This window comes from Pocillopora damicornis, chromosome 2 (genome assembly GCF_964200805.1).
Source record: "Pocillopora damicornis chromosome 2, jaPocDami1.2, whole genome shotgun sequence".
Classification (NCBI taxonomy): Eukaryota; Metazoa; Cnidaria; class Anthozoa; order Scleractinia; family Pocilloporidae; genus Pocillopora; species Pocillopora damicornis.
In genome coordinates, this window is record NC_142671.1 from 25,356,522 (window position 1) to 25,459,672 (window position 103,151).

A 103,151-nucleotide genomic window follows, 5' to 3' on the forward strand; every position below is an offset into this window, starting at 1 on the left:
ACATCCCATCAGCGTCACGTTTATCCCCTATCAAGAATCTTTAACATGGACGAGACACCGATGCGGTTCGAACTATCATCCAGTTGCACTCTCGAATTCGAATTCGAATTAAAAAATTAACAATAAATGATTGCATATTGTGTTTCTTTACTTTAGCTCGGCTTATAAGTAAATACATCCCGATTTAGTAGGGTTTCCATGCACCAGAAAAAGATGTTTTCAAAAACTTTCGGCTATAAGCCGAGACCCACACTAGAGCCCAAGCTTTGATTCACTTCAGTTTTAATTTGTGTGAAATCGCTTGGCTTATGGTCGACTAAATATGTGGACAGCAGACTTCTACTGTGGACTAAGAATTACTGTGGTATAACTCTCGGAATTCGTCCGACAGAACCGATTTATAACACAGCAATCGTGTACTGATCGATCTAAAGGACGCATATAGCAATTCAGCGAAGTGTCTTGCCCTTTTGCAAACTTTATCTCCCATTTCCTTGTGGAATATTGCGTGTTTCGTGCTCCCGACGAATTGAAATCAAGAAGCTTCCTTAGAAATATTCCCAGTGTAGATTTTAGGGTGGAATTCTAAAATTCTTGTTTCTTTCTTGGAATCTAAAAAATCATAAACGAGAGTTTACTTGAAGACCTTGAAGTATCTTTTCTTGAAGTACCTTGATCGATCTAAAGGACGCCTATAGAAATTTAGAGCGAAGTGTCTTGCCTTTTTGCAAACTTTATCTCCCATTTCCTTGTGGAATATTGCGTGTTTCGTACTCCCGACGAATTGAAATCAAGAAGCTTCTTCAGAAATATTCTTAGTGTAGATTTTAGGGTGGGATTCTAAAATTCTTGTTTCTTTCAGTTGGGATCTAAAAAATTATAAACGAAAGTTTACTTGGAAACCTTGAAGTATCTGGCGGAAATTGTGGCGATCTTCAGCTACAGTTGTCGCCGTGTTATCCGGCGTGATTTACCTGGTATTCTGAACGCCTTTGATAATAATAATAATAATAATAATAATAATAATGATAATAATAATAACAACAATAATAATAATGATAATAATAATAATAATAATAATGATGATGATGATGATAATAATTATAATTTCAATTTCGTCATTTCTATCAATCAACCAATAGTGCAATATGTAAAAATTACATCATAAGTTTAATATTTGTTAAAGTTGAGACAAATCTGAGGTGAGAAAAATCTTAAAGGAACAACTAAATATAATGGTTTTGACTTAACTCTTAGAGTTAACACGCTGTAGTTCTTATTTGATCTGGTAAATGTTATCAGAGTGAGGACTTAAGATAATGCTTAGGGACTACTAACAATTCCTTTTTGGCAGAGCGGGGTGTTCTCTTAAGCATATGTTTGATTAGAGAGTCTGTTAGATGTTTAGGTCCAATTTCATAATTTGCTATAAAAGTTAAAATTAAAATCTTGAACTCAATCCTGTACTTGTCAGACAACCAATGTGGTTCTTTTAAAAACAGGGAAAAGTGGTCGTATTTCTTTTGAAGAGAAGGAACGAAACATATTTTACATATTGGAGTATTAAGGGAGAACAGTTACTTAAGAAGAGTTGTAGTAGCTACAGTAGTTAGAGACCAGTATGAATGCGTGGAAATCAAAGAATTGAATGCTCTTTTTAAAGATTCTTCTAGTTAAATCACTTGGGTTGTCGTTACTTTTGTACTCACTGTCAAAACTTACTGCACTGTTGGATCTTACGCCGGGAAAAATTTTCAGTTTTCTTCGTAATATAAGAGAATGTCTACGTGCGTCAGAATTAAAAAAACGGGAGCTATCCGTATACCTAGGGTAGATTTTGAGATGAAATCTTTCATCATGGTTGGCTGGCACAACTTTTTAATTTAGCGAAGAAAATTGGGAATCGTTATCTTTCTATTTTTTTTTCACAGAGGCATAACAGCCTAAACTTTCTTTAAGGATGTTAATACGATTTAAAGAATCGTATCAAAACTTCCAGTTTTTCCATGGAAATACACTGCCTTTCTTCAGCCAGATTAAATGCCAATTCTGAAAATATGCAGATGAAAAGGCCATTGTTCTGTTCAGCAAAAAAGAAATCTCAGTCATTCGACAACCATTCTCTGACAGGGGATGGTCCTAACACGAACGTTCTCAATACGCCATTACTGGAAAGTTTCCTAACTAGTTTGTTAAATGCTAGACCTTTCTCAAAGCTAGGTGTTTAGGCGACATTTCAACTGCTTTCAAATACTTTCTTTTTAATACAGACATAAACACGTTATGATACAAAACCGATTAACTTTAATTCATAACGAACCTTCACATAATTACAAATAAGCAACCCGAAGTTTCTCTCAATGGAAAACACCACAAAAATTCCCAATTTACGAATTGTCTGGAGCCACACCTGGATAGAACATTAGCGCCGGAGTTTTTTGGGTCTTAAAGACTGAAAAAAACCGTTATCCTTGAGGACTGAGCCAAACCCTTCAAGATCATGTAGATGGAGAGATCTTCGTCATGGAAATTAGTGAAAGGAAAGCCTTCTTTAAACCAGCGAACGAAATCTCCAAACACAGACTAAGTTAAAAATTGAAGTTTAATTACTTTAGATGGTTCAACTCATAAACAACTTACAACGTATAAATTTTCAAAGGTTTCAGTATCTCATCATTCCACCTCCCGATATTAGATGTATGAAAAATGCAAATATCTGCAACTCAAAAAATCAATAAAATTATATGATCAACTTAAAAGTTCTTGCTAAACATTGCACATGAGTGGCCATGGTAGGGAAGAAGAGTGTATGGAGAATATATATTTTCGAACCTTTTTTAATAAGGAATTAGATTCTTATCTAGAAGTTTTCTTCAGTGGCTAATGAACTTGGCCTTGATCTGCTGTAAAATTTTTCTAATTTCGAGTGCTCGGAGTTTTTTTCAGGTAAAGCACTGGTTCCTCAGGCACTTAGATGGCATCCCATATAATGGTCGTGTTTATTAATCATCATTTACTGGAGTAGTAACTAGAACTTGTTTCACCAGGGTTGTAATCAAGTTGTTGTCTTCTCTTACTTCGGCCTCATAAGACTTATACGATTTGAAGGAAAGCCTCGTGACCTCTTTTTCGACCAACAAACAATATTATAATAGACGGTGGCATTTTTAAGACGAAATCATGCATAATTTATTCACAAAACGAGTTTTAGAAGTCTTCTTGTAAAGGAAATACCAACCATATAGCTGGAACTTCCAGCAGGCGACCACCTCTCACTTTTAATGAGTTGTGGTTGGATTATGTCACTAATTAAGTTGAGATGTGATTGACTTCTTATAAAACTCTTTATTGGAAGTAAGGTGATGGCATCTTACACATCAACTCACGTGAATAACCGCCAATTAAGACTGATTTTGGCCGTGGAGATTAATTATGACACTTTCAAAGGCCAATGAGGAGGAATGAAGACAAGATAAGAAAGTTTAATGCATTCCGTTATTATATAATTATTTGGATCGAAATCTTACTTGCACATGAGATTCTCATTTGTCCAAAATTATTTTTTACTCCATTACAAATAATTCATATGCCATTGGTATGGTAATAAGTCGAATAACACGTGGCAGAGGAACGCGCGTCCGGCAAAGCTAATAATGTCAATAATCAGGGCCTGCTCGAAGGCAAATCCACCATGTTTCATATCTATTATAGGGGTATTCAAACTCTTGTGACTCTTTGTTTACTCTGTGTATTAAGACGTTGTCAAATTAAAGTCTAAGCAGTCGAAGTCACACCAGACAGGTCTGCCCGAAAAACAAACAAACTGACAAACGAGATCAAACAAAAAATAGCGGGGTACGAACCGTTTTGTCGATCGTTATTGCCAACAAACCATTGGGCTGCAAGCCAACCGAGGCACAAGCAGCGAATTAAACCCGTGAGATTCTAGCCGGCGAGAGGACTTTGAGTGGTTTGTGTGTCAAAACCCCTGCGAAACTCGAGCTTTCACGTCGCTCGCCGGCTCAAAACGCGTGGGTGTCTCCCGTGTCATAGCATCAAAGAGAGTGTGCTCGTAAGCTGAGAAACCATCGAGTTTTTTTAAGATTAAAATCTTGAGGTCAATTTGAGAAACAAACCAAAAAGCAAAATGATTTCAAGCTTTTTAAGAACTTAAGATCGAGACTAATCTTTCGAGTTGCGAGTTGACAGTTGTTTTTTCAAACATGATGAATAGAGGAGTTTTAAAGGTGTGAAAGTGACAACATGGTGTAATTTGAGTCTTTAAAAGGACAAATCCAATACTGTTTTAATTCTTTTGTGTATGATAGCATTAACTTCACTACTTTTTTTCTGTACCGAAACCTAGGCCGAGAAAAGAGTCATCACGCGAAAAACGCGCGTGGAAGGTTATAGATGTATCATTAACTATTGTGACGTCAGACCAATTTACTTAGATGAGTGCATCATTTAGAAAGACACTTTGGCGGAAATATTGACATGGATTGGACTAAAAAACCATTCAGCTCTGAAAACCAATAACTAATGTCAAGCAATGAAGCTGTTGGCGCATTAAAATGAGAGCAGGTGCAAGTCATCGACAAAAGAAAATTCGTTATGGCGAGCGACAAACCGTTGAGCAATGAACTTGTTGAGAAATATCTGGATGATCATCAAGATTTTGCTAAGAGCTACTTTGAGCGAAAGGCAACTTCCTCTATGGTCGATCACTGGATGAGCAGTAGATCGCACAGACCTGGCTCACGGGCTATGCAAGTGAACCATCTTCAGAGAGACAGCATCAAACCTCAGCTAATTCTCAAAACAGATGGCGAATTCGAGAATGACAAGCTGAACTCAATATTTAGATCGGCTCGCGATGAACGGAAACGTTCTTCACCTCGACGTAAATCCAACCTCGGAGATTTGGATGAAAGAGAATTGTTTATGGAACTGATAAGAGACATCGCAAACGAGTTAGACATAAATATGCTGAGCCACAAAATCCTTGTTAACGTTAGTATATTAACAAACGCTGATCGCTGCTCGCTTTTTCTCGTACGAGGTTCGCGTGGAAATAAAGTTCTGGTATCTAAGCTTTTCGACGTGACATCTGAATCCACGGTCGATGAGTCATTACGATTGGAGAAGGACGAAATTTGCGTTCCCTTAGGAGTTGGTATTGCGGGACATACGGCTGCTACGGGCGAAACTATCAACATTAATGACGCATATTCGGTAAGTTCACGAAAGCTTTATTTTTAAAATTGTTTTAATCGCAATAAATTTGGTGGAGAAATAGAATATTGAAATAAAACGATTGCTTGTTTCCCCCCATGGTTCACCAGGGAAACACTTTTACAACAACTTGTACTTGTTATCAATTTCTAGAAGAGCTCTGACTAACTTTTATGGAAATACTGTTTTTCGAATGAGTAAACAAAGCTAGTTAAAATCAACAAACGCCACTTCTTGCACTGCTGTGACGAAAAGTATACTTATTGTTTCAGAAACAGTTTTTGAAGTAATGAAATTTGATACGTAAATGTTCCTACACAGCGATACTGTTGATGAAACCATACATTCGTAAAACTCCAGCTATAGTGAGCATTTTGCTTTGGAGCAGTACTACTTATATACCTCTCAGATGTCGCAGAGAAAAAACAGATTTATTCATTGTTATTATCCTTTTAGGCTGCTCTCCCAAGCAGCATCGTGAGAGATAATTTCAGAATAACCAGTGGTGTCCAACGGCACATAATTGGCACAATGAAGCGCTAAAGTCTTAATTAAAACTCTTTGTTGGATGTGAGGTGATAACACCCCCAAGAGTTAGACTTGGTCTTACACATCAACTCACGTGAATAACCGCCAATTAAGACTGATTTTGGCCGTGATGATATTACTTAAGACACTTTCAAAGGTCAATGAGGAGGAATGAAGACAAGATAAGAAAGTTTAATGCATTCCGTTATTGTATAATTATGTGGATCGAAATCTTACTTGCACATGAGATTCTCATTTGTTCAAATTATTTTTTACTCCATTACAAATATTTCATATGTCATTGGTATGATAATTGTGATCTCCTAATAAAGTCTTTATTTTAAATAATTTTACATAAATGATTTATTCGCTGTAGAAACTATTGTTCTATCACCGTTACCGCATCATACCGCCTAAGGGAAAAATGATAAACTTTTATCAAATTCCTAAATAGCCTTCCCCAAAAATTTCCTACCGATTGGTTCACGGTCTCGCCCATTCACGGTGTTGACTTGCAACGATCGCTAACGAGAACAAACGATTATTTTTCCCATACACATACACATACACATTTCGACTTATTCATTTTGTCGGCAATTAACTCTAGTCTGTCAGAATATTCACGGCAACTGATTCCGACATCGACAAGGCGCAAGTGGCAGTGAAAGCTCCCTTCATACATTCATCACAACTAAATAGGCAGAGAAGGCCACACCCGGTGGAACAAGGAAATATAACATAATGATGTTCAAAATATTTGATTCTTATAATTAATCTCCGCACTGGCTGACAAATCTCACTTTTTGTTTCGTATGAACCTATTAGCTGTGACACTTGTTTCTATCTCGCTCTGATCGTTTTGCTTAACCTTCGCATTATTTTAAAGGATTCTAAAACATGTCGATAATTCTAGTAACGAATAAAATACTGTAATTCCAGTTTAAGGAAATCCATTTGTCTCTTAATAGGAGCTGATAAGTAGGATTAACTTATCTCTCAGACCTTTCACGAGAACTCTTCATAGATAAATACCGTATAAAGAATGTGAAACCTGTTATTTGAACCAACGTTAAATGATTTGTACACGAAATCGCCGCTTTCATTCGTTAAGTAAGAGAGTTTGATGTGTTCTTGAAGAAAACCTTTTCTTGGTATGGCACCATCCCAAGAAAATGCGTTTGTATGCATTTTGCTTTTGAATAAGAGACTGATCCCGGTTACTGCTCTTGTTACGAAAACCAAAGCAGTAAGAGGTAATATTTTTTTTTCAATACAAGGATGACGAAAAGTTAGATTTCCGAGAAGACGCCGTTACTACATATCCATGAATATTGCACAGTACTGCTCAGTCGTGGACTGAAAAGGTTATTTAAGTTACCTTGCAACTACCTCAAAATGAACACCTAGACTATTTCTTATTTGAGACAAGGATGCTGTCAGTTTTTAAGGTGAATTTTTTGTAGCACTCACACACAAGTAGTTTCTTGTAGATTCTCGCGCGCGCAATGTAAAGCTTGTCTATTAAGTCAAAACACTATTAATGTGACATCTCTAGCGAAAACGTTCGATCAAAGGCATTGACCTTTTTTGAACGTCCACCAGTGTAAATGTCTGCATAATGTGCCCTCTGAGTAAACAGTCACATATCGGAGAGACAAAGAGGAGACCATGGCCAAACGATGGCTCTGGCCAACACACGAGGGACAAAAGAAGCAGGGAAGAAGATGCCTCATAGCGGCCATTTTTAAGTCTAATCTTCACGTCGTTCCTTCGAGAACATGGTGGTTTACAGAATTTTTTCACAAAGCAACAGCACAATTGGCAGTACTTCTTTGTGCTCCACACCGTGGCTCTCCTTGGGATCAACAAACGCTTCTCATTTAATTTTTTTTTCAAGTTTCCTCTTTACTGGCAAACTTATCTACTTCAATTCGACATAGAGCTAAAGCTTGAAACGTCTCGTCTACCTCAATCAACTTTTTTTTTTTTTTTTTTACAATTAAAGGGCATGTAAACCCAAAAAACGTTCATTTTCTTTTCACATAGATGTTTTGTAAATATATCAAGTACACCAAAGGTACCATTCGTTTATTCTCAAAAGTCCATTTTCACTTTGTAAAAGCTCTTCCAAATTCGAAACATTCGCCATCTTGAATGGCGCCATCTTTCCTGTGACGTCACGGGTGGACTCTCCAAAGTCTCGTTTTATAATCGCGTGAGGCACGAAGGAGTCTTTCGTTGTTTGCTGGTCTCGTCATGATTTTTTTACTTACAGTTTGCTTCAATATATTCAATTTTTTCGTAATGGTGAAGCGTTGTGTCGTCCAGTTTTGTACTGATTCAAACAAAACTGGGCATACAATGCAGATATTTCCAAATGACGCAAATTTGAAGCGACAATTTGTGAAATTTGTTCAAGTGAAAATAGCCGATTTCGTCGAGCCGTTCGAACGTTCTGTTGTTTGTAGCAGTCATTTTTCTTCCTGGTGCTGTACCGACGATTCAGGCCTCACCAGAAACAAATTATTCGGAAGTATAAAAACGACCCATACAGTCGGTAGACGACGAGGATTCGGAAGTGGCCGACCGAACTGAGAAAGAAGTTGAGCTCTTCAAAAGTTAGAGGTCAACAGAGAAAGTACAAAATCGATTTACATGAAAACGTTTTGTTAATTAAACAACAATAGCTTTATTGATCCTCTAAAAACATCTTTTTTCTCATCTAATGAAATATTATGGGGAAGCCAGTTGTTCGGGAGCCAGCGCTGAGCCCGTAAAAGACACTGACATGTCTGAGAGAAAAGAGAACTCGTTGATATCAGTGTGTAATAACGTGATCTGGAATTTTGTCGGTTCGATAAAAAGAATTCTATACAGGATCCCATAATCAACCCTTATGTTCTATAAGAAAATCCAAGCCAGCCCCACTTGGTGCTTCCTTTGAGAAACCCTGCAGAGAAACAGCAGAAGAATTTGTGTCACGGTTTTTACAGCAGTGAAAATGCATTCAAAGGTCATTAGGACAATATTCATCATTTTGAGTACAACTTAAAAGATCCTGATTTCAGCTTGCAAAACTATCTTTTCAATATTTCAAATCGAAGCAAACACAAACAGGGTTGGATAATTATGATCGATGGAAATGCTTCTGAGATGAAGGATATTGTTTACCGCACAAGATAGCACAGCGACCCTAAAGTGTTTGCCGAGATATCCCCAACACCAACGAACAAGCTATCTGTAGGCAATTTAGCGAAATTTCCTGCCAGGAAAGAAGCGAAAAACAACTAGCTCTAGTACTGTATTATTAAATCAATGGCAGAAACAACTCAAGTAAATCGATCTCAAAATGTAACAAAACAGATGAAACAGAAAATATTTAGCTTAGTCGTTTCCGGTGTGATTATCTGTGCTTTGCTGCTGCCTGTACGCGTACTTGGCCGTCTTCAGCACCTAGAAATCGAGGCAAATTGACTGAAAACCTGGATGCTCAGTGATACAACTTATCTGGGTTTCAGGCCATTTTGCCACAATTGCCCGATTTCCGTACAACAAACACTTTCATGAGTTGTCGGCATTGGTTGACAAGTTCCACACTCGCACCTTTGATAATTTTATATAAAACACTTTCAGAAGCTCAAGTTAAAAAAAATTCTGTTGCATTCCTTTAGATTGTACCCTCGCCTTATTGCATTTTCATGTTAAATACAAATAAGTCACAAAGTAAATTAAATACCAGTCTGAGTTTCCGAGACGGTCGCATCGCTGTCGACATGTTCTGTACTGTCTTCGTGCGGATCGCTTCGGTGAACCCTACGCGGCTCATATTGTTAAGGACGTGGCCCAGACTCTCCTGAAGATTCTGGATTATCCCCAGCGCTGTCATGTTCTAAGCTTAAGGCATTCGAGTCGCTATCCTCCTACACGAACTCCCACACCAGTTCTACTGGGGAATATGTGTTGCGCAATATTTTGGTTCCACCGCTTACGTCACGACTTCTCGCTATTGTTTTTACCGGAAATGGAATTTCAGTGGAAAATGCCGATTTTCTCCTAAAATAAGTCGAATTGGACAAAACTAATTTCAAATTCGTTTTCTACGCCACTTTTTACATAGTATAAGAAAAACATGTATTTTTGGGTTTACATGCCCTTTAATTAATGCAATTTGTTTTTTAGGATCCTCGATTTAACTCAGAAGTCGACAAGACCACTGGTTACCGAACACAGTGTATTCTATGTATGCCGATCAAAAGTCATGATGGCGAGGTAAAAAAACATTTAGTTATTTTTTCCATCCTTTAATCTAATGACCAGACTTGATGGAGATCAATTGAACAACGTCAAGAAAAAAGAAAAAAAAAGGGAAACAGAGGGAAGCCACATCGACAATATGAGAGGGTCTCCAATAAGTTTTTCGGGATCCGGGATTGGGTTTATTTAAAGGCCGGGATCTGGGAATTTAAAGTAAGAAGGGAGCGAGTTGCGGGATTGCTATTATGAATGGAACACGGGAATCGGCGATTCTGAGGAGCAGAATTCGGGAAATAATCACTTAAACGAACCGAGAACCGGGATGTCCGTTGACGAAAATTTATGGAGAAATTGATCTTCTCAGTCATGAAAAGCACCAGGCGCAGAGGCTCTCTAGCTCTCTAAGATGCCAATTTATCAAAAATCCTAAATAGCCCACAGGGTTACGTGGCATCTAAGACTACTGTGTCAATTGAAATACTTAACGGCCTTGAAAAACCTCTGGCAAGTCTAAGAATTATACTGATATGACCTGTTGAGTAAAATGACACTAGATGTGAAGAATAGTTACTCGGTTGTGCGTCACAAAGATAAACTATTCACGGTGTTAGATTACCCAAGAAACCTTGGAAATGTAGCCAAAGAAGGCTCAATGAGGACAACCCATTGAGCGGCGTACTATATCCTGTACCCGAACGTGCCAGGATCCTCTCGGCCATACTATCCATTTCAACCATTATCACCTGTGCCGATGGCACCACAGAGCGTACAGAAGATTAGGGACTGGGCGTAAACATTTGTTGCAGCAGTGCGTCAGCTCTCTGTCAGACAGGAAACAACGATGGCTCTGACTTCGAGGAGCAGCAAGAAAACAGCAGGAAACAAGGCGAAGAGGAAGATGGAATATTGGAGTACGATTCCTCGAGTGATGATGATGACATTCCACCTTTGGAACGAGAGGCTGATTTTTACCTCGGAAGAGGTTTCTACTTCGAAAGAAGTATTCGCTTTAACAGCAGAATTGTGTTCAGTTAATTTTTCTTTATCTCCTTTATTATGGATATATGGGATTGCCGTGACCTTTTGTATTTTATGCACTTGTAGAAATTGTTATTCGTTTCTTTGATACTGACTGCCTGTACCTTTACGTTTGTCCGTGATCGAAGTTTGATGAAAGGAAGTCGTTACCGTGACTAGCGTACGTTATTCCTGCAAGACGTTGCAAACTTCTAATATGAACGATATCATCATTTTGGTGAAAATAGTTACAGAGAAAACAGAAAACAAGAAAACAAGAGGAAACACTTATGCCTGATAGTGACCATAGACTTCAACGGATCAATGCTGGTTAAGAAAATCATCACTGACTGGAAAGGTCCTTCTAGGTTTAGGAAATGGGCTGAGACAAAATTGTATGATCGGGATCGTGATTGGCCGGTATCAACCATCGGGATTACGGGATTGAGAGAAAATTTTAGTCGGGATCGCGGGATTGAAGAATCATATTGGGGACTGGGGACCCTTATATGAATGAGAGTTCTTTACTCAAAATAAATCCGGATTACCATCAAAAAATGAAGATGATGAAAACAGGCCCATGGTGAAAAATGCTGAAAACGCCTTTTTCTTTCGAGTGCATTTCTCCTCAATTCATCGCCAACCTCATCTTTTTTTTTCGTCATTACAATACAGGTAATCGGAGTAGCGCAGATCATAAACAAGAAGTCAGGTAAACACCAGTTTACTCAAAAGGACGAAGAGGTAAGTCTTTGAGCCGCGAAAAATGGTTAGTAATACAGTAATATATCAACATAGCGGATGAATTAGCGCTGTTCTTTTCAAAAATGAAAATATCTTTCTTTGTCGCTTTCTGATAATTTTTCGAGGTTTTTTTGTTTGACAGCACCACTTCATGGTGCCCCACTTGCACCCATAGCACGTTGTAAATCCGCAATTATCACTATAAGACTTAAACACAAACTGAACACTCTTTTTTCGCTCAATTTTAGGTTTTCAAGAATTATCTAACTTTTTGTGGAATTGGGATTACAAATGCTCAGCTTTTCGAAATTTCCGTACAGGAGTACAACAGAAATCAGGTATTACGAAGGAACAGGTGCCGTTCAGGATAGGTCAGATGTGTAGTAAAGTTGACAGCTATGTGAGCTGATGTACGTAAGTTTACTGAAGGTGTGAAAAGTTGGAATTGTTCGGATTTGGTGTTTTGCTGGGCGGGGACATGTTGGGTGCTTACAATACCGTCTTATGAGAGGCCTTGGATTGTTTTCAATCAGGTGGATGGTTTGTTTTCTTCTCAGCGTAGAGTGGAATGGTCTGGTGAAAAGCGTGTGTATTCACCTTTACACCGTTGACGTTGAGATTGTAAATAGGGTAATGAAGAAAAGTAATAACAACTGGCTAACTCTACGGGGCCATTACAGAGCTCTTCAGAGCTCGTATGGTGCTTAAGTGCTTAGGGCGAAATCCGTGATGTTTGTTCTTTGCTATCGCAAAGAACAACAACTTTCCTTTAAACCTTTTTGGTGGACTAAAATTAGTCATTTTTTTTGAAAAGCCCTGAATTGACAGATATTGCCGATTTTCACTCACATTACTTTAATTGCACAATACTGTTATATAACCAAATTGTGATCTGGGTTTGCCATGTGGTGTACCGACTGAATTGTAGATCCTTCTTCAACTTGCACGTGGAATATTTGAAGAGCAGAGTAACCTAGATACATGTGTCCATAACATTATGGTTGAGGTACAACAATTACTTGATGTTGAAAGATGTATGGTTTTCCTCAGGGATGAGTCTTGCGAAACTGTAAGTGAATATGAGGCAGATATTATTTCCTCTTGTTTGTTTTATGTAAAAGTTAATCTTGTTTCGCTTACTTTACCTCGTTACTGAGGGTGAAAAGCACCATCACAGAAGATAAATAGTCAGTCAGGTAATTGGTGGATGCCAGATATGAAAAATCTCTTCTCACTGATAGAGTAACCTCAGGACTAGATGGGGATTCAGTTGTACTATGCTACTGGAGACAGCAAGTGAGTTAGGAATATCCCAAGCTCACACACTAACACAAAAACAAATGAACCTTATTTCAGTGATATTCTAAATCAACCTTGGTTATACTTCAATGAAATTATCATTTTTGATTTGAAAAGTATTTATTCAAATATTTTTGTCTGCTATTCTGTGGAACCAGTTTAAAGTGGGCACCACTTTTGGTAGAGGTTCTATGGTGACCTCATGTTCAGTGTTATCTGTCTTATATGTCAAAATTTGTCTTATTTGTCTTATGTGGCAGAAAGTCTGAGTCCTCCCTCTCCTGAGTTTATTTTGCTCTGTATTGCTCTACCACTGATTCATATGTGCATGTGTCCTGCACACAGTCATGTACATGACATGTACATTATTCTTTCAACATTTGTGATCCTGAAGATCAATAACATTGTTTGTGTAAAGTAATTGATTGTAAAACTATTTACCTGTTTAATAGCAAGCGATCATATTTTCCAAGGCCTTTGATCTTCACCCAGGAGCTGTTGATGATACAGGACCAAAGTAAGTTCAGTGAAGCTTTTATGTTGTTATTTCCTTTCAATTTTATTTTTTAGACTGAATAGTTTTAAATGAAATGGTAGGATACTGAATTACACATCGCTATGAGTTTGCTGGTTTTCCTTTACTAAATAAGGCATAGAAATAGACATGTTTCCTTGACATGCTAATTGTCATGTCTGAAAACCAAACATAAGATAAGTTGGTTCAGATCTATATTTTCTCAAAAACAGTTCTTTCTGATCCTTGGGAAATGTCTCACAAATGAAAGTAGTGCACTCTTTCAGAGCTTATCTCTTTCTTGCAATATAGGTTAAAGTGACAGGGTATATGAAGCTTTTGTCTTCAAAGTTGCCCCCCCCCCCCCCACCATCTGTAGAATGTCATTATCGCAAAAAGTTTGCCCCATTTAACAGAACAAGTTAGCCATCAGAATTTTTAACTTGTTTCCTTAAGCAAAAGAGGTTTCTTTGGAAAATAAAGATTGTCATATGTGGACTACTTCTTAAGCACTTGAAAGTCATTTACTTCTTGAATGTGAACTTGTCACACATTGATTTGTGCTCACTTCAGATCTGTTATTTGATCATTGTGGTAAGTTGTAACAACCTGTTTACTTTCCAGAAAGGACTGGCTTGCTATATGTTTGTGGGTATTTTTTTCAGTTGTCATCTTTTCATTAACCACGTTAGCAGTATTACCCTACATGTACATTGCATAAAGCATAACACAGTTATTCACAGTTATATATTACACCATGAAACTGATTGGAAAATCCACACAAAATTCTGTATGTTAGCCTTTGTTTTGATCATCAAATTCATTGTATGTGAATATCTGAAAGAAAGTTAAGACACCCTTGACATGCCATACCACAGCAGGTGTGCCCATGTATTTACTTAATTTCAGTGTCAAGGATCACTTATACTTGTGTTTGGTTTTTATTGCAGGACAAGTAAAACTCATTTGTCAATGAACACTGGTATTGCTTTATTGGTGGGAAGTTCTGGCAAGGTATTGATCTCCTTTTAACAAGTATGGAGTTGACAAGAAGTAAAGATTTTAGCATCATTGTAATTAAGTGATTTCATAATTCTGTGTATAACACAATATACAAAATGTGTTTTACTCAACTTCAAGAACTTGAATTCAAGCAAATTGTATCATAGTGAGTTGTTACTTGCACTATTGGAATTGCAAAAAAATAATGAAATTAACAATTACTAAATCATGTTGTTAGGCTTTGAATATCCCTGATGCCTATGCTGACAGTCGGTTTAATCCAGAGGTATGTATAATAAATTGTAATGACCCTAGTCACTCAATAACTGCTGCTTTCATCTTCTCTCTTTTGAATGCCTGGTTGTCTACAATTGCCTAGCCTTGTTTGCGTATATTTTCCTTCCTTCATTCCATTCTTTCACTCTTTCTTTTTTCCTCTCTCTCTCTCCTCCCTTTCTTTATTTAATTATTTATTTACTAGTTATTAATTCAAGAGTCATTTTTGCACACATTTTTGTACAGTATTTGGGAAATTTCAATTTAGTTAGGGCTGGTTTATGATAATCATTAATAGTAAATCTAAACATGCTAAAATGTTTGCATTCAACTTTAAGCCTACCACCAAATTAAAAATTGTCATACAATTGACACAATCTGTTCTCTGATTCAACCAAAATTCACATATTATAAATAATTTATGTCAAATAAAAACAAGATTAAATTTTTTTTTCTAAAAAAGGGATGTGTTTCTTTGTTGTTGTCATTGTTTTTAAAAATTATATACTATTTGTTTTTGGTAATGCTGCCTTTGATTTCTTTCATAGGGAGATATTGAAAGTGGATTCAAGACAAAGTCTATTCTTTGTATGCCAATTTTTGACAGACAGCAGAAAATTGTAGGCAAGTACATGCATTTGTTGTTAAATTAAGACACCTCAGTTTGAGGAACTGCTGGAATTTAGTACATCTTTCCTTACACAAGATCAATCACACATTTTCTCAGATTTCCCTTAAATCTGGAGGTCAAAGAATTGTGATCTGGAAACTACCCACAGTACCTTCTGGGGTTGTCATATGCACTTCTGCACTTTTTTTTCCCCATCAGACTTTATCAAAACAGCTGTAGTGTTCTTTTTATTTCCATCTTAACTCAAATTTTGTCCCAAGTTAATAAAAAACAATATTTTTTAATTCATCATGATCTAGCTTATAATAATATTTTCATGAATACGTGGTCAGTCATTATGATTGATTTGGTTCGTATTTCTTGTTAAGGGAGACATAGTACTAATTCCACTGAACCATTATTATTTATGTAGGTGTTGCACAGTTGCTCAATAAGAACAGTGGTAAACCTTTTACTGAAGGTGATGAGAAGCTTTTTGAGGTAAAAAGAGTTTTTTTTAACTGACAATATTCTGAAGAGGTCAACTCCTTTAATTTTAGTGTCATGTTACATTTAATTGAGTAATCTTTACCTTCCAACAGGCATTTGCAATCTTCTGTGGCCTTGGAATTCACAATGCCTTGATGTATGAGCAGGCTTGTAAGCTGCTTGCTAAGCAGTCTGTTGCTATGGAGGTACAGTATATAGTTGTCATCATCTTAAACCTTTTTTCAACCTTCTTTAAATTAAAGGTTGGAACAACTTGTGAAGTCAGGGTCTAAATTAAATGCATATGCAGCTGAAGTATTAAATGGAAATTCTTTAAGATCTAAATTTACAATATAGGGTATATCTTTTCCTGTACACTTGAAAAATGCATGAAGGAGTGATAAAATCAAATATTGCCCTATCTCTATCTTGAAAACTATACAAAAGCCTTTGTGGAGCCTTGCAGCCTTAATTTTTAAACATTCATTTTTCCAGGTGTTGTCATACCATGCTTCAGCTCAGCAATCAGAAGTTAATAAAATAATGGTAACTACACAATTTGTTTAAAAAAAAAACACTTCTTACAATTCTGTTGTTGTTGTTTTTTTTTACATGGATAAATTAATTTTACTCTCTTAAGTTACAGTATCTCCTTTCTGACATACACTGTATATGCACAATGTATATATGGCACCAGGATGTAATGGAAGAATTTTTTATTATACTTCTCTTATGTTAGTTCTGTCTTTGCAAAATGACTCAAATGAATGTGAAAAAATTGATGTGGATATGTGTAGTGACTGTTGAAGGAGGAGTTTATTTGATCAGTACCTATCAAGTTTCTAATATTGTTTAAGGCAAAAATCTGTTGTGTTTTTCTGGTCTCCAATACTACTGAAAGATTTTGATTCTTTTTCAGAGTCAGGAAATTCCTTCTGCTAATGATTTCAAGCTGTACACTTTTGACTTCAGTGACTTTGAATTGACAGATGATGACACTATCCTTGCATCAATACAATTAATGCAGGAGCTTGATTTCATGAATGCTGTGCACACAAAGCAACTGGTAACTTTTGTTGTAAACAATTCATATAATTATATATATATATATATTATATGTGTGTGTGTGCATGTGTGTGTGTGTAATATATAAATGAATGAGGGGATAGGGTCTACCTTGGCATAAAGTGCTCAATGCTGTGGTAGCAGAGCTAAGTACACATAAGTTAAAGAATTAAAGAGGACCCATTGATTCTCTATGACTCTGAGTTTCGTGCCTAAGTGCTTGTCAGACAGTGCATACATACATGTACATACAGTACATACATACATGCATATATATGCATACATATATGTATGTGTACAAGTTGTCTTTGATAATATTCAGATGTTAATTTGTGCCTAATAAGAAATAAATTATTATTAAATAATTATTATAATAAATTGTTACTGTCTGGTGTGGAATTTGGATCATATTTTATATTATGATTGTATTAAATGTTAAGTCAGTTAATGAATGTATTCCAATATGAGGAATCAAAGCTGACTTGATCTCTCTATTCTGTACTGTCTCAGACACTCTGTAGATGGTTACTGAGTGTAAAGAAAAACTATCGACCTGTCATTTATCACAACTGGAGACACGCCTTTAATGTGGCACAGAGCATGTTTACAATGATTACAGTGAGTTGATAGTTGTTTACTGCAACTTCTAAGGAAGTTTGGTCTTCAACCTTTGTTATGAGGGTGTGATCCATCCATTGGTGCTATTGTCAGATTTTCCCCTTGAAGGATTGGATAGAATATGATAGAGATGACTGCAGTATAAGCTATGGGTAAATTAGAGGTGTGAAGTTTGTTCTTATACAATGTAGAGAATAAATTTAAGTATTTGGAAGTGAGAATTATTTCTGATATTTAAGGCTTCCATGGAAATGAATAGAGACATGAATTAGAATGAGCATTTGGCTTAATTTCTTAGAGGTCTTTCAATTTAAAAGTTTTCAGAACTAATTTGATTATCCTCATCAACAAAGCTGATAAAAACATGCATGACTTCATAATTATTATTATTAATTTTTTGTTCAACAGACCGGTAACATGAGAAGGTTTTTCACTGATTTGGAGGTGTTTGCTTTGGTCATTGCATGTTATTGTCATGATCTTGATCATCGTGGTACCAATAATGCATTTCAAACAAAGTAAGTGAACAGAGATGTATGTGAAAGCATGGAAGGAAGAAAACCCTTACAATAGTATACAAAAATAAGGAGCATACCTATATACTTCGCTAGAGACAGCATGGTGGAGTGGTTAAGGCACTGTAATTGCAATCTGTTTGGTTCTGGTCTCATGTATGCAAGTATGCAAAGTTGCTCTTGTAGGAACATTTTTTAAATCAGGTAATGCACTCTAAATGTATATTACAGTACACTGTGTATTTGCTGATTAAACCAGAAAAGACGTCTGAAGCAATAATAAAGACGAAAAGCATTAATTGTTCTTGGAGTTTTTAACTCGTGATGCGCGATAGCGTAGCAACGAGTTGATATGGGCATTTTGGGATATGCAAATTGGAGTGGACTCTTCGTTATTAGTCGTAATTAGTCGGCTCCGAACTCGAGATCTATCCTTCCGAAGAAGTCCGAAGTCCAAGCGCCATTGTGATTGCATCGATCGTTGCGATGTTTGTTGCTTTACACGACTGTTTCGACATTTACTAAATTGAAATGGACTTCGAATGTTTCAGATTAGTGTTATGATCAACTTAAAGACCAAATTTGAAGGGACTTCGAATCGTCCATGCGCTAAACATAACGAGGAGCAGCGAGAATCACCAAGAGTTTGTGAGTGACAGAGCAAGCTGTTGACGTGGAAATTCCCACGGAAACATGTACCCATGACCTAAAAAAAATGTTAATTTACGGCACTATTTCTTTCGTTTCAGGGTTTTTTTTTACGTTTCGGCAGCTATGCCAATTTCGAACTATTCGCAATGGTCGTTTCGTTTTGTTGTTTTTCTATGCAAACGTGACTTTCTAAATGGTAAGAATGAAATATGACCGGTTTCTACAAGTCGTTGCCAAGCACGTGACCATAATCTGGCCGGTGATGTTTTGATCACTTAACGATCTTTTCGCTCAAAACACACGACGACTTCCCATTTCAAGGAATGTTTTTCCAATAAATTTCTATCACATCCGTGTTAAAATATACAAGCATAGACGTGTACTGAAAAACAAAAGGGAAATTCAAAACTACGAGAAATTGCGAGTAATCAACCTCTTCTGCAACTCGCGGGTTTAATTCTTGGACACGTATGTATTTATTCATGAAAGCGTCACGCGTTGTGTTACGCGGTGTTAGGTTACGCGAGGAACCATTGACTTAATACATTATACGAAATAGTTTGAAACATGGTCGATTTACAACGCTAAATATTCCGAATGTGAACATTTTATACTCCTTGTGTGTCCTTTGTGGTTTCTGGTGATTTCTGCCATGAGACGGCTGGGAAATGTAAAAAGTTTAAAAACATACGTGTTTCGCTTTGGAGCTTTTTGCCATGAACGTGACCCCGAGTAGGCGGGTTACCCCACCTTGAGACGTCTACATGGCAAATTGTCACCGGGCAACCCGCCAAGACGGGTCAGCCGTCTTATCATGTGAACATGATCAAGAAAAAATAAGAAAGTATATGGACAGGCGGGTTACCTCACCTACCTGGGGTTCCCAACTCCATGTGTAAGGGCCTGTTTACATATGTGTCCGAGAATTACATACTCAATTTCTTTACTTGCAATGGTTCTAATTTCTATCTTCTTTTGTAACGCCTTAGTTTATTGTTGATAAAATAAGTTTGCCACCGTAAAGAGTTTCCAAGCTGACGTTTCAAGCGTCAGCTCTTCGTCATTCGCTTTGACTAAGGGCTAACGCTCGAAACGTTAGCTTTGAAAATTCATGGTGGCCTATTTACGTTATCAACTCAGTTGATAAAACCAAATTACCTTGTTGTACTCTCCCACCAATGCAGCACCACAGTTTCTTTATAAACTTAACCCCTATATACTGGTTGCTTACGAGATTGCCCGTTTAGAGAGAGTTGATTGTTTTCTATAAGTTATCATGTCATTTCCATGATAGGACAGAATCTCCACTGGCCCAGTTGTACGGCACTTCCACCATGGAACACCATCATTTTGATCACTGCATTATGATCTTAAATTCAGAGGTAAGTGCACTGTTTCTGTGGCTGAAAAGGTTTGTGAGAGCTGGTATTCAGCAGTATGGAGATTAACTGCAGTGAAGTCAATATTTGAGGAATTTGTAATGGTTATTATCATCATCATCATCAGCATCATCATCATCATTATTATGATTGTTGTCATTGTTATTATTCTTATTATCATCATTATGATGGATTGTCAACTCCTAAGCCAATATGTGTTTACTGTGACCCTTAAGGCAGCCGACTTCCGTTCAACTGCCGGCCGACGCTTTGATAGGATATAATTGTTTATCATAACAATGCGTCATTTTAGATCACACTTTTTCACTGCTTTAAGGTAGTTTATTTAATCGTTTTGAAGGGAAACAATATATTCGAGGAGTTGTCACCAGATGATTATCGAGCAACAATCAAGATTTTGGAGCACGCCATCTTGTCCACAGACCTTGCGCTGTATTTCCAGTAAGTAAACTTTATTAAGCTACGTTTGTTTCATCGTTTTCATCATCTTAGGGCTGGACATGAAATGCTGTCGAGCAGCATGATGAATACTTCACAATTAATTTGTTTTGGTTGTTAACTGACCATCTGTTTTGGGTGATTTGTTATAAACATAAAGATAAAGAATAGTACTCAATTTGCAAAACAACTCAATCTACTTCGACGGACACTGTAAAAGCTGCAATGAATCCCTGGTTCGGCCAATGGTTATCACACAAAATAATTAATGGCTTTGTTTGACATGGGAACTGTCACAGGAACGTGCTACACCATTTCTGGTTCTAAGTCGAGTTACATCTATTGTGATATTACTGGTTGCCATGAGTTAGATGAAATCTCGAAATTCGGTTTACCCACGAACTCTAGTGTAGCCCTGTTTCTTTCACTCGTCGGAATCTACAACGGTTTGCTGAGCATGTCACAAGTACTGATTTAAAGTCGGATATCTTGCAGGAAGAGAGGCAATTTTGAGCAGATTGTACATTCAGACTCAACTGACTGGACTACACAATCCAACCTTGAAATTTTAAGAGCAATGATGATGACAGCTTGTGATGTGGCAGCCATCACTAAGCCGTGGAACGTCCAACAGCAGGTCTGAATTATCCTTCTAAGATGTGTTCAATGAGAGAGACAAAGGCAGAGGTTCACACCGTACTTATGTTTGTCGCATAGGATCGAAAAAGCGTGTTGGTTATTTCACCAACAGTTTCATTGCTCTCTGCCTTTTTTTCGCGAGTCTTGCTGTGATACGTGGGCTCTCGAGAAAAAATAACTGTTAGAGCTGGCTTGAGACTTTTCTTTCGCGCGGGATCCACACCAAAACATGGTTCGAGAGTAGCCGCTGACCTGATCCTCGAATTCGAATACAATTCTGGGTTTTAAAATGGGTCGCCTTTGAATAGAATTTGTGAAGGCTTTTTAAAATCGTAAATCTTTAAACAGGTAGCTGAGCTAGTTGCAAGCGAGTTTTTCGAACAAGGTGACCTGGAGAGATTACAACTCAATTCTGAACCTATTGTAAGTATCATGTAACCTATTAATTTTTAAGGAAGATGCGATCTTCACGATGTGAACCGTCGATCTGTCTGTAGATGACCATCACAAAATTATGCTTTGAGGTGTAAACAGTAAATCTGTCTGTAGATTACCATCACAAAATTATGCTTTCAGGTGTGAACGGTAGATCTGTTTTTATATGACCATCACAAAATTATGCTTTGAAGTGTCGTACAATTCAATTAAATTGTATGGCAAGGTAGTCCTGAGGTAAAGCGTTTTGATTGGTTCTCATTTGGTCGGACCCTTTCCACGGAGACGGACATGAGGCGTGTATTTCGTTCGCGAAAGCCGGGAAATTCAAAGCAAGTTTTTTCCGAGTGCCGTATAATGAACTACTCACAAACCTCGTTTGCTCGAGTCGCACAAGGGAATATTGGCCCTCGGTATTTTTTGGACGGACCTCTCTACGCTCGCTCGTACTGCCTCGACTTCAAGTCAATATTCCTCAGTACGGCTCTCACGCTCGTTTAGTAAGAACTTAATATTTCTTGAATCAGGTATTTTCTCCGCAGACAAGTGATCTATTTTATCATTTTTAAAGTTAAATAAAATTGTTTTCTGTGGCCCTTTGAGGTTCTGAACTAGGTATGAAATTTATTTTCTCAGCAATCATATGAACCACATTCTGTACAGTTTCATATAAAATTACTTACCTGCATTTATGGTGTCGTTATAGCCAATGATGGATAGGAAAAAGAAAGATGAGCTCCCAAAGATGCAAGTTGGTTTTATCGACTTCATCTGTATGCCGGTGTATCAGGTAGGGTTCACTGGTTTTTTTTGTAAAGGGTAAACTGTTAAGTTGATCTGCCTTGAACTTAACTTAATGTCGTGATGTCATCTGGCCTAGCTTTATAATGCGCTCTTTTCCCGCAGTTATTTTATGACTTGGAACCTTGTCTGAAACCTCTTTATGATGGATGTGTTAACAACAAAAACAACTGGCTGGCCTTGGCGGATAAGAACACTCAGGAAGGTTGGAACCCTATCAATACTATTGTCATTTGTTGGAGTGCTTGGCTAGTAGACGATAGACGGGGGGGGGGGGGAGGACGGGGGCTAAATGTTGGCTTTTTTGATTGCTTACTCCATCCTGCAGCTGTCTAGTTTGCCCACTACTTCGTCATCGTCTATTTGCACATAATTCTTCACTGGATGTCGTGACAGAAAAAGCGTCTTGTGGCGCGCAATATACCTCATGCTCGAGCAAACACACACGAGTTTGAAGTGAAGAAGTTGATTTTGACATATTCACAGTCATTTATTCATCACTTAAAGGGTGTATATGGAACCAATATAACGCCTAGCTCTCAGTTGGCTTGTTTGCTCAGTTGGTAGAGCACTGCACCGGTATCACAAAAGTCACGGGTTCGAATCCTGCACAGGCCTGAATTATTTTCAGGCCTTATTTTCACTACTGCTCAAGTAGCGTTCATTACTGCGAAGATCGCGTTCATATTCACATTTTTATCCGCATTTCACATATATGATTTTGATATATTCACTGTCATTTATTCATCACTTAACGGGTTTTTATGGAACCAACATAACAACCAGCTCCCAGTTGGCTTGTTAGCTCAGTTGGTAGAGAATTGCATTGGTATCGCAGAGGTCATGGGTTCAAATCTGCACGGTCCTGAATTTTTTTCAGGCCTTATTTTTACTACTGCTCAAGTAGCGTTCATTACTGCGAAGATCGCGTTCATATTCGCGTTTTTATCCGCATTTCACATAGCTCAGTTGGTAGCATTGCATTGGTATCGCAGAGGTCATGGGGTCAAATCCTGCACAGTCCTGAATTTTTTAGTAGTGTTCATTACTGCAAAGATCGTTTCATATTCAATACGTGTGAAGGTGTAATTGTACCCAAGCGAAGCCCCGATCAGTCTCTTATTGGCGTGATAATAACACATTTTATCGAAAAAATCGTAAGGAATATCATAGAGAATATTACTTTGTTGATAATAACCTTTAATCAGAATGCCAACCTTCGTTGTATGGAGGATTGGTGACTAAACCATTAATCAAAATAGTTAGAGAATGAGTTCATTCTATTTTGGCCACGCACTCCTATGATCTGATGGATCTTTTGTGTCTATATGTCAATGGACCTGTTGCCAAGGGCTCACAAGCTGTGTACCTCAGACCCTTTTTACAGAGTATGGATGTTTTTCAGACAAGTGAAAATGTTCTAGTGATTTAGCCTCCATCTCCCAATGTAATCATTGCACCGTATGATCACTGTTACTCTTCGGGTCGAAGCATTACTGTGCTATTTGTTGTCAATAGCATTCCTGCTACTTCAGTTATGCATACTCTTTTATTACTGGAGGTAACTAGAATTGTATTGTAGATAGATTACAAATTTTCTTTCTTTATTTTTTAGCAATGATGGACTCAAAGGAAGACAACAGCGATGCAAATAACGATAACAAGGACTTAGCTGCCGAGAAAAACGATAAACTAATAACACCAGAGCGTAAGGTTTCTCAAACAAAAGATTCAACTAGTGAGGGAAAAGTAAGAAACAAAGACAAGAAATCGAAAACATGCAGTATCTTGTAAGATAGTTGTTTCCATGGCACTAATTGAAATTTTAATTATTTACATAGTGCTCGTTTGCTTTGTCTCATTTAAGAGGCTACGAGTACTTTCTTTATATTCATGGAACATAATTTTTGGGTCTACTCCCAATCCCTTAAATGTTTAAGACTCTAAATTTCTAAATTGTTGGCTTTTTCACTTCGTTTGCCAGTGCAATTTATTTAAGTAACGTAACTACTACAAATTTATTTATGAAGACTTGATTGTTTCTCCTGTTAATAAGAATGTGATACTAAGCATTATGGACTTACTCTGTACAAAGAAATAACAATATGACGCAACTACAATAAAGTTTTACTCACTTTTACAGAACGTTTTTTCTCTCTTTTTATATTTCTTGTCCATCTTTTTCATATTTTGTTTTGTTTATTGACTGGCATTAAGAATAACTGAATGAACTCACTATGAGTATTAATTTCTAACAATTGATTGACATTTTCAGATAAAATCAGTGAAATCAAGTTGACTGTTACACGATAGCAATTACCTCGGGTTTTGTGGTTTGCTTTCTTGTTTGTGGTTCTTTCGTTCGTTCGCTTTTTGTTTTGTTTTGTTTCGTCGTTTTTTTTTCTTGAATCAAAATGACAATTGACGTTATTTTGTCTTTTTGTACAATATTCTATCTCTACCCAGCGTGCAATATGTTACAGGATACAAACAAGAAAGCTGCCTTTCAGTCTTTCGAAGAGGAAGAATGAAAGGGAAGTTCGACTCATAAAAAGATCTTCTCGTGAACACTTCGTTCGTGTATGAAATGTCAAAGAAGGCAAACTCCGTCCGTGTATGGGTGAGATGATATGTAGTGAGTTTTTAATGCGTTCTTTTGGTAAAAAGCTTTTTCACAAAACTCACATTTGAATGGCTTAGTTGGCGCATGGGTACGTTTGTGAGTGTTAAGTGTAGAAGTGAGAGTAAATCCCTTTCCACAAATGTCGCATTTGTAGGGTCTGTTTCCGGTATGTCCATAGATATGTGCCTGGAGGTTTCCTTTCTGATTGAAGCCTTTGCCGCAGTATTCGCATTTGTACATTCGAACAGCGGAATGAGTTCTCATGTGGTACTTCAGGTGAGTGAGCTGTTTGAAGCCGCGGCCGCACTTGCTACACCTGTGTGGCTTCTCACCAGTGTGAGTGTAGCGATGTATTTTCATGTCGACTTTCTGATGGAATCCCTTTCCGCAAAAATCGCACGAAAATGGTTTGTAATTTGTGTGTGTTCGCATATGGGTGTTTAAGTTGGATGTGCGGCTGAAACACTTGTTGCACTGTGGACAGGCGTGAGGTTTGATAGAAGCGTGAGTCAGTTTATGACGAGTTAGGTTTCCAAGTTGACGGAATGCCCTACCACACAAATCACAAGGAAAAGGCCTATCACCAGTGTGAATGCGCTTGTGGGTGATTAAAGTGTTACTTCGACTGAACGCCCGTCCACACACCTCGCATTGATATTTTCGTTCCCCAATTGGCACCTCTTTTGTTGGATTTCCAGCGGCAGATGTCTGTGTGTAAGTGGAGTTCACATCATGATGCAAGATTCCTTTCCAAGTTTCTGAACGTGATAGGCCTTCCTTTTCTCCTGTGAAATCATTTGCTTTGGAACTCCCCAGTTGCGGTAAAATGTCCATTTTTTTCGACGAACTACTTTTTGGTTGGTTCGTTGTTTGTTGGTTTTGCGAACTACTAGAAGGAAATCCACATTCTGTGGACTCCAATCTGTCCTTTCTTTCACACGTGGCGCTACTTACACGTTTTGCGATCATATCATGAAATTGGAAGAACTCTCTTGATCGTTGAAAAGGAGACCTAACAGCTACCATTGATTTCAAAGAGTTTTCAGCCCCATAAGAAATGCTTACACCCTCGATTGTTCTGCTCGGTCTCTCTTGGGGTAGTTTCAGAATAGGATATGTTGGTTGGTATTGATTTCGGCTGGTAAGCCCTGGACAGTTACTCATTAAGGTTGGTGGCGGACATGAAACGCTGGTTAAAGAGCTTTGGTTCACGAAGGCAGACTTTGGTCTTTCGTCTTTGAATGAACAAAATTGAAAGCTTCTGACCGAAGATGGGTTTTTATTTAGAATCAGAGCACCTTGGCCTTTTGTGAAATGTTTGTATACATCTAGGGTTCTTGTTCCCTTATTGTTTATTTTGCATGGCGCAGAATTCTCCAAAGTTGTCACCTCCCTGTATTCTTTGTTGCATTTGACCTCACTGAGTGCTGGTTTTGTTGGTTTGCTTGGAAGTTTTTGAAAGGGTAGACAACTCTGTTGGGATGGCTGAACATTCAAATCCTGAGGGACTGAAAAAATGTTTTCTCTTAAGGGATTTACAAGCTCGAGTTTCGGATTATGATATGCTCTTTTCTCTTGGGTGACATCAAAGAAGTAGTTTGGTATCTTAACCACCGGTTCCTTGTCATTTTCCAAAGCCAGCTGCATCTCCAGGTTCTGGAATGGTTCAGGTGCTGGCGTGATGTAAAACCGTGCCTTTCCATATTTCCGTTTGGATCTCCGTGAATTGCGGGGATTTCTCTTCAAACCTTGTCTTGCTCCACAACTTACCTCGAAGGAACCATTTTCATATGTGAATACCCACGGGTAGCCACTTTGTGCATCATCTTGTTGTAGTCTCTCCTTTTTTGTTGTATCTAATTTATGGAAAGATTCTACGGACAGGGTTTGATGTCTCCAAGGTAACAATTGTTCTCCAGTTAATACCCCAATTGGTCTTTGTGCATCGTTAAGCCATGTTTTATCGTCGTTGTCATTGGTATCCGTTACTACTAGCAAATCATGTTCACCGGTGGCGAAGCACGGCGACAATTGTGTTTCATTGGTTTTCAGATCCATAGCAACCGATTCATCTTGAGTTCCTGTTTCTTCAGCTATTGTGATAGGCAGTGAATTAGACCAAGAATTGTCTTGCTGATTATTCGTTCCTACTGGAAGCATTTTGTTTTCGCTGCCTCCTTTCAGTAAGAACTGACCTTTCGGATAATCCCAGATGCAAAAGCACTGTTCTAGATGTTTTTCACGTGCCCCTCTCTTTCCCTCACATTTATTTTGCCTTGTATTATGTGCATATCTGTAGCACTCCAGAGGTATTGATGGGTATGACCTAACATCCGCGTTAAAAATGTGGCGATGAATCGGAGGCGCTGAAGAGGAACGATCCTTCAAAAGATGCTTATCATCCTCGTCTGCAAAGTGAGTTTTGTTCCAAACTTCCTTTAATACTTCTCCGTCAGTCATTCTACTTGGCTCAGTTGTTGTGTATATTTCATATGCGTGGTTGAGTTTGTCATCGGGCACCGTTGAATCAACTGAGTCTTTTCCAAAATAACTAAATGTAATCGCAAGGGAATCTTTTTGGAGATGAGCTAGTATCGGTGTCTTAGTTTCCGTTGTTGTGTGCCGCTGACCCAAAATGGGACGAGTCGAGTAGTGAGAGAAACAAGATGGACTTTGAGTGGATTGGGAGTAATTGCCTTGACTGGAGTTAGACGACATGTTTGGATTGAGTGAGAAAGTAGAGGTGATCTGGATCTGTAGAGGAGAATCTTCGTCTCTAGAAGCGCCATTTTGCTCTTTATTATGAGTTCTCTTCTCTATTTCAGTGGCCAATTGCCGGTAGCCTTCTGAAGGAACTCTTGAATTTCCACTACTTCTATCAACGTGTGACTGTTTTCCTTGACTGAAATATCTGTCATGACTGATGGAGGAAATTTTCGGTATTTTCATCTCGTTATTGCATTCCGTTCCGTTCACATTTGCCATCGAGGTTTCCGCCAGCAGATTTGCCGTAAATCCATATTTCAATTCATATTTTCCCCCTGTCGCAGTTCTGGAAGGGTAACTGTCCATTTCCTCTTGACTACGGGGAGATTTCCTTAACATACTTGAGAGGAAAAAATAAAAGACTTCAGAGTGACTGATACTAACGATGACCCTCCCGACAAACGACAGCAGTTAGAAATGCTCATATTTTTTAACATGGTTTTATGGCCCCTAGAAAAATTCAGCGAACTAATCTAGATCAATAGTCACCAAACGGATGTGAACAACGCTATGGGTTGCCAATGGGGCCGACAAACCAGCTAAATAACTGTTATGATAATCAGTCAGAATTAATGATCTAACGGAGAATATAATCCACTTTCGTCCATCAACAATCAATCATGCGGATTTTTCCATGTTCAGTTTCAAATGGGAACTTAATTCAATGTAATTATGTAAATTCAAAAGAGTTTTTGAAGTGGTTAGAGTTTGTGGTTTGTTTGGGGTATAACGCGTATAAATCTTTTTACCTTCCCAACAAAAAACTGGACATGTTGAATGTGACACTAATCTGAGACAGTAAGGGACTAAATGCGGCTTGTACTCGATGAATTTCTTCGGTTTCTGCTGTGCAATTTGCGGTAGTAAAGTTTGATTTAAATCGACTCGCAAATACTTAACGAAAGTGTAGATTGGGATGATAAGCATTGAAATAGACCCAGCAAATCTCTTTAGAAAGGAGCCCCATTTGTCTAAAAGGGTTGGTAGATCTGGAGTTCGGTACAAGAGATGGTAGAGTGCTGGATCAGGACCCTCGTTGCTGTCATTGGATTGCGTCATTGTTGACTGACGCTACCGTTGCTATGGGATGATTGAATGTCGAACAATTAGCGGTCGATTTGAAAATATGACGAGCAAAATTGTGCTACGGTGAGTTCAAATTTGTTATGTATAAAAAAATCCAAAGTGTTTTGACAACTTTACTGATAAGCAAAACTTTTAAAACAAGGAAGCCGATCATATTTTATCGAGTAACTATGGCCCCACGGAGCTGGCTACAATGAAACAAATCAGCATTACTCAATTGGGAAATCAGTTCGACCTTGAGCAAAAACTAGTGTTTTTTTGTTTTTTAAGCACGAAACATTGCAACGGCTTAAGTTCTCTCGTAGTTTTTTAATCAACCAACGCTGATGTTAACACATGCTGTGTTTCTATTGCTGACTTATGACAAGACTCCCCTAGTGAAATTTGAATCGATTCATTAAAATATGAAACTTAACTTTTAGCAACACAAAGTATATGCACCCATTATTTCTCAACTTTGACTTTAGCTTCAGAGGTCTCTTTCATTTTATGCAAGATTTTTAAGTAAAAGTTTTTCTTTTACTCGCAATTGTTCTTTTATTATTGCGAACTAAAAGTTTGTCAATAAGTATGCAGGAAATAACAAACAAACCTGACTTTCGCTTGTTCTCAGTAACGCCCGTTGTGGTGCTGGGAGTCGACTACTGGGCTAGGGCACTGTCAAAACAAAACAAATAAGATAATTGTCGTAAGATTTAGACTCGATATCTTATATCCGTTACCAGGAGTTGGTTGGCACGGTAAAATATTTCCAAATTGATTTACCATAACTCGTTGAGTATGTAAAAAAATGTTGTAGACCATTCAAAGCACCTAATTACAGACTGCTAATGTATAAAAACGACATACGAAAATCAAAAGAAATTTTCAAAAAGCATACACGTGCTCTAAGTAAACCGAAAGTGCTTTGTGCTTTGCATCATAGACAATTCCAGATGACTTGAATAGAATGTTAGGTTTGTTAAACATTTTGGGAAACAATGATTTTTTAAGTTCTAAACAAATGTTTCAGAGCTACTGCAGTTTTTCCTTTTATTGGTGGTGCCGCCAGCTTATGGGAGCTTTTATTCTAATGTTTAATCCAACTTCTCACCTTTATTTTCTTAATTGTCCCATAATGTGTAATTGGTTTCAATAGTGAAAAGGCTTGGTGTCTGAAGACTTTTTTTTTTGTGAAGAAGCAGAAGCACAAATTATGCACGCGGACTTGAAGTTAACTCGTGTCACTTCTGGAGACTCTAATATAGGCTAATGTGAAAATCGAATCTCAACGTCTTTCTTCTTTCTCTACTGAGGAGATGATCTCATTGAAACTCTGCTTTATGTGTGCACGAGATAGGACGCTCCACACTTTTCAAATGTCAGCTCCACCCTTTATCCTCCCCACCTGCTCTGAGCCTAAGGTCGCTTAAGCTTTGCCAAGAAATTCATTTGGGGAAAAATATGGTCAAATCCATATCAGATTCCACTCTCAACTTCATAACAGGCTTCTTCAACCGCGACAAGAAAGCATTTAAATAACCTTTTGTTTGAATATGTATTCATTTTGGACCATTTAAAACTAAAGCAAACCACCCACTGGACAATAAAGACATTTTCTAAAATTCGTTTGAAATCATATTCGCTTGATACCCAGGTTTTGTAAAAGAACTATTAATTTCTTTGAGTGATTTCATCGCTATTCGGGTGTCATTCAACCGAATTCAAATCATTTAAAATTTGTAAAAAAGACTTCAAAACATGCTACATGCCTCCTTCACGTGGAAGGATAAATTTTGGGTAAGGCATAATCTGCAGAGTCAACAAAGTTTTTTTTCCATTCATCAGCCGCAGGCTACAATTGAGGCTGATGGGTCTTGAATATTGAGTCTTTAGACAGAAATTCTTTCTCGCCTGTGCATAACCACTAAGTGAAGGATACCCCCCTTAGAAGGGTATCTCTTGGTTTAGGCAGGAATAATGTTGACAGCATGACCTAAACTTACTTCCTCACAGACGTTCAGAGTCTCTTATATAGACAGGAACTTTAAGGCATTCCATCAGACCTAACGAAATACTTTACTCATGTTCCAGGTTATTCACCATTTTAAGAAAAATTGCGAACAAAAAAATGATTGAAGTTAATAAAATAGTAATCCACACCAAAAACAAACCATCAAGTTTTCCATATTTGATGAAGTAAACTAAAAATTTCGAATCGTCATTAAAAGAAAAAAAAAAAAAAAAAGAGCGAATTTAAATGTAGGAGTACCTAACAATTGTCTCTAGGACTTTGAGGAAAAGCATTACCGGATCGAAAATTGAACAGAAAACAAGCGAAGTCCACATTTCCCGCCCATGAAAAGAAAACATTGAACATTTCATATAAACGTTTTACAGCCCAAAAGAAAACACCTTAGTAGGTAATCAAACATTCATTCAGCAATTTCGTATTCTTAAATGAAGAAAGTAAACATTGAATCGTAACTTATTACAATAAAAATAGTACCATGAGCTCTTACTCTTAAAAGGTTCGGAAAATTAAACCCAACGGCTCCTATAGCGTGACAGCTGAGTTGAATAGTTTCTGAAGTTGACTTGTTTGTGTTTCGGCTGATTAGCTTAGCTTATCACATTTTTACATAGTGCATACAAAAAAACCTTTACTACTCTTGTCATGGTAATTATTTTTTCTTTTTAAGGTCGGTCAAAGCTCAAAAGTTTTTAACTGGTTCAAGGTGGGTACAAATTTGATCTTTAAGGAACAACAACAACGAAAAAAAGTTAAATAAGCTGCAGAAAGCATACTAGTCGAATGCGGCTGGTAATAACCGCATCTGCCGATTTCGATAAGGTTCTGCTAAATTGTACTAGGAGTGACTAAAATAACAAAGCGAAAATTATCTTGTCAATATAACATACGAATATCGGTTATGGGATTGTCTCAGTAACTTCGCGATGGCTCTTGAAACTAAAACATTTGTCGAAAGAAACCTCAGTTTAATCAGACGGTTTGGAACCCTTCTATTGACGCACGTAATACGTGTAATGCACCAGGGTCTGACACGCCATCTGTAGTCAGAAGGTGAAAGGAGAGTGCGTTATCCTAAATAATCTAAGCTGATGGTACATGATCGGCTCACTTCAATTTGTTGTCAAAGTTATAATCAGTCGAAGACGTTATTAATTTTACTATTGCCTGGGATTTCATTTCTAATGTAATATCTTTTTTCCTCACCTCGCTGGATTCCCCAATCGCCGGGCTATTGAACTGCTAGTCTCTTCGCACAAACTGTACTTGTAGAGACAAATGTCATCAACAGAAGTTGAGAACTTATCAACTACCGATGAAGGTAATTATTTCAAATAGCTTGGACTTGACGCTGCTGGAAGCTTCTAAGGCTATTATGTACGAGGTGACTTTGCAACCTGCCAAGTATGGACCATCAGTTCAAAGAAAAGCTAATTTTGCAGTTAATTAAACACATCGACACGCACCCACCCGGCTTGTTTTACTCACAAGAATGGCTGTAAACGAACATCAACCCACACCGCCATGAACTAAATTCGCTGGATGGAATCATGAATATAATGAACCAAGCTCACTGCAGTTGTGATCCGACGTTTAGATATCAAACATTGTTTTGTTTCATTGTTTTTATTGAGGAACATTTATGTTGACAGTTCTAAAAAGATTCATATGGTTTGGAAACTCTTTGTATTAGATTTAACTCTTTCACCGGACAGGACTCTGCAAATTATTGTTTTAATTGTTTTGTATTTAAGCTATGTTTGTGGCATATAAGGTATTGTTAAACATCTTGCAAAACGGACAATTTCTTATCATATGCAGAATAATGAATTCAGCCATTGAACACAATAGATAGTGCAACAAGTTAAAAGGTTTTTGCTTTAGACAATTCCCACGTTTATTATTACAAACACATCTAACAGAACACTAGTGATAAAGCTTTCAGAAAAGCCAGATGTATAAAAAATGATTGTGACACCCTGTCTCATTAAGAATGATTAATTTTGTCCACGAAGGAGGAAAGATATTACCAAAATGAGAGATTACATTTCTTTATTTGTGTTAGGAAAGCAAACAGGTGTGCGCGCTTCATAAGTTATTAAAGGAGGCCCTGAGCTCTCCGTTTCGTTTGTTAGTATTTGTGAGTGGGCATAAGAAGCTGGTACTGTACCGATAAGTGAGTAACTGAGGACAAATAAATAAAAGTTTCACCAATTTAACTCAGAATACAGAATATTCTTAAAACCTGGTGAAGGAAAAGTTAGCAACGTGCAGGCAAAGTTAACTTTTGTGCAAATTTAATCGCTTGCCGTGTATACTAACTAATTCAGCATCGACTGACTTCATCGCCTGTGTGGTCTGGAGTCGATAGCACTTGTTCAGAAGAGCTGAGGAGTTAAAGCTGTCTGATCAGTACTGAGGTAGCCTATTTGCAGTCTGAGTAACCATCCGCTCTCGCGTTTGCTCGCTGACCTCGGTACTGATTTTTTTTGAGAAATTTGAAAATAAAGCAATTATGATGTTTTTTTTCGCTTTTGACAACATATCTAGAGAAGAACTGGTTTGTTATAATTGGCCTAAAAGAGCCTTAGCGCGCGTAATTCTGTCGACAAACACTAGCGCACCATCTGGCACGTAATGCAGGCTTTAATGAAATATATTTTTCTGAATAACAAATAACAGGAAGACTAAATCTTTATAAAAAGAAAAACACCGAGCCATGAAAAGATCTGCATGAATCACTCACCATTAATATTTTTTACTTCTGATTTTAACTAAACTCAGGATAAGATTTAATTACATCATCACGATAAAAGCAAACTAAATTCTAGGATTGCAACTCTACTTGCCAATTCCTACCTGTTTCGGTGCCGTTTTCTAGTTTCTTAAGCAACAATAATAGCAAAACTCGTCCCGCCTACTGGTGGAACAAGAAATGTTGAAAGTATGCATGTTCATCATTGGTTGGCTAAGCTATAATTCCTGGAGAATCACCAACCTTGATTAAAGCCGCATATTTAGCAATATAAATCCCGATAACAAACTTAAGTATGTTATTATTCTCCAGATCATCATTTTTTTTTACCATTTAATCATTGTGAACTGCATTAATTTTTTATCTGGTTGCACTCATCAGATTGATGGGGAATTTCAGTTTCTATCTTTCAGTCACGACTAAACAATATAGTGTTAGCTCAATTCCAGAGTGTTGTCATACCATGGTTTTTGCTTTTGTACTTGTCACTGTATAAAAATAGCTAAGTAGCGTCTAACCTCACCTCTGCCCATTTTCCCTCTCAAACGATGAATCCACTCAAATTCTAACCCGTGACATGACAAAACAATGATTGGACTTTCTGTCAAGTTCGTAATTTATGGGAATGCACCTCAGTACAAATAAATAGTTGTCAAAGAAGAGAAAACGGCTCATGGAAATTTTTTTGTGGTAATGAAGATGAATTGAACTGTTTAAATAAGAGTTAGAGCGACAGAGCGACTGATGTAAGGAAAAAGACTTGTTTATTAACGCTGGGTTCAGATCATTTTGTAGTTTGACAACTTAAAGGTAAGAGATTGAACAGAATACTTCACTTACTATAACTTTGTCTAACTTTTCACACCTAATAACTCATCATTTATCACCTTGAGCTAGGAATGATATCCTGTTTGATTACAAGAAATATGTCAGGATAAAAGTATAAGATTTGTTTTCAGAACTCTAAATTCCTGTTAAAATTTTAACAATAGTGTAATTACTCGATGCTCTAAACAAAAATAATCGCTCTGCAAGCGAATGACCTCTCACGCGACAGGTGCAGTGTCTCCGTTAACTGACTAATTAAAACAGGTCACTAAAACTCCAAGTTGGATACAAATACCTGATAAAATATGACTTAGATGTAGTTCAAAGCATTGGGCAACTTTTAGGGATCATATCTGGATATTTCACCAATTAAACATCAGTTACCAGTAAATATATAACCAAACGGGATCATGACAAATATTTTCCTATACCTTTCTACAAAAGTTTTTGTGAACGGTATAGTTATCAAACATCCTGCCTGAATGAGCCAATAAGATTTTTTTTATGAAATCCTCCAGTGTATAGTCATTATAAATACTGACAAGGGGGAACAATTATAGGTTATGGCCTTCTTCGCCTCCTGATTCATACAATTTTAAACTGCTTTCTAGTAATTATAATAATGAATTTGAAACATCGGAGTTACTGTTACGAGTCAAATTATATATTTATTCCATTTTGATCGTAGTAATGTAGGTAATCTAAGGACATTCTTCTGTATTGGGTCAAACTTCGTAACAGTAGTCGCCCAAGGAGATTCAATGACATTTCACTGTGTTAGGCCAAACTTTGCCCAAGATTATACTATCCTTCAGAACGAAAAATCCAGGGCGCGAATCCTCTCTCTTTTTCAGTCCTAAGATCCCAGAAGAATGCCCTAACGCCGCAGCAGGCTTCACAAGCCATATAATTTTTTTCCCTTGTTACAAGCGTATATTGAAAGCAATAACAGCTATTAAGTTTTGAGATTTTAAAGATAAGCTTAACCGTTTCAAAATTGTCTATATTGTGCTAGGCAGCCTGGCTGCGCGCTTGTGACATTACCAAATCTCGATCCTCTTTTCAACCCTTGATAATCTGTTTTAACCATTAAGGGCCACACAAAAAGGAAAATTTGGGATTTAAATGATGATCATTTTTACGATAACAAGAGCAGTAGCTGTATGTGAAGCGGTTTTCTCGGTTGTGGAGAAAAAAAGTTACTTGGTTTCTAGAGCATTCATCTCATGGAAACATGATAATCTAATAATCATGGTTCGTGCAAATTTATTAAGTGTACGCTTTGGCTGGAGAATCGTTTAAAAGCCTTTCTTGGGATAGACCAAACAGTCATAAAAATCTTAGCAAAAGTGAAAGCCTTGGCTAAACGATCTTACGTTACCATCCAAAATCATTTTGGAACTTGCGGCTGATCAGCCACCTCTCTCGAAACTGCACTGAAATGGCCTCACGTGTTTGATCTAAATCAAACTTTTTCATCTTACAAATTGCTTCAAAAGCATAATGGTGTTTGATCATTTAGCGACCTCTAGAAACGAAGCAAACCAAACCGGGGAAAAACAAGCAACTAGAAACCAAACATGAGTAATTTAACGCAGGAAGGGTCTTGCGAGCTCATCTGCGTTCCATGTTTGATAAAATACTGATTATTTGCTCGTTTAGCCACCCTATTTCGTGTGCGACAAATACAGCGATGAACGATAATTTTGATTGTTTAGCCGGGGCGTAAATCTGTTCCCTGAAGGAAACCAACCTTAAGGTTTGACAAGAGTTTTTTTTTGACGCCAGAGATATCATTTTTAACAACATCTGAGAAAATTGGAACTACAATGACTCTAAAGATAATCTCACTGGCTCTTTAATGTCGTTAGCTCTGCTACTTGCTGGTTACCCTAGGCTGAATAGGAAAAAAGTAGCATAGCATTTGTTGGCTTACAACTATGAAAGATAACTTGACAGCTAAAACTATGGGAATTTACATTACGGAAACGTCTGTTGGGACCAATCCGTAGACTCCATCGTAAAGCATTCCCTTCCTTATACCGCAAGATTTCGGCCTTGATTTTTATCAGAAAATTAGTTTTTTTACAGAAGGCGCTTAACTTGCGCCTCAATTTATTGTGTTTGAATGTGCACTTTTCAACATTTCAGTACGATTCCTCTCCCTAAACTTAAAGTCGTAAAGGAGCTTTTCCGAAAATAAATTGGCGATTAATTAAAATAAGTTTAACGAGATTCACTGACAGTTAACTATAACTTTATATTGGTGCTCCGTGGCGAACGAATACCGACAGATTTTTGTACTTACTCGCTTTGCTCTTTCTCTTACTCTTTATTGAGTTTTTTCAATGGTAAGCATGTTCGCCTCTCCTCCAACCTTTTAATCCAAAGGTTTATAATTCTAATGAAGAAATTAATTCTCCGCTCCATTTCCCGCTATCCCTGGAAGAAGAGAGGTGTCATATAAATGTAACAGGAGGGTCTTCTGTTTTTCTTTTAACGCTGCTTTTTCTACTAAGCTTCCTTCTTAATTCACCATTACTAAGCTCTTTTGAGGACGAGCTAGAAAACGTGTCTCCATGAGTGGCAAAAATGGATCCTCCAGGTAAGGTAAGCCTTCTAGATAATGTTCCTATCGTAGTGAGTGACTCTTCTCGAGTTCTTTCTAGCCGTCCACGCCATCGAGTAAAAAGTCTCTTGAAGGCCCTACGATAGGTTTTATTTAAGCAAGTGTACAAAATTGGATTTAAACAACTATTTACATATTCCAACCATTTGGCGCACTTGTGAACATCCAAAGGATAAAAGTTCTTGTTGTTGATGTAGCCAATGACTGACACAAAGAAAGGCGCCCAACAGAAAACGAACGCACCAATCACCACCGCTATTGTTTTCGCGGCTTTCACGTCTGTAGTGTAGTTCCTGTTACGACCGATTCGACGAGCCTGGCGTCTAGCTACAACATAAATTCTGGCGTACATCGCGATCATAAATAACAGCGGAAGTGCAAAGCTCGCTATGAACACCATATATTGATATCCACCGGTTCGTATCCAGTTTTTATCCAGGAGTCGCAGACTGGACACTACGACGGCATAAATCCATGCAAAACACAAAATAAGCAAAGCTCTTCGTGATGTCATTACATGAGGATATGAATATGGGGCAGTGATTGCCACGTGTCTATCAGCACTAACCGCTGCCAAGTTCATTATGGATGCTGTGCCAAAGAAAATATCCATGCATTGCCAAAAGAGATAAAGATCTCCCTGAATGACGTTCTTGTTTGATAAATCGGTAAGCTGCAATACTAACCAAAATGGCATCCCTAAAATTGCCACTAGTATATCGGATATTGCGAGACTTATGATAAAATAGTTACATATTGTTCGAAGGTCTCGGAATGTGTAGAAGCTTGCACATACGATTGCATTTCCAAATATAGTAAGTACTATCACGAGACCCACAGCAACTGCGCTAGTGATATTGACAGGATCTGTGACAAATAGCACGGGAGTTGTCGTGGCACTGTCATTTGAAATATTCATATCTAATGTTTAACCTAAGGAAAGAAAAAGCAGAAATCAACTTTAGTGGAAGTATTTCTCTCTATCCGTCTATCCATCCATGTATCCATCTCTCTATCTACAGTCGAACCTGTATTAAGCGGTCACTCACGGGGAATGGCGGGGTGACCCCTAAATACAGGTTGACCACTTAATACAGGTTCCACGGAATAGGGGTTTTGCAAAAAAACGGTAAAAAAACGCCATTTTATACAATAATTGACCACTTACTGTACAAAACCTACTAGCATTGATTTCGGGAGATAAACATGAATTAAATATACCTGGGAGTTTCTTCTTTGAGTGGTCCTACTGATTCCGTTAAATACAGTTAGAAGACAGTACAAACAGGTGGAAATTGCAATGTTTGAAGGTAAAGAATATCGGGACTTTGACAACTGATTGTTAAATACAGGGTGACCGCTCAATACGGTACCGCGTCATACAGGTTCGACTGTATCTATCTATCTATATTTCCATCTACCTACCTACCCCTCTATATCAATTAATAATTACAGATGATGATAAATGATGATAACGACAATGTTATTAAAAGCTATTATCAGGTTCATAAGAAGGCCCCTCTTGTTCTTAAGAATGAATCAAAATATTTAGAGACGTACTTCATTATTTTATAGGGAACATTTTTAACCCAAGAACAGCCCAACTGCAAAAATTATTAGAGGTTGCTACTATCTAAAGCAACTGAATCAATCACATAAGAAAGAAAGTAAGCAAATAACATTTGGATGGCGAACCCTGCAGAAACTCTTCTATTTTGTCTGTCTAATTTGTAAGAAAAGACTTGCTAAGAATAAGGGTTTTCAACATCTGTGGAATACATTGATAAGCCTTTTCTTTGGTTGACCTAGTGATGAAATATCAAAGATGATAACAAGTGTGAAACTAAAATTTCGACAAGCTAATAAGCGAAGCACAGAGCGTGAAATAAATAGAAACAAATTATTTCAGCTTAAAAGTATAAAATTCTATTCAAGGTCAAAATAAAAAGGGACTAAATAGTTCTAAAAAAAATATAATGGTTGTTTGTGGCATTTTTCTTTAGGTGATAAGTAGATCTTGTTGGTATGGTGCATATCTGACTGTTTCAGTTGACTGTTTTAGTTCGCCTGTAATATTTTGACAGAGCTGCTCACTTACGAGGATATAGGTTGATTGCAGCTTTAACGTTGCGATTATAAAGCGGCGCAGTACTTCTCTTCATCTAAACAACAATGAGCGCTTTATTTGTCAATCTGTAGTTTGCAGCAGGCTTACTACATCACTACAACTGCTTTCTGGTTGAAAGACATCACACTCTTAGAACGCAAGTATTATGTTCTCCGGTGAAATCAATTCGCTTTGAAATTCGAAGGTAAACAGACAAAACCTACCATTCCTGATAATTCGTGATCGAAATTCGCCACTCATGTTGAGTCTTGTTAATGTAAAACTCCTGGAGCACTGATCGTATTGAAACTATGCGTGGGATCTTTATTTGAATGAGAATGATAGATAAGTGATTACCATGACGATCCTAGCTCGCACTGCTTGAGTGTTTGCTTGTTGGTTTTTTTTTTTCATAAAGTATCGTTATAGAGCATACAAAACGATGCACACTAACTTCCATGAAAGAAACAGAATCACTCAGACTCGTCTGGTCTGTTTGCCTTAAGAGTAAGATGATTTCGGTAGGGGCGATACAAAATGTCAGGTTCAAAAGCATTACAAATTTAAATGGATGGAGACTGACATGATCTCAAAAACAAACCGTCTTTGTATTAAAGAAAGCTGTTAACATGATGTACACTGTATAAATGTTACAAAGCAGCAATACGTATATCAGAACATTAGGTGCTTAAGAAGATTACAAAAGATTGTGGGCAACAAAAAGGGCTTACCTACTTTAGTTTGTACTAGCACGAACTTTCCTGGTCTGAAAGCAAATTAAACGAAATTTACGCTTGATCAAAGTAGACGCGTGATGTGTCCATAGAAAAACAGGAACGTGGGCGAGCGCTGTCATTTACAATGGAATGTGGCAAGATCTCTCAAGGCTGACCAGAAATCAGGAGACTAAATTCTCAGCATGATTTGAAATGCAAGCAAGAGGCAAAGCTAACTAATATGTCGAACATTGATCAGTCAATTTAAGATTACCAACAAATCAAGTACATTTGTTATTTTATGTCTATTTCGTGATTTCGGAATGTATTTGTATTACAAGGGTTAATTAAATGCTTCTGTCAGAGGAGAGACGGCAAATTGGCAGCAACAAGAAGTTCATGTACTGGCAAGACAAGAAATCGCAGAAACTTTTCAGTTTTTTTCGGAAAAAGGAATAACCACCAAAAACATTCCACTTCATCTAACAAGCAACGAGACGCAGCGTGATGATAAAAAAAAAAATTCAAACCTAGGGTGAGGACTGAGAATCAGCCAACATATTGAGTCACATTGCATGAATGCTGACACAAGAGAGTGAGAGCCTAAAGGAATCCAATGCTGGCTGAACCAGGCCCCTGGATTTAGATGTTTCTGTGCCTCAACGAATCAACCACACCAATCTTATTTCGGCTGTCATGCAGCGGGGTCAGGTGCAGCGTGCCTTTCATTTATAACGATTTTCTTATTGTACTGGCTATCTCTGCAACATTGTAGTCACTTCAAACTTATGGAAACCATTCAAGGAATTAGAAACGAAAATAAGTAAAAACCGTCAAAGATCAAATTGTTCTAGGAAAATCGAAACAAAATGCTTTGGAGTGGAACATGTTTGTTCCCATGCAAATTTATAATACACATTGAGAAACGTTGGCGACAACTGCAGATTTCATATTATTGTGCAAAAAAGATAAAACAATTAAGTGTCAATAATTTCAGGGAGTTTCAAAATCTTAATTTTTTTAGACTTGTTCATGACTTCTTCAGAGGACAGTTTCTTTCATCGCTCTCTAGACGATCTTCACTCCGTGTATTGCTTATTCGCCCAGGGAATGTATGTTACAGCAAATATTTTCAAGTTTTGAAAAGCGCACGCATTTTAATAGCCATTGCATCTGCAGTAAGTAAATTGGAATGATGATCAAGAAAATAGCCTTTTTAGTCAGTGGTTGAATAGTTTTAAGGTGACCCTGACCACAAAAGACCCTGACTCTGATTACATTCAGGGGATATTTGTGTATCAGCATATCTCCACTCACCTATTTGTGGCCTGTCTATAGGAGCATAGGATACTGCTATTTTTTTGTTCTTCCACGCTTATACGTATTTCTCAGGTTATGCTACACTGAGAATGTGTAGTCGGTAATTCTTGTTGATAGAACACAGTTCTGGTTTTGATTAAAAAGGACTGTAATCTTACTCTGAATGAATTTGCAATTTTTGTGGAATATAACCTCCTTCTTGAGATTGAGAACGTATTACAAATAAACTCCTGATTTCAAAATAATTCTGTGTCGATTAACAAAGCAATTTGACTTTCCATATATTTTTATCAAGCTGTGCCGTGAAAAACATACGAATCCCCGCTGTTTTTCAATTAACCCAATTCAATTTCAATGAAAATGTTATAGAGTTCCATGAAATTTCATCCTCAAGAGATGGTGTTAAAAAACAATAAAAAATGTTTCCACACAATAAAGATTGTTTTTAAAGTTAACAGTATAAGCTTTTGAATAGGCTTTCTATTTATTTTGAATGAAAATTCGAATACGTGGTCACACTATTCCGACATGCTGCGATAGTCCAATCCTTCCCTGCGGCGAAATGATGGAGAAATAGAATTCGCCTCTTTGGAACAGGTTTTTAATCATAGAAACACGCAAATCAATGGTGATAGTAAAATCAAATGTAAAAGTAAAACAAAGCAGCAGTAAGTTGTTAATCTATGTTGTTGTTTGAGCCGAATTTAACACCTAAATCTCATTCTGTCGTTAATTGTAGACTGGAATTAGTATTCATGTTATTCTCATAGATTCTCCAGGCAACTGGAGTTTTTCACAGAACGCACCGGGGTTGCTTCAATATTTAATAGACAATCTTAAGTGTGTGTAGGTAAAAGGGTATTACTGATTTTGATAATCAAATAAATGTAGAATCATCAAGAACAGAAATTCATCAGCCGAGGGAAATTCCCGGTGGGGTGCAAAATTTGACGCATTTTCAATTCCATTTCACGTCCATGTATTATCTTATGTGGTTGTGTTTTTTTGTGAAAACTCCATTTATAAGAAAGAAGATTTCTTTTTAACTCTGGTTGAAGTTCAAGTAAAAGTAGGTGTGTTTGGGATCATAGGAAAATCTTTATCAGGAGTCACCATCATGAAATAAACTAAATAGTGACTCCATCAGATGGAGAGTGAGTCAAGCAGGAGAATAATTGACATACATACATGTACATCTTTCATCCGCCTCGCCTATAATTTAAGGTCAAAGTTACCTCAGGCTTCTCTTCTCGTTTTCATGAAAAATTGATATATCCTTTAACGTGCCAAGCAGCTAAATAGAGGGACTGGTTATTGGATGGTTAGTATGGATTGAATGTTAATAAGATCATTACTATCCCTTTAGCTGTTTTTATGCTACTGTTTATAGTGGCGTTACTATTTCAGAACACGTAGAGATTTGGGAGAAATATCTTGTTTCGTGCAGAAAATGCTGCACAGGGAATTCTTGCAGGTCTCAAATAGCCGATGATTTTTTTCGTCCAGTGGCGTCCTAACCTTTAAATTTTTCTCGCTCCAATATCAACGTTTGCTCGTATTAATAATAGTTCGCCAATTAATGTGTACTCAGTACAGAAGTACAAATGATTTTTAAAAGAAAAGGGGCAGTTTTAGATCCTGCTTATTCTATGCTAATGGTGGCTTTAATACCCATTCGAGAATTATAAACATCGTTTGTTACTCGTTGCACATATGGGATACTTTGTGAACACAGCCTAAGCCTGCACCATGGGAGGAGGAGAGGAAAGTCATCTGGTTGACGGGTTTGGCTTCAATTAGATTTCCACCCGGCTTTCTGTGTGTCATACTTCTAAAGTAAACTTATTCGATGAATCGTACAAAACATAAGAGAGATTAAGATTTCTGCTGAAGACATATATCGGTTGTTAAATTAATTTTTCGACTGGTCATTTTTACACTTATCTTTCCCATGTAATTTCCGCCAAGTATTTTTCTTTAAGACGAGAAATTATCTGTTTCAGAGAGTTATGACGCACACTTTTTGACAGAATTAGGCATACTTCTGAGAGGATTAAGTTGCCGGGCGTGAAGTGTGATATGAGTCATAAAGGACAGATTAGCTCCACCTCAATACGCTTGTCCTGAAAAAATGGATAATTAGAAGCACCTTTTACTGCACAAACTCTTTTCATAAATGGAAACGGGAAAAGGGGAACTCTTTGAGACAATCAACCTGATGGGGCTTTGGGTTCAACAATTACCTCAAATCTCATGACCCACTTCACATCTCTGGGGAGCTACTACTTCAAAGAGAAGAAATCGATCCGCCTATAATAAAATACTGCGACAAAGCAACACAACCGCTAGGAACCTTTGTTTGAAACTGGCGACTTTTTTCATTACGTTTTCTCTAGCTGTCTACATCATAGTACAGCCTTGTGACAGCAATTTTTGGATCCTAAATCGTATGTACGGTGGCCGGTAAGAACAAAACACAAAACTCTACAACACAAACACAAACTTAAAACAGAATCGCAAAATGCGCAGCACTAACGCAAAACTCTACAACACAAACACAAACTGAAAACAGAATCACAAAATCCGCAACACTACCACAAAACTCTACAACACAAACACAAACGTAGGTTTTGTGTCAGTGTTGCGGATTTTGTGATTCTGTTTTGAGTTTGTGTTTGTGTTGTGGGTTTTGTGACTGTTTTGTTTTTACCGGCCACCGTACGTATGTGATGTTTGTAAAGCTCAGTCACAAAGCCTTTGTGAAAACCATTTGGTTTAAAAATCCGAAGGTATTCATCGAACCACCAACAACAGCACTCTCCAACTAACGGTCGACCAAAAAATTCGAATAACAGTAGTTGGTAATCATGTTTGATATATGTCAATTATACAGCTCGATACTCGGAGTTAATAGCACGCATATGGGTATGAGAAAAATGCAACAAAAAGGGAAATCTAACCTGGCATATGGAAGCTTCAAGGGAAGCACTTTCTTAATTTTTTGCAGACATGAATTTTCGCACTGTTTGTAGCCTCTTGCTTCAAGCGCACACGACAAAGGAGAATGCAACTGTATTTGACATACGTATATCTAAACAAGATAGAATTACATTGCTTTTTATTATCATCAAGTTAAAATTGCCATTAGCAACGACTGTAAACAAGTGAAATTAATCTTTGAACATACTCGACGTTACATCTTTTCTAAATCGAAGGACATATAAAGAGTTACCAGCGTGAATAACACTGGAATTTCCTTTATTATCACCGTAAGTTTAAATTTTAATATAATCACGAACTGGAAAATGACGTTCCAATTTTGGAAATTGTAGGGGATGGTTATTACATTTACTTTGGCGGAGCAGGTTGCCCTATTAAATAAAACTTCCAATCTGTTTTTACTGTTGCCAATACTTGCATATCAACAGCATACTAACATATCACTACGCTGTAGAAAATCAATGAGATTCTTATGCTAAAGCGTGGTGAACAAAAAATCTCCAGAGAGATTTGCCATTGCGAATTGAGAGACAAGTCAAAACAAATTTGAAATGCAATTATCAAGGGGAAGAATAAAAACAGTGTGAAATAATGTCAATCTTGCAGTTAAGTTGCAACGTATTGATAAAAGTGCCTACGATGTCATTTACATGTATTGCATGGTACGTTAATGTTTAGTTTTGGAGGGAAAATTTTAACTCCTTCACTCCTTCAAAATATTTTTATGAAATTCGTAAGTTATCTTGTACTACGTAACAAGAGATTTTAATTGCTCCATTAGCAATTGAAATTAAATTTGATCAGAGATTTAGACTTTAAGACAAAATTTGTGGTCAGAAAATATGATGCGCAGTTGGATATAACCGACATTAAATAATCATTGCAATGCAGATAGTAAATGATGAGGGTGTTTTTGGTCAACTCTATGACTTAGTTATGCACAGACAAAAAGAGATGGAGACTGTGGATACTTATATAATAAAATGAACGTCGTTTTATCATCTGATTTTGGTATTTAACACATTTCTTTCTTGCTCACAAGCAAAAGTCTTGCTGTTCAGATTCGGAACTTTTATTGCATAAGTGATTCATTATCATTCTCGTAAGTAAATAGGTTTTTTATGTCTCCCTGCCTCAAAAGTGTCGGAGGGAGTATCACTTAAAAAAAGATCTGTTGTGCGTCTTTCGCCTGTCGTTTTTCTGTTCTAAAGCAACTTACTTCTGAATGTTTGCCACAAACATTTAAACACGCATGACTACTCTAAAAGATCGTATGATCCATTCTCATACTGCGTCCTAATTCGTACAAAAGCTAGTGCTATTGCAGCTGAGAAAGCGTGTATGACGTTACCTTTCACTGGCAAAGTTTGTTGGGATAAATAAAACAAAACGATGGCTCACAAAGAAATTTTATTTCAATAACCCGAAATTATTTTATAATTTGGTTGTGCTGTGGTCTTCTGATTAATTATTTAGTTCAGTCTGTCAAGTACTAATCAATTGCTGTTTGGCAAATTTTCGACAGTTTCAGTTATATTCGAGTTTTTGCCCTCAATCGGAAACTTTGAAACAAAGAAATATGGCTCTGTGATACATGATCGCAAAACGAAATACTTTGCGATCATGTATCACAGCAACACAAACACAAACTCGTCAAATCTCCGCCATGGAACAGGATGAACATGGTGATTTTTCTCGATTTGTTAAGTCTTTTTTGGAATCCAAATAATAATTCTTGCCCAAATTAGTATGAGTTCGAGGTGATATCTAAAAAACTGTTATAGTATTTACCATTAATTTCTTGGCAAATAGAGAAACAGTGAACCTTACCTTAAAGATGGATCTCACGAAACGGAAAGAGCGAATGCATTTTTATATTCATTGAAGTCTTTTGTCATTATCCTTTAACATCTCTGGACTCTGAGTGACTGTTGCAAGTATATATTATAAACTTTGTTTACCTCATAAAGTAAAATAGCATTTTTTAAGTGTCGCCTACTGGCCGGAACATCAATAAAGTGCATTAATGGTTTTGTCATACAAAGTAGGTTAAGAGGTCCGGAAGGCAAATTATATGTAAATGTCAAGGCAATATATGTTTTCAACCAAAACAGTTGCCTACATTTTGTATGCGGTGCTCTTTCCGTAAGTTTCGTTAATGTGTTGTACAAGGTTAATTTCCGTTTTATGTCAAAATTTTCTCACTTAAAGCCCGATTTAGCTTCCTCACAGTATCCGCGGAATGATGGCTGTTATTTCGACCAAATTGCCAAATTGCCAAAACGCTTCAGGAGCAATGATATGGGCGCATCCGAATGCTCTCCCGCTTAATACATGGGGCATGTTTGAAATTATCATATGCTTTACTGTTTAATATGTTTCGCTTATTCATCACACATTTGGAAATTATAAGTTAGCTTTTACTTCATTAATTTTCCTCCTAACATTCAAATTGTTCGACAAAACCAGACTCCCTGTAGGCTACAAAGTTGTCATTTCTTCCTGTCTAAAGATACCAGTCTACGGTTTTATGAATTTCTATACAGACATCTGATTTTGGAAAAAAATTGATACAGAAGCAGGAATAAAGTTACCGACTTTGTGGAGTCTACTTTTTCCCCCTAAAAATGAAGGATAAACATTTCCGATTTAGGTAGAAGCCAAGGACGTTCAATCTATTTCAAAATCTCATCGTCATAGCTTCCCACGCAAACGTCTTCCCATTCCATCAGAAATGTAAATCATTTAGTTTGATATTTCAGATGTAAATCCCGTCACCACCATCGAAGATCAACAACTCGGAAATTGGACTTTGGATCAATGGAAGACTTCCTTCAAGTCGGCACTAAGTGAAGAAGACACGTGTCCTCACTGATTGCCAACGGTCAGCTTGTTTTAGGCAATTACAGGATATATTTTTTATTCATTAATTTTTTCTTTTACTTCACGTTGTGCATGCAGTCTTGCTTATTTGGGGGATTTTAAAATATCGTTAGTATTCTTGTGGCAAGCGGTGCTGGCCTTCTCAATAAACAAAGTATAGCGTTAATCATTTTTACATTGCTATAAATTCCTCACACTTACTCTTATTTTTTCTACAGTACAATTTTTTGTTTTTGCTTTACTTAAGTGGTCTGCCCTCTTTCTGTCGCGACAGTTGAATCAGTATGTAGTATGATAAAACAAAAATGAAAGAGAAAATCCAAAAATTTAGAATTGTACAATCAATGTCCGTTTCATTTATAGTGGATTCTTGTTTGGAGTGTTTGCTATATAACATGATTCGTGTATATTATTCTTCTCGTCAATTTAGACTTATAGTATATTTTAGTTTGTTTGTCTATTTGTTTTCTGGAGTACATTAGCGTTACTTACATTGTCCATCACACATATATCAATACGATAACTTTATAGGAACATACCAAAGATCATCAAAGAAGGAGTCCGAAACCATCTCATGGGTCATGCAACGCAGGAAAGTTCACATCCGTGACGAGCATAAACCTTTCAATAAACTTTCACTAACGATGGAGACAAAGCAAACAATGTGATAGACAGGACCAGACAAGAGCGAGCCCCGGTTCCCTTTTGGGAGAAAGCTTATTGCTATGGACAAAATCGTATTTCGCTGCAGTTTTCGCATTTAATTGGTGGCAGCATCTAGATGAACTGATTGTGACCTGTGAACGTGGCTCTGTCGATGGATTCGAGAGAGAAATTAGAAGGCTGGGCACTAAAATTTAGTAATTAGAAACCAAAGACAGACAAATAAGAGTGTCATTTTAAAAAAAACCCTTTCTTTTTCAAATATTTTTGCAAAACATCCAATACTTTGTATGACGACTTATTTTACGTCGTCTGATAGTTTTAACGGTAAATTGTCAACTGAAGAGTCTTAAATCAGTTTGGTTAGTTGGAAATACTTCGTCTCACGTCATTATGAGAAACGTCTTTGAGTTAGGCTTTGAACCTTTACACAAACAAAAATGAAAAATTATTGTTGAATGATCGATTTACTATCAAAAATTGAGGCTTACTCCAAGACAAAAAGTCTCAGATTGAATCGTAGTTAATGCGATGTAGCGGTAACACTATATGTTATCATTATTTTACCGGTAAACCATTCCAACCACTATGACCCAAGCTGCTCGTTTAATCAATCATCAAATAAATATTGCCTTAATTATTTATAGTTTTTTACAGAAATGGTTGTTCAGTCGTCAGGGAGTCAGTTTAAAGGAGACGCGTAACACTCGCACTTAAGCTATGTGGGTGTACTAGAACTTTTAAAAAGTCAAGTACGCGAGTCGTTAAACATATTCAATTCGATGTTTAGGTTTATTCTCGCTTTTTTTGTGAGATCACATAGAACACTGCTACTCACCCTAAATGGCTCCTGACACAAAGTCTCGTCTTGATCCAACAGTGAGAATTCGGTTTCTGCCCTCCTGAAATAAGAGAAAAGCTTTTACGTTTGATAATCCTTTCAGAAAGAGATTTTGCTCACTTTCACCAAGAGCAAAACTATCGCGGTTTGAATCGCGGAAGGCAAAGTTAGAATTACCACATTTCCTTTGTGGGAACGGAACAGGTTTTTTTTATGGGATTGTTTCAAATTATGGGAATATTTCTGCGAGAGTCAGATTAAAAACTGATAGCCTTTATTTTGAATTAGTTGCATAGCTGGATGCATACGAAGAGGATCGAGAATTGTGAGGTAATAAGTCCTGTTAAGAAGTTGTCTTGATAGACCTTCGGGCTTTTATTAAAATGTTTTATATTACAACCTTGTGTGGGGAGTGTGATACAAAAACCTTTCAAAGCCTGGTTCGTCATACATGTATCTGCCATACCATGTGTCACCTGTGTCAAATTATTTAAAGATAGCCAAGAGCTGTTTATGACAGATGGTGTTGGCAACCTCATTCGCCACTGCTGTTGATTGTTAAGAGTGTAACCTGATAAGTGCGGACACGTCAGTTACATTGAACTTATCGCTGATGTATTAGTTTGGAGAACTGTTCTAGACCTGATAGAATATACTTCTCTCGATAATAATTGTGAAATCGTGGGATAACCTTGTCAGGAACATCATAGAAATATTGCATAAATGAAATTGCATTTAAGTAACTCGCACCAAGAGAAACGTTTTTTTTTTTTAATTTGAATTTTATTTTTTTTTAGTCAAAAGAGGGGATTTTTTTTTTCAAGATCATTTAAACCCGACAATTGTGTTATACGGGTGTTTTTAGTTCGTGCCCTGGCCCAAAACGTAAAATGAAACTACCAAAATGATTCTTCAGTTCCAAAGATAAACTTTGCACACGAGTATCTTTTTTTCAGTATATTTTAAGGCAGCATAGTTGTTTACTTGACTGAAATTGTTGTTGATTCTTTATGCTTCTACTTCTGGTATAGATATTCGTTACTTGGTTGAGCTTTACGGAGAACAGTTCAGGTGATTTTTACTGACTCAGTTTACACTAGCATATCATCTACAACTATAAATTTCATTTCTCAAATAGTGAATCGAGTTCATCAAATATTCAGCTCTGCTCAAACGTAGCCTTTATGGATTCTTAACTGCCGGAGAACCTCAACGACCCAGCAGCACTATTCTTAACAATAGCGGAGAAAATTCTTTATTTGTCGTCTGTAAGATCAGAAACATGCGCAGTTTGGCTGTTTTATTATCCGATAAATACACGCGTGTAATATCGTATCTTATAATTGGACGTATGACTCGTGAAAATTGGTATATTTTTCATCAAAAAGTGCTTGTTTCGGAAAGGAGCTTGAAGATTATGCGCGCGGATTCGGGAGGTAACTCCCATAATCATTCTCCTTCGGCTGTAGCAACGTTTCTTGGGTCCTTAAATAATCATATATTCAAGCGATTGTTTACGCTCATTTCCGCTTCAACCGCGTTGCCGTCGGATTGCATACGGAAAATGCCGTAGAATTCAGGTGAGCCTTTGATAAGCCGCATGACAATGTTCTTTTGTTAAAAATTGAAGATATTCTAAATTTCAGTATTTTCCCTTGAATCACACAATCACACAACAAGGAAAGTGATATTCGGAGGCTGATGAATACAACGGAAAGGGTAAGACGTTTGCATATGCAGATCTTCGCTCGCTCAAAGGTTCCTTAGTTTTTTCGCACGAACTTATAGTGCATCCTGGGCATACTATGTATGCTATGCCCTCATTTAAAAGAAAACAATTTTGTAGTTTGTTGAAATTTTCATATTACATTTCGTATTATCAGACACAGGAACAAAAAAGGAAAAGTTGCCATTAAACCACAACATAGAGGATATGCTTAGTAAACGACTCGATACCGATAAGGTATCATCAGATCTGGCTTGATAAGCTGTATATTATCAGGCTAAAAATGACAAAAAGAGTATGAATGTCGTATCCCGTGCTTGACCAGGGATTCCTTTTTTAAACCATCATTCTTTCTGGAAGTATCACGTCTAGATGCGTCGATGATATCTTTTAAGACATCATTTCCTTGCGCTCGAACTATGAATGAAACAAATGTTTACTTTTGCAGACTTGAAAGAAGACTTTAATCCTTCCGGCAAATTAGCTCTGACAGCCGACAGGAAAGCTCCGTATTATGAATAAATGTCGCAATGATTGTTTCTCCCTTAAGTGCGAATAGCGCGTCATTGAGAACACCGCCATTTTTGAATACCTAGAAGAATCTTTTCAATACTTTTCGTTAAAAAAGCTGCAAGCAGGCAAGAAATTTCCAAAGTTTTTGACAAGCATCCTCAAGAACGAAAATACTATTTGCAAATGGAAGATTTTTTATAATCTGCGAAAGATTTATACAAGTAAAAGTCTTGTTTTAAAATCTCATACTTTCTGAAAGTATCATGTCTAGATGCGACAAGTTTGCCGACTCACCTTGTCATCCACGGTTTTCAACGAATGAGCGTATTCTCAGGGATTACAGCTTGAAATAAAAAAAACCATCTGATAGCTGCCCACTTTTCCATATCGAAAAAATATTCTTATGGTCTTTGTTGAATATCGCCCTTATTGATTGTGAGTTGCTGTACGGTGATATTTTTAGGAAATCTTCGCGAACCAAAACAATGCTTCAGAAGAGAGACAATTAGAGCCCTATGTTTCAACCCTTGTAACACCTCGTTCTTCGCCGGATACAGCTGCTAGCAATACTTATAGGAATCATGTACAACCACGTCTTATCCAAACAAAGTAATTTCATCCTTTTCTTACACGAATATTGTACTTCTCCTTTTGTAAACTGTATCTCGAGCTCATAAACAAGACGACCCGGATCAGGTTAAAGAAAATAGTTGTTTGGTATGGCGATTACATTTTTCAAACACGAATACTTAATTTGTAATATGGAAAGCAATCCTCTTTGCAAAGCTGTCACACAGATGAGATGTTTTGAAAACCGCACGGTACGTTGATTATTTTTGCTAATTTGCGCTTGGTTCAAAATAAATTGGTGGTTTCTGTTGGGGCCTCTTCCGAGAGATATGTACCTCACAAATAAATTTCGGAAGTTCTCCTCATCTTCGAATTGAGTGGGAAGTAAATGGATATAAAAATCAAGACAGACACACGTTCTCTTTTTTGTTTTCTTTAATGCCGACGATTAAACAGTGTCAGGAAAATGCGTTATGGCATTAACAGCCTTGCATCAGTGCGGGATTATTTTTCCATAAATATAAAAAATATTAAATCATTCTTAAAAATGGGTTCCAACAGATTTGAAAATTTTCGGTGATACTCAAAAGCCTCGAGCACTTTGATTTGATTTTGGCACGTCAGTAGATTACTGACGATAAAAATAAAGTTCAGGACAGGCAGGCAAACCTCAAAATCAGAAAAATAATCACCGTTACTGTTTACGGTTAGTTTTCTGATCCTGATTGGCTCTATTCTTCGAAAGACAAAAGACTCCATAATGTTTCTAGTGTTCACCGCTGTTTCCGAGGTTTACAATTACGGTATATGAGGAGTGCAAAATTTTCTTCTTCATAATACGATGATGTATATTGCTCATGAAATATAAAAGCGGACTTTCGCTGATAATTTGAAAACGTAAAGAGACCATACATTCTATAAAACAACAAGTTGTTGTTATTGCCAGAAAATTCCCGAAGACCGTGATCCCGAGCTTAGAAGGAACCCGTGATCTTCCAACTACCAGTATTTTTCTAACCGAGTTTCGAAATCACACATAAAGAAACAGTCCATTAGCTTTGGTTATTTCCACTATGATTTCTATCATTGTCATTATCACCATCATCATCATTATTATCATTATTACATTATTATTATTAATATTATTATTGTTATAATCATAAATACTATTTTCGCTATCGCTTTATTATGATAATTATTACTATCATTATCATCTTCATTATTAATATTGCAAAATGATTATTATTATCATCATGATCTTCTTCATGGTTATCTCATGCTGTCGCCAGATAATTATTTGCTCTTGTCGTCCAAGCTTACAACTTAAGTCTCCTGAGATTCTTCTCAGAAGCAAGCAAAGATCACAAATACTAATGAGATCGCGGGGTTAATTCTGTGTGGAGTGCCCTATGTCGTCGCACTGTAAAATTGCCCAGAATTTTGCCTCCTCACTCGCTCCGTAACCTTATCAGGAGCATGTGTGGAATGCGTTGTTGTTGTTATTGTTACCTTTTTCCTTTATGGAAATAAGGAAACATGTAGGATTGTCATTGTTTAGGGGCCTAAACTAGTTTTAACTATACCGTGTCCTTCTTCATTCTTGCTTTTGCCAACATATATACTTCTCATTGCGCATAGTTGATACCTTATTCTTTTTATCATATAATAACAACCTGGTAATACACGTAATGGAGATACCAACAATAAAAAATTGAACAAAAAATAAACAATGATAACCAAACTTGTCGCCTATTGGATTTTTACCATTCGTGCATATCTCCCAGCTTAGTAAGGACTGAAGGCTTCAAAGACTGTATCGCTTTCCCGAACATTAAACAGTTGGAGTTGATCTCCTTTATTCGTCGAGCATGTGTGCATAAGCTAGTGATGTTTTTTTCTTAGCCTTGGGCAGCCAGGAGGACAACTTTTGTTTCTTTCATAATTTTTAGCCCCTTCGAGCAAGTCAGGTTGTCAAAACACTTATTCGATTGGTGGAACTGCTAAACAGCCCTTGATATCCACCTTCCTCTCTCCTAACTTTTGGCTAAGTTAGAAAACTCCTTTGGTGGTTCATCTTACGGTTGTTTCTTATGAAAATTTACTTCTTGGAGGTCTCTACAGACTTCCTAAAGGAAGAAGTAGTAGTAGTAGTGGTGGTAGTAGTAGTAGTAACAGTAGTCGAAGTAGAATACCTAATTGCCAGCGATACATACCTTCATGCTCTTAGGGATTCATAACAACCTTAAGGCTAATTGGGCAGGATGCCCAGCCTACAGGGTGGTAATTTCAGCGGAATTAAGAAGGGCTACTCCAATGCACTTTTTGAAGTCCATAATATAATTACGTTACCGAAACACTGTATTATAAAGCCCACTGGGCAATTCACTCGGCAGCAGTGCCGGGCCATTCAGTGAATTCGGCGTGATGTTTGCATTCAGTAGGTTCGGCAATGCTCGGGACATAGTCGAACCTGTATCAAACGGCGTCGAATCTGCTGTCACCCTGTATCAAGCAGTCCATCGCCAAATCCCAAATTTGTTTCCTCATATCACTATAATTTTTACTTCTATTAAGCCGACACCTTTGAGTGAATCCCAACGGCCTGTTTGTTTTGTCTTCCACATGTATTTAGCGATCACTTAAAGCCGAACTACTCAAATAAAACCAAGAATAATCTTTCAAGTAGAATTCAATCCATACTTTTCAGCCGAAATCGATGTTCGTAGTTATTTTGAGCGAGTACATTTAGAGGTGAATTATGGTATAAAATGGCGTTTTTTACCGTTTTTTATTTCACCCTTATTCTTTGGAACCAGTATTAAGCAGTCACCATTTTATGTGGCCGACCGCTTAATACAGGTTTGACTGTAGTTAGACAAATAAAGAAAACTGTGGCTTGAAAATACTCTTCAAGCTTCACTTCCCAGCTCTTTGATAAAAAAAATTTGACGATGCGTATCAATTATAACATTTCTAATTTTAATCAAATCATCTATCCTTAATAACCTTTCACCCCAGCGTATTAAACAAGTTGTTGTACAGGTAACTCGTTCATTTGGTCCCAGAGGTTTCAACTGGAAATTAAAAACAGAGAAATTCCATAAATTCATCGTTAAAACGTATACAACAGTCACTTGTTATACTTTTCCACGCCATGCCATTTTAACCTGATACGAAATTTGCGTCAAATATGTTTTTCTTAAAGAGAGGGGGGGCAGGGGCTTGGATAAACACTGACAGCCGAATCATTCGTGTTGCCTTTACATTGTATTAATTTTCCGGATTAGGGCTTTGTCTTTAGTTTAGTTGACAACCTTGCGTAATATTTGACACTGACTTAAAATAGCATTGTTTTATTTTCAATTATCGGAAAAGCTAGAACTTTTAAGCAAAGACTTATCAGGCTCTTAGAAAGACGTTAGAACAATACGCACTTTAGGTTGTCAAGTTTCTACCTGTGTCTCGTCGAGAACGATGCAAATGTGTCAACAGTCATATTTATTACTTGATCAAATATTTTAACAAAACGTACGTATTTCGATGAAAGGGAGACATCTGCCGAAGAACACGAATAACAGAATTCTGAAAAACAGGATTTTGAGTTATTTAATCTTCTACGAAGGGCGTGCTCGGTGGATGAAAAAGAGGAGCTTCCAGATAATCTTTTTCTCGGTCTCTGAGATGGACCTGACTAGTTTTGCCGCGGTTTGCGATCGACATAAGTTGCTGTGAGAAATTGGATCAAGATCTCAGGTGCTTCAATTACTTTGGATAATAGAAAATACAGAGCGATAGCTGTCAACAGTGCTAGTCGAAGCTGAAATCCGTCCAAAGATATGCAGTCAATCCAAGCCTTGAAACTAAGACGGCTAAACATGTTAGAAAAGGTATTCCGCAAAGACGAAAGCTTTAAGGAAAATTTTCAAACGGGGTGGGAAAATTTCAATGCTAAAGGTATTATTTCCACTAATTAATATTCCATAGGTTTAGTTCAGAAATTATGAGTCTTATCCTGTTTTGCATAGCGCTGATTTCCATCCAGTCCGCTCGACGCTTTTTGACCTGGCGTCCATAATTACTCACATGTCTGCGCGACCATGTATAGTGAAGATGTAAATCCTTCCGCCGTTTTGTCTGCACAGAGAATTGGAACATATATTTCTCATCAAGTGCTCTCTCCTTGACTAATTAAGAACTACTTTGTGGTTGCTTTCTGGCACAAAAAATTATAATGTTTATCACGGCGACGAGCTTCACTTCTTTCCCACCTCCAACGAAAGAAACAAGCGATTTAAGGGCACGACCTTCCCTAAATAAACGAAAATTAATTAGTGGTTGACCACCTTTCAGCGAAAAAATAGGCAGAATTAATTCTTCGATGAAACATATTGATATTACACCGTAAGGCAACGTACTTCTTCCCAAGCAAGCTACTGTAATTTGTGGTCAAGTGATAAAAACACCAGCATCACACATTTATTGCCTTAAGAAATCCTACAAAATTAAGTATGTCTGGTGACTGGGTACATATTATCCCTTCAAGCTATAACAAATTACGCGTAAGCATTACTGTGTGTATGTAAAAATGTATACTTTTTCGTTTCTTTAAATCTGTCAATCAAAGATGCGGAAGTGAAAATCATTACCTGTAGGTATGGTGTCAATTGTGCTCCTTAGGGCTGTAGGGGAAAGTCAAACGACGTTGTTTCGTAAGCGTCTAAGTTTGAAACATCCGTGACATGTGTAGAATCTTCAACTCCACAAGTACCCTGATCGTTTTCTTACCGTCCTATAAGTTCTCGACAAAAGCGCCCGAGGCGCTCGTTAGAAAAGGGGGCGAGAGCACTTATTCCCTGAGTCGAGGGAAGAAGTGATCTGTCGCACTTAGTAATAATCGTCGCCAGGAGAGTATATTCTCTCGTCGTCGCTCTTTGTAATAAACTTTGTATAGATGGTTGGAGGACAAGTGGAACAATTGATAGCTGTCCTTTCCGTCCATAATAATAACAATAATGATAATAAATTATTAGCAGTATTATTATCGTTACCATCATTATCAATATTATTGACAATATTAAGAGCTATCATCGGGTTTACTGGCCTTCCGATCATCTATACTTAGTTTATACCAAAGTGAGTCGATTATCACGGAGTGCGACTGAACAAGGAGGTGTTCATCGCACTGCTCCAAATTATGGGAAAATCAAAATAAACAATTAAAGTTTAAAAGGGTGTAAATCACCTTAACGTTGTGTTTTGAATGGGCGTAAAGACTGCGCGAGAAATCAATATTTTTATTGAGAAAGTTTTCGAGTAACTCCCCATCATGTTCTTTTCTGTTAAACATAACGACGATAGCTGTCAGGGAAATGAGGGCAAACAAGTCAGTGGAATAACTCTTTTGTACTTTTTTGTTTTGTTTTCTAGTTTAAGAAATGGTGCCCAAATCATTGAACTTGTTGTTTTTTTGGTACCAAATGCAATATTTTAATTCACAATACAACTAACATGAAGGAAAAACGGCGAGTGCGGTACAACCTTCTACCGTCAGTGTATTTTAACATAAAAAAACCACCTTGATATCAAAGATCACAAACAGCTTGATTATCTGATTTAATTAGTTACTATCTGTCGATAAATTAGCTTTGGACCTTTCGTTGGAATGTTAAATCCAATAGGATCATGGCAAAAATTACGGGCTGTTTTAAATTCTAACCTAAATCTTTCAATTAAAGTCAATTTAAAGTTCCTATAAAGGCTGATTACATTCGCGCTTTTTTACGAAAGTCAATATTCATATTTCATCCATAGGGTTCTAGTGAGTAGCAAAATCATAAGAATCCCAGTGGTAACGACTAACTCAACCAAGAGGTCTCTGCACCTTGTTTGAATAAGAAAATCGTGTAACCGAAACTGATTGAGTTTTGAATCTTCACGAGGGACGGTTACCGAGACTAGTCTCTAGGAATTAGAAGCCGGAGGAAATTTGCTTTGTCTAGCTCCAGTCTAGGAGAGAAGAGAATGGATCCCTTAAGAATGCAGCCTTAGACTACGGGGAAAAAACACACCAAAGGAAAAAAAAATTAAAAAGCAGGAACATAGGCAATTTGGTTCATTTACGATCCGAGATCATTTCCGGAGCTTTAAAGTAATGATAACGTTATGAAGTTTTGAGTAGATAATGTATCTAATTATGTTTATTCCATCTGTTTCTAAATTCATCATTGGAATTTAATGGTTTTAGCGCCAATCTGAATTCAGTATTTGATGGGATTTACTATGAACTAAAGACATCTCATGACGGTCGGTTAAAGAACCCTGGAAGTGTTTATAATTTTTGAGTGGCCAGACATGTTTCAACGTATATCTAATTAACAGTCAGCGACTGATAGGAGGGATAAAGGTGGTCATCAACTGTTTTCATTTTCACATTCAATATTGTGAATACACCAAAATAAATATCTTAAGGTCAACATCAGTACAAGCGGCCCATAGTTAGTGAGACCAGTTTTTTTTTTTACAAACATCAATCAGTATTGTAGAAGGAGACACGCTGCGAATATTTTCGATCAAAATACTGTTTCGATCGCTTTGTAACTTTTTTTTGGGTATTAAGTTGGAGAGGAAGACTAAATTTTCCTTTTGAATAGCTGATATGAACACGATAAAACTGAATCAATCCTTTTTTTTTTTGTAGGTAAGGACATCTGGATAAACAAACTGAAACACTTAAGTGACTTAACCTGATGACCCCTGTAAATAATTGTTACCAAGAAAGCTAAAGAAGCACTTTGCTTCATGATTTTATCTAACGAGCTTCATCTGCTTTGCAATGAAAAGTTCGCCTCCAATTTCAAGGTAGGTTAATACGTGTCGTAAACTTGAAATCTAAAAAACCCTAATTGGCGTTTACTTTCAACACTAACAGTACAAAACTTACAAGAACAATCCAATTATATTTTTGCTGCATACCACTATCGAAACAGCATAGTTGTTTATACTCCGCGCATTCAAAAAGGTAACTGGCGCACGCGATTACTTCTCGGGCTAAATTTTTGCAGTGAACGAAAACTGGTGTAAAGGTGTGTACTTTATCTATTTGTCTACCCTTTTCCTATAATATTTCGATGACAAATGACAGAAAAATTGCTCTTAAGCGCTTTTGTCGTAAATTTTAAATCGGAAAAAACCCTGCCTGATTTGCGTTTACTTTCGACCCTAATACTGCTTACAAAACTAGTCTCGACTACGACGTCGTCAGTTGATCACCATACTGTATGGCGATCAACTGACGGGGTCGTATACCAAACTAGTTTGATAAATCGCGTTAACAATGATAATGGTCGAAAATGAACGCAAATCAGGCTTTTTCTTGAGTAAAGTGTGATGGGAATTTATGATTTTTTTAAAACTATTTTTAAATCGGATAGAAAGGGAATGTATTTTAATGGTGGATGTGACAGTGCGATAGACGCCGTGGCTTGTCACCAAACAATTCTGCTGTCTTTCCTTCACTGAATGTCGCAACACGTGGCATAGTATAAATAATGTGCCGTCTATATAAAAATAGTAAGTAGCTGCTCAAAAATTGGCACGTTGAACCCATGAGTCGAAAGGGTAAGGATCTAGATCCCAGGGCTGAGCATTTAAATAGAAAACAAACTCAATGATCCCCGGGTGCTGGAGGCTACTCCAATTTAGGTGTTTTGATATTCCTCTCACCGTGCATATGTTAAGCACAGATGAACAGAACGATGGGTTCCTCAGGATTGTAAAAATGTGAAACATGTCGGAGTTGACTATGTTTGAGAAGAAAGGTCTATGAAGATTTAAGAATCAATGCACTGGTAATTAATTTGGATATACTTTCAAAAGGAACGTTAGTTGTTCAGGTCGTAGTTAAAAATAAATGAACGAATTATCGTTTGTCTCACAATATAAAAGGTCACTATTCATTCTAGATCGTCCTAGATCGATTATCATATTGCCAGTCTGAATCTTCGACAACGAATTATATCGAATGATACCGTGGCATGTCGTTTGGCTATTATCGGTGCAGTTTCATTATTATATATATGGCCAGCTAATGAACTTTCTCTTACAAGCCATTTATAGACGACTTTGTTCTATTTAGGTTATGGTAAGAACGTTTCCTCCTTCATAACGGTGCGTCCTTAAAACGCTCCGTTGTGAGTTTTAGAAAGCAGTAAATGTGTGCCTTTTATATGTTTTTTCTCTCTCTCATTTATTGCTATATCCATTTATTGTTATATCCATCGATTTAAATTCCACTTTTTGACAAGGGATCGTAAAGACGGCGCCGTTCTACTGGGCTTCGTTTCACTTGGCTTTTGAGGCCGTGCTCAGTGTGACCGGATTGTTTTTGCTGCAAACGTTAGCATACTCAAACAACTAGAACCCAGACTCTTGTAGGCAGTCGCAGCAAAGAGTCTCTGACTCACCTACAATAGACCGTGAAATCAGTTTAAATTCTGTGGGGCGTCCTTTTCGGTTGCTGAATTTCGTCAGGTATCCTTGGTGAGGGAGATCCATCAGGAAAAAGTACCGCCGATAGATGTTTCCTTATTTTAGAGATTTCTGATGGTTATTCATAAGGTTTTATTCTGATTATGTAAATACTGATCAACACAACTTTTTCTTATTGAGAGTAATTTGGATCGTAGACGAAGTATTGATCGCTGTGCCTAAATTTCCTATACAGACTGGTGGCACAAGATAAACTTTAGAGAAATTACATACAGTTTCGAGAAAGATAAGGTGTGGTTTTTGTCAACAATAGTAGAGTGTTTACTGTTTAGATGTCGCCTTAGGAAGTCAACACTATATCAGTCCAAGGTGGTTAAAGTGTCTCAGCTGGCTTTACGTATACAGATCAAAGCTTTGTAGGGTACGGTCGCGATTGTGAGGAAGGTTGCGATTTAAAGAGGTTGAAATAAGAGTAAAGGTGTAAACTTTCAGCCGGGAAATAGAAGAGTTGCCAATGTAGAGAAGTGGCTGTTAGATTGCACTGCCATTGCCAAAACTGGCCTTAGAGTTCAATGCACAATTACTTTATCTGCATATTGAGCACAATTTACTTTGAAGAAGGTAATAAAATTCCATTTGCGAGAGTAATCTATAGAAAATGAGTAGGTCGATACCTGTGACCTTTTTGAGCGTGCAACACCGTCGCTGTTCTTGTTTTTCGTCAAAATACTTCGATTGTACCATGGTTCTCTGCAACCAACATTTGTGTTTTTGAAGTTTGGCGCGTGCTAATGTCTGGGAAAGTCCGCGCTGAACAAAATAATTGTGCAATTGAATGCGAGACTGAAAGTTGAAACTGATTGTTATCAATTCACTAGGAACACATTTCCAATGTCAAAGACATTTTACCGAAGAGTCGCCAGATTACACACTTCCTACCTGAAGAACATGGAGAAAGACATCTGAGAATATAATGATTACCTGTTTACTCAACCAGAGAAAAGCATTCCAATGAAATTGTAACTCGTTTATGTAAATAATACGTCACTTCCTGATTGCAGCTCCCCGCTCTTTGGAGTATTTATCTTCATTACGATCTGTTTTCAGAGCACACCTAAGCACTAATTTCGTTGTTTACTCTGAATAATGGAATGGGCACGAGAACGTTTCTTTCACGCTACAATGTTAAAAGCGTGAAACGTTGTTATCATGAACGACATCTAATGGGTTTTCTATCAGGTAAGAAAGCTTCATCAGTACGAGTCACGCTACCCTTTATTCGGCGGAAAGGCATACCCAACCAACACAAACTTCATCTAGTGTTTTAAGCATAACTCTCACCTCTAACAAAAGTAACATAGATGGCACATTACTTTTACTTTAACCCTTGGATGTCTTCCACTTGACAGTTACCCGTAGTCCATTGTTTTGAACTTGACAAGCTTCGTAGCACTTTAGCAAAAATTGAACATTAACGGATTACAGATGACAGTGTGAAACGCCGTCGGTACAGAACCACTGTTCAGTTCTGAATGCCACTTCTTCCATCAAACAAAAAGCCGAGTTATTTGTAACTTAGGAGTACATTTGGCTTTAAGAAAAATGGTTACCAATCAAACCCAAAATAGGTTATTTGTGATGTTGTTGGTCCGCTTTCAAGACTATTTGCAGCCTATTCGCACGTATGCGAGCCGAAGAAATAAAATAAGGTGTTTTCACATTCTTTCCGATGAAGACAAACATTTGGAAGCTCCAGATGGAAAACAAATTTGCCAAAATACACTCGAATCTCCTAAGAATGGCGACGACTGAAAAGAGTTCGAAGTCACAAGGTAAATTGCAGTAGGAAATTGTTTCCTTGGTTTAATTTGGAAAATGTTTTGCCAGGCCTGGCGAATACATTTTAAAGATGCTTTTATGTCAGTTTTCGTCAACATCGACAACTCTCGGAATGTTGAAAGCTATGGCTGCTATGGATTCACGACTTCGGCGGGATGAATTTATCACCATGTAGAAGGCATAGGACGAGCTAGAAGTGGAACCCGGATCTTCTTACTCAATTTGCTAACTTCAAATGAAGCCTTCCAAATTGATCATGACGTAGAGAATGGTTCGGCCGGTGACTTTATACTATTCAGGACATGTCATTGGAGAGCAGGTTAAATTGTAAGTTTGTTACTTGGTGCCTCCACGCTTTAGTTTCCGTGACAGCAACTTACTTGTTTATCTCAAATTTTGGATTGCCAAAAGAAAACTCATTTATGTTTTATTTTGCTCAGCATCAGCCCTTGCATATTTTTTTGTTTCAAGAAAGGAATTTATTGTCCAATTATATTTTTGCTTCATACCACCCTCGAAATAGCGTAGTTGTTTATACTCCGCGAATTCAAAAAGGTACTGGCACACGCGATTGTTTCTCAGGCTAAATTCTTACAGTGGACGAAAACTATTGTAATGGTAGGCTATTTATCTACTTTTCTACCCTTTTCGTATAATTTCTCGATGACAAATGACAGAAACATTTCTTGTAAGCGCTTTAGAGAATAGTCAATAACAGCGCCGTAAAATCCACAGCTCATGCTAAAGAACATTTATCATACCTTGCCCGGCTTAAACTGACTTTTTTCTTAATTAAAATTATTGTGAGTGGGATGTGATTCAAGGGAAAGTTTTCTGAAATGTTGTCGATTCTACAATAGTGAGTAAACTTGACAAAATGAAATGCTACACGAAAGTTAGGTTAAAAACATATAGGGATACCCATTGTTAACTAATATAGCCACAGCGTTTCGTCATTTTCACGATTCTTGGATCAGTACTTGCATTCTTTTCTTTTAGATTGATTTTTATGCTGGTTTTTATCGGTCATTGTTACAATCTTTTACTGTCATTATTTAAGATACTGATCGGTAGACTGCTCTTTAACACACTTATTCTTATGCACTTATAATGTTCAAACATGTCAACATAAAATTAGCTTTGAATGTAATTACCCAGGGCCTTGTCTGCACTGTGAATGTACTGAAGAGCAAGCTATATCATGTGCTATTTGCTCAAAAGATTTCTTCCAGCTTTGGACAGTTCTCTATGACTGTCATCTGTCATCTATCATTTATCCTCCTCCCTTCACTCTTTGCTTTAAGTTGTCGGCAGAGTGAGATATAGTTAACAACTGTTTAGTCGCATGCGGAGAGGTCACATACCGCACAGCTTAGATAACAAGGTTTCTTTAAGAGTCATAATGATAGTGACTTTTTCAATGTTGAGTGGGTATCCCTTGCATAGTGTCTAAACATGCAAAAAGTATCGCGGATGCATCAACAACAAAAAAATAAATCATATAATTTTCGGATGTGAAATGCAGCACTTGGTATTGTGTATAAAAAATTTCGTCTTGAGAACGGTAAGACACAAAGTTATAACTGCCAGAAGTTATCCTGAAATGCGACATTGCGAGACTGCTCAATTGACTTTCTTGACAATTGCTCTCGAAATAAGTAGGATTGTGTCAGCCAAACAAGTGTGAAAGCATATCTGCCATACGAGTAGTTCAGCTGCTTTCCCTTAGGTTTAAAACGACCTTTTAAAAAGCCATGTCGGCGAAACCCTGTCAAATATAAATAGGGTCAAAAACCTGGATAACAAAGTTTATAGCAATCATTCTCAACACCAGAGTTGCCATACATTCCACGTATAGTTGAAGTATGCGCACACTTATGGTCAATCTTGGTCAATAACGCATATATATGTTGCCTGTGAAGGGTCTCAGAACCCCCGCCTTCATCTAAATAACAACAAGCCAATGAGCCAATGGATCGTGAAGGAGTCATTTGAGGCTATTGGGTGTACCGTAGTTCGTAAGTTGCAAAATCGTCTTGAGAATTGGATGTTTTGTTAAGGGAAAATCCTCAAGGTTGTATGATATTCTCTTCTCGCCACTGTTCGAACTCGATCAAAATCGGTTCTGGTGTTTGTTATTAATAATGAACGATGTATCCGTCAAATACAGGCAGAAGTTTCTTACTTTATCACATTCCTTATAAACACAGCGGTATAACAGCTATAAACTAATTTGAAGATTAGACAGCCAATCCGCTTTGATTGCTACGCAGAAGAAGAAGCAAACGGGTTCAACTTAAAACATTCAATTCATAGACAAGTTGCGCGAAAATATGATATCTTCTTGCTTCTTTTTTCCAGGCTCTTTCTTATTTTAATTCATGAACAGCTATGTGCTACAGACTCTTCGGGCGTCCGCTGTCTCGCAATTTCTCTAACAAAAAAATTATATAACGCGAGGCCTGATTTGTATCGTTCTTTTCCTCCTTGCTTCGTGTTTGTCGATTTCGTTCCTCGCTCTTTGGTTACAATCTAGCACTCTTCATTTGTACGAAATATAGGACCATACAGTCAATCTGTACGAGCGGTCACCCACGGGGAAAGACCGAGTGACCGCTAAATACGGGTTGACCGCTTCGTGCAGGTTTCAATATGGGGAATAAAAACACCACAATTTATCTCATAATTGACTTCTTAATGTACAAAAACTCGCTCGGGAGATGATGGATTCAAATTTACCTGACTGATCACTGTCGATTTTTTCTTACTTTAAGTACGTTGAATACAGGCGAAAGCAATAAAAACAGGCCGTTGGCACTCGGTGAAGAGTGACCACGACCGCCTAATAGAGGTTAAAGTTATATTAATTAGGGGAGTTTTCGGGACTTCGACAAACGACCGTTTAATACACCGTGACCGCTTAATACAGGTTCGAGTGTATGAAAGCGAAGGACGAGGAACAAGGAACGGGAAGCGGAATACTGAAAACAGGAAACGAGAAACGACGAACGGGAAACATAAAACGGAAAATGAAGAAAGAAGAGACCGAAAAACGGTAAACGAAAAACTCGACCGGGCGACTCAAGCTCGATTGTTTGTCTTAAATGATGATATCATTCGTAACGAACAGAACTCGTGTCTGATAGAACACCTTCCGGTTTCACAGATGGATATTACGAGGGGAAATTTTTAGATTTTTCTGGTCGATAACAATTGCCCTCAACGTTGCACCTACACTACTACACCTACTCTTCAACAAAATTGAAGAAGCCTTCCCTCTAATTCCGCTGTTCCCGATGCACTGATGTAACCCACAACATTTTGAGTCTCGTCTTTCTCAATCACAATCTGAACCAAAGATGATTTTTAAAAGGACAAGGATGAACTTTGACGGACATGAATAAGTACGGCCGTAATTAAGGATGGGAATATATGGCAATAGAAGTATTTAAAGGAAAGCCATCGATAGAAATTTTCGACCTGCGATGACCGTTTTTTTTATTTTTTTTCCATTTTTTTGTATCAACACTCATCATGTGATGTGTTATCCTTCTATAAGGATCAAACCTTGGCTCAGTGAGATGTCCATCGGTAACCCTAACTCTAACTCTTAGCCTAAACCGAAAGCAACAATTCCTTACATTAAAACTAACATGTTAGTTAACTCTTCATTTCGAATGATTTATTCCCGCTACCTTGGCTTTTCAGATTAAATCTGTTTTTTTAAATGTTTGGGTTATTAGGTGCTATCAGCTTTGCATAACAATATGCGAGACGCAGGGGATGAAAAAAAGTTTCTTCACCTTATTTCCTGACTAAGATGTTGACAAACTTTGATTTCCATTATTGTAGGGCAGTTATGGTTAATTTACAGCACAATCACTGTCGCACCTTAATTTTAATTGTTAATTTTGTCTATTTTGATGTTCATCTTCGGCAGTCTACTGGTAAACAAGTTTAGTTTTTGAAGCTCATAACGCTCCTCCTGGAAACTCTCTCGAAGCTGAGAAAAACCCTACACTGATGATTAGCCAAAACCTTCTTTACTTGCTGTATAAAAGTAAACCCTCTCAATAATTTTATCTCTTTCAGTACAAAAAGCAATGAGAGTTTTTATTGTTTTGACTGCTTCATTTTAAAATTTGTTTGCCGGTACACAGCAAGCAGCTGTTAGCTAGTAATCGATTACTGAAAGAAATCTATTTGGTCAATCGGTGTAGCCATTAAAAGCTTAAAACTTTTAAACGGTTGTCGGCTTTAAATGCTTGATCAAACAAATGTTATCAGAGATGCAATTAGATTTGAACAAATGCAACATTTCGACACCTTATGAAATCGTCATCCTCCTCTGAGTTTACTTAAAAGTTTTATTTTGTCACCACTTGCTCATAAATTAGAATTCTTTGCAAATCGATGTTAATAATTGAAAGGTTAAATTAAGCGCTTCGTTCAATTCTGCACTTTGTTTATTTATTCTTATTTCTAAGTCGACTTTCCTGATTTTATGCCTCTCGCGTCTCGAGAAAAACTCTTTATTTCAGCAAACGGTTTGCCAGTCATGCGTCTTAGCATATTAAATAAGAGTTATCATAGGTAAATTGATTTTTTCGATTTTCTAATTTGTCGCCAAATTCTAACTTCCTTTTGTCTTATTAGATATCACAAATAATTAAAACGTATATGTAAAGAATCAACGAGTTATCTTCCCTTTTTCATATTCGTTTATGATTTTACATAAGCGGCACCTTCGCAATGCTCAGAATTCACTGACGACAAATCCATTGTTTCTTTCCATGAACATGCTGCAAGGAATTTCCAGGCTTTCTTTCAAAACTTGAATCAAGTGCAAGGTACTTAAATGTTTACAGTTACTGAATATTACCTGAATCAACGATAGATTTTAGAGGGGATAATTGGATGTAAGCATCACTGCTGAAATATTATTTGTCATGTGAGTATTGCTGGCCTTTGCTATAAGATCCCGACTGAATACAGTCCAAGAACAGTCAAAAACAAAAAAAATTGTGTCTTATTGCGCGTACATATTATAACTCAAGTACAGAGACCTTTAAAAAGTAAACAAGGCTTGTGATAGCCACGCTCGGACATTTGTCAAGACGACTTTTGAGGTATTTATTGTGTGAAGAATGACAACATGGAAATTACCCGGCGACACATCTAGTCTACGAAACTTCTCGGGTACACCATAAATGAACTCGGAAATCATAATAGCTAAGAGGATTCATCATGGACAATTACTAGACTTTGAAAAAACATTTAAATAAAGAGCATTTGGTACAGGCTTGAGAAATAAACTAATTCGCACCCCCACGTTAAACCACCGTCACGACCAATAAGCATCAGATAACGAAAATTAGGTTAAATTTCTTAGCGATCAAATTTACATATTTTCCCAGCTGCCTGTGATTACCTCGTACCTTTAAATCAATCTCTAGTACTATATTTTGCTAAAACAATAGCAGAGAACTTCAAATCATTGTAGGAATTTTAGAGAAGGGCAAATGTGACCGATTTATGAAATCAACCTTTTTTAGAACTGAAGGTGAGCCAATCATACATGGTTTTGAAATACAAGAAAGAACTTAAAGCTCAACATATTTTTAAATTTCCTTTCCAAATCAGATAAGGTACCTTTTTCAGATAATTATATTCGTTCGTAACTAAGACGAACGTATCATCGTAAGCTTTTCCTCTGAAAAGACGAAAACCTTTTCTGCATGTTCTTCTAGGGAAAATGAAGCTGCTTTTTAGCATTCGAATTCTACTAATTTTTTTGTAACTTTGTCTTCGTCTTTTTTTCGCGTATAGCTTATGGGCTTAGAGATTTGACAGTGTTCGTGTTTGCTTCAACCTTTTTGGTTTGTATTCAGCAGTTGGTGTATATTTGCATTTTAACAATGGCATTAATTATTCTGTTTAAGCTCTTGTCGGCTAAGTACAAAACGAACTTTCTGAAAATCCAGATGAGGAGATGTGCGTTTAAAGATTTTGCCATGGCTAACGGGCAAATTTATTCCCCGAATACATTCGATGAGGGTTAATATTTTGTAGTGGGAGAAATTTCCCCGTCATAAAACTTCAGTGAAGATCAAAATTATCTCTTTTTTATATCAAAAGCTCCAACTGATTTACTTTGGGCAGGCTGCGTATTACTCTTTCCTCTTGACAAATCTCACATGCTTTACACATCGATCTAGTGATATACTAAGGAGAGGAATTTTGACATTCACTGGAAAGTTTTAATTTCTCAGAGAAGGCACCGTTTAGGGTAATGGAATATAGGTTAATCAAAAATGAAAAATGCTTGCCTAATATGACACTAAACCAATAGGTCAATTAACTGTTTTCTACTTTTGAAATAATCTTCTCCATACTGTAATTGTTACCCTTCCCATAGGATAATCGATTGAATCGTTAATAAGCCACGGAACTGAAGAAAATCAAATTCATTTTGCTAAAAACGATCAATTCAGTTACTAGAAAGTGTGAATTGCATTAAAACATTTCTACTGTTCTACCATGTACCAAAAGAAAATAATGAGGTATAATGTGTGCGTCAAAGACGCTTTCTCATGAAAAAAACTTTACCAAGGTGACTTTATGTCGGTGACTGATTTCATCCAAGGAAAGAAAAACCATTCAAATCCATACGTGGTGACAAGAGACCAAAGTTCTGTTTCGACTCTAAATCGGTGTTTAAAGCAATGAGATCGAACGCAAAACAAAAGGTGAGAAAAAAACAATTTCGAAAGGAGCCTGTCCATAAATGCTAATGTAAATTTGCCTACTCTAAGAAAACAATTGGCAGGTGGCTGCATAACTTAAGTGACGGAGGAAAGAAGGGCAACTTTCAATTTCGTAGTCGAATATATTAAAGGAAAATAGAATTCAAAGCATGTTTACACTTTTGTTTTGACTTCTTTTTTCTAATTAATTTCCTCTTCCTTTTTTAATTCTTTATTCACCAAATTTAAGTCATTCACTATCGTAATTTCCATAGCTTTTGGGGTTTAAAGTAACTATTTTCTGCATCTAGTCTCAGTTTTAACCATTGCTGACATACTCCTACTTACAGATTTGTACCACAGAATCTTTAAACATGGGATGTCCCTTCCTGATACTCGTAAAACAATTTTTCGATTCCTCTAAGAGTTTTTATATTCAATCGGTATTTTACCTCCTCAGAATATTACAAATTGTATTTCCATATCCTGAAGCAATTTCTATTCTTAATTATGGCTGCACGTTTTTATTGGGTGTAGCTAATTCAGCCACTTCTCGCTAATTTTACAAACTCCTGCTGAATTGGTCTAATAAGGCAATCTCGAAACACTATGGTTACAAAAAGAAGCTATTGTGATCAAATTAATACTTAAAAGAGCAGCATTTTGCGGCTTACACCCTGGTAGAGATGTGATATTGTCAAACATTATTATCCATTTTCTAAAGCTTTCGCTAATCTTTGTTACGAAAAGGTAGAGTCCTGGATAATCCCCCTGTTGTGCAAGTCGGCAAGAAAATGGTTATTTGCAAAATGATCGACTAAACTTACTGGAAAAACCTCCGGCTGAAGAGAATTTCCATAATTCATAAAAGCGACTAATTTAATATTGTAAACATTGACAGATCGAATTCTTAGCGATGTTTTATTTGAACAAGGGACTTGATGGTAACCGACAAAAAAAATAGTCGGAACATGACAGAAAAAGCAACCCCACACGAGACTAAGATATATACTCCACTAATGCTTCTAACATAAATGTGCTCTTTGCAGTTGAATAACTTTGCCGCTCTGACTAATTCGAGGAAACCTAATAATTACGAGTCTTTTTAGGGATTCCGAACAAAAACACCGGAACCAATTTACGATGTCTAAGAGTCATTTTCTTCAAACCCTGTCAAACTCGTTTCAGCGTTGTTTTTCCAATTTTTACCCTATATCTGTGCATTTACTGAATAAAATGCAAACACGTGAAATTTTCTCAGGAACGAAAACCACTATGTTCGCTGACAACACGCGCTGTTTTGATAAGCCTTTAATAATCTGCTGTCTTTCATTTTAAGTCCAGATTAATGTATGCGCTGATCGCCAATTCGAAACAAAACTCTTCGAATGAATTACTCACACCGCCCGCGCGCAAATGAAATAAATTCGTGTGGAATTTTTGACGCAGTGAAGTCGCTGTTTCGAAAGCCTAAACGTTCTCAACTTGTTAGGCAACCCATGTCGCTCTTTCAAAGAGAGGCAGTAACGACGGGAGCATGAAATTCTGTTCAGTGAAGGTATTTTGCTTGTATTTATTTAGAATCGCAAACATCTGTCTGTTACGAATGCAGTGAATGTTTTGCCGCTGAGATAAAATTACTTTACTTGTTATAGTTTTACCAATAGAGTATCACTCAAGTTATTCGCAACAACCCGTTTACGGTACATAGATTTTTGATGAGTAAGCTTAGGGAAACCTCGCTTCTCTAACTAGTCATCAAATGAGTTATTTATGTGACCGAACTGAGTTTCAATACGATGGATATCTTCTCTGCGCGATCAAAATAGTAACCGTGACAACTTCAGTCTTTTGACTTCTCACAGATTTTGTCATTTGCGGTGTGGCAGAATTTTAGCAAAAGTTCATTGCCAAAAGGTTGAGCGGTCGCGTTACGTGAACGACTGTTCATGCAAGTAAAGTTTACATTCTTACATGTTTGTTTTCTTTTCGGTGAGTAAATGTTGAAGATTTGGTATTGGCAAAAGACACACGAATTTTTAAACACACGAAATTACTCATCCTTTTAAAATCAGGTAATTTATATTCTCTTTAGTGAGTTTCATGAATCAAATGTACCCTAACAAGACGAAGATTGGTGTCTTACTTGTAATAAATTTAGCGGAATACATAAGGCGCGTTTGTTGAACACAGCTAATGAAATATGCCTCCCTCATTAACAATGCTAGCAGGGGGTTTTGACGTCGTTGCGGTAAAAAAGTGTTATTGCTATCTTTTTTATTACATTTTTTGTGACTTAAATGTAAGAACCAGAGAGGAACACTCATGCAAATTTGTAGACTTTGTAAAAAGACCATATTTCAAATATATCTTTTTACTGCCCCGCTTTGTGCGGTCTTTACCATTTTTGTCTCTGTCGTTTCCATCAATCACAATCTTTTCTTTTTTCAGCTTCTCAGAGCGTGACACAATGAACAACTCAACCGACGTAGGATTCGTGTTTAACACAAGCGAGGGAAATATCGTTGCAGCATTCTTCGTCGCCCTTCTGATGCTGTTGACATTAGTGGGAAATACCATGGTGTGCGCCTGCTTTTACTATTATCGTGATCTCAGAACAATTTGCAATTACTTTATCATCAGTTTAAGTGCAGCAGATATCCTAGTGGCGCTATTGGCGATGCCTTTCTGGCTTGTGTTGCAATTAACTGATATGGATGAAAAATCCAGAAGCGTTTTCTCAGGAGAGTTGTATAGTTTCTGGGCAAGTATTGACATCCTTGTTGGGTCAGCGTCCATTATGAATCTTGTGGCTGTAAGCTTTGATCGTCACCTAGCTATAACTGCGCCATTTTCGTATAGCGAATCGCTGACTTCGCTAAGAGCTATTATTATGATAGTTGCGTTGTGGGTATTCTCTATCTTGCTCTGCGGTCTGCATGTCCCTTCGGTCAAAATGGCGAAAATGCGTTCTGCATATCAAATTGGTCTCGTGGTGGTGAGTTTCATTGTCCCTCTGTTTCTTATGTTCGTCATGTACATGAAAATATACTTTGTGGCAAGAAATCAAGCGCTCCGCATTGGTCGAAACTACGCCAGGGATATCAAAGCAACCAAGACGATAGCGATTGTCATTGGAGCGTTTGTTGTGTGTTGGATGCCCTTCTTCGCAATAATTACTTTGTATGCTCTAAAGCCTGATTATAAAGTTAACATCGAAGCTTACAAGGCAATCAAATGGTTGGAATACCTTAACTCGTTCTTGAACCCAATCATTTACACCTGTTTGAACCGCACCTATCGCCGCGCCTTCAGGAAACTATTGCTTCGTCCGTCTTGTTGTACAGGCCGTGGATCATCCGAGCGTCTCAACTGTGTTCAGTCAACCCATACTTCGTTCCACATGACGAAAGCGGAGTCTCTTTCTCACAGTTCGTCTTCAGTCTCTGAGAATGGGAATGTTTGTATTCAAAGAAGCACCAAAATGGAGGGCACGAGAGTCTAAAATTCTGCTCTCTGTAAGACAAAAAATTCGCTATAGCATTAATTTTGATTCATGGAATGCCATATAACATTCATTTTGAAATCACTGATGATCCGGCTGATATCTGATTGGTTCTCAGCATTGCGATTTATTTACGAATTGCTCTATTTCTTGCTATAAATCGCATCTTTTTCCACTGAAACATTACTACCAATCAGATTTTAAGGCTTGTTAAAAGTAACCAATCAAAGTTAGGAAAATAAAAGACGAAGAAGTCATCGTGTGGCGAATTTTGCAGCTTTTGTCTCCAACACTTTTCCTACTATTTCAGTAGAAAGGAATGAATATAATTGTGAATCAAATTTTCCGATTTCAAAATGTATGTAATAAAGTAGTAACTGAAGTTCGTGTTGTACAATTTTGGTTGAAATCACATTTGTGATTTCAAATCGAACTCTTGCTGCGCGCTCGATCGATTTTTAAATCATGTATATTGTTTTAGTCCAAACTGCACTCCACTCAGTTCAATCACCGTTATTTATCTCAAGCGTATCATGCGACCACATAACGAAGACGAAAGGTAGTTAAACTGTCTGAGGTGGCCCCATGTGCAGCCATGGCAAGCCAATGTTGAATGCACGTTGTTTCTGCTAAGTAAATCCCGCCACTTCTACATCATCTCCCTGAAGTCTACTTTTGAACAAATGAATCGAATTTAAAAGAACAAATGAAAATACAGGGGAGGAAACGATAAGCAGCTTCCTAAGTGCGTTCATATTCAGCAGTTAATCAAAATATGTAGCTCAAAGCATCACTAGCTTCTGCATTGTCTTAGTGTAGCTAAAAAGCGTGTTAAAAAAATAGAAAGAGCGTCTTCAACGATTGAGTAGAGCCAGACCTCCACCAGTTAATGTAAGTGAGTGAGGTGCCAAACGGCCTAAATTGTTTACAAAATATATACTATAGGATTTAATGGATATAATAATGACCAATTTCACGGTAAAATTTTGGAATTTATCGGTGTAGGGTATTTTCTTTATTTTATTCTATATATCACTCTATGCATATTCTATATATTATGTATATATTATTCTAAATTATATATATATATATCCAGTGAATGTAAATACTATGCTTATTGAGTCGATTATAACTAGCTAAGCTTAAATATAACAAATACAATTTACATGCCACAATGTGAAGACTATATACGGCTACTAATATGGCATAATTTCTATAGCATTGAAAAGAACTAAAGATTGTACAATGACGCTAGAGGGAAGTGATAGAGCAGATTTGTCTCACCTGCAAAACAAAAAACCCGCTGCATCCCACATATTTTTGAATAAGTTGTTCCACAACAGAAAGATGATTCCAGAATGTAATGAATAATTGTCACTCAACCAATAATTCAATGATAACAAAATCTCATAATAACAATAATAATGATGATAATGGTGATAACAATAGTAACAGTAGTGATAATTTATGTGGGCTTGCTTAAGACCAGTACTGTTCCTCTATTGGTCTATCCTTTAGGATCCAGTAATGATTAAGCTATGCTTCTTTTAATTTTGCCTGTTAATTATAAATATTTTGATATTTCATCACAATTCCATTTTCGAGAATCAGCGATGTAGGATGTGGTGTATTCATGTAGAGACACACAATCTTTATTTGCTTTCTATATTCTGTCTTCATTGATCGATCCAACTATCAAATGAGCTGGTACAATAATGTTACTTCATTAAAGTACTTTTTACATCACCTAGTAGTCCCACAGTGATATCACATCTTGGGAAATGTTTAAAGAATCATAAGGAATATAGTTAATGCAATCACAAGCTACGAAATCAAACTATGGTTACTTCAATAGTAAACAAAATTGTCACAATGACTCTTTGGTTTAAGTACTCTACTTGACCTTGTGGTGATAACCTGTTTACTCTGAGAGGCTTGCTCCACAATCCTACCAGGGAGTTCTGTACTTTTGAAAACGTCAGAAGTTTTCGTGGAAGAGTCATTATACTCCTCAGTCTTAGCTCTAGTGTCTACATTGATGTCATTACCAACATTCTTACTGGGCACGTGTTTAAGGAACTTCGCATTGCGTATCAAAGTGGTGCCCGTGTCCACATTCACTAAACTAAAAGTGTCTCTTTGGTCTCAATGATTACGTGTTTGGCTGCAGAGAAATGTGAATCTGGTTTGTTTGTCTTCATGTTGGCACAAAATACGAAATCGCCGATCTTGAAATTAGGCGTTTCTGCATTTTGCCAGCTATCGTGATAGTTCTTCAAATGCGCTTGATACAAATTGCATTTTGACCGATCCTCACGGTCGAATGCCGATAATGCCGTGTTTAAATCGAATTTGATGCGCGATAGCTTAGTTCGAAGGCGCAATTGAACAAATTTGAAGCGGACTTGCTCTGTAGAGCATGATAATTTTAGGCAACTCCGTTTGCCAGGATTTACCTTCGCTTACGGCTGCGCAAAAGTTTTTCTTTTAGTATCGGCGAAAGCTCTCTAATTTTCTGTTGCTTCGCGCGTAGTATGGAGACACACGAACGCGTTTATTCCACACGATTTCCACAAGTTTTCCTTTTTCCGAAACGGCATGAACTAAAACACAAAGACGGTAAACGGTAGACGATAGACGGCAGACGATAGCCGATGGACTTTTATACGGAACATGATCACGAAATTCAAAATTGTCACAAAATCGCGTAAATGTCATAAATATTTCTTTCACAGGGTGTCCCGTTACAGACAACAAGCCAAGGCAGGTGAGCCAGCAATGCCTCTTTCAAGGCTTTGAATGCCTTTACTTGCCATGAGGACTTCTGCTCTTTTCGAGTAAGCTTTCGAAGTGGTTCTGCTTTGTTCGCATAGTTTGGAATAAACTTAGAAACAAAGCCACAAGTTCCAAGAAAAGACTGAAGATCGGTCTTGCTATGAATGATTACGTCACCGACTGAAATGTGAACATCCTGGACGCCAAAAAAATTTCGTCCATCATCCACTGAAAGGGTTCGCTCGCGTCGCTGAGACCGAAAGGAGGTCTCTTAAATCTGTAACAAGCACGAGGCGCAATTAACGTGGTGATATAACGTCATTCTTCAGCCAGCGGTAGCTGAAGCTATAGGCGTACAAGGCTTAATTTCCCAGAAAAACCCCAAAGCCTTGTACGCATACTGCAATTCGCTTGTCCTTAATCTCGTTATCGTAAAGGCATGCAGCTTGCCATTAGTTCGCAACATGGCTGGCACAATTACAGATTGCGCAAACATTTTTAATCATTCCCCTAAGCGGCAGAGGTGCTTGGAAAAAGTGATAAGCCTGGATCAGCTAGAGTCTCAAAGAACCAAGATTCGCGACCTTTGCCGTACTCGTTGGGTGGAGCGTCATGAGGCGTATGAAACTTTTGTCCAGTTACTTTCATCAGTTGTTAAAACGTTTGAGGTCATTTTAGGTGAACAGCAACACCATGTCCTTGACGGTCACGATGAAAATTCTGGCGGTCATAAAGCTGATCAGCGTAAAGCTATAAAAAAAGGTCTAATGACATTGTTACCGCCTACAATATGGAGACGGAGAAGGAGTTGAAAGAATCGCGAGACAAGAATGATTTTGTCTTCCAAAGATGGTACGCATATTCTGCGGAGATCAGTTCAGAGCTGGGCACGGAACCAAGCGCTCCAAGAACGGCGCAAAGACAAGTATAGGGCAAATGCACCCCATGACACATCTGAGGAATACTACCGTCGCAATCTGTTCATTCCATTCCTTGACTATATCACACAAGAAATGTCTTCAAGGTAATCTATATAAATTATCAACCGCTCGGCTGTTTACATGACGTTAAATATTTACAGATATAATAAATGATTGTTCAAACGGGCTTATTCATCACAGGGTTCTTTTTTTCAGATTTGGGTCCACTCAGAAGACTGCAGTGCAATTGCTTGGTCTTGTGCTGAGCGCCATTGTAGCGGACACAAACGTAGACATAGCTGAAGTTCTCGAGATGTATATGTCAGATCTCCGAAGCCCACAGACTCTCGACATTGAATATGATCGTTGGATGAGAAAATGGCAATCCGAGACGAACAAACTAGACGCGCTTCAAACTGCCTTACAGGTTCGAAGTAACTCAATTTGTTTATATTAAAATTTTCCTTAGGTTAACAAATGACAGCTTTATTGGTTATATTTTCTGTCTATCTACAGGCTTGTGATCCCGACATCTTTCCGAACATCCACCTGTTGTTGCGAATTGCATGTACAATTCCAGTCAAATCAGCTGATAACGAGCACTCAAACAGCACTTTAAAACTGGTCAAGGGCTACCTACAGTGAGTATTCATTTTGAAAAGCCTGTCGATTACGATGTTCAGAAATTTGCCGAACAACAACCTCGTAGAAAGTTACTCGTTGATCCAATGTTTGAGGAATCTTAATAAGCGTGACTTTTAAGAACACATTAAATAGCGAAGACAAATAAATTACAGTGATTTAAGTTTCATTTTCTAAGAGTCAGTTGATCTCAATTATTGTGAAGACTTAAACGTAGTCCTCGTTTAACAAATTAGCTTTAAAAAGAGATGTTTTGTTAAGGTATTAAACCGTCCACTATCATCCCTCAAAACGCTGGAAATCGCATTTCCGAGGACTTGAATTTCAAAATTTCCCGGGGGAGCATGTCCCCCCCCCCCCCAGATGAGTCTCCCTTTGGCGGCCCATTTCTTCGAACCTCCCATTTTTGAAATCCTGGATCAGCCTCAGGAATGGAATGATTTCGTTGAAAAATACAAAACTCATCAGTTTTGTGAGTTAGCCAGTGCATCGAGGAATTTTGCGAGACAACTCAGAATTGGGAGTGTTGAAGGTTTTGCACCGATGCAAAGAACCAAACCTTTAGTCTTGAGGCTCATCAGAGACAACTGTCAGATGAAGGTCAAGATGATTCTCTCATGTGAGATGTTGAGAGAAAATAAGGATGGTTCAGTCCAGCTTCAAGATGACTTTTTCCACACTGAAGTATTCAAAATCTTGAATAATTTGACATTTTCATGGAAACCATTCAAGAGAGGCTTCAGAATTTTAATCAAAGGAGACACAATTGGAGATTTTAGAAGGTAATATCACTTGACATCCATCTTGCGGAATATAAACCGTTAAACAGCAGCTCTTACATCGAACTACGAGAATTCATTCCGAAAAAGAAGGCCTTCATTAACATCAAGAATGAGGATGAAGAACGCTTTAAGTGTTCAAGAACAAGAGTGAGGGTTATGGATAAAGCTCTGAAAAGTTCCGAAGTCAGCCCTTCGTATTCACCCTGACGAAGGCCTAGCGTTCGAAACATCACCTTTCAACTCAGTTAATAAATCGTATTGAATTTCTACATTTCTAATTGGCTGAACGGAGCCATGTTATGAGCTCTTAGCCTAGTTACGGGCTCTTCGTTCACGTAGCTCCAACAAATATAGTCTAAGAATTCGTAAGCAAAGTGAGAAAAAAACCAGCGAGCCATGAGGTAACAGGGGAATAAATCGGTTTGCCGCTGTGCTTAAAATAATTTTAGTAACAGAACTTATATAAAATGCGCGCCCCATATCCACCAAAAAAGCCATCAATTCGGTGTGAAGTCTATGAAAACATTTCAAGGTATGTAAGTAAACGTAAAATTAAATAGTTTTTATTAGCTGAATAGAAAACGAGATTTGCTTAACTGATGCGATAGCATGTTGCGACAAGCAAAAGTGGGGTTACTTTTTTGATGCGAATCCACTGTAAGAATGGTGCTAGTCAGGCTTGACGAACACGGAATACTCATTCGAAGCGAGCCGCTGACCACTAGTTTCGTCGTGGAAAATGACCTCCCTCGAGTTCGAACACATGGGCTTAAGTTCACTGCGCTCAGTTGGAGGAAGAAACAATAGCAGTCCTCTGTCTCTTTTGCAGAAGTATAGAAAAATGTCTTACCTAAGAACTGTTAAATCGAAAACGACTAAACACTGCTGAGAGTAATTGTGCACACTCGAAGTAAACAAATACAGAGAATTATCATTCATTTGGAAACCATAGCATACTGTGAAGTTTATGTCGATGGAAAAGACAGAAAATACACCAGTGACAGAACATGGCAATGGGAAGCAAAATGTCTTGTCGAAGGAAAGTTCGGAAAGTGACAGGTAGGTTTGACTGTATGGTTCCTGGTTTTGTATCTGGTGTTTTTGCTTCGTGACCGTGTCGCCCGTAGACATTTCGCCTCTAATTGAGGTCAATGCAACTCAGCTTCCCATCAGAAATAAGCCTTACCTGGCTTGCTGATTGTTTCAGTTCATTTATCGACAGTTTTTCATATCAGTAGTCGAGGATGGCTGTCCACTGTAGTACGCAGGACTTAACAAATCGATGCTATCTTATTCCAGTAATCGATATACATGTTAGTCGATTGAATCGACAGTCATCTTTCGTGTAATATCAAAAAGCGGTGGAAATCAATCTGTTATTTTCAAAGATTATTGATTACAATATATTGCAAACTCAGATGATCAATTTCAATATTGAAAACTCTCAATTACTACAGATAGGTAAAACCTTTACATCACCCATCATTTTCGCCACTGCAGTGGTATATTTATAATATAACTGTAACCTAATAAAACTAGTAACAGTTGTCACTTAAACTTCCCCTGGCTCTTTTTTAACACCCGAATTTTTGGGAGATGAACAATATTTGTTTGTCTCATGATGTAGTCAATTTGGATGTTAATTGCGATGCTGCTAGTCTTCATCAGGCAATGAGGTCAATTGTTTATATGTTACTGTTTGTAGCACGTTGGTTTGCTGCTGCTGGTGCATTTCGATCCTCATTGTTATTCCCATTGTTAGATGGTGTTCCATCATAGGTTTACATCAATCGGCTGTTGTGTTGTTTGATTGTGGGTATTCAAGCTTCAAGAATTTCAATTCCGCTATCCCTATTGATGTTGTTGGGATGAAGTCATAGATAGCCTCTTTGACCCTATACGTGTACCAGTGAGGGTCACGATAAATAAACTTAACCTTGCATTAACCTAGTGATATTAACTCTACACATGAGGTGTCCAGAGTAAATAACTAAGCAGTCTGACTTGCCTGCTAAGGGGAACGGGATATCAACTTAGGTGAGGCAACAAATTGTGAGCAAAGGTGTTAATACATGATACAATAGGTCTTAATGGTATGTTGAGCTTGTGTATCTTAGGTAAGCTGTTGATCCTGGATCAACTTTTCTTAATGACTCCTTAATGTGTCTTGGCTGAATACAATCCTCTTTTCTACAATCTGCCTTGAAGAAAATGTAGTCTAGAACTTGGTGTACATGTAACTCTTAATATTTTGTTGAACATGGCTGTCCAGCTCTTCATGGGATATGTCAGAAAATTCTGCATCTTGCTCAACGGGCAGTCCAAACTCAAGTCTATGATGATGAATGGTTTTGTCTGAAATGCCAAGGATCCTGGAAACATCAGCCGGTCGGAACCTTGCCTCTCCATGCCACATTCAGGACAAAAAGAGATTTTTCCACCTACTCTATTGGTCATACATCATTTCATATTTCTCCCTATACGCTGGGGACTCTATTGTGCCTCCTTGGGGCCTGTCCTCTGGGCCAGAAGCCTGTCAGGCAATGATTCTGCACAGCTCTGGAAGTTTTGCTTGATGTTAGACTCTTGCTCCTTTTCCCTTTTTTTTTTAGCACATTGTGTGAGGAAGATACATCCAGAAATGACAAACAATTGAAAGATCTAGATTCTTGGAATCCAATGCTCGATGACTATGAATCTAAAGCATTCAACAGCTATAAAGAACCAAGCATAACAGATTTTGCAGATGCTTTTCCAGGGTAAGTATTTAAAGTACAGTCATGAGGCATAAGTTTCAAAGTGCACTTTATTCTGACTCAGTATCATAGGGTAGTGGTACTTGGGAGGTTGGAGAATACTCAAAGTTTTGCAAACCCTCAACTGCATATTTTGTTCGCATAACTCTCTTGAATTCTCCAAAACGCCACCCTTCCCATCTTGTGTTTGATAAGCATGTTTTGCTTAGATCTAGCTTCAGTATGTTGTACAACAATGTAAACTAAACTCAATTTTATCACTGCAGTTATCCTACAATGTGAGAAATTTGTTGTTAATATTTTCCTTGTATCCCTTTAAATTGTCTCTAATAAGGTCAAATTTATCAAACTGGCTTCTGATTTGGACCACAATAGAATCTTTATATTTAAGGGGGTGTGTACATGTGTGATATTGTTGGAACAAAAATTCAACTTTCCTATAAATATTTAATTAAATATAATTACAATTACTATAGTTCACTGTTCTAGAGGACAGGCACGCTAGCCCCCATCAACAACTGTTCATACATCAAGGTCCAATTATCCTGATTAACATGCTGTACACTCTTGGCATTACCAGTCACACAGAATTTGGAAAAAGTGCCAAAATTTGGGCTCTTGATGATGAATAGTTTGGTAAGGTGTTACTTAAGTCATTTTACATACTCGCATAACTTTCTCTTTTTGAAAACTTTGGTGTTAAATTAGTTTTTGTGCACAGTGCTATGGCCCCTTGCGGTGAAGTGAAATATGGAATCACTTATAATTTCATCTTGAACAGGAATTTAAGTGAGTCAGTGCATCAACACATGATGTCTTCCCTAGAAATTAATGAAAAAGATGCTTGCCTTTTTGTAGGCAAAATTCCACAGCAAATGACTCAGGTATGAAATAAGTCTTGATTGTTTGAAGGGTTCAAGTTTGTTAATTTACTGTTTTAGTGGAACAAATTACATGTTGCCCTTCCAATGAAATTCAAGTGAAGAAATGTGAAGAACCTTTAACATTTGCCTTGCCTCCAACATGTGGTTTTGTAGTTCAGTTGTTAGTAGTGCAAGGTATCAGAGAGGCAGAGGTTAGAAGTCTGTCAAAGCCTGAATTTGTTAGGGCTTCCTTTCTGTAGTTGCTTAAATTGCAGCTCACTTGCAAGGATCATTCTTCACTTGGATTTATTTATGTATTAATTTATTACAAATGCAAGCCATAGCTGAGCAAAAAAGGACAACATTTCATTAACCTTAAAGAGTATTTTTGTTAGCTAGGCAGCATGTGAGGTTCAAACTTGTAAACAGGGCTGTTTTACAGAATAAACCCATGCCATATAATGTTCATAACAGCAGAGTTCGCCATCTTCACACCAGAGAAGGTTAAAAAAAGAAAGTGTCCCACACAGCATTGCAACATTGCACAGCTGTCAATCATTATGCATGGCCAAAGTCATGCAAATAAAAATCACAGAATTTCATTCACTGTTCTTCTCAAAGTTTAATTGAACTTTTGTGTGAAAGTTCAAGCAAAGATTCTCTCCTGCAGTTCATGTCATTTTGCCAGAACAAAGAGTGGTATTTCTTCAAATTTTTGCTACTGAACGAAAGTTTGCAATGAAAAGCATAATTATTTAAGCTGGCCTTTGGTCAAAAGTCCATTTGGGAAAGAAAAAACAAAACAATTCTCCACTCAGCATGCTTGATTTACCTGTCATATAATGATTAGAGCCCCAGTGTGTTTAACAGAGTAAAGTTTGGATAAATGAAAGAAGGAGAAGTTGAGTAAATATTTATGAAGTTCATGAGACAAAAGTGTTCAACAAATCCAAGAAAGGGTCAAACAAAAGGAAAATCTAATGGACATGGAACATTTTGGAGTATTTATTGACATTTAAGCTGTTTGCAAGCTCATGAAAATAGATTTTTCCTTTTTTTAAAATTTGTCTTGAATGTGTTTTCCTGTGATCAAAACTGGTTTTAATGATGGGTGTAGGCCCACCTCGGTTTTCATGTGTTCACTTTACACGTTCACATTGTTTTTCTTTGTGTTGAAATTTACAGTTAATAGTTTTGCATTATTTAGCACTGATTGATTTCCCTTCATTCCTTGGTTTGAATTAAGCCTTTCTGGAAAATGGGCTTTGCAGTTTTTTGCTGGATTTCCTGAGATGGGACCTTTTAAGTCCTAACATCAAGGTGTCGAGTGCTAGAAACAGATTATTATGACTTTGGAAATATATTGCTCAACACAAAATTTTTTTTTCCACACCAACTGTAATGTAATCAAATGCAATTATTTCTCAATTCATGGCCTCAGTTTTGTGACTATTCATTTGCTTGGTTCAGATTATCCCTTCTAAAAATATACATGAAAAAATTATACTTGTCTGATTGGGTGAAAATGAGTGCATTTTTCTTGTAACACAAGTGTAAGGGCAGGTGCAAGTTGTAACATGAATGCAAATTAAAAATTGTGCTTGCGTGCTGTCAAAATTTTGTCTGTGTTGACTTTCTGTGATGCTTTTTTCATGTCAATTATTAACAAGTAACATGATTTCTTGTTCAGTACATAAGCACTTGTAAATTTCTCCAAGACCACAAATTGCACTTGCCCTTTGGGTCTATGCAATTTTGTTGTCTGTAAAATATTTACTGGTACTTATTAACACCAAATTGCACCCAAAATATGTTATTACCTATACTTAGTGTGATGCACTGCATTCATTGGAAATGGCAAACTTCAGAACGGGATTAATTTACAAATGTGTATTTTCACATTTTCGGTGAATGTCAGTGAGAATGGTGGTCAGTGATATTTTAGCTTGATGGAGGCCTTGTTGCAAATTTTGTTTCAGACCAAAGTTTGTCAAGAAGCCTGGACTTAAGTCAAATTTTGTCAACATAGGTTTGCATAACTTTTGCACAATACTGTAGGTGACCTCATCCTAGGGACATTTTAGTCTCAAAGTAAATTCAAAGCAGATCCAATTCAGGACCCTACATTTCTGTATGCAAAATAAACTAACTTCCCAGAGTCATTTCGAATCAGCCACAAGTGTTTCATCAACTTAATTCTAGAAGTCCTGAATATCTTTCTTCCAATGACTTTGCCACAATTCTTTAAGTAGTCAATGATTTAATGCAGAAATGATCAACATATTAGAATTCCACAAATGTCTCTTTTTCATAAAATCAACTATGTTTAACCTAGAAAACATATAATTTCAGTTCTCTCTTTGGAATGCAAACCTCAGTGTAAATTAAAATGTAATGCTTGCACTGAACCCAAACAGATGGACCTCTTTGGGTTAAACCTTTGCACCTCAACATCGGTATCCATATTCTCCATACGCTCCTTCATACATTTTCTTTGGTATTGACAAGGAGATTTTGTTTAACAATCAAGAGCCTCTTTCTGTTGGTATCATTTTCTTTATTCTCATAAGCTTAATGTTTGCTTCAGGGGTGATATTGTGGAGGAAATTAGATGCTAGGCACTCTAAGGGGTTAAAGGGTAAATAATAAAAACAACAAAAAGGGCCCACAACACCAACTGCTTCCACTCTTCAATGTTTCCTTTTGTTTTATATGCAGGAAGGCTTGCAGAACCTCTTCCAACAGGCTGGCCAACTGAGGTCTTGTAAATTGATTCCTCAGCGCAATAAAAGCACTAAGATTGGGTAATACATGTAGCAGTCATTTTTCTTATCTACTTTTGTGTCAAACTGAATATTTTTCTTATGTGAATTGAGTTGCACAGGATGAATTGTTTTCCAAAAATATTGCATATCAAAGAAGTAAGATACTTTTATTTTTATAGTGCATTAGGGCTGTTTGCATCATCATGCATCAAAGGAGTATTGTCTATGTTTATGGGTATAAATACGTTTTGGGTCCAACTCAGAGTCATTTTAGTCTAAGCCAAATGAGAGATAACTAAACTTTAAATCACATCTGTAACAAGCTGAAATAAGCCAAATATGTTAAAAGCGAGTTTGGCATAAATTACTACATGTCAAAAGGGACACCATTTGAAAATAAGAGAGCGAGATAAGTCAGAGCTTCTTATGATGGAAGCTCAATTTTGTGAGACGACATCTGATCAAAAGGAGATTTTTTTTTATTTAACACAATCGTTTACTTTAACATTTCCTAGGACAGTTTCCCATTATTACAGTAAGTATCGTGCGGCGTATGGCATGAACATACTCTCACAATAGTCATATGTTGTGTACCACCATGTTTTAAATGAATGTATGAATGATTAAAGTGCAACCTCGTGCGGTTTTTACTTCAGATTTGTGGGCTTTAATACTGTACGTGACGCAGAGGCAGCAATACAAATGTTTGATGGACTTGATTTGGGGCATGGTAACAGTCTGAAGGTTGCACTTGCACTGTCAAAGCAGAAATCGGCCTTCACAGACTCCGTGGAGAAAAAGGGCGATGGTGTAAATGATAAAGAAGAAGTACATACTGATCATGAAGTAGTTTCCAGGTAAAAGCAAAATCCTACTTGCAAGTTGAGAGCTTGAATTGTTTGCTAGGGTCTCAATGAAATTATGTTAATTAGGATTTTGACTTGGAAACTTCTGTTAAACATTTGTGAAGAGACAGCCTTCACAGGGCGAAAGGGGATTGGCTGAAATTTGAAATTAAAACAAGCTCGATTACTTATTCAAAAAAATTACCTCGAGATCGTAGAGGGTGAGATGAAGAACTTAACTTAAAGCACGCGGGAAAGTTGTTAGAGCGTGGAAGAATCATAAGAGTTCATCCTAAGAAAAACTACTTCCTCTGGATTGAAGTGAAAGTTTTATTGTGTGTATCGTCAGTATCCCAGCAGATTTTTTGTTTGCTTGTTGGAAATATGGTCATTGCTCATGGTTCAAGCCTTTTTCCTTTCACTAGGTCTGCCTTTTTTTCTGTATGATACAATGTTGCGTCAATAATTTCATTTTCTTTTTGTTGTTGCTGTTATTTGAGTGGTTTATTATGACACTATTTACGTCATACCACCCTCATATCCACATCTTTTGATGTTTTTGTTTTTGCCCTATAACAGTGAACATAAAGCTGCTCTAGATGACGTATCAAGTGTCTTTCCTAATTCCAAGCTTATATCCGAAGGTAACTGAAAGTCTTGGTCAGATTGAAGTCAAATTACTCGCTGTTGGTTTCTTACAAAGTTTAACCCAATAGTCAATACAGAAGCACGATTTTAGTAACATTTGCCCTAAACGCCTTTTACAACCATACTGTTGACACAGCATTGACTGATATCTTCTTTCTCTCCTCTTCTCTTAAAGGAAGTCCATGTAGCTTTTGTGGCCAGTTAGGACATAAGTGGTGCTCAGCGTGCAAAGTTCCGTACTGTAGTCGAGACTGTCAGAGAAATGACTGGCCGAAGCACAAACACGCTTGCTGGCAACAAACTCGGTCTGAGAGAAAAACAGCCACCCTTGCAGACACTTCGAAAACATGTCTGGAAACTGCTTCTGCCTTGACCAGAGCAGCAAATTCTGTGCAGCAAGCTACTCCAACTCACCCATTTACTCCTTGTGAGGACTCAACGTATCCAAGTAAGGAACCTACTATCTCTGAGACGCCCACGAATTCCGAAAAAAATGGCGAAAAGATCTCTAAGAAAGTAGATCAGGAGAGTGTGAGGGTAGCAGAGAGTGATGAATTTGATGTACAGAATGCTGAGATGTTTGCCCAGATGATGGGTTTTGACCCAAATCCGGTGACGACTGTGGATAGTAGTGAAGACAGCGACAGCGCTGATACCTCAACATCTCCATCCTTTATAAGCAACTTGATGCACGAAGACTCCGGTCTTCAGGTGCTACATGCCGAAACGGGTCTGCTGAAGTCAAGCCAAGAAAGCCAAGTGAACCAATCAAAGTCAGAAACCAGTTTATCCCCAGAATCAGTCAGTACTTCAAAAGTGGCCGTTACAGATTCAGAAACATCTTGCTCAGAGCTTCCGTCCTCTAGCAAGGGTCCCGTGCGAATCCCTTTTGAGCAGCTCCAGATGGATAAAATTTCAACAGAAGATTTTGAAGTTGTTGTTACAGAAGTTGAAAACCCAAGCTGCGTGTGGGTTCATTCGTGTGCCTCCGACGCCTTTGAAAGACGAAACCAACTCAAGAGTATTCTTCAAGCGACATACCGTGATTCTGTGTTTGAAAATTATGCGCCAAGTGTTGGTGAAGTATGCGTTGCCCAATTTAGCTTTGACAATTGCTGGTATAGAGTGAAAGTTGATTTGGTTATCAGTGCAGGAACCATGAGATGTACATACATAGACTTCGGTAATCAGGAGGACATCGCAGTACACAAAATACGTCGCATAACAGAGGACCTACTCAGTCTTCCCAGACAAGCTCTCAAGATGTCCCTGTGTGGAATCACGAGTACCTCTCCATCAGGTGTTTGGTCTTTGGAATCAACCATTTTTCTAAAGAGTGAAATCTTAGCGAAAAGGTGTAAAGTTCGAGTACGTGAACAAGCTGATGAAACATTGTTTGTGGAATTGTCAGCTGCTCATGGAACACGCATGTGTGAAACAGTCAATAAAACCCTAATAAAAGCTGGCTTTGCTGAAATAAAGAGTCAAGGAGATCAAGCCGACGGATCACATGGACAAGACGATGTGTGCGCGGAACAAATAGGCAGCTCTGACAAGTCACCTTATTTTGGCGACATTTCTGCGAAGAGGCCGTTGAATACTCATCCGTATGAGGAAGGGAGGAATCCTCCTAGACTTCACAGTCAATCAAAGGGAGGTAAAGTGCCATTTGAAATCGTCGTCAACGCCATTGTGAATCCATGGGAATTCTACGCAATGAAGACTGAAAAACAATTGATAGACAAGCTCAGATCATTAATGGACAATTTAAATCATCACCTATCCAAGAATCCTTGTACTGTCGAATGTTTAGCACGTCTTTCTCCCGGTGATATGTGCGCTGCCCAATTCTCGCAGGATAAAGTTTGGTATCGTGCTGTTGTCTTAGAACAAGTTCTCGATGGCTACAGGGTTCGTTATGTAGACTTTGGAAACAGTGAAGTGGTGCAAGAAGGCAACGTATGGCCTCTACCTCAAGAGTTTCAGAGATTACCCCCACTTTCATTGACTTGTTCACTAGCAGGTGTGAAGAAACCAAAGACACAGGGTTGGAGCCTGGAGGCTATACAAGAATTCAAGGCTTTGGTGGCTGATAGAACATTTTTGTGTAGGATTGTTTACACGCATGGAGTCACCAATATTGTTGAATTACTTGATCCAAACCGTGGTGGAGAGGAGTCAATAACCAACTCACTAATAGGGGCAGGTATATGTTAATAAGTTATTTTTTATTGGTTTCTTTGAAACGTCTTCGTTTGGCACGAAAATATGCATGGATATTTGTTCGCGCTCATTATCTGTTCCGAGATGCGAAGAGTTTTCCGAGATGCGAAGAGTTTTCCGAGAGCGTAGCTCGAGGAAAACTGTGAGTTATAAGGAATAGATAATGTCCAAGAATAAATATATTAGCATATCGTGCTTCTGGAGACTTCTGTGCCCATTATCCTTTAAATATTTTTGCCACGAGCGGGCAAAAAAATGTTAAGGGACAGCTTACCGTTTGCTGTGTGGGATGTTCACTGTTCAGTATTGTCTGGTACAACTACACGAACAAACAGATATGGCCTCTAGTGGACAGTTCAAACCCCATTTCAAGTTTTATGCCATTAATGGGAGCCTTTCTGAGACGCCATTGACGGCACATATTACCAAAACATATCACAACTGAGAGATGACATCTAGTTGTGATCACGAAGAAATGTTATTCATTGATTTTCCCCAAACTGAATAAAAGCTTTCGCTTTCTCTTAGCGACCGTAAGGGGGGAATATCTTTTCTGTGACCATTTCCACTTTGCTCACGTGCTCTGTAGATAGTGGATACCAGGTTTGCCTGAGGGAATCCAGGTCTGCATGCCTCAAAGCTAACCAAAGTATTTATGCTTAACTTTACTCAGGTCTTGCCGATCCATTCTTACCCAAAGAGGGTCATAAACAACAAATTAATTCAAGAAGGGAGATGCTATCTATAACGCCACAGCGTTTGAGAAATGGAGAAAATTCAGTGAACAAGGACCCTTCGAATGTTGTCACAGATCCATTGAGCCAACTATGGCCCAACATTGATGGGGGAGGTTCGTTGCCAAAAGATCAAATACTAGACATGAGTGAAAAGGAAAGAATAGAATCTGTTGTCTTTGAATCAGCCATCGAAGCAGTGACGTTGGCTCAAGATTCTGAATTTGATATTCTGGTAACTGAAGTGGTTTCTCCTGGGCTTATTTTCTCTCAGCTAGGAACGCTAGGATCTTTGCAGATTGCTGTCAAGTTGACCGAGGATATGAATTTGCATTATAACTCAGCGACCTACCCACCTTTTGTTCCACGCCAGAATAGCCTGTGTGCGGCGCACTTTGCTGAAAGCGGGGACTGGTGTCGAGCATTTATCAAAGGAGTCTCTCCTGATGGGTCTGTCTCTGTGCAATATGTGGATTACGGAAACACTGAAATACTTCCACCAAATCGCCTACGGCCTCTAATTCCTCAGTTTGATTCCAGTGCCTTGTCTTTTTTAGCACTGAGATGTTCGTTGGCAAATATTGTCTCTCTTGACAAATCGGAATGGTCTGATGAAGCGGTGGCGTTCGTTAAAGCCCATCTTCCGTTATTCAGTAGACGGACAGTTCGCTTGGTTGGAAGACAGAAAGGAATACTATTTTTGGAGGTGAAAGTAGAAGATGAAAGTGTAAGTTCAATGCTGGTAAATCGGGGGCTAGCAAGAGCAATGGCGAAAGGCTACCAACATCGGCATCTGAATGTGAAAGAGTCTACGCCAACAGCTAGACGATTGGTGGCAGTTGACCGAAATGTCCTTTCAAACGGCCGTTGTAAAGGGCACGCCTCAAGCACACTGGAGTCCTTGGTATTCTGCCCCGCAATTCAGGCAGCTGTTTTACCACAAGACAATTCACTTTTTGATGTTATGATCACGGAGGTAACAAAATCAGGTGTTTTCTTCATACAAGTAATGGACTTTTATACTGCCCTTAGCTTACAGAAGCTTTCAGAGAAGATGAATTCGTCTTATCTTTCGTCACCGTCAAGTTCCTACAAACCTCAACCAAACCATTTTTGTGCTGCTCAGTTTACCGAAACGGGTGACTGGTGCCGTGCATTTATCAAAGAAGTAACTTCTCAGAATTTGGTGGAGGTACATTACGTTGACTTTGGGAACACAGAGAAACTTCCGGTGTCAAGTATCCAGCCTCTGATGGATAGCCTAACAACATACCCTTTTTTCGCTCTACCATGCTCATTAGCAAATTTGCCACGACCCGAATCTCCTGGAGGGGAAGATAAAACAATGGAACTGATCAAGGAAAAAGTTCCCCTTTTTCAACGTGTTAGTGCCAAAATAATGGCCAAACATCGTGGTATGCTACTTGTCGACTTAATGGTTTCAAAGGATCAGCCTCAGTTTCTTAGTCAACTACTGCTGAACGAAGGGCTCGCTCCAAAGTCAGTTGTAAATGAAAGCCAACGCGAAGATAATCAAATGGAAATTGAGATGAAACGTTCGCAAATACAGAATTCATTGGAGGATGCATCAACTTCAAAACCTCACGGGAGCATTGAGTCCCTCGTATTTCAGCCAGCTATCCAGTCAGTTGCAGGTTTCGATTCCTTTCATGCCATGCTAACCGAAGTTGTGTCTCCTTCTTCACTTTTTATTCAGATTTTGAGCCACGAGAAAGTTGAAAGGATGAAGCATCTGTCAGCAAACCTGAATGCTCACTATAATAATACAAATTATCCTCCTTTCAAGGCCCAGGCTAGCGTTCTGTGCGCTGGATTTTTCTCCGAAAGTGGGGACTGGTGTCGAGCTTTCATCAAAAGTGTGAATGCGAATGGCTCAATTAACCTTCATTATTTGGATTATGGAAACAGTAAAGTCTGTTCGTCATCCCAAATAAGACCTTTAGAGAAAAATTTTCAGAAGCTACCACCTATGGCGTTAAAGTGCTCATTGTACGGAATTGGTCCTGTGCAGTCGACTGGATGGGCGGAAGATACCTGTAAAGCGTTGCTTTCCCAAGTGCCCCTATTCAGCCGCCTGGAAGTGAAAGTGATAAAGAAAGAAAATGAATCGCTGTTTATTGATGCTATATCTCCACTTACCCCACAACAAGTAACATTGAACCAGTTTCTTGTAAATCACGGTATGGCTCAGTGGCAAGATTTCTCAAGTGCACCAAAAGATGTTTATACGTCTGAGGAAGAAGTAAATACAAGGGAACACGCTTCGTGGACAGCGCAGTTTGCCTTTGAAGCTCTTAGTGGTAACAGCAATCGTTTTTATGTGTCCAAAATCCCTTTGGTGGATATTTCACAGAGCGACTCTATCCAAGTTCTTATAAGTGAGGTTCAACGACCAGACAAGATTTTCTTTCAAGTCCTGAACGAAGAAAACGCTCACAGACTTGATGCTCTTTCACGAAAATTAAATACCTATTGTTGTGAGGTAGAGAATAGTCCCTATAAACCAGTTCTGGGGGAGCTTTGTTGCGCCCGTTTTAACCAAGACGGCGTTTGGTATCGAGCCGCAGTTGAACAGGAACTGTCAGAATCCAGGATGTCAGTGTTATTCGTGGATTATGGTAATCAAGACTCAGTCACAGTTGATTCGGTAAGACGAATTACCGCTGAATTTACACAACTTCCTTTGCAAGCCAGGCAGTGTTTTTTGACAGGCATACTCCCCGTGTCGCAGTCATGGTCGTCCGATGCGGTTAACTTCTTAAGAGGGCGCATATTGGGTGAGACGTTTGTTGCTCAGATTGAAAACGTTTCTGAAGAAAGCGTAGGCGTTCATCTGTTTGAACATCACCAAAGAAATTTGCCCCCTCATATTTCCGTCAATCAAGATATGGTCGAGCACGATCTTGCTCGCATTCAAGCGCAATCCGTTTACTCGAAGGTATAAACTCTGTTTTCAAACGAACACTTCGATGTTGTAATTACGGAGGTAACACATCCAGGGGAAATGTGGGGACAAGTCCTTCATGCTGAGTCGCACAACATGTTCCGTTTATTTACGGAGCAAAAGAACCGATACTGTGTATCTGCGGCACCTTTCTGAACGTTTATTCTCATTCTCAGTGAGGATTGTTCTGTACTGTTCTCGCAGGATGATACATGGTACAGATCATGTGTGTTGGAATGACTTGAATCAAGAAAGAAATTAGTTCAGTTTGTAGACTTTGGAAATAGTTAAACGGTATCACCTGACAAGATGAGATCTCTGAAGGACGACTTTGTTTACCTCCCTGCACAATTGTTTGAGTTAAGCCTTGCAAACGTTCGTCGTCTACATCAGATTTGGAGTCAAGAAGCACTGGATTCGCTCAAAAGTACAGTAAACCGAAAGTTGAAGGTGACAATTGTTCATCGTTAGCCAGACCAGTTGAATGTATTACTTGAAGACTGGAATGTTCCCGATGGTCCGCTTCGTATCAAAAATTTACATGTGCTTATTATAACAAATTGCTATCATGCGCACTTTCCATGGAAAAATCGCTCTATATTATACTCTTCTTGAGCAACAACTAATTTCTCATGCTGCTAAGGACTTATTATGTCAATACCAAACCAAAAACGTTTGTAATTTGATATTTTTGCTTTTTGTAATTTGTACCCGTGTTACAACTTTGCGCATGTGGTACAACTTTGCACTCATGTTACATTAAAAGTGCATTTTGTTTTCAGCCAATCAGAAGCGCTCAACTTTATCTCATATTGTTAGGTGAGTTATCTTGCTCGTAATTTATCACTCGTACGATGGAAACAAACAAAGATATACATGGACAAATTTCTTAATTTTAATTGCTTGAGAGAAATGCAGGTTTCACTTACGCAAACAGATGGAAGATAATACAGTTTATAATCTACATGAAAAAATTGCGCACTTTTGATTGGCTGAAAACGAGTGCATTCTCATGTAACACGAATGCACGAATCAAAGTAGCACGCTTTCAAATTTTGTCTGGAGATTCTGCGATGTTTTTTCATGTACAGTATTAACATGATTTCTCGTGCAATTTGTTGTAATAAGCATATGTAAATTTTTTAAACACTACAAATTGCTCTTGCCCTCGGGCTCGTGCAATTTTGTTGTCTTTGAAAAATTGACCCGTGCTTATTTACTCCGAATTTTGCTCGAAATCATGGTATTACCGATACTTATTGAGTGCAAAAAGTTGACAATTCGTTAAGCCGGATTAAGAATTTTTTTGCGACTTAAAAACAGCAACAACAAAAAAACTTTAAGTTTGCTGCCAATGACTAATTATGTCAACGACAAATTTATGTCACTGAATTGCACTCGAAATCATGTTATTAACTATACTAATTTGGTGCAAAAAAGTAAACAAACTTTCAAGCTGGGTTAAGAATTTTTTTGTGACTTAAAACAACAACAAAGAACTTTTAGAAGGTCGTCTTGAATAAACTGTGTTGATCTAACCAAGCGCACGGTGGCGTTTGTAAGGTTTGAATGGATTATTCTGGCAAGTGATTTGCGCGCTATTCCTCTGCTTAATTTTGAAAAGCGAGCTTATCATCAGCTAACTCGAATTTTTCAAATTACAATCGAAATTATTGATTTTTGAAAAAACTTATTATGTATCTTGAGACAAGCTGTATTGAAGGGAGGATCTCATTGGGTTAATTGTTAGCTATAAAACAGCAAAAACATCGGCCATTAGACAAAGATATTGACAGATTTTAACCGTAAGTCGTAAAAATTTCAACTTTAAAAATTTTTATTTTAATCGCAACGGAAAGAAATCGACGGTTTGCCAGAAAATGGCCAAAATTTTAAACAGCCATAAAGAGCATATCTACGGGCGAGAAAGAAGGGGCAACACAGGGTAGAGGTTGGGCGATGAAACGAGCGGTCTGCCGTTCGTGCAATGTATGACGCAGAGTAGTACTGGCTCGAGCGCTGTCCGCGCTTCTGGTGTGTTACGAAGTCGCCAAAATTTCCAGTAATGCGTCATGAATAAGCAAGTTTTCGACAGGCTTATCAGCTGCTCAATGAGTTCATGTGGGCATTAATATTTATCAATAATTTTTTAGCGAAAGTGACTAAAATTTAACTTTAGTCTGAAGTTGTTAAATGTTTGCTATCGCCTCGAATCATGACCTTGTTGTCTTTTTGCAGAAATAGCGATTGTTCCTACTTCTTCCTAACCCCAAATCTTACCTAAAAAGTGACAAATCTATGATTTATGGCAAATTCAGCAGTAGATATGGGGAGATAACAGAGTTATAATTATATCTTTAACTTCGTAAACTTTTATTGAAACGCACTTTTGGATCACCATGCCATTACATATATGTAAACAAACAACCATGAGGCTCTGAAGATCTCTTGAAGTGTTAAAAAACAGAATTAGTAAAGATGACTATACATTCAACTCACTATCTCTTCTGATTACGCGGAGGCGTTAGGTTAATTTCTGAAATCAGTGCCAGGGACGTCATGTAGCAGCAGATTGTACAATAATCGTGTCAGTAACACTCGAGGTAACGGGTAATCATGTCGTGGATAATCTGAACGATTTCTGGTGAATGGTTTGAACCCGGGGGTAACATATAATAGTGTAGTCTGATGATGACTTCCGCTCAGGTTGTCGAAACGTCAGTCACCACTACCGACAACAGTCCTTCTCAGGACTACACTCACCCGGACGATCAAACTGCACTATTACATGAACGATTTCTCTTACATTATGTGCTGAGACTTGCACCTAGAGCAATGCTTCGTCGAATGGTCCAAACAAGCATGGCGAGCAACTAACTTTCATTTGCATCTCCGTGTTAAAATATGACTCTAAAGCATACTTCTCTCTGATCGGGCAGAAAAACACAAAGATATTCTAGCACCAATCAGAAGCCAGAACGATTGCGACCGTTTGGAACTGGCCTGTCGTCGTCCCTAGGGGCTCCCTCGGCCTGACTTGAAAGCGACTCGCAGCCCCTGGGTCTCCGAGGATGAACCTGTCGTTAGTTCTGCTTAATGTTCTTGAATTGTTGTAGTTGCTAGTTCCAAAGATATAAATTCTTACAGCCTATATTTCGAATCTTAAAAACAAACGTCCGGGTGAGTGTAGTCCTGAGAAGGACTGTTGTCGGTAGTGGTGACTGAAGTTTCGACAACCTGAGCGGAAGTCATCATCAGAGTCAAGTGAAAGGTTGTTGTCAGTCGAATGTACTTGGTCCGGTTTGTGTACACTGATTGGTCAGTTTTGCTGTGATGTTATTAGCTGTAAGACTCAAGTAGCGTAGGTCAGTCGTGATTGGTCGGTTTGGATCCGTTAGTGAAGTTAGGTCGTTCTGTTTGGTTCGTTTGTAATGTTAATGTCGTGGATGAGTCGTTTGCATGGTGCCGGTAGTGGTTGACGCCTGTTGAGGGGAGTCTGTTCCAAGTTCGTAAACCAGCTTTCCAGGGTCAGTCGTTGAAAGTAGTTGGTGCTGTAGGTTAGGCATTGCGCTGAGTCTTAGTCAATAGTGTGGTTCGTAAATCGGTGATGTTCAGCAATGTGATCGTTGACATCGCCTTTCCTCGTCGCTCGTTTGTGTTCAGTCAGTCTAGTTGCGAGGTTTCTGCCAGTCTCACCGATGTAGGAGGCGTGGCAAACGGAGCAATTGATCCTATATACTGCTCCTTGTCTGTTCCTCGGTGCGTCTCTGTCTTTGATGTAAGTCAGTAACTGACGTAGTGTGGTAATAGGTTTGTGAGCGACGCGGATATTGAATGGTTGTAGGATGCGTGAGATGTTCTCAGATATGCCCTTTATGTATGGTATAGTAGCTGTGGTCGTAGGAGTTGCGTTGTCGTTAGCTTCGGTAGTAGTAGTAGGTCTGTGAGTGTTACGTTGGATGAAGTCTCGACAACGAGAGCTACCTAAGTCTACTAAGGATAACATTTTTTTTTTTTTTTATTTATTTTTTTAATAGTATCTCTTTATTGCGCCGTACTCTCCAAAGGGAGATGTTAGTCTACTTAACAATAAAGTTCAATAATACAATATGAATAACATAAAACGATAACTTTACCATATCCGAATACAATACGTTGATTGAAAAGCTATTTCTGCTAAATTACATTTGTGCATTGAGACTTTGATACATTAAATGAGGAACTATAACAAAAGTGAAAAAAAGAAAAAGAACGTAAGGAGTATTGTTTGAAGTGTTTTGGTGAGAGTTTCACTGTTGGCAGGTGTACCACTAAGTTTTTTATTTATTTACTTTTTTATTATTTAAATTTTGTTTTTATTTTATTTTGTATTTTTTAAAGAGAGTTGAGATATTTTAACCGCATTTGTCAGGAGCTAGTTATTGACGGTATTTTCAATTAGGTCCCTTTGGTGAACTACATTCACAAAGTCGTGGAGGACAATGGGCTTGTTGTTAAGTTTACAACTATAGATATAATAACGCATGAATAGTGTGACGTAGTCGAATTTCTTGGTGGTACTATTCTCGTTTAAGTTGGAGGTAATTCCGAACAAAAGTTCCTCCGTAGTTGGAGAGAACTGTGAATTGTACGTTGTGTTAAACCACCGAATGACTTTCTATATGAATGATTTCGTAAAGGGACAGTGAATAAAGGTGTGATCGATTGAGTCTTTTTCCCCACAAAACCAGCATTCTTCGTCAGTTTTAATACCATATTTGAATAGTTCTCTCTTTGTCACCACGATTCTATGAATAAACTTAAATGGAAATTCTTTTAGTTTTGTTTCTTTGCACAGCTTTCGTATTGACTTAAATATCTTTGCCCATTTTTCATCATTCAAAGAAAGTATTTCGCTCCATCTTTTAGGACCTGCCTGACCTCCAGTGTGGATTTTAGCAATTTAAAGATTATAGAAATCCCTTGATTTGCTTTATCAAGGTTGAGCGTGAAATTTCCGTTGAGGTGAAAAAGATGATCGTTACTTGTGAAAAACTGATTATTAACTGATTCTATTTGTCTTGCTTTCGACCGTAGCCGGTCAGGTATGGCACTAATAATCTGAAAATACTGGAGGAAGTTTGTCTTGCAAGAAAACTTTCCTTTAAATTCCTGGAATGAGAGACAGCTACCAAGTCCTCCTTCAACAAGTCTTTAATAGAAACGATTCCCTTCTCCATCCAGTTGCTGAGATAAACGGGTGTTTCATCTACTAGAATTTCTTTATTATTATACAGTACTACATCACTTTCCTGGTCGTAACCGTAAGGTATTTTTAATTCTTGAAAGAATTTGAGAATGTTCTTATAAAAGGCTGGCAATTGAGGGAAGTACTTTGTGTCGTAGTTGCATTTTAGGAGAAAATTTAAGCCCCCCTTTTTCCTGAAATAGTGGTTTGGCACAGAGCACCAATTTTTATCTCCAGCATTCAAAAGTCTAGGGATCCATGCAAGTCTCAAGGCTTTAAACATAAGATCTACATCTGTCATGCGTAGCCCACCTTCTTCTAAATCTTGGTAAAGCACGGTTCGTTTGATCTTATCCTTCTTCTTTTTCCATATAAAGTTAAACAACTTTCTTTTCAGCGTGTCTGCGATTGTATCAGGAACTTCAATATTTGAAGCGGAATAAATGATCTGTGAGATACCTAGAGTTTTGGTTATTAAAACTCTTCCAAATAGCGTGAGGCTTCTAGCACTCCACATATCCAATTTTGTTTGTAGCTTCCTTAATTTCAGGCTAAAGTTAAGGTCATCATTCCCCTTCTTATCGTACGAGAAGTGAATTCCTAAGATCCGAACCGGGGTATGCGTCCTTCATGCCCAACGGGTTGGTTTTATTGTTAGCCCACTTCCCAAGCCAAATCGCTTTTGTTTTCTTCATGTTTAGCTGTAAACAGCTATCCTACCGAAGTCATTGACTGTATTTAAAGCTTTTTCCACGGAATTTAAATCTGCACAAAACAGATTTGTGTCGTCTGCAAATTGTGACAGTTTAAGTTCGTTGCCAAACAAATTAATGCCTTTGACCCCCGAGTCGTAGCGTAGTTTTATGGACATTAATTCGGCTGAGAGGATGAACAGATACGGTGAGAGAGGACAGCCTTGCCTCACACCTTTCGACGGTTTGAACCAATTCGTTGTGTACCCATTATTCAATACCGCGCTCTCCACGTTCGTATAGAATGTACTTATCCAACGTTTTATGCTGCTACCAAAATTAAAAGCATCTAAAATTCTCACAATAAAGGGCCATTCGAGAGAATCAAAAGCCTTACGAAAATCAAGAGCTATAAGAATGCCCGGAATTTTTTGCTCTTTTGTTAGGTCTAGAACATCGCTTATAAGTCTAATGTTTTCCCCAATGTAGCGTCCTTTTACAAAGCCTGTTTGGTCTGGGTGTATTAAGTTCGGCAAAACGTTTCTAATCTTTTGGCTATTGCTTTCGCAGCGATTTTTTGATCAACATTCAGTAGGGTTATCGGTCTCCAGTTATGCAGGTCGAGTAAAGAGCCGTCTTCCTTTGGTAATAAAGTAATAATGCCCCTTCTTTGCGAGATGGTAAGTTCATTTTTCTCGTAAGCCTCGTTTAAGCATGCCAGAAGATTTTCGCCTTATAGGTCGTAGAAGAATTTATAGAATTCCACGGTGAATCCGTCTTCACCTGGCGCCTTATCACTTTGGAAAGATTCTAGTACATTTTTGCACTCATCATAACTTAGAGGACTTTCCAAGTTGTCCCGATCGTCATCTGAAAGTTTTGGTATTTGCAAATGCTGTGTAAATTCATCGTATTCCTCTTGAGAGAATGTTTTTGCTGATGTGTACAAGTCTCTAAAGTAAACTTCAATTTGGTCGAGGATCTGTTTATCATTGATTGTAGTGGATTCATCTTCTAGGCGAAGTTCCCTTATGGTCTTTTTATTATAATTCCTTTTTTCCATATTGAAAAAATATTTTGTTGGTCGTTCGCCCTGTTCTACCCAACGACATTTCGCTCTAAACATCGCTTGCTTTCCTTTATTTTCGTACAGAGACTGAAGTTCGGATTTAAGGTTGTCATAGTGCAGCAAGATTTGATTAGTATCTGGCGAGAAAAAGTTATTACAAATAGTGTCGTCTAACTGTTCGAGCTGGCGTTTAATAACCTCTGCCCTGTCTCTGGATACTTTTGCTTTGTATTTCGCATACGAGATAGTCGCATTCCTAATTTCCATTTTGATTAGCTCCCACAGGAGACCTTTGCTTGTTGCTTGACGGTAATATCTTACGGTGTTTGAATAGGTTTTACGAACCCACTCCACGTATTCTTCATCTTTTAAAAGTGTATTATTGAATTTCCAGAGTCCGGGTCCCCTCGGGGTTTCACACGACCAAGACAAGGACGTATAAATTGCTTTGTGGTCGGGTGCAATTGATGGATAGATTTCTGTTTTCTTTACACTTTTTGTTAGGTTTTTGGCCAAAAGAAAGAAGTCTATGCTAGACTTCATTCCTATTGCTTTTGATTCATACGTAAATTTTCGTGACTTTGGATAGCGTACTCTCTGAATGTCTATTAGATCGAACATATCCATTGTAGTCACTAACAAGTTCCTGTAATTCGTTGGTGCCCATACCGTTCCTCCAATTTTGTCTTTTTTAGACAGCGTACAATTCCAGTCCCCTCCAACAATTAAATTTGTCAGTTCTGTTTTGTCGATTATGCAGTTGTTTATCTCCTGCATAAACTCGAGTTGATTTGTTTGGTTGGTTGGTGCGTAGATGTTACAAAGTGTTAATTTTTGGAAGCCAAAAGTAATCGTAATTAGCACAATTCTCCCTGAGTTGTTGCTATAACAATAATCCACCTGACAATGAAAAGCAGGGTTGATTAGAATGCAGACACCTTTGCTGTGGTTAGTACCATGGGAGAAAAATATCTCACCTCCCCATTCATTTTTCCAGATATTTTCGTCTTTTAGATCAGAATAGGTTTCTTGGAGAAAGTAGATATTTGTTTTAAAATCTTTCAAGAACGAAAAAATACTCCTTCTCTTAATCTGGTCCCGTATTCCTCGAACATTAAGCGATAAAATATCTAATTTTACAGGCGTTTGCATAGTCAATAAAGAGCTACAATTAGTAGTTTATGATATCGATAACAAAAGGAAAAAAAAAAAACAACAACAACAACAATTAGTTACAAGAGCTAACCCTCTTCCTAGCTTACAGTCCGACGTTGTCCTCAGTTTTCTAGTTTTGTTGTAAGTGTTCTCTTCTAGTATTTAAAGATAGTCCAGATCATCTAATTCATTAATTTTTATAGGCCTACCTTCGGGCGACGTTTTAATAAAAATCTTTCCATCCATTGTCCAAACGCTTAGGATTGAACCATCGTTCCGCATTTTGTTCGCTTTGTTGACGATCTTTTTCCTGTACGACGTGAGGCTCTCGAATAAATAGATCTTGCCGGAGGCAACTCGTGCTGCGGCGGTCGAAGCGGGGAAGAGGCTTGAGAAACTCACATTTTTGAGTTTTGTCCGGGCTTTGTATAGATTCGTTTTAGTTTTATGATTAACAAATTTTACGATAATCGGCTTAACTCCCTTTCTCCGGCTTAATTTGTGAGATATTTCGATATCCTGTTGGCACACCGGCACCTCCAGGGCATTAGCCAATTTTAGAACCACTTCTTCTGTTGACTCATAAGCTTGTTCCGGTCAGTCCATGGATCTCCAAGGAGTTTTTCCGTGTGTACTGTTCTAGATGATCTTGGAGGTCGTACAACTCGGCGATTTCTTCCTCCTGTTGGTCAACTATTTTCCTTGTTTCGGCCAGCTCTTGTTCGGCATCATCAAACTGCTTTATCGCTTTATTAAGCAATGCTCGAAGGTTTGCTATTTCAACATTCTGCCCTCGAATAGTCGCCTTCAATTCATCCATGTTGTTCTTCATGGCTTCGTTTTCTCGTAGAATGTTGCAGATATCGATCTTAATATCAACCAGCATTTCCCTAAGTTCAATAAGTGACGGCTCTACAGGAGCGATCGATGATTCTTTCTGTCCAGGGATCTCCTCCATCAAAGTTGGTCCAGCGAGGCTTGCTAGTTCGCTTGAAATTGGTTCTGCGGTCGCCGCCATATTGGGTCGTTTAGGCGTTCCGGTTTCCTCCTCGCAAGAACCTCTGGCTCCTCGTTTGTTCTTCTTGTTGTTTCCCATAAGTTAGTTTCTGATGGTGGTTCTTAACATATTACTAGAACCAAAGACTGGGAAATTTTGCATTTTCAGAGAAAATTGAGGACGCGGACAGCGCTCTTCAAGAAATGTGCCACTGCACACCGAGTCCACCCTAAGGATAACATGATTACGCTACGTTTACGATACTTTCACCGCCGTACGACACGACGAAATCGACGCATTCCACCACCACCTTGACGAACAAAACACTGACATACAGTTTACAAGAGAGGTCGAAGAAAATGGTAAACTACCTTTTTTAGACTGCTTGGTAAGCCGTGACGACAGTTCACTACGGACAACAGTTTACAGGAAACCGACACATACCGACAGATTACTGGACAAGTCATCCTACAACCCGACATCACACAAAGCCACTACTATCAGGACTCTTACCCGACGAGCGCAATTAGAACAAGTACCTTAACCGTGTTTTTTCAAAGAACAACTACAACGAAGACTTCATCCAATCAGTGTACACAAACCGGACTAAGTACATTCGACTGACAACAACCTTTCACTTGACTCTGATGATGACTTCCGCTCAGGTTGTCGAAACGTCAGTCACCAATACCGACAACAGTCCTTCTCAGGACTACACTCACCCGGAGATCAAACTACACTATTACATGTTACCCCCGGGTTCAAACCATTTACTGTATTCCGAATTGTGTTTGTAAGGACAGAACCCGCGTTAAAGGTCACATCGACATACCAAGTGTATAACCAGCCATGGTATAACTATACCAAGTGTGTTTCTTTCAACTTTGCTGTATTTGTGCACGTTCTTTGTCGCAGTATACTACTACTTCTTAGCCTTTATTTGATGCAAGTTTCATAAGATTTCATAAACATCGTGGAAAATCACTTTGCGAATGTCACTCTGGTTTCGCTTTACGCAAACCGATTGTAATTTTTGTGGTATCAACAAATTTTATTTCATTTAATGGTTAACGTTCCATAATTGAGAGGCAACGCATATCTTTTGAATCCCTTTCCCTTTTCGCAATGTACCACTACATCCAGGCTTTCATTTAATGTGAGTTTCATACGAAAGGCTACACATAATGGAAGTGGTGGCGAGTTTGTTGTGGTGGCGAATTGACTGGATACCGATATATCGAGTTCTGTGGTGGCACAGGCAAATGTATTATTCACAAAATGGGTTGATAACTTGACACGTGGCCTATAAACCGTTTGTGATTTATTTAATAATCTTTCAAAAAAATAACTAAGAAAGTTAAAACGTGAGGTATTTGGTTACTGTTAAATTAATCAATGTAGCGTTCTTTCATTTTATGTCTGAATTATCCAAAACAATCTGTTTTTTGTAAAACGTTGCGCTAAGTTGTGAGTTCTACTAGGGTTCCTAATTCGAGACTGGGATTATTGAAAGGCTGGGATCCGGGAATTTTAAGTGAGAAGGGACTGCCATTATGAGCGGGATACGGGAATCGGCGGGTTCGGGAAGCGGGATTCGGAAAATAATCACTTCAACGAACCAAGAACCGGGATATCCGTTGACGAGAATTTATGAAGAAATTTATTTTCTCAGTTCATGATAAGCACTAAGCGAACAGGCAGCGGTCGGGCTGTTATTGCGCGGGAATGAAAATTATATCAGAAGCGAAGTTGCCAATTTACCAAAAATCCTTAATGGCCCAGAGGGCAACGAGGCATCTAAGACTGCTACGTCAGAAAACTACGTCGGAAAACAAGACGAAGAGGAAGATGGAATAAGAAAGTACGATTCCCCTAGTGATAATGGTGACATTCCATCTTTGGAACAAGAGGCTAATTTTCACCTCGGAAGAGGTTCCCGCTTCGTTAGAAGTATTCTCCTCAACAGCAGAATTGTGTTCAGTTGCTTTGTCTTTATCTTCCATGTTATGAAACTATGGGATTGCCATCACCTTTTGTTTTTACGCACTTGTTGATATTGTTATTCATTTCTTTGATACCGACCTGTCTGTACTAATACGTTTGTCCGTGATCGAAGTTTAACAGAAGGAAGCTGTTACGGTAACCAACGAACGTTATTAGTGCAAAACTTTGAAAACTTCTTAAAATGAACAATATCATTACTTTGGTGAAGAGAGATAAACTTACGCCTTACGGTAACCATAGACTTCAACGGATCAATGCAGGTTGAGAAAATCATCAGCCACCGTAAATGCCTACCTATGTTTAGGAAATGGACTAAGACAAAATTGTATGATCGGGATTGGCCGGTATAAACCATCGGGATTACGGGATTTAGAAAACATTTATTCGGGACCCTCTTCTACCACAAACACACTTAGTGAAAGTGGAAATGTGATCATCGCAGTAAATTTTCCAATTTAAGCAATTGGAAAGAAGAAGCCTGAAAAAAAAAAATCAGGGCTTCAACGGGATTCGAACCCGTGACCTCCGCGATACCGGTGCGATGCTCTACCAACTGAGCTATGAAGCCACACATTGGGAGCGAGGTCAATTTATTGAGTTCATATCTTCCCGTGCAGTGAAATGATGTGGAGTTTATATGAAATAATTCATATTTGTACTGCGGTTGTAGATGAAAGTGGAAATGTGATCATCGCAGTAAATTTTCCAATTTAAGCAATTGGAAAGAAGAAGCCTGAAAAAAATCAGGGCTGATTTTTTTCAGGCTTCTTCTTTCCAATTGCTTAAATTGGAAAATTTACTGCGATGATCACATTTCCACTTTCATCTACAACCGCAGTACAAATATGAATTATTTCATATAAACTCCACATCATTTCACTGCACGGGAAGATATGAACTCAATAAATTGACCTCGCTCCCAATGTGTGGCTTCATAGCTCAGTT

The 103,151-nt window shown here is 37.9% G+C and overlaps 5 protein-coding genes, 2 long non-coding RNA genes, 1 other non-coding gene and 1 pseudogene across 27 annotated transcripts; 4 read left to right on the forward strand and 5 right to left on the reverse strand.

The window, feature by feature from the left end:
- Positions 1-3,559: 3,559 nt before the first annotated feature.
- On the forward strand, positions 3,560-24,675 carry LOC113673680 (cGMP-specific 3',5'-cyclic phosphodiesterase). Of its 2 annotated transcripts, XM_027190095.2 has the most exons (22): positions 3,563-5,235; positions 9,943-10,032; positions 11,710-11,778; positions 12,027-12,116; positions 12,707-12,847; positions 13,530-13,594; positions 14,542-14,605; positions 14,832-14,879; positions 15,418-15,493; positions 15,913-15,980; positions 16,082-16,174; positions 16,464-16,514; positions 16,888-17,034; positions 17,544-17,651; positions 18,060-18,169; positions 20,112-20,199; positions 20,558-20,658; positions 21,151-21,292; positions 21,643-21,717; positions 22,436-22,519; positions 22,636-22,735; positions 24,146-24,675. In XM_027190095.2, the coding sequence occupies exons 1-22, from the start codon at positions 4,615-4,617 to the stop codon at positions 24,322-24,324; spliced, it is 2,610 nt and encodes an 869-aa protein (XP_027045896.2). In that variant the 5' UTR covers positions 3,563-4,614; the 3' UTR covers positions 24,325-24,675. The 2 variants fall into 2 exon arrangements, with proteins under 2 accessions (XP_089053676.1, XP_027045896.2); XM_089197550.1 differs by lacking the exon at positions 21,643-21,717 and having other exon boundaries at positions 3,560-5,235.
- On the reverse strand, positions 8,428-9,730 carry LOC149050479 (uncharacterized). Its single transcript, XR_016184004.1, has 2 exons — positions 9,500-9,730; positions 8,428-8,713 (listed from the first exon to the last, which is right to left on the reverse strand). It is a non-coding gene; the product is annotated as an uncharacterized LOC149050479 (long non-coding RNA).
- LOC113673682 (uncharacterized) lies at positions 12,610-18,928 on the reverse strand. Its single transcript, XR_003446443.2, has 4 exons — positions 18,247-18,928; positions 16,072-16,166; positions 13,519-13,572; positions 12,610-12,845 (listed from the first exon to the last, which is right to left on the reverse strand). It is a non-coding gene; the product is annotated as an uncharacterized LOC113673682 (long non-coding RNA).
- On the reverse strand, positions 24,435-32,600 carry LOC113673677 (uncharacterized). Its single transcript, XM_089197549.1, has 4 exons — positions 32,505-32,600; positions 32,223-32,413; positions 29,598-29,662; positions 24,435-28,259 (listed from the first exon to the last, which is right to left on the reverse strand). Exon 4 carries the CDS (start codon positions 28,256-28,258, stop codon positions 25,121-25,123), a length of 3,138 nt encoding a protein of 1,045 aa, XP_089053675.1. The 5' UTR covers position 28,259; positions 29,598-29,662; positions 32,223-32,413; positions 32,505-32,600; the 3' UTR covers positions 24,435-25,120.
- Positions 32,601-34,518: 1,918 nt separating this feature from the next.
- LOC113673678 (alpha-1A adrenergic receptor) lies at positions 34,519-54,906 on the reverse strand. 6 transcript variants are annotated; one of them, XM_089197562.1, is made up of 3 exons: positions 54,574-54,906; positions 48,756-48,819; positions 34,519-38,161 (listed from the first exon to the last, which is right to left on the reverse strand). In XM_089197562.1, exon 3 carries the CDS (start codon positions 38,145-38,147, stop codon positions 37,059-37,061), a length of 1,089 nt encoding a protein of 362 aa, XP_089053688.1. In that variant the 5' UTR covers positions 38,148-38,161; positions 48,756-48,819; positions 54,574-54,906; the 3' UTR covers positions 34,519-37,058. The 6 variants fall into 6 exon arrangements, with proteins under 6 accessions (XP_089053688.1, XP_089053686.1, XP_027045893.2 ...); XM_089197560.1 differs by lacking the exon at positions 54,574-54,906 and adding an exon at positions 51,292-51,421; XM_027190092.2 differs by lacking the exons at positions 48,756-48,819; positions 54,574-54,906 and adding an exon at positions 46,202-46,300.
- Positions 46,115-73,890, forward strand: LOC113673692 (histamine H2 receptor). 13 transcript variants are annotated; one of them, XM_089197552.1, is made up of 4 exons: positions 46,115-47,255; positions 47,786-50,338; positions 58,265-58,425; positions 71,091-73,890. In XM_089197552.1, the coding sequence occupies exons 3-4, from the start codon at positions 58,400-58,402 to the stop codon at positions 72,142-72,144; spliced, it is 1,080 nt and encodes a 359-aa protein (XP_089053678.1). In that variant the 5' UTR covers positions 46,115-47,255; positions 47,786-50,338; positions 58,265-58,399; the 3' UTR covers positions 72,145-73,890. The 13 variants fall into 13 exon arrangements, with proteins under 13 accessions (XP_089053678.1, XP_089053679.1, XP_027045908.1 ...); XM_089197553.1 differs by lacking the exons at positions 46,115-47,255; positions 47,786-50,338 and adding an exon at positions 51,681-51,818; XM_027190107.2 differs by lacking the exons at positions 46,115-47,255; positions 47,786-50,338 and adding an exon at positions 55,120-55,454.
- Positions 73,891-76,070: 2,180 nt separating this feature from the next.
- On the forward strand, positions 76,071-76,585 carry LOC149050480 (52 kDa repressor of the inhibitor of the protein kinase-like; annotated as a pseudogene). Its single transcript, XR_016184497.1, has 2 exons — positions 76,071-76,266; positions 76,356-76,585. The product of XR_016184497.1 is annotated as a 52 kDa repressor of the inhibitor of the protein kinase-like (transcript).
- A 1,383-nt stretch (positions 76,586-77,968) lies between these two features.
- On the forward strand, positions 77,969-92,632 carry LOC113673675 (tudor domain-containing 6). The gene is made up of 8 exons (XM_027190088.2): positions 77,969-78,322; positions 79,876-80,022; positions 80,801-80,903; positions 83,601-83,686; positions 84,304-84,504; positions 85,072-85,136; positions 85,316-87,346; positions 88,037-92,632. The coding sequence occupies exons 1-8, from the start codon at positions 78,231-78,233 to the stop codon at positions 91,060-91,062; spliced, it is 5,751 nt and encodes a 1,916-aa protein (XP_027045889.2). The 5' UTR covers positions 77,969-78,230; the 3' UTR covers positions 91,063-92,632.
- A 5,373-nt stretch (positions 92,633-98,005) lies between these two features.
- On the reverse strand, positions 98,006-100,128 carry LOC113685215 (uncharacterized). Its single transcript, XR_016184501.1, has one exon. It is a non-coding gene; the product is annotated as an uncharacterized LOC113685215 (transcript).
- Positions 100,129-103,151: the final 3,023 nt, after the last annotated feature.

Bases quoted from the DNA above. Each gene is read 5' to 3' on its own strand.
- LOC113673675 (XM_027190088.2), top strand. From the start codon at position 78,231: ATGTCGATGGAAAAGACAGAAAATACACCAGTGACAGAACATGGCAAT. The intron at 83,687-84,303 runs GTAATACATGTA...TTTTTACTTCAG, and splicing joins AATAAAAGCACTAAGATTGG to ATTTGTGGGCTTTAATACTG. The intron at 87,347-88,036 runs GTATATGTTAAT...AACTTTACTCAG, and splicing joins CAACTCACTAATAGGGGCAG to GTCTTGCCGATCCATTCTTA.
- LOC113673692 (XM_089197551.1), top strand. From the start codon at position 62,162: ATGGTTCGGCCGGTGACTTTATACTATTCAGGACATGTCATTGGAGAG. The intron at 62,221-71,090 runs GTAAGTTTGTTA...TTCTTTTTTCAG, and splicing joins ATTGGAGAGCAGGTTAAATT to CTTCTCAGAGCGTGACACAA.
- LOC113673678 (XM_089197562.1), bottom strand. From the start codon at position 38,147: ATGAATATTTCAAATGACAGTGCCACGACAACTCCCGTGCTATTTGTC.
- LOC113673680 (XM_027190095.2), top strand. From the start codon at position 4,615: ATGGCGAGCGACAAACCGTTGAGCAATGAACTTGTTGAGAAATATCTG. The intron at 10,033-11,709 runs GTAAAAAAACAT...ATTACAATACAG, and splicing joins TCAAAAGTCATGATGGCGAG to GTAATCGGAGTAGCGCAGAT. The intron at 16,515-16,887 runs GTAACTACACAA...ATTCTTTTTCAG, and splicing joins CAGAAGTTAATAAAATAATG to AGTCAGGAAATTCCTTCTGC.
- LOC113673677 (XM_089197549.1), bottom strand. From the start codon at position 28,258: ATGTTAAGGAAATCTCCCCGTAGTCAAGAGGAAATGGACAGTTACCCT.